Source organism: Salvelinus fontinalis, chromosome 10, assembly GCF_029448725.1.
Source record: "Salvelinus fontinalis isolate EN_2023a chromosome 10, ASM2944872v1, whole genome shotgun sequence".
Lineage (NCBI taxonomy): Eukaryota > Metazoa > Chordata > Actinopteri > Salmoniformes > Salmonidae > Salvelinus > Salvelinus fontinalis.
In genome coordinates this window covers 28958223-29102401 of record NC_074674.1, presented here as the reverse complement: position 1 = coordinate 29102401, position 144179 = coordinate 28958223, and the positions used below count along the sequence as shown (strand labels likewise).

The following is a 144179-nucleotide window of genomic DNA, read 5'->3' as shown; positions in this document are numbered from 1 at the left end:
TATTGTGAGTAGAATGATAATGATGAGGGGAAAAAACAAATCAATTTTTATTTTTAATTATTTATTACAAAAAACACAAGGAAGGGGTAAGAAAGTATTAGAACATGAAGGTCAAACTATACAGCATCAAGACACTATCAAACATGTATCAGTCTTTCCGCAACAGAGCCATCCTTATGTGTGAGGGTGCGTGCATGATAGTGATATAAAATACATGTCATAGTTTCCTTTTTCATGATCACAATCTTATGAAACCTGAACCCTCCAAGATCCCCCCACAGTTCCCCAATAGCTGTCCCTCAACCATCCGAGACCCCTCCCACAGTCCCCCCCAGAAGAAAATATTATTCCAGATAATAATTAATTCCATTCCCCACCCCCAAGAACCCCCCCAATGCACCAACAACAAAGAGAATGAACTAAAGAGAAAAAATAAAAAGACAGAAGAAAACAGCAAACAACAATGCAATTAAAAAAATTATAATAATAAATTTAAAACAAAACACATCAAGGACAACTAAATCACAACAGCAATGCCAACTGTTTGTGTGCATGTCTGGCACTATTACATGTATGTGTGTGTTCTTGTATGTGTTTATTTGAATGAGAGTGTGTGTGTATATGCATGTGTATTAACACCTGCATGGCATCAGCCTCAGACAAACCTGCATTAGTTGTAAAAACACTTCCACCTAGTGTCATTCAAATGTACTTTTATGTTTTATTGTGACTTTAATGTGATGGTCAAAAAATCTTTGACCATCATTCTCTCTCTCACACAGGAACTCCACTCCCACTTGTCTCCAATTCCACATACCAACCCTCAGCCCATCCCATCTATCTCTGCTGGGCACCCACTTTGTGTTTCTACGCAACACATATCTTTCAACTATGCTATGATGTTTAACGTACAATTTCAATCTATCGAATAGAATCTACAGATTGCGTGTTGAAGATAAATAATTTTACTAAGAGTATTAGTATATTAGTAATTGACTGACCCGGTCTCTCCAGATCTCCTAACAGTACTATTTCTAGGGTCAATTTTAGATCAATGCTATGCATTTTCAGCTATTCCTGAACCTGAGACCAGAAACAGGCTACCTGAGGGCAATACCAAAATAAATGGTCTATTGATTCTGTATCCTCACAAAAAAATCTGCAGAGCTTTGATGATTTTATGGCCCAAATATTCAAAATTTTGTTGGTGGCAAGAATTCTATATAATAATTTTATCTGAAAAGCACGAAGTCTTGAATCTTGCGTTGTTTTATAAATCAACTCATACACCCTATACTATGGAATCGGTATATTGAAAATATCTTCCCAACTATTTTGCAATCTGTATGGCACAGTTGTCAACATCCTGGTCCTCAAATGAAACTGGTATACTTTCCTATTTATGCTATTTTTATTCCTCTGACAGTTTTGATCCTTTATATTGGGCAGAGAGACCAGTTCCCTACCTCCTCCTGCTGCCACTCGCCTCCTCCATTTTTGGGGCAATGCTGTAATCAATTGGTTGTACTCTTGGATTGAGCAGACCTCCCCGTACAATTCTGATAACTCAATGAAGGACATAACTCTACCATTACAATTTACAATATCATTTAAGAACAAAATACCGTTTTCAAACATATTTCCCATAAATATAGGTATTTTATCAACCAGCACATTTGAGTTCAGCCATAATATTTGTTCTAATATTTGTTCTATCTTTTCAGGGGGATGAAATTGAAATTGTAGCCAGCTCTGGAAAGGCTTGTTTGAAAAAGACAGATACTTTGAAAAAAGTATCATTTTCAATTAATCGAAAATGAGACATGGCCATCTGCACAAAGGCAAAAGGGCCATTTTTAAACAATGGATGAGCTTTTCTTATTAATCTACTTGAGAACCATTTAAGATTCAAATAAAACTTTTGAATGAGTGAAGCTTTTAGAGAGAGGTTTAGTGCTTTTATATTTAATAATCTCAACCCACCCAATTCATATTCATTATATAAATAGGCTCGTTTTATTTTATCTGGTTTAGCGTCCCAGATAAAGCAAAATATTTTTTTCTCATATGATTTGAAAAACGAATCATCAGGAGTAGGCAGCGCCATAAGTAAGTGAGTAAACTGAGATATGACTAAGGAGTTAAATCAGGGCAATTTTCCATAAATAGACAGTTATTTACCTCTCCATGGTTGCAGGATCTTGTTTATTTTTACAAGTTATCTATTGATTTTCATTGTGGAGAGGTTATTTATATCTTTTGTGATATGACTACCAAGTATGGCTACTTCACCATCAGCCCATTTTATAGGTAAGCTGCAGGGTAATGTAAAAGTTGTATTTTTTAAGGATCCAATACGGAATATTGTACACTTATCATAATTAGGTTTTAGTCCAGAGAATCCAGAAAAGTTATCTACATCTTTAATGAGACATTGCAAGGATCTAGCTTGCGGACTTAACATAAAACTTGAGTCATCAGCATACATGGGCACCTTTGTTTTTAAGCCTTGGACTTATAATCCTCTAATGTTGTTATTGGATCTGATTTTAATAGCTAGCATTTCGATGGCCATAATGAATAGATATGGTGACAGCGGACACACTTGTTTAACTCCTCTTGACAATTCAAAACTCTCTGAGAAGTAGCCGTTATTTACTATTTTACACCTGGGGTTGCTATACATTATTTTTACCCATTTTATAAGAGAATTACCGAATTTGAAAAAATCCAGGCATTTATAAATAAAATCCAGTCTTACTTTATCAAATGCCTTTTCAAAGTCCGCTATAAATACCATTCCTGGCTTCTTATGTTTCATGATGTTCTATTATTTCTAGTAGTGGTCGTATATTATCTCCAATGTATTGTCCATGTAAAAAACCTGTCTGATCAGGATGAACAATACCTGGTAAAACCCTTTTAATTCTGAGTGCTATGCATTTTGCTAGTATTTTTGCATCACAACATTGAAGTGTAAGGGGCCTCCAGTTTTTTTAGATAGACTGGGTCTTTATATTTGCCATCTGGGTCTTGTTTTAATAATAGAGAAATCAGACCTTCCTGCTGAGTACCTGACAGACTACCTTTTCTATAGGAGTAGTTAAAACCTTTCTAGGACACACGTTCCGCTAGCGGAACCCCTCGACAACATTCCGCTGAAAAGGCAGCGCGGGAAATTCAAAAATATTTTTTTGAAATATGTAACTTTCACACATTAACAAGTCCAATAGAGCAAATTAAAGATAAACATCTTGTTAATCTAACCATCGTGTCCGATTTTTTAAATGCTTTACAGCGAAAACACAACATATGATTATGTTAGATCACCGCCAAGTCCAAAAAACACACAGCCATTTTCCCAGCCAAAGATAGGAGTCACAAAAAACAGAAATAGAGATAAAATTATTCACTAACCTTTGATGATCTTCATCAGATGACACTCATAGGACATCATGTTACACAATACATGTATGTTTTGTTCGATAATGTGCATATTTATATTCAAAAATCTCAGTTTACATTGGCGCCATGTTCAGAAATGCCTCCAAAATATCCGGAGAAATTGCAGAGAGCCACATCAAATAACAGAAATATTCATCATAAACTTTGATGAAAGATGCATGTTTTACATAGAATTTAAGATACACTTGTTCTTAATGCAACCGCTGTGTCAGATTTCAAAAAAACTTTACGGAAAAAGCAAACCATGCAATAATCTGAGACGGCGCTCAGAAAGAAAAGAAAATTCTCCGCCATGTTGGAGTCAACAGAAATCAGAAATTACAATATAAATATTCCCTTACCTTTGATGATTTTCATCAGAATGCACTCCCAGGAATCCTAGTTCCACAATAAATTGTTGTTTTGTTCGATAATGTCCATTATTTATGTCCAAGTAGCAACTTTTGTTAGCACGTTTAGTACACATATCCAAACGCTCGTGCAGGTCCAGGCGAACTTCGGACGAAAACTTAAAAAAGTTATATTACAGGTCGAATAAACTTGTCAAACTAAGTACAGAAACAATCTTTAGGATGTTGTTATCATAAATATTCAATAACGTTCCAACCGGAGAATTCCTTTGTGTCTATAGAAGTAATGGAACGCAAGTCGATATCATGTGGAATGCGCGTGACCTGGACCTGGCTCTCTGCCAGACCACTGACTCAAACAGCTCCGATCCGGCTCAACATCACAGTAGAAGCTTCATTCAACGTTCTACAGACTATTGACATCTAGTGGAAGCCGTAGGAAGTGCAAACAGATCCATATCCCACTGGGATTTCAATAGGCGATGAGTTGAAAATCGACCAACCTCAGATATCCCACTTCCTGGTTGGATTTTTCTCAGGTTTTCACCTACCATATGAGCTCTTTTATACTCACAGACATCATTCAAACAGTTTTAGAAACTTCAGAGTGTTTTCTATCCAATAGTAATAATAATATGCATATATTAGCATCTGGGACAGAGTAGGAGGCAGTTCACTCTGGGCACGCTATTCATCCAAAGTGAAAATGCTACCCCCTATCTCTAAAAAGTTTTAAAACAATCTAACGATGGAGCTTTTAGTATATCAAAAAATACTTGATATACCTCTACCAGTATGCCATCAAGCCCTGGGGTTTTTCCAGACTGAAATGATTTAATAGCCTCAAAAAGTTATTCCTCTAATTTGGCCATCGCACTGATCTTTCTGTACATTTGTTAATTTTCCATATTATTTGGAAAGAATTCCTTACCGTAATCTTCATTCAGTGGGAGAGGATGAGACGGAAAAGAGAACATCTGCCTAAAATAATTAGCTTCCTCTTAAAATATGATTCGTAGAATCATAGATGACTCAGTCTTCAGTAACGAGATTCTACAACAAAAAAATTGTTAGCGTTCCTGTATTGGAGATTCGGGAAGAATTTTGTGCATTTTTCTCCATATTCCATCCAGTTTGCTTTATTTTTGTAATAGATTACATTAGATCGTTCTTGAATAAGTTCAAGTTCTTTTTGTTTTGCCTCCAACTTATTTTGTATCTCTGTAGTATCGTTTTTATTGGTATCTACTTGTACTATTAGTTCATGGATTTCCCTTGTTAGTCTTGTTTCTTTAGCCAGAAACTGCTTTTTTATTATTGATGAATATTGAATTGAGTGACCACTGAAGGTACATTTATTTAATCAATTTTAGAATAAGGCTGTAACCTAACAAAGTGGAAAAAGTCAAGGGGTCTGAATACTTTCCGAAGGCACTGTATATGACATGTATTAATGCCAAAATAACATGCAAAACAGGCAACAAAAAACAAATGTCTTTTATCTAAACAGGTGGGGCTCAAAACAGGTGGCTCTGCCCCACCTGCCCTGAATGACCGGTTGCCACTGGTATTGATACACCATCCAAAGTTTTTTTAATATAATTAATAACTTCATGCTCAAATGGATATTGAATGTCTGCTTAATTTTTTTTTTTGCCCATCTACCAATAGGTGCCCATCTTTGTGAGGGATTGGGAAACCTCCCTGGTCTTTGTGGTTCAATCTATTATTGCACGTAAAGTGAGTCCACAGAACTTATGTGACTTGTTAAGCAAATTTTTCCTCCTGAACTTATTTAGGCTTGCCATATTGAAGGGGTTGACTCAAGAAATATCAGCTTTTCGTTTTTAATATATACATATATATATTTTTTTAAATGCATTATTTTCAAATAAAATACAATGTTATTGGTCACATACATGGTTAGCAGATGTTAATGCAAGTGTGGTGAAATGCTTGTGTTACTGCATAGTTTCTTAAGGACCTGAAGCGAGGTGACCATCTCTGTCGGCGCTATATTTTGCCCCATAAAGGGAGGGCGTATTGCCCCACTAACTCCCCCTTTCTAAATATTATGTTTTTATTGAAATACAGGAAATTCTGCTAACTTATTTCCCTTCAAATAGGTTTGCCTAAGGATAGCCAGATAGCTTTTTTTCCTGTCAGAAAAAAATGACTTTTCCCTTAAGGGGGCTGTTAGTTTCCATTTTAACCATCTGAACAGTAGGCTACAGTTCCCTTGACGTGCCTTAGGCCTATTTGAAGTCCCCGTCTTGTGACAAATTTTTATAGCATCTCACATAACATAGCACTGCCTATCATCCTCTTTTACCACTTCTCCAAATCTTTCCCAAACATTTCTTTTATAACAAATTCTTATTTACAATGACGGCCGACCGAATATGACGACATTGTGACGTTTTTGTTAGTTTTGGACTTTGGTGAGTGTTCTGGCACACAATTATTTTTCTGGAGGCAAGCCAATGTTCGGAGCTGAAGTCTTTATTTATTTATTTTACTGGGCAAGTCAGTTAACTCATTCTTATTTACAATGACGGCCTACCCTGGCCAAACCGTAACCTGGGCCCCTTGTGCGTTGCCCTATGGTACTCCCAATCACAGGCGGTTGTGATACAGCCTGGAATATAACCAGGGTCTGGAGTGATGCCTCTAGCACTGAGTGGTCCCGTGTGGCTCAGTTGGTAGAGCATGGCGCTTGCAACGCCAGGGTTGTGGGTTCAATTCCCACGGGGGGACCAGGGTTCAATTCCCACGGGGGGACCAGGATGAATATGTATGAACTTTCCAATTTGTAAGTCGCTCTGGATAAGAGCGTCTGCTAAATGTAAAATATATAAATATAAATATAAAATATATATATGCAGTGCCTTAGACCGCTGCACCACTCGTGAGCCAAGTCTACGCCTCTTCGTCAGTGATTTGTCAACAGCAGGGATTCTTCAGTAAAGTATTTGTCATTCAACGAGAGACAATGACAATACAATATAAATAACAGAATTATATTATGACAGGGAAATGGATGATGGTTCCAAAATGGCAGCGTCCATGGAATTGTTGCTTGAATCTGAAATTGCAGCAAGTGAAGTGTGTGACAATGAATGGAGAACAAGCAAAAGTTGTAGAAGACAAGACATTTCTTATTGCATTTTTTAGACAAGGAGGTTTCATTTGGGAAATGTATTTGTACTATTGAGGACTGTGAAGAGAGCAGTGGGAAAGGTGGGTTCAATCAAGGTGACTAGAAGCGGCCTTGTTTTGGTTAATTGTGTCGATGAAGAACAGAAGAAGCTGCACTGGATCTGGCAAAATTTCCCACGTCAGAAGTAACATGTATTGATCTTCAGACCAGGGCGCCTGCCAAAGTTGTTATAGCTGGAGTCTCGTTAGATATAGATGACTAGTACCTTATTCAGAAAATCCCAGGTGTGGTCAGTGCACCTTATGGTAAATGGAATAAAGGAGAAGCGCCTATAGATACTGTGAGGAAACCACCTGAACGGAGACCATGTGTCCAAATCACTACAGTGTGGGAATTGTAAAAGATATGGTCACGTGTCAAATGTTTGCAGACGGCAGAAGTATGGTATTGAAGAATCTGTGAATAGAAAATGTTGCCACTGTGGTGGGGATCATACTATGGACTTCCTTGAGTGCCCTGTTAGGGTGAAAGAGGTTGAGGTGTCAAGGATCAGGCCTGTACAGCAGATCTTCAATGTGGAGGCGGTGAAGAGAGTTGAAGGGGCAAGAGGCCACAGTGTTGAAGATATGGCGGTGGATGCATTGCAACCAGTTGCTGGTGTTTTAAATCAATCAAGTGAAGTCAGATTTTGTAGCCTTTAGGGCCACAATGATTAATTGTACAGCACAAGTGTCTAAGAAGTCCAAGAAGCTGGACATATCTGCAGCCGATACGTTTTTGGGGCTCCAAGACTTCACAGCAGAAGCACTGCAAGGACTATTGTCGCTAGGAAATGTTCCGCCCTCACAGGAGACTTCTGAGCATGTGAAGGACCTATTTAGAAATGTTTTTTAGTTTTTTTAAACAAAAAAAGCAGGTTGATTTTGTTAAGTTAAAATACATTTGTATATTTACATTCCCCCCCCCACACTATTTCCTTTTTGGAATCCTTATTATCCACCCGCAGAGTAGGTTGTGGATTGCACATCCAATTATTTGCAAAAGCCATTATACTATAGAAGAGACAACACGTCTACGTGGACATTTTTTTTCATTAAAATACAGCACCAAACATCTTAGTTTGATGTAAAATTGAACAACTAAGACATCTTCCAAATTAGTAACAGATTTCAGTTACCTTGAGGAAGTGTATACTGGCTATGGCGTATCAAAATGGACAAACTGTACTATTGTCGCTTTTTTCAAGTTAAGGTCTTAAGGGAGTATGCGAACAAACTTGTTCGGTTAGCCGCCAGCTGAACTGAAGCATGCTGACGCTGTCAAACCGCGCATCACTACAGCAAGCTAACATTGGCTGCATGAGCTCACATGTTCCCACTGAACATTTGGCAAAATTAAAGCATATTTGTACAAATACAGTGTATTTTACTAATGCGTTTGAACAGTTAGTAAATTTTCAAATAGTTCATTATAAGGACCACTGCACTGGAATGAACAAGGACAATTTTAGCACTGTTTTATCCAGTCATTTCAAAACAGTCTATGAAAAACAAATATTATAATACAATTTTATTTCACAATAGACTAAAAACAATGTACATAAGAACATTTAAGAGCTGTAAAGTTGAGGCACTTCTACAAAAACGTCTACAGCGACTGTCATTAAAGGCTAACCAAAGATGCGACTGCCAGGGATCAAACTGGGATTTTGGAGCTAGTACTGTTCCCTAAAATCAGTTAATTGGTTTTCCATAAATATATTTGATCAGACATTTTGTCAATGCATACTGTATGCACAACTAGATCTGGACGATATCAGAAAATCCATATGATAAATTGACTGAAATGGCATAAAATGTAGCTTAAATGTCACATATTTCATAATTTGACAAAATAAATAGTTTACAGGAGACAGCTGTTACAAAGACACCAGGAGCTAGGCAATGTTTTCCAAGACAAACATTTGTCTGTGATCTAATAAATCTACAAGTCAGTGACAATATGAGGCACAACAATCTGAACTTATCATTCAATAATAAGTTCAGATAATGTAAGGTTGATGTACCATCTGCATGTCAGTTGAGTCTACACAAGAGAACAAAGCAGAAGCGTTTGGCATGCTGGGAAGAATACCTTGTCTATTGTTATCATTCATTATGGGGTGACCTATATTTGCCCTGCCAACAGGTAGCCCTATATTTGTACTTCTGCAACTCTTGTTTTCAGACTTTAAAGCCACATTTCCTTTGAGGATTCACCCGTGTTTACCCAAAAGGATCAGGCTTTTCTTTCCATGGGTGCCTGTGCTTCTGCAACTCTTGTTTTCAGACTCTAAGAACACTTTGCTTTATAATGGCTTTAGAAAAGCTAAACATACACATTGTTTTGATTAGAAATTATATCATATTATGATTAAATGTTTGTAAGTAGAATAAACAATTGACTAAACTCGGACACAAATCATATCGAACTTAATGGAAGACAAGGATTAAATATAATTTCCCCAGCATATATTTGTTATGAGCGCCCCTTATTTCTTTAATCGTTTGATTTGTGACCTGTATAAGTATGAGACATTTTTTATCAAAGGAATAAATATAATTCACTTTTGGACATGGCCCAAAGTGGAAATTTAAATGTGATTGTACTGTGTGCACAAATTACATCAAAGGCCTTATGATAAAGATGAGAAATATAAGTAATAATAAAGATCAGGGATTCACAGGTGATGAATAAGTTAAAAATGTTTATTTCTCTTTTTCTATTTTTGAATGGACTATGCCAATTGTCATATAGATACAGTCTAACATTACTTTAACCCCAACACCACAATTTATGTCACATTCCCATACCCCACAACACCTTATCTAGGCGGTTTGCTATCGAACACCCACTTAACGGTCACATTTACCTTGGCCAAAATACTAACCCTTTTCCCTTTTAACTCATCCCATCAACCCACCCACCCAGCTCTCCCAAACACCTCTAAGCACCATTCTACTTGTTCAGGCCTATTCCAATGCCATATGACAGATTTCCAATTCTACAGTCCCCTTTTGGAAGGGGGGATAAGGTGTTCTGGCAGGTCAGTGGGAAGCTCGTGACCCTCAAGCTTCACCTTGATCAAGTGATTGGCAAGGGAAAACTCTTCGTCGTCCAGGAAACCGTCCTTGTCTACGTCGGCCAGCTTCCAGATCTTCCCCAGCACTGTGTTGGGCAGCTTGGACTTCACCATTTCCTTCTTGGCCATGGCACCAGACACTTTGCCGTTGACAGGAGACAGGGTGTAGAAGATCTCATCGTAGGTGGGTTTGTCTCGTGCCACCACCCACTCCAGCTCATCAATGCCCTCGCCTGCACCCTCGCCGTAGCCATGGCCGAAGGGCCCATTCATGGTGCCCTCAAAGGCACCACCTTGGACTGACTGGCTGGGCATGGCTGCCTCCTCCTGGCGGACGAGGGTCATGAGTTTGGCGATGTCGTTGGCTAGCATGTCCTCAACGGCCTCCAGCAGCTTGGGCTTCACCACCTGGAACTTACTGAAGTCCTGGTTTGCCAAGATCTCCTGTGTGTTCATAAAGTTGAAGAGGTCAGGGGAATTCTAGTCAAGTAAAAAAGGTATCTGCAATGCTCATCACTACTATCGCTATCATTACTTACATGGCCACTTTGGTTAACAGAAGTACTACCTCCACTGGAAAAATAATGTATATTTATGTACCTGCATCTTAGCTAGTTTGGGGAAGTCTCCAGGTGAGATCTGGTGCTCTTTCTCAATCCTTGTGTAGATCTCCCCCAGGTTGGCGATCAGCTCCTTCTTCTTATTATCCTTCCCAAACATATTGGGCATCTCCTTCTTTAGAGAGCTGATGATGTAAGCGTGGACCTGGAGGGAGGGAAGACTAAATCACATCTGGACCTAAACAGCTACCCACTGATCAATTTTTATTTCAGCACAATGAGGGTGATACAATAATGCAGTAGAGTAATTGCTTTCTGAGATTAATGTTACTGTTAACAAGCCCCAACATTTGAGACCTAGGTCTCACCTTGGCGAGGCGAGCCCGCTTGATGAGGTCATTGAGCTTCCTCAGAGCAGCATTCCGAGGCAGCCCCTGAATATCCTTGAAAAGGTCCTGTTCCTCAGCCTCAAAAAGCTTCCGGTTGTCTGGGACCAGGAGCGGCTGAGCCCAAAAAGAACCGATATACACCCGGATCACCTCTGGAGTACCAACAATTTTACCAAGAGACCACATGAGGGCGCCATAGACCCTCATCAGCTGCTGCGTGCCAATCTGGTCAGCCTTGTTCAGAACCACCCGCATCTTGTCCTCATGGTTCTTCAGGGCGCGGATCACCTCAGAGAATTCATCTGAGATGTCCAGTTTGTGGGCGTCGAAGAGCAGGATGATGCGGTCAACGCGTTCTGCAAACCACTCCAGCACTGCAGCAAAGTCATAACCTGAAGAGAGGAAAGAGAATTGTATAAAATAAAAAAAGGGGGGTGTGAAATCTTCAAAACATCAACGTGAATTAATTCCTTTTATCAAAAAGGTTAAGATTTAAATCATATGAAAATTGTGTGAGACGCGTTCAAACAAATTCCAGTCCAACAAGTTTATGGAATCTGATTATGTAAGGAGTGGAAATATTCACATAAATCAACACCAATTTGATTTCAATTGGTGTGAGCCGCTCCTAGTAGTCCATGGGCCACCCACCAAAAAAAAGCTTCAGAAAAGGCATTCTGTGACCCAGGAAACATCATTACGTTGATAATTTTATGAATATGAACACTGTGGTTCAAAACTTGTAAGTTTAACATCAATAGCTTTATATCTTTAACCAAAATTATGATCCAAGGAAAAATGTTAACCATATACAGTGGTTTTCTGAACAACATTTGATGGGTGACCGTTAGACTAGAGTGTGGTTGTTTCTCTATGCAAATCAAACTCAGATTCCAGCTTATCCTGTCTCCATGGTCCCTTTCCACACAGCAACAGACACCCCCCAGCTACAGATCCAAAAACAGGTATATTTCACAATGAGACAAAATGTGTTTTTCCTGTGCCAGGAAAACCTTAACCAAACACCATCCATCTTCCTCCCTCTTCTCACAGTGTGACACAGACACTGATCCTTCACCCATGACCTCCAGAGCATAGAAAAGGATAAAGCAGAATCCAGTTCATTGTATGTGACACACCTAGTAAAAGAAATTGTGATGATGCAAGCGAATTTTGGGCCTCACATTTCACCCTCATGTTCTAAAAGATAAGCGTCAGGTCTTATTCATAGTTGTTTTCTGGAGCACAATGTTGAACAGTAGGTCTAGCCTACATAAAACAAAAATATAAAACATGCAACAATTTAGATTTACAGTTCACAAGGAAATGAGTCAATTGAAATACATTCATTAAGCCCCAATCTATGGATTTCACATGACCGGGAATACAGATATGCATTGGTTGGTTGATTGTGGCATGTAGAATATTGCCCCACTCTTCTTCAATGGCTGTGCGAAGTTGTTGGATATTCGCAGGAACTGGAACATGTTGTCGTACACGTCGATCCAGAGCATACCAAACATGCTCAACGGATGACATCTGGTGAGTATGCAGGCCATGGCAGAACTGGGACATCTTCAGCTTCCAGGAATTGTGAGAAGATCCTTGTAACATGGGGCCATGCATTATTATGCTGAAACATGAGTTGATGGCGGCAGATGGATGGCACAACATTGGGCCTCAGAATCTCATCATGGTATCTCTGTGCATTCAAATTGCCATCGATAAAATGCAATTGTGTTCATTGTCCGTAGCTAATGCCTGCCCATTCCATAACCCCACCATGGGGAACTCTGTTCACAACGTTGACATCAGCAAACCACTCGCCCACACAACGCCATACACAGCGCTGGTGGACATTCCTGCAGTCAGTACGCCAATTGCACACACACTCAAAACACAAAAAGACACCTGTGGCATTGTTGTGTGTGACAAAACTGCACATTTTAGTGGCCTTTATTATCCCCGGCACAAGGTACACCTATGTAATGCGGTTTAATCATCTGCTTGATATGCCACACCTGTCAGGTGGATGGATTATCTTGGCAAAGGAGAAATGCTCACTAACAGGGATGTAAACATTTGAGATAAGCTTTTTGTGCATATGGAAAGATTCTGGGATATTTTATTTCAGCTCATGAAACATGGGACTAACACATTACATGTTGCCTTTATATTTTTATTCAGTGTTTAATTAATATATATATATATATATATATATATATATTATTTACACACACCTCACGCCAAAATAGAATTCAATGTTTAAGTATTTGTTTACGATCAACATTCAAAGGAAATCGTATGAAATTCTTGGTTCTGAATGAGAACAGATGCTTTACACATTAAAATGTGTCCCAAACTTGACATTCACACTCATCTTTTAAATGAATGAAAGTCCATTCTATTCACTCTATTTCTACGACAGGGATGGCTTTGCCCCACACAATATCCTCCCCTGAATGACAAACAGGAAAGAGCCTTTGGCGCATTAATTGTGCAGCGGGGAGACACTGGGACCACAAAGAGACCTCTTCCTCACCTCTGTTTAGAACGGTTATTTATTTGTTCATTCTGAATTGAACTAGAGGGCAGCAGGGCACTGACTCTGCCTTGGCACGCTGCGCTGGAGACAAAAAAAAACTTTAAAGGGAAAGGCCACAATTACTATCAACGTCCACAGTTTTTAAAATGTGCTTGGGAAGTACAATGCAGAGAACAGTCTGACTCAGCGTTCCATTTGAGCAGCGAGAAACAGCTGTCTTCATCCAATCTCATTGTTCCTCTCGCTCTCCCTCACACATATTAAAGAGATCCATTATAAGCTGTTATTTTATATGCAATAACTAGGCTACTTACTTAAAACCTAGTAAAAAGTAATTTATTTATTAAATCACATTTCTGCTGATTAAACCAGAAGAGAAGCCCGAAAGGCGTCGACCTGTGTGTACGTAGAGCCCGATCTTCCTCTGTCGAAGGATTGGTGCTCGACTAATATCACTTTACGTAATTGTTGTGTCTATAGATTTGTTCAATGTGGTGTTAGTATGTATGTATGTATGTATGTATGTATGTATGTATGTACAGTTGAAGTCAGAAGTCTACACACACCTTAGCCAAATACATTTAAACTCAGTTTTACAATTGCTGACATTTAATCCTAGAAAGATTCTCCGTCTTAGGTCAGTTAGGATCACCACATTAATTTTAAGAATGTGAAATGTCAGAATAATAGTAGAGTGAATGATTTGTTTCATCTTTTATTTCTTTCATCATATTCCCAGTGGGTCAGACGTTTACATGCTACCAAATACATAGAGTGTATTGCCTTTAAATTGTTTTACTTAGGTCAAATGTTTATGGTAGCCTTCCACAAGCTTCCCACAATAAATTGGGTGAATTTTGGCCCATTCCTCCTGACAGAGCCAGTTGTAACAGAGTCATATTTGTAGGCCTCCTTGCTCACACACACTTTTTCAGTTCTGCCCACAGATTTTCTATGGGATTGAGGTCAGGGTTTTGTGATGTCCACTCCAATACCTTGACTTTGTTGTCCTTAAGTCATTTTGCCACAACTTTGGAAGTATGCTTGGGGTCATTGTCCATTTGGAAGACCCATTTGCAACCAAGCTTTAACTTCCTGACTGATGTCCTGAGATGTTGCTTCAATATATCCACAATTTTCCTACCTCATGATGCCATCTATTTTGTGAAGTGCACCAGTCCCTCCTGCAGAAAAGCACCCTCACAACATGATATTGCCACCCCCGTGCTTCACGGTACAAGTACAATCTTTGTCCCCATGTGCAGTTGCAAACCGTAGTCTGGCTTTTTTAATGGAGCTTTTGGAGCAGTGGCTTCTTCCTTGCTGAGTGGCCTTTCAGGTTATGTCGATATTGGACTCGTTCTGCTGTGGATATAGATAATTTGTTCCTGTTTCCTTCAGCATCTTCACAAAGTCCTTTGCTGTTGTTCAGGATTGATTTGCACTTTTCGCACCAAAGTACTTTCATCTCTAGGAGACAGAACGTGTCTCCTTCCTGAGCAGTATGACAGCTGCGTGGTCCCATGATGTTTATACTTCCGTACTATTGTTTGTACAGATGAATGTGGTACCTTCAGGCATTTGGAAATTTCTCCCAAGGATGAACCAGACTTGGAGGTCTACAATTTTTTTTCCTGAGGTCTTGGCTGATTTCTTTTGATTTTCCCATTATGTCAAGCAAAATAGGCACCGAGTTGGAAGGTAGGCCTTGAAATACATCCACAGGTACACCTCCAATTGACGTCATTTAGCCTATCAGATGCTTCTAACCATGACATATTTTTCTGGAATTTTCCAAGCTGTTTAAAAGGCACAGTCAACTTAGTGTATGTGAACTTCTGACCCACTGGAATTGTGATACAGTGAAATAATCTGTCTGTAAACAATTGTTGGGAAAATTACTTGTCATGCACAAAGTAGATGTCCTAACAGACTTGCCAAAACTATAGTTTGTTCACAAGAAATGTGTGGAGTGGTTGAAAAGAGTTTTAATGACGACTCCAACCTAAGTGTACGTAAACTTCTGACTTCAACTGTATGTATGTAAGTTGTTTTGTCAAACTTTTTTCAGACAAGATCCAAGAGTCAATTAAACAGTACTGTAGTTTGTTAGGATTGTTATTCACTAGGATAATAAGCACAAAGAATAATAATAGTTGGCTGTAGTGAATCACAGGAAAGTATTCTTCCGTCAGTCTGGGTTTTGTGTCAACGTCAGCAGGATGTGTGATCTCTGGACCGATCCAATGAGGGCGTTACCTGGCAAAGTCCACGAGAACAGCTCCGCTTATCTCTACTCGCTTTAAGGAGGGATGTGCTGGTAATAAAGTCAGGGATGTCAAATCTACACCGAGAAGATCAATAAGCACAGCGCTGCAGGTCACAATTCTTCACATTTAACTTGAAGGTTAATTGTTGCCACACCACATTGTAACTGAACAATCAATATCTGGTGAAATAAAGTTGAACACTTCAAGGTGAGCTCAATTACAAGAGAGAAGGAACATTCTGAATATTCAACCTAATATCTTACCAGCCAATCAACTGTATGTCAGGCCCACCCAAAGTCTGTTTCAAACAATGGCATTAATTCTGCTTGTTTTGCAATAACTAAAGAGTTGAATTGCCCCCAACCCTGGAGCCAAATATTGGTGGAGGTGAAAGTGAACCTAATGGAAGGAATTTCAGTTGTGTTTTCCAGCAGCACAGCTAGCTAATCATCCAACATCAGTGCCAAACCTCTAATGCCCTTGTGGCTGAATGGAAAGCAAGTACCCGCTGCAATGTTCCAACATCTAGTGGAAAGTCTTCCCAGAAGAGCGGAGGCTGTTATAGCAGCAAAGTGGGGACCTTGGATGTACACAGATAGCTAACAATAATATGCATGTCAAGCTCTTCTGGCTGAAATTGGAGGAGAGAACTACTGGCACACAGCTCAGACACTCATGCATACCCCACAAGACATGCCACCAGAGGTCTCTTCAAAGTCCAGAACAGACTATGGTAGGTGCACAGTACTACATGGAACTCTGTTCCACATCAAGTAACTCATGGCAGCAAAATGAGAAATAAAAAAAAACACTTTTAGGAACAACAGGGACTGTGAAGCAACACATATTGGGCACACACTTCATCTTGTGAATGTATTGTAAATGTTTTAAAACATTTATAACTGCCTTAAATTTTTCTGGACCTTAGGAAGAGTAGTTGCTGCCTTGGCAGCAGCTAACGGGGATCCATAATAAATACAAATACCAACTCCATATTAATGCACATGATTTTGGAATGAGATGTTCGACGAGCAGGTGTCCACATAGTTGCTGATATTTTTGCCCATATAGTGTATCTGCTATCTGCTATGAACACACGCATGGAGTTAAGAACAATACCAAACTAGGGGAGATCATTTCTCATTTCAAAATTATGTAATAATAGAGAATGTGGCACTGCCTAGGGTGAGAAGGATCACTGTATGCTGAGCTGGTGGAGAATTTCCACGTCATACTCAGATGCCTATATGAAGCATAGGTTAGAAATTTGAGACAATCCTTGCAGGGCTCAGAAATAGACACACTCAGCTGTCTGTCCGATAGCAGCATGCCTGTTTGTATGCGCATAGGCACCTACACAGCTTACTCAAAAGTGTCCAGATAGACATCCACACATTCATAACCTATTGTCAGTGCTTTCCATCAGTTTGGCTTAGATATTAACTGTGTAAATTATGTCTGAACTTAATAAACCATGCTAGTGAAACCTGATCCATGTGGGGGGGGGATGCTTTCAAAGACTGACAGTTAACCACCCCCTGCCTGGCATCACTTCCTACTATGTGGTCCTACTGACGTGTACTTGTTGGTCATTAACACCGCTGGCCTTGTCATGAGTTACATTACTGGTTATTTGGTACATGGTAGTCCAACAACTCCACTCCTTCACCCCTGACAATAGGCAGGGTCATTATCAATGTCCTGGTGGATAGAACAGGAGCCGGGGTAGTATAACATCTATCTCCTCTGTGTCCCCTTGGGAATTGGCTAGCTTTTCACACTAATGGGGGTCATATGCATGGCATCCCCTCTCCAGTTAATAGAAAGGCTTGGAACAGAGGAAGGATCTAGAAATATGTTCATGGAATGGAAATTATAATTCCACAATACAATGGATATTTACTTATTTGTTGGCACAGGGCCTGCTTTTGATGGAACATGTTGGTATCCTGTATGGCCCGAGGTCAAATGATTCATTGTGGGTTGTGTGTGAATGTATGCATGCGTTCAATAAACAAAAAAAAATGAACTTAATACATTTCAGAAATATTAAAGAAACAGGCATAGGGTGGTGGACATGAACATTCTTTCTCCTTTAAGGTTAAGGAACCAGCCACGTTGCATAAGCTGTTTGTTGTCACTGGTTAACCACATGGGTTCAAATCTCTTCCAACTCACTTGCTGCTGACTGCAGACACAGCAACCCCTTTATTACCAGCCATAATTTGACAGGAATTGTCTAAGCGAGAGAGAGAATGCCCGTGACACCCGAAACCGGGAGAAAACTTGGGAGTCACCGAGGAGGACCTTGAGCATGTATACAGTAAATAATGAACGGTCTGTATAAGTGAACCTTGCAGGTCATGCTAGAGTGGCAAGGACATCGCCTCATTCACCTGCCGTACCTTCACAGATGAAGTAGTAACCTAGATTCACTACTGTAACCCTGAGGCAAAATAGCAGTGCCCTTATTAGGAAAAGTCCTCACTAGCACCCTAAAAGAAAGGTAGCTAAATAGCCTACTCTTTTTTCCATATAGCCTAGTCAAGCAGGCCATAGTATTATGATTAACAGAATTGTAAAGCAGCCGTGGAGCTGAGCTAGTGGACAAATACAGAGTCAGAAGACTTGAGATTATTAACTGCCCTTGCAAGGTCTGAGCCAGGGCAAATGAGACAAGTATTACTTTGAGGCAGATAAAAGTTTTTTTTTTTTGTAGTGTGTTAAGTGAGATGTAGGCATCGGTATGAGGACGAAAAATAATTTATCAGCGCCACAATACCTACACTCCACCCATGCTCTACCAAGGTTTTCCAGCACAGTGCTTTGACCTACTACAGTAGCTATGTTGGTCTATTGTAATTCAAACAATGTGTATGCAGGTTAACCTTTCTAGGACACACATTCCGCTAGCGGAACCCCTCGACAACATTCTGCTGAAAAGGCAGCGCGGGAAATTCAAAAATATTTTTGTGAAATATGTAACTTTCACACATTAACCTCTAACGCCTCACAAACCCGGATCCGGGAGCACCCCCATCAAAAAAGCTGACTAGCATAGCCTAGCCTAAAGCCACAGGGATATCATATAATAAAATGTTCATGAAATCACAAGTCCAAGACACCAAATGAAAGATACACATCTTGTGAATTCAGCCATCATTTCTGATTTTTAAAATGTTTTACAGGGAAGACACAATATGTGAATCTATTAGCTAACCACGTTAGCAAAAGACACCACTTCTTTACTCCACCATTTTTTTACTCCATCAGTAGCTATCACAAATTCGACCAAATAAAGATATAAATAGCCACTAACCAAGAAACAACTTCATCAGATGACAGTCTGATAACATATTTATTGTATAGCATATGTTTTGTTAGAAAAATGTGCATATTTCAGGTATAAATCATAGTTTACCATTGCAGCCACTATCACAACTCTCACCAAAGCGACTAGAATAACTAGAGACCATCGTGTATTAGCTAATTACTCATCATAAAACATTTCTTAAAAATACACAGCGTACAGCAGATGAAAAACACAGATCTTGTGAATCCAGCCAATATTTCAGATTTTCTAAGTGTTTTACAGCGAAAACACAATATAGCGTTATATTAGCTTACCACAATAGCAAACATCACAACAGCATTGATTCAAGGCAAAAATAGTGATAAGGTATTCACCACCAAAATATATAAATTTTCACTAACCTTCTCAGAATTCTTCAGATGACAGTCCTATAACATCATATTACACAATGCATATAGAGTTTGTTCGAAAATGTGCATATTTAGTGGCACAAATCGTGCTTATACAATGAGAATAGTGTCCAAAACCTCAAGCAATCTGTCCGGCGCCATCTTGGAGAGGCACCTATTCTAATTGAAAACTATTCATAAACTTGACAAAAAAAAAAACACAGGTTGGACAGCAATTGAAAGACAAATTAGTTCTTAATGCAATCGCTGGGTTACATTTTTAAAATTAACGTTACTTCAAGCATACAGCGTGCGCTAAAGCGAGACGCACCGAAATTCATGGCGGAATTATTATTTGACATTTTTCAACAGAACAACGAATTATCAGCATTAATAGTTCTTACTTTTTGATGAACTCTCATCAGAATCTTGGGAAAGGTGTCCTTTGTCCAAAAGAATCGTTGCTAGGTCAGAGAACATCATCTTCCACGTTGCAATTAGCAGTAAACATTAGCATGAGAGAGAGAGATACCCAACCCCCTAGAACGCCAGGAAATGAAATACCCGAAAATCGCAATATACTGACAAACTGATATAACTCGGTTTAAAATAACATTATGATGTCTAACACCTATATCGAATAAAAACAGAGCCGGATATATCTAAGAGCTAAAACAGGAGCTTCTAGCACGACATGCCAAGATCCTCCCTGCGTCAGAGCGAAGAGTCAAAAGAGGGGACACCTCGTTTCCAAGCAATTTATAAACTTTCAGATCTGCCTAGAGACTCCATTTCAAGTCCCTCTATTCGCTGACACCCAGGGGAAGGCGTATGCAGTGCATCTCAACCAATAGAGGACAGGCAAATTAATAAACTGTTCTGGGAACAGCGAGCAGATTTCAGCATTTTCAAATCCTCATAAGAAAATTGCTCTAAGTCCAGTTCTGTTTCACTCACAGACATAATTCAAACGGTTTTAAAAACTAGAGAGTGTTTTCTATCCAATAGTAATAATAATATGCATATTGTACAAGCAAGAATTGAGTACGAGGCAGTTTAATTTGGGCACTATTTTTTCCAATGGGGAAACAGCGCCCCCATATTGACAAGAAGTTAACAAGTCCAATACAGCAAATGAAAGATAAACATCTTGTTAATCTACTCATCATGTCCGATTTTAAAATGCTTTACAGCGAAAACACAACATATGATTATGTTAGATCACAGCCAAGTCCAAAAAACACAGACATTTTCCCAGCCAAAGATAGGAGTCACAAAAAGCAGAAATAGAGATAAAATTAATCACTAACCTTTGATGCTCTTCATCAGATGACACTCATAGGACATCATGTTACACAATACATGTATGTTTTGTTGAATAATGTGCATATTTATGTCCAAAAATCTTAGTTTACATTGGCGCCATGCTCAGAAATGCCTCCAATATCCTGAGAAATTGCAGAGAGCCACATCAAATAACAGAAATACTCATCATAAACTTTGATGAAAGATACATGTTTTACATAGAATTAAAGATACACTTGTTCTTAATGCAACCCCTGTGTCAGATTTCCAAAAAACTTTACGGAAAATACAAACCATGCAATAATCTGAGACGGCGCTCAGAAAGAAAAATTCTCCGCCATGTTGGAGTCAACAGAAATCAGAAATTACATTATAAATATTCCCTTACCTTTGATGATCTTCATCAGAATGCACTCCCAGGAATCCTAGTTCCACAATAAATTGTTGTTTTGTTCAATAATGTCCATTATTTATGTCCAAGTAGCAACTTTTGTTTGCACGTTTAGTACACATATCCAAACGCTCGTTCAGGTCCAGGCGAACTTCGGACGAAAACTTCAAAAAGTTATACTACAGGTCGAATAAACTTGTCAAACTAAGTATAGAATCATTCTTTAGGATGTTTTTATCATAAATATTCAATAACATTCCAACCGGAGAATTCCTTTGGTCTATAGAAGTAATGGAACGCAAGTCGATATCATGTGGAATGCGCGTGACCAGGACCTGGCTCTCTGCCAGACCACTGACTCAAACAGCTCCGATCCGGCTCAACATCACAGTAGAAGCTTCATTCAACGTTCTACAGACTGTTGACATCTAGTGGAAGCCGTAGGAAGTGCAAACAGATCCATATCCCACTGGGATTTCAATAGGCGATGAGTTGAAAATCGACCAACCTCAGATATCCCCCTTCCGGGTTGGATTTTTCTCAGGTTTTCACCTGCCATATTAGTTCTGTTATACTCACAGACACCATTCAAACAGTTTTAGAAGCTTCAGAGTGTTTTCTATGCAATAGTAATAATAATATGCATATATTAGCATCTGGGACAGAGTAGGAGGCAGTTCACTCTGGGCACGCTATTCATCCAAAGTGAAAATGCCGCACCCTATCCCTAAGAAGTTAAATGATATGAAAACATGCTTTGCTTTTATACTTACAAGACCATCATGCTTGATTGAGTGTTTTTTTTCTTGTAGTAATGTGGTGCCTGCCTATATTTTCTTAAACCTTATTTAGAAATACACGTTATTGTGAAAAAAATGTTTCATAAAATATTTGGGGTCAGTAGTAGGGTTGAATATTTTCCCCAGCATTTTACAAAATGTTCCAAATGTTATAAAAGCGGAAAAGGGAAAAAGGAACTTATCTGTCGGTCCTGTATTAAAAAGACCATGACTGTTTAAGGAAAATTGCGATAAATAAAAAATTATACCAGTTTCACTTAAGGACCAGAAAATTGATAGCAGTGCCATTGATTGCAAAAGAGTTGAAGATATTGTTGACGCACATGGTTAATGAACTGACACTCAAAACGTTTAATTTTTCAATTTAAATTATACACAATTCTTGCAACCAATAGAATGTTATTGATAGACCACTGCGCCACCCGGGAGACCTTAAGGCACTGCATCGCAGTGCTAGCTGTGCCACCAGAGACTCTGGGTTCGAGCAAAGGCTCTGTCGCAGCCGGCCGCGACCAGGAGGTCCATGGGGCGACGCACAATTGGCCTAGCGTCGTCCGGGTTAGGCCGGTAGGGATATCCTTGTCTCATCGCGCACGACGTTTCCTCCGGCATGTTGGTGCGGCTGGCTTCCGGGTTGGATGCGTGCTGTGTTAAGCAGTGCGGCTCAGAGGACGCATGGCTCTCGACTTTCGTCTCTCCCGAGCCCGTACGGGAGTTGTAGCGATGAGACAAGACAGTAACGACTAACAATTGGATACCCCGAAATTGGGGAGAAAAAGGGTGTCAATTCTAATTTTTTTATGTTATTGATATGGGGGATAAAAACTGTCCCAGCTCTGCAGATTTTTCTGCGAAGAGACTGAATCATTAGATTATTTGTTTTGGTACTGTCACAGGGCCAGGAATGGCTAAAGAATTGCAATATTTACCTGGAGCAGATAGCACTACTGGGTGATCTGAAGTCAATCGATCAATAGTATAAAATAAAACATTTTGTATTAACTTTACAAATCTGTAGAAACATTGAGAATAGAAAAGTTTAGAACTTTAGTGAAACATCACAGCACAGTTGAAAAACATGGAATATAGAAATCCAATATCAATGGTATTAAGAGATAGATGCGAGGGGTTGAATGGAGTTGAAGGTTAGGATAAATGATAGCAAATAATAACAAGATAACCCATATACCTTTTACATTAGTTAAGAACAGTTTGAAAGATTTGGCAAATAGAAATTAAACCGGATGGACATCAGAAATAGATGGGAGGGGAAGGACAGGCGTACAACAGAAAAAATAGAACTATTGTAAAACACATCCAGGCTGTGTAAGGGCTATTTGACCAAGGCGTGTAATGGAGTGCTGCATCAGATACCCTGGCCTCCAGTCACCTGACCTCAACACAATTGAGATGGTTTGGGATGAGTTGGACAGCAGAGCATGAATGAAAAGCAGCTAACAAGTGCTCAGCATATGTGGGAATTCCTTCAAGACTGTAGGAAAAGTATTCCAGGTGAAGCTGGTTGAGAGAATGCCAAGGGTGTGCAAAGCTGTCATCAAGGCAAAGAGTGGCTACTTTGAAGAATCTCAAATATATTTAGAGTTTAACACTTTTTTGGGTACTACATGATTCACTATGTGTCATTTCATAGTTTTGATGTCTTCACTATTATTCTACAATGTAGAAAATAGTAAAAAATTAAGAAAAACCTAAGTGTCCAAACTTGACTGGTACTGTAAATATAAAATAAGTCCCATCTCGAAAATAAATCACTATTCTCCTTGGTAACCCGGTATTTCCCACAGAAACCGGAAGAGTCATTCAAAAGAATTATAAAACATAAATGTCTGGAGTTGATTAGAGCTTTGATCAGCATGAAAATTCAAACATTGTTTCTACTTGAGCCTGATGAGCCATTTACAGTTGAAGTCGGAGGTTTACATACACTTAGGTTGGAGTCATTAAAACTTGTTTTTTTAACCACACCACAAATTTCTTGTTAATAACAAACAATAGTTTTGGCAAGTCGGTTAGAACATGTACTTTGTGCATGACAAGTAATTTTTCCAACAATTGTTTACAGACAGATTATTTCACTGTATCACAATTCCAGTAGGTCAGAAGTTTACATTCACTAAATTGACTGTGCCTTTAAACAGCTTGGGAAATTCCAGAAAATGACATCATGACTTTAGAAGCTTCAGATAGGCTAATTGACATCATTTGAGTCCACTGGAGGTGTACCTGTGGATGTATTTCAAGGCCTACCTTCCAACTCGGTGCCTCTTTGCTTGACATCATGGGAAAATCAAAAGAAATCAGCCAAGACCTAAGAAAAATAAATTGTAGACCCCCACAAGTCTGGTTCATCCTTGGGAGCAATTTCCAAAACGCCTAAAGGTACCGCTTTCATCTGTACAAACAATAGTACGCAAGTATAAACACAATAGGACCACGCAGCCGTCATACCGCTCAGGAAGGAGACACATTCTGTCTCCTAGTGACTTTGGCGCGAAAAGTGCAAATCAATCCCAGAACAGCAGCAAAGGACCTTGTGAAGATGCTGGAGGAAATGGGTACAAAAGTATCTGTATCCACAGTAAAACGAGTCCTATATCGACATAACCTGAAAGGCCGCTGAGCAAAGAAGAAGCCACTGCTCCAAAAGCACCATAAAAAAGCCAGACTACGGTTTGCAACTGCACATGGGGACAAAGATCATACTTTTTGGAGAAATGTCTTCTGGTCCGATGAAACAAAAATAGAACTGTTTGGCTATAATGACCATCGTTATGTTTGGAGGAAAAAGGGGGAGGCTTGCAAGCTGCAGGAAGGACTGGTGTACTTCACAAAATCGATGCCATCATGAGGGGAAATTATGTGGATATATTGAAGCAACATCTCAAGACATCAGTCAGGAAGTTAAAGCTTAGTCACAAATGGGTCTCCAAATGTACAATGACCCCAAGCATACTTCCAAAGTTGTGGCAAAATGGCTTAAGGACAACAAAGTCTAGGTATTGGAGTGGCCATCACAAAGCCCTGACCTCAATCCCATAGAAAATGTGTGGGCAGAACTGAAAAAGTGTGTGCGAGCAAGGAGGCCAACAAACCTGACTCTGTTACAACTGGCTCTGTCTGTAGGAATGGGCCAAAATTCACCCAATTTATTGTTGTAAGCTTGTGGAAGGCTACCATAAACATTTGACCTAAGTAAAACAATTGAACTTCTTATGGCTGCAGGGGCAGTATTGAGTAGCTTGGATGAAAGGTGCCCAGAGGTGCCCATAGTAAACTGCCTGCTTCTCAGTCCCAGTTGCTAATATATGCATATTATTATTAGTATTGGATAAAAAACTCTGAAGTTTCTAAAACTGTTTGAATGATGTCTGTGAGTATAACAGAACTCATATGGCAGGCAAAAACCTGAGAAAAAATCCAAACAGGAAGTGGGAATTCTGAGGTTGGTCGATTTTCAACCAAGTCCCTATTGAATACACAGTGGGATATGGATGAGTTTGCACTTCCTACAGCTTCCACTAGATGTCAGTCTGTAGAACCTTGTCTGATGCATCTACTGTGAAGTGGGGCCGAAGGACACAGGAATTAGTCAGGTCTATCATGACCTGACCATGCGCGTTCACATGAGGGAGCTCTGTTCCATCGCACATCTGAAGTCAATGTAATTCTCCAGTTGGAACGTTATTGAAGATTTGTTAAAAACGTTCTAAAGATTGATTCAATACATCGTTTGACATGTTTCTACTGACTGCTACGGAACTTTGACATTTCGTCTGCTTTTAGTGAACACGCTTCCTGACTTTGAATTTGTTTACCAAACATGCTAACATAAATAGCTATTTGGACATAAATGATGGACATTACCGAACAAAATGAACATTTCTTGTGGGAGTCCTGGGAGTGCATTCCGATGAAGATCAGCAAAGGTTAGTGAAGAATTAAAATGCTTTTTATGAGTTTTGTTGACTGCACAATTTGGCGGTTAACCGTATGGCTTCCTTTTGTGGCTGAACGCTGTTCTCAGATTATTGAATATTGTGCTTTTGCCGTAAAGCTTTTTGAAATCTGACACAGCGGTTGCATTAAGAACAAGTGTATCCTTAATTCTATGTGAAACATGTATCTTTCATCAAAGCTTATGATGAGTATTTATGTTATTTGGTGTGGCTCTGCAATCTCTCTGGATATTTGAGGCATTTCTGAACATGGCACCAATGTAAACTGAGGTTTTTGGATATAAATATGAACTTCATCGAACAAAACATATGTATTGTGTAACATGAAGTACTATGAGTGTCATCTGATGAAGACCAAAGGTTAGTGATTAATTTTCTCTATTTCTGCTTTTTGTGACTCCTGTCTTTGGCTGGGAAAATGAATGTTTTTCTGTGATTTTGCTGTGACCTAACATAATCGTTTGTGGTGCTTTCGCTGTAAATCCTATTTGAAATTGGACACTTGTGGGATTAACAGCAAGATTACCTTTAAAACTGTATAAAATACATGTATGTTTGAGGAATTTTTATTATGAGATTTGTTTGAATTTGGCGCCCTGCACTTTCACTGGCTGTTGTCATATCATCCCGTTAACAGGGATTGCAGCCATAAGAAGTTAAAGGCAATGCTACCAAATACTAATTGAGTGTATGTAAACTTCTGACCCACTGGGAATGTGATGAAAGAAATTAAAACTGAAATAAATCATTCTCTATTATTCTGACATTTCACATTCTTAAAATAAAAAGTGGTGATCCTAACTGACCTAAGACAGGGAATTTTTACTAGGATTAAATGTCAGGAATTGTGAAAAACCGAGTTTAAATGGCTGGCTTGCAGTCGGCATTACAATTCATCCCAAAGGTCACCGGTTAGCAACAGTTGTGGCTGAAAAAAACCTTTGTATATATGCCGTCTTCGGTAAATAAATGAAACTAGCTCCAGTAGGCTAATCTTTGAGTGTGAACTGTATTATAGGGAGTGGAATTACGCACATGGTTCAAACTATGACAAAGCAGAAGAGAACATGCGATTCTGGTGAAGCACGAGGCCTGCAAAGTCACAAGTATAGGTTAGCGAAATTGAAACATAGTGCCTAATTGTATAATTAGTAGGCTGACGCACAAACACAATATTTCACCTAACGTTTTTAGCCTTCCTCCTCTCCATTGTTGCTTCATTCATTCATTCCTCGCTTTCAGAAGTTAAATATGTTTGTCCTCATCTTCATTCGAATGACATCCTTGAATAATATAGGACTAGAACTAGATGCACTTTCACTTCTTTAAGAAGATTGAATGGTTATGGGTCTAAATAAATAACTGCTATAGCCTACCACCATCACGGGTTCACTCCTTTTAACGTACCTGTGAGTTCTATTGGGCTGCTGTATTTAACATTAGGCAAAAAAGAGCTTGCGTCCCTCTTCAAATAGTCTATTGGTATAAAAAAAATAATGTCCAGCAAGCTATTCTGGTCTAGCTTTTTCTGCATGGGACTCCAAGAACTAAGGAGCATTTGTTAAAGAAGCAGAGTACAGGTGCTTGCACAAGAGAGAGGATATAAGTTAAGCTTATTATGCATAACCCATAATTAACTTCTTATGGCTGGGGGAGCTATTTTCACATTCAGATGAAAAGCGTGCCCAGAGTAAACTGCCTGCTACTCAGGCCCAGAAGCTAAGATATGCATATTATTAGTATATTTGGATAGAAAACACTCTGAAGTTTATAAAACTGTTTGAATGATGTCTGAGTATAACAGAACTCATATGGCAGGCAAAAACCTGAGAAGAAATCCAACCAGGAAGTGGGAAATCTGAGGTTTGTACATTTAAGTATATGCCTATCCAAGATAGTGTAAATTTGGTCCGATTGCACTTCCTACTTCCACTAGATGTCACCAGTCTTTAGAACCTTGTTTCAGGCTTCTACTGTGAAGGGGGAGCGAATAAGAGCTGTTTGACTAAGGGGTCTGGCAGAATGCCATGAGCTAAGTCACGCGAGCGGCCGAGAGCAAGCTGCGTTCCCTTTCATTTCTAAAGACAAAGGAATTGTCCGGTTGGAATATTATTGAAGATTTATGATAAAAACATCCTAAAGACTGATTCTATACATCGTTTGACATGTTTCTACAAACTGTAATGGAACTGTTTTGACTTTGTCTGGACTAAGTGACTGCGCCTTGTGAATTTGTGAACTAAACGCGCAAACAAAAAGGAGGTATTTGGACATAAATGGACTTTATCGAACAAAACAAACATTTGTGGAACTGGGATTCCTGGGAGTGCATTCCGATGAAGATCAAAGGTAAGTGAATATTTATAATGCTATTTCTGACTTCTGTTGACGCCACAACATGGCGGGTATCTGTAAGGCTTGTTTTGGTGGCTGAGCGCTGTACTCAGATTATTCCATGGTGTGCTTTCGCTGTAAAGCTTTTTTGAAATCTGACACTGCGGTTGCATTAAGGAGAAGTATATTTTTAATTCCACACATAACACTTGTATTTATCAACATTTATGATGAGTATTTCTGTAAATTGAGGTGGCTCTCTGCAAAATCACCGGATGTTTTGGAAGCAAAACATTACTGAACATAACGCGCCAATGTAAACAGATTTTTGGATATAAATATGAACTTTATCTAACAAAACATACATGTATTGTGTAACATGAAGTCCTATGAGGGCCATCTGATGAAGATCAAAGGTTAGTGATTAAATGGCTGTGTTTTTGGTGACTAGGCTACCTAACAGAATCGCATGGTATGATTTCGCCGTAAAGCCTTTTTGAAATCTGAAACTGGTGGGATTAACAAATTCATCTTTAAAATGGTGTTTAATACTTAGGAATTTTAATTATGAGATTTGTTATTTGAATTTGGCGCCCTGCACTTTCACTGGTTGTTGTCAAATCGATCCCGTTAATGGGATTTCAGCCGTAAGAAGTTAAAGCTAATACTGCATTGAATTTATTACCGGAAAGGGGTAGGCTAGGACATCTATATACAGTGCATTTGGAAAGTATTCAGACCCCTTGACTTTCCACATTAAGTTACAGCCTTATTCTAAAATGGTTTCAATTTACACACAATACCCCATAATGACAATGCATAAAAATGTTTCGAAATGTTTACTAATTTATTAAAAACAGGGGTGCAACTCAATATTATGTTTTTTTGTTTTGTTGACTCCGTGTATATTTAAGCATTAAGGCACGGAGGGGTGTGGTATATGGCTGTTCCTATGCACTACGCAAAGCGGAGTGCCTGGATAGTGCCATTAGCCATGGTATATTGGCCATATCCCACAAACCCCAGAAGTGCCTTATTGCTTTTATAAACTGGTTACCAAGGTAATTAGAACAGTAAAAAGTAATTTGTCATTCCCGTGGTTTGATAAACCATGACTTTCAGACTATCATTGAGGGTTTGAACCACCCAATTTATAAACATTTTAATAGCAGGACACTAAAGTTATTCCACTGAAGAATTAGGCTGTTTAAGTAGGTTTGATTCCTAAGCAACCTGCATACACATTGTTTGAAGTACAATAGACCAACAAAGCTGCTGTAGGAGGTCAAAGCTGTGTGCTGGAAAACCTTGGTAGAGCATGGGTGGAGTAGGCATTGTGGTGCTCATGTGAATTTCCTATTTCGTTTAAGACTGATGCGTACTTATCACTTAAAAATGTTTTTGCTTTGAATATCCATGGTTTTACATCGGAAGGTGATTACATTATAGCACAGCAATACATAAGTAAAAATACACAATGACAAATGGCAACAGAAAGTGTAGTAATTAATATTTATTTAATATTAAAATAGCAGATTTTTTCCATTTAAGCCAATATGGAGTTAACTGGAAAAAAAAGACAAATCGAGCAAGCTCCTGGAAAATAAAAATCAATATGTAGCCTACCCATCAACCATTTACATACATTATTGACGGTCACATTAGGCGGCTTGGAGAGCAAGGCATGAAGTGGCACAAACCGCTCTGTGTTCTGCGCCAGCAGAGTGCCTGTGCTACTTCTCGCCATGACATCTTAGTCACCCCCCTCGATGGAAACGACTTGGGATACACCTAGGGGACGGCACTGGTGTGGCAGATGCACGGATTTGGTCATCCAAAGGTTTCCCGGGACAACGGTGGTCTTCTCTGATATCGCACAGCGTAGGAGCTGGATGTTCCAGAGGATAAACTAGTGCATTGAGGGCCTTGTGCTCCATCAATCAGCTGGTGTACGCATTTCAGGGAACACAATCCACTACCCTGCCACTAAACAGTGTGTCCCTGGGATGTACCGTAGGGGTGGAGTGCATCTGGGCATTTTTTATACTTCTATTGGTCATTTTTTAAGCTAGGACTCCGGTACACATACGTGTGTGTGCGCTTGTTGGGACTGGGGTGTCAAAACAATACATGAAAGAGAAATGGTTAAAACCCTGCCTATTTCTACCATTTCGCATCTTAAAATCTGATTTTAAACCTAACCACACAGGTTACCTTATGTCTAGCCCCAACCATAAATTGAAACCAAAAAGCTAATATTTATGAATTTTTACAATAACCAATTTTGACTTTGTGGCTGTGGTAACCCTTCAGATTCCATGGCTGTAACGTTAACGCTTACAGGCTGACTGCATCGCATGTGAGAGCGTTGCAAAATACATTTTGAAATCTATGTTATTCAATTATTATGCGCGCCAACGAGCGTCTGCATTGCCAAGGGCTAAATTTGAAGTCAGTTCTAGTTCTGACGCATGTGTGGCGCTGTAAGTCCTGCCTCTCCCATATCCTCATTGGTTATACCCACGTGGGTGACTGAAAGACGAATGAGGTCAGTGGCGGTAATGCACCTAATTTGTGAAAGTTGCCAATTGCATTATAAAGTCAAGAGAAGAAAAACCCTGGAAAAAGGAGAGATGACTAAAAACGAGTCAGTTGACCGTTTTATGTGTGGATTAATTGTCGGAGTAGAGGACCTTGTGCATTTCAAGTAAAATAACTCAATGTTTATATCCCAGGACAAATTAGCTAGCTAAATTGCCATACATGTTTAATGCTTTCGACCTGTCCCCAAATTAATATAATTGGTTCAGAGTTTGTTTTGATATTTTAACCTGCGTGTCGTGATCGCGTTTGGTGTGAGGGGACACAATACATTTATGCACGATGGCGCACACGCGCAGTCGGTTTGGGTTCCGTGTTATGCTGCATTTAGACTTAGGATGTAAAAACATACCAGTCGGCATAGCGGAACAAGAAAGCATGAAAGAATGACGTCAAAGGCAAGCCAGTATGCATTGCTATGGTTCTCTCAGTAAACAAACCAATCAACATCCGGTAGAAAACAAGACTATGACAAACGGCAAAAGTGGAAACATTTGAACTCTGGCGGCACGCCCCGTCTACCGTGGTGGCTGACCTCAAAGGCATTTACCATTATGCTCGCATTGAAAACAATGACATCCGGTTTGCTGTCTACCATCTAAAACACTACATTACACTACAAACCCTGTCATGAACGCATTATCTTGACACTATTTAAAATTGACAGTCTGGTGATGACAGGACACTTGTTCTTCATTCACTCAGTACTGATTGAACTTTGTTTTAACCATTGCATGTATAATGCGTGGCAGTTTCCCAAAGTTGCGCATTGACTAGGAACTTTACTTAGCTAGCTGTGATTTGTTTGTGAAAGAATGTGGGATAGCTATATTGTGCCGGTACATGATCCGTCCATTCAGCTAACATTACAGCCTTGGTGCTAGCTAACGTTACTGGCTAAAGTTAGTTGGCTAGCCAACTGGCAATATAAGCCAAGGATGTTTGCTATGCTATTTGTGCTTATTACGCGCAAGTGTCAAAGACCAACAGTTTACACAAATGACTTCAGCCATGTGAAAAACCTGCCATAGCAAAATAGTTAGATTCCTTTGCATGTAGCTTGCCTCTCATCCGACTGGTGTTAACTAGCTACTTGCACTGTTAATGCGCAACTCAAATGCTTTGGTCCAGTTTTAGAACTCAGATGTGTCTGAAAAGATGTTAGCATTGTCACAAATGCTACAACAATGTAGCACATCGTTGGTGCTTATCGGAGAGAAATTAGCATGTGAGTGATAAATTATACATTTAATACAAACTGTTGCACCTACAAACGTATTCATTCTGAAAGGTGGAAAGTAATGGTCACTAAATGGATGCTGTAGCATAGTTTTAATCAGACATCTGGAATTTGGGTAAAGAAATAATGGCCAACAAAGCCAGTCTGTTAAGAGTTATTCAATGAACATGAAAACAAAAGGATGAAAGGGAAAGTAGTTTGGAGTGGGATGAGAGAATTTGTGAAGGGAGATGGACTGACAGCGTTCAATTTGGACATGTGCCACAGTCACAGGGACAATGGGGAAGTGTACTGCAGTGACCCTGGATTAACTATGGTGTGGGTTTCCTATGTGTGTGTGTGTGTGTGTGTGTGTTTCCTATGCGTGTTTCCTAAGTGTGTTTTAGCCCGTGTCTGTGAGTATGTATGTTATAGAGAGATAAGAGGACAGCTTGGGGAAAATACAACTAACAACCTCCTATTTTCCATCAGTGACTAATGATTGTAGCAGGGCTTCCCCATTGTAGCAACTGGCCCCACTATTGCCTAATGAAAAATGTATTCTGACCACAATAAGCACTCTACAAACTGTTGTAACCCCAGTTTCATCAACCCTGGTTCAATATACTGTCAGAATGTGAATTCAAATCCATTCTGGCCTGCCCAATTTTACTTCACCATGGTGCTCATGTGACTCGTGGGTACTGAGGTGTTCAATACTCTCTCCAGTAAGTGCATGAAAGCCCTGTTGCAATGTCCCAGTCCCCGAATCTCCCACCTAAAGTCAAGGACGGTACAGCACACCATCGTTCCACTCTCATCAATTCCGCTGGACTTCAAACACTCATTCGATCTCCTGCCTTCAGCACTCAACATCAAAGAGTTCATGAAACGTGACAAGTCTACTTTTATACCACCAAGGTTTTAGTAAAAGACCAACTATAAAAGCCTCCGTTTTCTCTTTCTACCTACCACTGCATCTCTTTTCTGTCCCCAGGAGGCTGTTTTACCCTGGAGTGACCATGCTAGCATCCTCACACCCAAGGTGACTAATCTGCTAAGGTGTAAGGACCAGGATATTTATTTTATTTAACCAGGGTAGAACATGTGAAAGTGCTCGCACCAAGTTGAAAAGTGAAGGGTGAACCAGTCAGGGTGTAGCTGGAAAGGGGAGACTCACAAACACATGCTCTAGGGCACCCACAAGCCTAGTCTTTTGCCCATCCCTGAAGGTGTGTGTAAAAACACATACCTAGAAGTCAATGTATGCTTTGGATGAAGTCAAAAAGTTCCAGGCTCAACATTGAGTTAAACTAGCAACTCTCCCCGTCATCCTGCCCAGGAGTCAGTGTTTTGCCCTAACCATCCATCCTCCAGCCCTTTCCCTCCGAGGCTCCCACCGTTTCCTGGCCCCTGATGGTCTTCCTCTCTGTCAGGACATTTATCTTGGAGTGGGATGGCACTCACACACATTCTGTCACTGTGTTCAACATGAGGGGGGCAGGGTCGTGGAGAGGTTCTGGCATCCTCTCTTCTGCAGCACACACACACTCCCAACAGGAAGGTAACACCGCTTAACACCCTACATTCTAAACAAAAAGGTGAACAATTGTTTCCTGAACAAAACCACTAGGCTATATCTCCACCCAATGCACTTGCCCTAGGACCATATATAGGAGATAGTCGTCTTCTGACGCAGATCACACACACAGGAATTTAGCCTAGAAATCAGAGTGTAGGCTGTTCTGCAGTAATATAAACAGGACGGCTAAAAATACATGCTGTGTTATGCTCTGGTAATGCAACTTATTCAATTTCATTCCTCTGCTTCACTACGGGTGTGTCTGAATGCCAACAGTATGAATCTGCATTCTCAAAGGCACAATTAAAAAAAAAAAAAATCATGAGACAGAATATGGAGAGATAAGATGGAGAGCAGGAGAGGAAATGAACAAGGGAGAGGAATAAAGGACAGTCATTGAGAGGGGGGAGAGGAATAAAGGACAGTCATTGAGAGGGGGGAGAGGAATAAAGGACAGTCATTGAGAGAAGAATGCAGAAAGTGAAGAAAGATGGGGTAAAATAATGAAAAATAGGAGGTAAAGCACCAACCTCTGCTGAGCCTCTGCTTCTCTCCAGACAGGATTCCTGGGGTGTCGATGATGCTGATGCTCTCCAATACAGCGTTGGGCATCTGAGCACACACAAACCTGGGAGAAAGATGCAGAGCGTTGATATGTAGTAGGGCAGACCCCATTTAGTTGAATGGTTGATTGTTTGGTCGACCAGCATTTCTTCAGTCAAGCAGCTGCAATAATGTTTTACTAAAATCATGGTGTACCTGACACCTGTTTGATTGGTGCCTGTCTGAGTGGACTAATCCATTGTGAATGCCGTGGGGCTGGCACATTAGTGACGTGATCTATTAGTCTAAGACATGCTACTGAAATTGTATATAGTTATATTATGTAAGAATGGTGCAACACAAATAAAATTATATTATTCTATAACAAATGCACGTTCTCCCGTGTTGGATAGTGGTCTGCGGTTCTGAAACATAATTGCGCTGTTGAATTGGCACCTTCCTAGACCATGCTGGTATGTGCATAATAGCAAAGTTAACAAGCATATTGGTGTTGAGAACCATGCGGCGGAGTCACCAACAAAGAGTTAGGAGACGAGAAAACAGCCCTTGCCTTAATTGTCTAAGAACAGTGAGAGGAAACCAACTTATGTCTATAATCAATACCCTAAAATGTTAAGTACCTGGCTTTATAAATCATCCATATATACAGTGCATTCAGAAAGTATTCAGACCTTGACATTTTCCACATTTTGTTACGTTACAGTCTATTCTAAAATGGATTGAATTGTCCCCCCCCCAACCTACACACAATACCTCAATGACAAAGAAAAAACAAGTTTATGCATTTTTTCTAATATATTTAAAAAGAAATACCACATTTACACAAGTATTCAGACCTTTTACTCAGTACTATGTTGAAGCACCTTTGGCAGCGATTACAGCCTCGAGTCTCCTTGGGTACAACGCTACAAGCTTGGCACACCTGTATTTGGGGAGTTTCTCCCATTCTTCTCTGCAGATCCTCTAAAGCTCTCCACAGTGTAATTCTAGAGCTCTGTCAGAGTGACCATCAGGTTCTTGGTCACCTCCCTGACCAAGGCCCTTCTCCCTCGATTGCCCAGTTTGGCCGGGCGGCCAGCTCTAGGAAGAGCCTTGGTGGTTCCAAACTTCTTCCATTTAAGAATGGAGGCCACTGTGTTCTTGGGGACCTTCAATGCTGCAGAAATGTTTTGGTACCCTTCCCCAGTTCTGTGCCTCAACACAATCTTGTCTCAGCGCTCTACGCACAACTCCTTCGACCTCATGGCTTGGTTTTTGCTCTGACATGCACTATCAACTGTGGGACCTTATATAGACAGGTGTGATCCTTTCCAAATCATGTCCAATCATTTGAATTTACCACAGGTGGACTCCAATCAAGTTGTAGAAACATCAAGAATGATCAATGGAAACAGGATGCACCTGAGCTCAATTTCAAGTCTCATAGCAAAGGGTCTGAATACTTATGTAAATGTGTTCTATATTTTTAATACATTTGCAAAAATTGCCTAGTCATTATGTGGTGGTGTGTGGATTGATGAGGGGAGAAAAAAAAAAACACGTCGTAAACAATCACAAATTTGTCATCATCAATCGTTATAATAAGTAATGTCATTATCATTAGCAGGCTTAGTATAATCACCATCAAGCTGTAGAGCGCATCCTGTTTAGCTTTAATACCGTAACTTAGGCCTATATCTCAATACTTATATAGGCTACTGTATCAATCAATTATTTGTTCATGTCATCACACAAGTCAGTTTGAAATGCAATCAAGCATTTTAGTTGAAAAAAAATAAAGCAACCATTGAATAATTAACGTAAACAATAAACAGGCCTAAACTGTTCCACTTCAGAAATTTAATTCACAAATGAATGCAACTTTTTTCTGTAATAAAGGCTTTACAAAAAAATTCTGGTATGCTTATAATTTATTTCGTGTTTACAATGTTCAGAAAAATGATATTGTAATCTAACCGCACCTGTTTGGCATGTAGCGCATACTCCTGACCTTTTCTTAATCTCCAGTATTTTCCACAACTAGTCAAATTTATTCCACACATCTGAATTCCCCTCTACCCCCTGAGCAGCCAATAAACATTCCCTTGTTTATATATAGTTTAGTTGATCCTGTTTTTCCATTCACATTATCAACACATTTGATCTAATTTATGCTTATTTATAAGTTCTGATGACAAGTAAATTACTGGAACTGAGCTTTGATGCAAACCTACATCCTCCGACATCTTACAAGACAATAGATGAGGAGCTGTATCTGAGCTGTCCAGCTCCTCTAGAAATAGACTGACTATTGTTTTAGGAGACCCTCCAAAACTAGGCACAAAACCATAAGCTACACTCAATACAACGAGCACACCCACACACTTTGTCCACTCTGTTATAAAACTATTTAGAGAAAGAGCTCAACAAAATCACTTGTGGAAATGTTGGGCAGCTAGCTAGGCCTTAACACCGGAGAACAATAAACACATGACTCCTGCATGATTATTTGAACACCATGTACTTGAAGCAGCTTTCATTTTTCATCCACCCTCAGAGGCAGTCAGTACATTTAGTTGGCAAACTAGACATTTACAAGACGAGATAGACTTATCTATCCGCTGTCAGGCAATTCAAATGTAGTAGAGTCTTGTGTGAAGGGCCTTCAGTGGAATGATATAGTGAACCTGTACATGAGCTCATTTTCTTAGAAATGAGTGTAATGGCAAAAAGCAGAGCATACTGGAAAAAGTGAATATCGCTTTCCCCTCCCCTCAATGTGACAGAGTGGCAGGAATTCCCTTATTATGGCAGAGGTCTTATCTTTCTAACCCCTTTCCTCATCTGATCATGGAAAAAGTTTCCTCAGTGTATCTGGATGCGTATGCATAACTCCTGACTAAACCACTCCATGTCGCTCACACAGCCACCATCACCCAATCCTGAAACATACTTGCCGGTTGCAGTCATAAAATTAAATAACATTAAAAAAAGAAAAACACTAAGCCCTCAATTGCAACCCTCCACATATCACTCAGCCAGAGGCAGCCCTTATCGTCACGACACACCCACCCTTCCTGGATGTTTCCCTTAGATTTTCCCCAGCTCCATTTATGTTGGGTCTCTTCCTCAGAGTCTCCGCTCCCTCAATTTTTTTCCCACATCTACTCTCATCCCAAATTCCTGGCGTTCCCTTGGCTCGGTTGCCAACGGACGTCGTCTGTGTGTGAGCTGTAAACTCAAAAACAGAAAGGGGACTCTGGGAGGCATTGACAGCAGCAGCATACACCACCCTGGCAGGTTCCTCATGCATCTGGAGTACTGTTAGGGGGTTTAGGGGGTGAGAGATGCAGCAGAGTGGGGCTGGCTAGAACGGCAAGGTTATGGATGACAGTGCTGTGCATGATTGCCAAGAGAGAAAGGAAACACGTTACGGGTCAATGAGCTGCCTATTGTTTGAAGGAGAAACGGCTGATTCAGTACCGAGTTCTTTCTGCCAAGGCAAAGCTGAAGTAAGGGTCTGACTCTGGCCTTTCTGCTCAGAAAGCCTGACCAGTCCACAGACACAGAAAGAGTTTAAGATCCCCTGCACTAAAATAGTGAATTAACGAGCCAAATGTTTCAGGGCAGGGGGTAACAGTCGCATAGAGCCAAGTATAAAATCAGCTGGTAAGTACCGCTATTGTAGCTTTTTATCAGCGCTTCCCCAGGAGAGCATCACTGCTACCTGTTACTGTTAAAACCCCAGTCCCCACTCCCTCCACATGACGACATTCAATACAGAGGATCCCATTCCTCAAGTGGCAGGCTAGTGTCAACTTGGGTCACACCCAAGGGAAAAGCACAACTGATTGAAAATAGAGTTGTTCTGAACACAGTGCTAAAAACATAAAATGACACATCCACCTCAACTTTCAAAGGCAATTTTAAGTAAGGTGGTTGGGGTTGTACGGTCTTTCTGTTCTCATATTTCAAAATCCATAAGAGTGTGTGAGTATAATATATATAAAAAAACATTTTACACAAGGCAAAAGATAAGCCTACATCTGCTTTTCAACTGCCACCCAAAAACGTTATTTTCCATATGCACTACTGGAATGCAGGATAAAGTGATGCACACAGTCCAGGTAGTCACAAAATGTAGCTGCAGTAGCACAGCTCAATGTGTAACCTAACTAATATATTTTATTATGTGAGAAAATGGAGGTGAGTCTTATTCTGTTGACATGATGATCAATGCTTGACAACCCTTCGACAGAAAAATATTCTCATCATGTAGCCTACTCACTGTATCTGCGAGCTGTTGGCTAGAGCACAAGTGCCAAGACCAGTTCAGAGTACGCACATTTGCCATTTAACGCAACGACTTGTGGAAAAACTATCAGTAGAGGGGAGTCAAGTGCAAGTGTTGGTTCAGGGATGCGATTTATGTTATTATCGTTTTGGTGGAAACGCACCACTGGTGGGAAAATACAAATGTTCTATATGTGGATTTTTTAATTATTGTCTGAAAATCTGTCACCACCTAGCTATAAACCATTTGAGTTGACATTCATATTTTTTATGTTGAATAAATGAATGCGAAAAGGTGTATTTCATAATCTAGACGTACTCCATAAATTAGCGCACACTATAAGTAGTATGACACCAAGATGTTGTCTGTATCATATATACGGTTCACATATGATAAAGGTGTTGTATTCGGCGCATGTGAAAAATACAATTTGATTTGAATGTATAGGTCTAAAAAAGGGCCACTTCCATCATGATTTCCTCAAAAATGGTTTGTGACACAAATGTTAAAATGCATGTCAAACATAGAAACCTCATGGGAGGAACTGTGAGAATTGCTGGATCAATCCGAGATTCCAAAAATATTTTCCACTCCCACTGGCATGGAATCGCCATAGACTGTTGCAAGTGAAATGATTCACAGAGCAATGGTCATGATTTAGCATAGTTTTAGTGAAGCAAAAGGTCCATAACACTGACAATCCACTGTAAAGATTATGAGTATGTTTCTGACATCAGTTATACATTAAAAAAAACAATAGTTGGTCAGGATACAACATTGTAGAATTGGTGTGTAAATTACAAATTTATGAGGCCTCTAATGACTTGTTGCAGTTTCCCAGGAGGATAGACTACATATTTATTGGCTATTAACATGCAGGTGTTTTATCATGCCTTTTTTTCACTGATACAGGTCCGGTCTTTGTAATTTAACCAATTTGATGCTGAAGTGATAAAATAAGGTCCAAAATTGGGATTAGTAAAGTACTACTCTACCCTGTCTGTCCAGGTATTCTGCATGAATGTGGGAATCAATGTAACAATGAAAGCAGCACCAGTTAATAATTGATCAAACCCAACAGCCGCTTCCGCAGCTTGTACCAGGACAGCGGCTGTGTCAATGGGTCCTCTGAGGGGAGGAGACATTCTGCAATACAATTATCATACTTACAATACGTACAGTGTAATTAATAGATCACACATTTTCTTTCAGTCAGAGTAAGGGTAATAGTCTAGCTACTATCAGAGTTGATTCTCATTTCTTACATAAGCTATGCCAGCTCTTGCATTAATGTACAGAAGTTGATTGCAAGGTGATGTCAAAACAGGATGGACCTATTGACCACACCCCATTTCACTTTAAGAGACGACCTTAATAATATTCGTCATACTCCCATGACAGCTCTGTGTGAGAGTATTATGAAAGCATAGATAGGAGGGGGAGTATTTTGTTCAGGTAGTAAACTTGTTAACTCGATCAGTCTCAGTCAAAGGACATGGGCTGAGCAGAGGTGGCTCTTCAACGTAAACACACAGCCACTCCCCTCCATACTGTCACACACTGAACCGAGGATAATAATGAATAAGATACCAAATATGAATATATGGAGAGAAAAAAAAGTTAAATGATTATCCGGTGATTCTCGAGCAAATATGAGAATCAATAGAGAAGAGCTAGCTAACGTTAGCTATCCACCAAAAGTGCTAGCTCATGCCATCTTTTTAACTCCCTGGCTGGGGGAATTCATAAAATATTCCCAGTTAGCTGTCCAAATAAACTAGTATTTCGCTAAGTAGTTACATTGGACTGGGACTCACCGGTTAAGAAAAGCGTTGCCAAAAGCGTTGAGTTTTCTGAAGGGTTTCTTGGGGTCAACTACTAGAGCGTTGCCTGGGATCAGCCCCTCCTGCTCTCCATGCATGACCGCTATGAAGGAGTCGGTGGTCGGTTCGGGCCCTATCCGCATGCCGGGGAAATCTTGCTCCATTAGATGCCGGATAAATGTGGTTTTACCTGTAGAGTATTGGCCAACCAAGAGCACCATAGGCTTGTTGTCAAAGTCGGCATCTTCCAAAGCGGGTGAATGGAAATCGTGGAAGCGGTAGGTGTCTTCCAAGGGAAAGAGTTTGGTCCTGTACAGTTTTTTCAGCCCTTCAGAGACATTTTGGAATAGTTCTGGGTCCTTCTTGCCATCCCTTTTAAACATGGTGCCCGAATTCGCAAATATTGCAGATGTACTTGTTATCTCAATGCAACGGTAGTTGTTCAATGAAGTACAGCTGTTTATATCGCTGGATAACGGTCCTATGTCTGTCCCCGATGAGGTAGAAAGTTTGAATTAGTAAATTTGCTAGCCAGCCAGACGGTTAGCTTTCTAAGTGTCTTTAATAGCTAGCTCGCTCAGTGTCTCCTCTTCACTCAGAATAATGTGATAACGGTCTGAGGGTTTCGGCTAGCTACCACAGTTTGTGCAAATTAACAGACGGTTTTACTGGTCGAAGCTATTTACTTTTACAATAGATGAATGAAGCTATCAAACACGTTTGCTCTAACTCTGGAATTCAAACCGCAAGGCTAGCAGCAGACCAAGAAACCGTCTCTTGTCAGACAACCGTGCTTCTCCAGTCAGGTCTCGAGCCCTCCCTAGCGGAACGTCAAAAAGCGTGTAACAGTGAGGGGATTCGATTAATATTGCCCGGGCTCCAGGGTAGGCGTGTTTTGCACAGGGTGAAAGTTGATTGCATTCGTTTTGGAAAAGGGCTAACCCCCAGGCGTGAGCCAGGTGCCCCGTTCAAAGTCGACTCAAACCAAAAGTTATGTCATTATGCACGATGAGTAATGAGTAGAATTCTGTGTTTTAACATGCAAACGTGATTGCTTTTGATAAAAACGCTTTATCTGCCTTCCCAATGAAAACTAGTTTTAAAATGTAAACATATATTTTATGTAAAAGAGATGTATGTTTCTGGCCAATGCACCGTGCTGCCTTGTTGACAACATGGCCGAGCGGTGCAGATTACTGTTGGATTTGATAAAGGCATTCCTCCCTCACCACTTTTGCCCGTTCACCTTACTGGCCATAGACCGGTGTCTTGCGGCTCAGCATAATTGAATCGATTCAGTATGACGCCTGTATAGCAGAGTAAAAGGCAAAGCGCGAGTTATAATTGGGCCCAAAATCTGTCTTCTCCAGCAGTTGCCGTTTTTTCCACTCACCTAGCGATGAGTTTTTGTATGGAGGTCAACGAGAGTGTCGAATTTGGTTAACAAAAATGGAATGGCTTATTTGCAACGTGTGGTTTATTTGACCGAATATAAGTAGCACGGACACGTGACATCCCGGCCACTTTCAGAAGAAAATACTTTATATCGTGGCGCAGTGGTCTAAGGCACTGCATCTCTGTGCTAGAGGTGTCATTACAGACCCTGGTTCGATCCTGGTATCACAACTGGCCATGATTGGGAGTCCCAAAGGGCAGTGCACAATTGGCCCAGCTTCGTTCGGGTTAGAGTTTGGCCAGGGTAGGCTGTCATTGTAAATAAGAATTTGTTCTTAATTAACTGACTTGCCTAGTTAAATACATGTTAAAAATAAATGTCAGAGTTCACAGTGTATCTGCCCTCTCATTGGCTAGAATGGTCCCACCTGATCTTGCTTCCTCCCAACTGCCTTCCATTTTTGAAGATATTTATTTTCATCCTTAGAGCGGCCACTAGGGCATGTGATCAATATGATGGATCATCTGTGATAGGGCTCGCCAGTCCTAAAAAACACAAATGAGTTATCTCTGGTTTGTTCATCCATTCCTATGGGGAAAATCTCAAAACCATTACTGACACCCCTCTCGGCCCACTGCAGTTTGCCTACAGAACTAACAGGTCTGTGGAGGACGCTATCAGCATGGGCCTACACTACATTCTCAAACACCTCAATAACCCAAAGACGAATGCAAGGATATTGTTTGTGGACTTTAGCTCTGCATTTACAGTTTTTTCTGAATGCTTAAACACTAACAGTGATTCTTGAAGCAATATCTCTGAAACCATTAACACTTGTAGCCAATGCATTTACCAAGTGTGCCAAACTGAATGCACGTTCTCTGCTTTACACTCAGTTTGCAATTTAATAACACACTTCTAGATAAACTGTAAACATTGGTCTCTACATTGCTACACTATTTCGCCAATTGCCTTTCCACATTGACACGTGAAAACACTTTCAGATAATGAGTTCACTTACAAATCAGAGCTTGAGCACTATAAATAGGCAACAGGTAAACATTTGGTTTGGACAACAATGGAGGCCAATATTGGACAGCGAGTAAGAGGGGTGAGAACTAGAGGAGCACGAGGAAGAGTAGGACGAGGAGGTGAAGAAGTAAGAGGAGGAAGAGGTGAAGTAGGACATGGGAGAAGGAGAGGACGGGGAAGAGGAAGGGGTGTCAGGAACACAATAACTAATGAAATCCGAGCGACTGGTTGACCATGTTGTCAACCATGGGATGAGCATGAGGGAGGCTGGGCAACGGGTTCAACCAAATCTGAGCCGCTATAAGGAGAGGACGGGGAAGGGGAGTCAGGAACACAATAACTGATGAAATCAGGGTGACTGTGGTTGACCATGTTGTCAACCATGGGATGAACATGAGGGAGGCTGGGCAACGGGTTCAACCAAATCTGAGCCGCTATAAGGAGAGGACGGGGAAGGGGAGTCAGGAACACAATAACTGATGAAATCCGAGTGACTGTGGTTGACCATGTTGTCAACCATGGGATGAACATGAGGGAGGCTGGGCAACGGGTTCAACCAAATCTGAGCCCCTATACTGTTGCAGGCATCATCCAGATATTTCAAAATGAGAACCGGTAAGTAACTGTAAGTGCTGTAGTCTTACTGGTACAGTAATATGTACTGTACTTTCATAATGAGAAGGATCTATCAATAAAACCATTCAAATGTTTTTAGTTAACTGCAAGTAAACCCGTATCTGGTGGAATAGGTCGACTGTTCACCCCAGAGCAGGACCCACATTATAAATATGGTCTTTGCAAATAACTGCATCAGACTCAGAACTGCAGGACCACATAATGGCAGATAACACCATATTCCAAAACGTCAACAGAGTGAGTCTCTATGCACTGTCTCGTCTACTGAAACTCAATAGGATTCGGATGAAGCAGCTGTACTGTACAGAGTTCCCCTCGAAAGAAACTCAGACTGTGTAAAACAACTGAGATATGAATATGTGCAGGTATACTATCCTATCATTGGTACTGGATCTGGACGTGTATGGTGCTACATCATATTGACTGATCCCTGTCTTTTCCTACTGTGCTACATTGTTTTGTCTTGTCTCTTTCAGAGAGTCATGGAGCTAGAAGCAGATGCAGTGCATCATGAGCTAATATATGTGGACGAGGCAGGTTTTAACCTTGCAAAAACAAGGGGCCATTATCATCGGACACCGTGCCATCATCAACGTCCCGGGACAACGTGGTGGCAACATAACAATGTTTATGTTAGTCAAAACGGTGTCCTTCACCATCATGCAATCCTAGGCCCATATAACACTGCACACATTATCACATTTCTGGACACCCTCCACAACAGACTAATCCCTAATGACCAGGGGCCAGAGCAGCCCAGGTATGTTATCATTTGGGACAATGTTAGTTTCCACCGGGCTGCTGTGGTCCGCAATTGGTTTACAGATCACCCACTTTTCATCGCACTCAATCTCCCCCATAATCTCCGTTCTTGAATCCTATTGAAGAATTCTTCTCTGCATGGCGTTGGAAGGTGTATGATCGCCAGCCCCATCAACACATACCCCTTCTACAGGCAATGGAGGAGGCTTGTGGAGACATGGATCAGGGGTCATGTCAGGCCTGGATAAGACCAGACCCACAAAGAAGGTGAGATGTAGCCTAATTTTTTTCTGTTCTTTTTTTTCCGAGCACAAATGTTTTTGTTTTCTCCTACTGCGCTTTTGTTGTTTGAGGAGTGTTAGAACATAAAAAAATATAAAAAACTTTTCCCCCTTATTTGTATTGATAGTGTGTTATGTTCGTAATACACATCAATACTTTACACATTTGGATACCTGTGTGTATGTGTGTTTACTACATTAATGACAAAACTTTCTTGCAAACTGCTATGCCCTGCACACAGAAAAAGAAAAAGCCAAGTGTTTTTCATTTATACTTTCAGTGTGTAGCTTTGTGTGCTTATTCAAATTATGGTTTGGGTGTATTGTATTGACACAAAAACAAAAACTTTTTAAAGTTTGAAGAGTTTTGCAAGAATTGTTTGCTTTTGCAAGAGATGTATACTGTTTTGCTGGTTTAGTGAAAGGGTTTGTGGTTAGTGTGTAGACTGTTGCAAAAATAGCCTATAGTTTCAAAGATCGTGCCTAAGCAATCAGAAAAAACTAATACCATCATCCCAGAACTGCTACGAAACAAATTCTCCCAGCTGAACGTGTCCAGCTCCATCTGTCAGTGGATCAGACTTCCTGTCCAACAGGACACAACACGTGAAGCTGGGAAAACACCTTCCGTACTCTTTATCCCTCAGCACCGATGCACCACATGGATGCGTGCTCTCACCTCTACTATACTCACTCAACGCCAATGACTCCACCTCCAACAACGCATCGGTCAAACTACTGAAGTTTGCAGAAGACACTACTCTGGCCGGTCTCATCACAGACGGAGATGAGTCCTTGTAAGGTAGAGAGGTCTACCGGTTAGTGGCCTGGTGCAGTCACAATAACCTGGAACTCAAAACAGAAAAAAACATGGAAATGGTGGTTGACTACAGAAAACGCCGCAACCTTCTCTCCCCCTCGAGATTGATGGCTCAGTTGTTAGCACGGCTGAATCATTAAAATTCCTGGGGACCATAATCACCCACAACTTCAAGTGGGAAGACAGCATCACAGCAGTCACCAAGAAGGCACACCAGCGGATGTACTACTTGCGGCAGCTGAAAAAACTAAATCTCCCAGTCAATCCTGATCCGGTTTAATGCATCAATCATTGAGTCATCCTCACCTCCTCCATCACCATCTGTTTTGGGTCTACATCTTGCAGCTGCAAGGACAAACGGCAAAGCACTGTGCGGTCTGCAGAGAGGGTCATCGGCTGCCACCCGCCCTCTATCGAAATCCTGCATGACTCCAGGGCAAGGAAGCGTACAGGAAAGATAATCTAAAGAACTATGAACTCTATTCTGGACACTGCATCAAGCCATCTCTGATTTGTACACAAAATAACTGCACTATACTGCATTGCACTCTGTTCATCTCTCTGCATCTAGATATATTCATACTGATACTATACATTTCTACATCCACTGTATATCAACCGTACACCCACTGTACATTTATATATCTGCTCTCTCTCTTTATAGCTCTATGCTCACTCTACCTAGTTGTATATAATGTATGTAAACTTTGTTTAAACTCTGTTGTCTGTATTCTGTCTGTAAATGTTGTCTGTCACTAGCAACACTATATCACCAAGTAAACTTCTGAGTATGTGTAAATGTACCTAGTGATTCTTACATGAATGAGAAAAGAATAGCATTTTGAGATAGATGCCAAAAATAAATTCTGAGGTTAACACAGGCTTACGAGATCTCATACGTTTTGTTCTACGAGATAATATCAGTCAGTTAACATGACCTTTATGAATAATGAAGCCTTTATGTGCTTTTTAAAATTAAATAAATGCTTCAAATTTCACAAAACGTGACGTTAGCTGATGAAGATTATCTAATGGAACAAAACGTATAAAATCTCATAAGCCTGTGTTTACCACAGACCTTATCTTTTGCCGTTTATCCAAAAACTCCATTCATGGCGGAGTTAGTGCCTACAAAAGACGTCATTACTATTTCTCTCTATTAGTATTGTGTCACTAAATGCATTACGTAATTGCACACTAGCTAGCACACTAGCTAGCTAGAACACACTAACTAAATAAAAATACCCCTCTCTACAAGTCTGATGAGCACATGCTTTATGAATTTGCAAGAGAAACCCCAACCATTTTGGCCTGACAACAGGGCAGATAATAATAGACTTTTTTTTATTCACATTTATTAAATGGAAGCAGTATAGCCTAAAACAAGGAAGGAGCTATATAATGACAAACCCTGAATTAAAAAAAATATTTTAAAAAATCCCAGGAGAAAAAAGTACATTTAGGGAATTATTTAGGCTAATTTGGAGTGTTACATTTCCCCAAAGATATTGTTTATTTTTTCCCCCACCGCTTATGTTATTGTGTGCTTCTCATACTTTAGCAGCATTTGTATGGAGTGGCCCCGACTGGTCGATACACAAACACTCCCTAGATAAATGTGTATGTACTTTTTGTAACGATGGTTCTATTGAAACTGAAGTTCATGCCTTATTTTACTGTGGGTTATACAACAAAATTAGGGAAGTTCTTTTTTTGTCAGCTGTCAAGGCAAAATAAAGATTTTAATAGTAACAATAATGTAAATGCCTGTGTCAAAGCCTGCCATTTCGTCCTCCAACAGAGACGTTTCTTTATGTGCCTAATTGTTCTTTATGCATACATGTGTATAAATCATGTAATGCATTATAGATAAAAGCTGAAGAACATATAGTTGAAGTCGGAAGTTTACATACAGTTAGGTTGGAGTCATTAAAACTTGTTTTTTAACCACTCCACAAATGTCTTGTTAACAAACTACCGTTTTGGCAAGTCGGTTAGGACATCTACTTTGTGCATGACACAAGTAATTTTTCCAACAATTGTTTACAGACAGATTATTTCACTTATAATTCACTGTATCACAATTCCAGTAGGTCAGAAGTTTACATACACTAAATTGACTGTGCCTTTAAACAGCTTGGAAAATTCCAGAAAATGATGTCATGACTTTAGAAGCTTCTGAAAGGCTAATTGACATCATTTGAGTCAATTGGAAGTGTACCTGTGGATGTATTTCAAGGCCTACCTTCAAACTCAGTGTCTCTTTGCTTGACATCATGGGAAAATCTAAAGAAATTTCAGTCAAGACCTCAAAAAAAAAATTGTAGACCTCCACAAGTCTGGTTCATCCTTGGGAGCAATTTCCAAATGCTTGAAGGTACCACGTTCATCTGTACAAACACGCAAGTAGTACGCAAGTATTAACACCATGGGACCACACAGCCGTCATACCGCTCAGGAAGGAGACGCGTTCTGTCTCCTAGAGATGAATGTGCAGTTTCAAACCGTAGTCTGGCTTTTTAATGGCGGTTTTGGAGTAGTGGCTTCTTCCTTACTGAGCAGCCTTTCAGTTTTTTTTTTATATAGGACTCATTTCACTGTGTATATAGATACTTGTGTACCTGTTTCCTCCAGCATCTTCACAAGGTCCTTTGCTGCTGTTATGGGATTGATTTGCACTTTTTGTACCAAAGTACGTTCATCTCTAGGAGACAGAACGCGTCTCCTTCCCGAGCGGTATGACGGTTGCGTGGTCCCATGGTGTTTATACTTGTGTATTATACTTGTTTGTACAGATTAACGTTGTACCTTCAGGCGTTTGGAAATTGCTCCCAAGGATGAATCAGACTTGTGGAGGTCTACAATTTTATTTCTGAGGTTTTGGCTGATTTTCCCATGATGTCAAGCAAAGAGGCACTGAGTTTGGCCTCGAAATACATCCACAGGTAATACCTCCAATTGACTCAAATTATGTCAATTAGCCTATCAGATGCTTCTATTGCCATGACATCATTTTCTGGAATTTTTCACGCTGTTTAAATGCACAGTCAACTTAGTGTATGTAAACTTCTGACCCACTGGAATTGTGATACAGTGAAATAATCTGTCTGTAAAAAATTGTTGGAAAAATTACTTGTCATGCACAAAGTAGATGTTCTAACCGACTTGCAAAAATGATAGTTTGTTAACAAGAAATTTGTGGACTGGTTGAAAAACGAGATTTAATGACTCCAACCTAAGTGTATGTAAACTTCCGACTTCAACTGTACATCCAGGTACTTTCCGCAGGTTCTGGAGTTGTAAGCAAACTCATGGAAAACGCTGCACACTGCTGCTCATGGTCCCAGGTAATATTTATTTACAACAATGTTTCGACCCTTATGTCTTCATCAGGCATCCATATCCCCGGTGTGGGTGGAAGGTCATGTATGTATGTGTATATATATATATATATATATGTATATGTGTATATATATGTGTATATATATGTGTGTATGTGTATATGTATATATATATATGTGTATGTATATGTATATGTATATATATATATATGTGTATGTATATGTATATGTATATATGTATATGTGTATAATTTTATGTATATATGTATATATGTATAATTTTATGTATATATGTATATATGTATAATTTTATGTATATATGTATAATTTTATGTATATATGTATAATTTTATGTATATATGTATAATTTTATGTATATATGTATAATTTTATGTATATATGTATAATTTTATGTATATACGTATAATTATGTGTACGTATAATTATGTGTACGTATATACGTATAATTATGTGTACGTATATACGTATAATTATGTGTACATATATACGTATAATTATGTGTACGTATATACGTATAATTATGTGTACGTATATACGTATAATTATGTGTACGTATATACGTATAATTATGTGTACGTATATACGTATAATTATGTGTACGTATATACGTATAATTATGTGTACGTATATACGTATAATTATGTGTACGTATAATTATGTGTACGTATATACGTATAATTATGTGTACGTATAATTATGTGTACGTATATACGTATAATTATGTGTACGTATATACGTATAATTATGTGTACGTATATACGTATAATTATGTGTACGTATATACGTATATATATATATATATATATATATATATATTATATATATATATATATATATATATATATATAATATGGGGCAGTACTCAGTGCCATCACTTCCTGAAACAGGAGGTAAAAAATGTATAACATAGTTTCACAATATTAACATTCAATGTATCAAAATATAATCACACACAGGGAACGTGATCAATATTTACAGTAATATACATACACATACAATATTCAATTAGGGTAAAAAAAACACAATTTAGAAATATTGAAACTATAGAAATGGTTTCAAGTCAAACTCCTCGTTAAGGCCAAGAGGAGACAGTGTGTTGAGCCTGTGGATCCAGAAAGATTCCCTTTGAAGAAGTTTCCTCTCAATGTCCCCTCCCCTGCGTGACATCTTGACCATTTCTATTCCAATGTATCTCAGAGATCTAATAGGATGGCCAGCTTGTACAAAATGAGCAGCAACCAGATGTTTTGTTTCACCTGTCTGTATATTGCTGAAGTGCTCACTGATCCGTGTCTTAAGGCTTCTACGGGTTTCCCCTATGTAAGACGGACCACAAGGACATTTCAACATGTAAATAACATTCGTGGACATAGGGGTAATCAGGCCCATGATCTTAGATCTTTGTCCTGTGTGGGGAAGGGTAAATTAGTTGCATTTGTACGTAAAGCTGCATTGAGCACATTGGCCACATTTGTAAGTAGATTTGTAATTAGAAAAGTTTCCCTTTTCTCTGGTGGGTAATTAGATTTAACCACAATATCTCTCACGTTTGTGGGTATTTTAAAAACCATACGTGGGGGATATTTAAAAATGGGTTTCAATTGTGGGTCAGTATCAATAATGTACTAGTGCTTCCAGATAATGTCTTTAAATGCCTTCCCCAATGGTGAGTATTGGGTGAAGCATGATGGGACATGTTCTGCTTTTTCTTTGACTTTTGGTTGAAGGTTTTCCAACTGTGTTAGTCCTTCAAAATGATCATTGGCATGTTTTAGCCAATTGTCTTTGTACCCCCTTTCCTTAAATCTTTGTGTGAGGTCCGTGGTCTGTTTCTGATGAGGCATCAGAGCTGCATATTCTTCTGATACGACTTAATTGACTTATATGGAGACTTTTAATAAGTGGACATGTATGAAAGCTGTCACCTCTAAGGAGGGTATTTCTGTCTGTAGGTTTCCTATAGAGATCTGTAGAGAGGGAGGTGTTGCCCTTAATAACCATCACATCAGGAAAACTGATTTGTGATAGGTCATAGTTAATGGTGAAGTGAAGGTGTTCATTCATAGAGTTTAGCATGGAATTACAAAAGTTCTTCCTGGGTGCCTGTGTAGATCACAAAAATGTCATCCACATATCTCCGAATTAGGAGAATATTGGAAAGAAAAAGGTTAAGGTCTGAATTTAGCACCACCTGTTTTTCAAACATTCCTAGATATAGGTTAGCATAATTAGGAGCCCTAGTGCTCCCCATCTGTCCCTTTGGTCTGGAGGAAGAAGTCTCCTCTGAAGAGAAAATAGTTGGAGGTTAGTACCAGTTCAGCGAAGTCCACAATACAATTGGTGCTGGGAAGAGCATTAGGGGGACGTTCATTGAGGTAGAACATGAGGGCCTCTAGGCCGCCCTGATGGGGGACGTTAGTATATAGACTGGTAACATCGAAAGTACACAGAATAGAATTTTCAAGTATATGGTCCACAGATTTATACAAATTAATAAAATCAATAGAGTCTCTAGAGTATGTGGGGAGGGAGATCGCCCCAGGTTTCACAAAATGGTCTACAAAGGTAGAGATATTCTCTGTCAGATCCGTTACCTCTCACAATGGGCCTGCCTGGTATAGGTGGTGTCATGCTCTTGTGAATTTTGGGTAGAGCGTATATGACAGGTGTGGTTGGACAGTCATATTCTGTCTTTGTAATTTCCACTTCATTCAAAAAACTGACACTTTATCATGGATCAGTGATTTGAATTGATTAGAAGGGTGCTTTGGGAGTCTTTTGTAAAAATTCATCATCAGAGTTTCCTTTTCATAGTCTGCTGCATTTAGTATCACTATTGCACCTCCTTTGTCGGAAGGTTTTATAATGATACTGGAGTCATTTTTCAGTTCCATAAGAGATTATTTCTCTGCTTTGGACATATTGTGGAATACCTTGTATTCTTGTTTCTTAGCCAGGAGATTATGTGCATCTTTCTCAACTAGGCGGAAATATGTCTCAAGAGAGGGATTTCTTTTGGGTGGTAAAAATTTGCCTTTCCTCTTAAAATATGTATTTTTCCTTATTTATGTCCTCAGGGTGAGAGTCAGGTTCATTGTCATTCAGGTTATCAATGGGAGAAACATTAGCATTGTTTCCTGTCTGGTTATTAATATTGTTCAATAGATTAACATTGGCAGGTGCATAGGGAGCAACCCCATTACCAAAAGACTCAGTCAATCTCAAACTGCAGAAAACGTTTGAAAGTCTATAAATGTATCAAAGTCCTTGGCCTGTGTTTGGACAAATGATAATCCCTTACCTAGGGCAGAGGAACATGTTTAAGAAATAGACCTGTTGGGCAAGTTTATTACCGGAAACTGCTTCAAAGGGAATCTTCCTTGATCCGCAGGCTAAATAAATATCACCTGGGAACATGAGCAGCAGTGTGCTGTGTTTTCCTTTCTGTTATCCATGCATTATAGATGACACCTGTACCATGTTTGACTATGATTGTTTTTAGTGTCTCAACTCAATTTCAGTGTTCTACAATGTGGTCAAAAAAAATCTGGATTTTGGATTATTGTATCACTGTGACACTTACATTTTTCTAACTCTACTTAGTCAGTTCTCTTTCTTCATGGAGTTTACTGTTGAGGTCAAACTATTGACACTGTTGACATATCACACACACACACAAAATATATTTCTTATTTAGTGCACTGTGAAACTCCTCTGACTGGTAATATCTCTGTGAGATTCCTGAATTGAGTCATCCAGGGACTGTAATGTGAAAATTTAAGTAAGTTCATGACGTTTTTGGGTGTTTCCCCAGCACAATGGTGATTTCATATAAACAGAGGAGAACTTAGGAAGATTAGTAGAGCTAAGTGATAAGGTGAGATTGGGTAAAAGGTGTGGGAGTGGAGAGTCTTATAGTAGTACATCTGGGAATATTTTTGCTTTCACTTTTAAAAGCCCCTCCCTGGCAGGTTTATGTTAAAACACCCTTCACCCTGTGGCAACACTCAGGAATACTAACCTTCTACCAGACTAGACATCTGTAAAATTATTGAATTTATAGAGATTTTTTTTTCTCTAACTCTCATGCACTTATAACAGGTATTATAAACTGGGTGGTTCGAGCCCTGAATGCTGATTGGCTGACAGCCGTGGTATATCAGACCATATACCACGGGTATGACAAAACCTTTATTTTTACTGCTGTAATTACTTTGGTAATCAGTTTATAATAGTAAGGCACCTCGGGGGTTTGTGGTATATGGCCAATATACCACGGCTAAGGGCTGTATCCAAGCACTCCGTGTTGCGTCGTGCTTAAGAACAGCCCTTAGCTGTGGTATATTGGCCATATACCACACCCTCTCGGACCTTATTGCTTAATTATATTATTTAAACAATCAGAGAGTGTTTTCAATCTTTATTTCCAAGGTTGGCAACAAAGCAATTGCATTGTCTTCAAATAACTTGTAAATGTATACTATACAGAATATTATCAGTGGTTTCATAAATACATCATAGGTTTCTGACAATTTATCAAACATATCAATGAGTTCCTTTGCTCCATCTAAACCCCTGTGTGTGCTCAGTAGGATAGACACAGCAGTGGCCTACAGAACTGACAGGCAGTTGTGTTGCAAACACTGGCTGTCAATTCATAGGTCATCACCATGCATCCCATGCATCCCTACTCTGAATTCAAACCAAAGTTTGGAGGGCATACATATCTTCACATTATGTTGTCATTGAAAACAAGGAGCCCATATCTCTTGAATGGTCTAGAGACTGTCCTTAATAATACAACATTTATCATAAAAAAATACATGACAATGTGGTGAAAGCAGATATAACTGAGTTCAACCGAAAGAGGAGAAACATCAGAACAGCCATAATAAACAAGGACTGTGATATTCTAAACATTGATTCTATGTCAGAGCTGGCTAGGGGGTGACTCTCTGCAGGTAACAGCATCTCCACTGGAACACAGACAACTTCCACATGGAGTTGCTGTTACAGCCAGCAAGCACCAGATTTGTCCACAAGCTGTTCATAGCACACTATGCCTCCTACAGGATAACGATATTACTGCATTCATGCAACATTTAGCTAGTCCCATATATTGAGGTCACACCTTCAGTTGTTTCTGGTGGGTGTATGATATCTCACTTTGAAATACCTGAAACAGAAGTACATATAAGGTCAAATACAGGGAATTTACGTGGGGTTAAGGCAGGACTCTGACTTAGTCATTCGCTACTGGTACATGTGATGAGCCTGAAATAGCAACTGACTTTGACCTGTCATTCCCCCTCTACCATCTTTATGACCGGCTATAGTCAACATCATAGCACACAAGGGCCAAGGCCTGTCTAGATAACAGGGTTTTTATGGTAGCTGTCAACATAAGGGTGCATTGAGGATTGTGAACACAAGTTGAACAAAATGGGTGTGTCTGGCTTCTCAATAACTATGTTCCCTTTTTATTAATCCTACTTTTACTTCACCATCAAATGTATTTAGTGTTTGGTATACTGATAATTTATTCCTGATGGAATATTGTTACTCATTTCTTTTTTTAAATTTCTCTCCCCTATCATGCTCAGCATTCCCTCTCCTGCTCTGATTCCCCTGAAGACTTTTCCTCGCAGTAAACCTCTCTATTTTGGGAAAAACAAAACAATAAAGCAATTAAAAAAGGTGACACTGACCCTGACGGCCCTGTCTGACTCATCGCACTTGTTGTCAGGCACACTCTCAAACACGGCCTTTTTCATATTTTCTATCTCTCATCCATTTATCATTGTGTGTTGGCCGTGTGGCTCAGTCGGTAGAGCATGTTTCTTACAATGCTGAATGTCATGGGTTTGGTTCCTGCTGGGGCCACCCCTATGTAAAATGTAGCCTAGAGCGTTGGGCCAGTAATCGAACGGTTGCTGGTTCGAACCCCTGAGCTGTCTAGGTGAAAAATCTGTCAATGTGCCCTTGAGCAAAGCACTTAACCCTAGTTGCTCTGGATAAGAGCGTCTGTTAAATGACTAAAATGTCAAAATGACTGTAGGTCGCTTTGGATAAAAGCATCTGCTAAACGGCTTACATTCTTCTTATTTTTTATTTTATTTCACAAGGTAGGCCCTTTGAGAACAAGTCATCATTTACAACTGCGACCTGGCCAGAATAAAGCAAAGCAGTGCGACACAAACAACACAGAGTTACACATAGGATAAACAAATGTACAGTCAATAACACAATAGAAAAGTCTATATACAGTGTGTGCAAATGTAGTAAGATTAGTGAGGAAAGGCAATAAATAGGCCATAGTGGCGAAATAATTACTATTTGGCAATTAAACACTGGAGTAATAGATGTGCAGAAGATGAATGTGCAAGTAGAGATACTGGGGTGCAAAGGAGCAACAAAAAAAATAACAGTATGGGGATGAGGTAGTTGGGTGGGCTATTTACAGATGGGCTATGTACAGGTGCAATGGTCGGTAAGCTGCTCTGACAGCTGATGCTCAAAGTTAGTAAGGGAAATATAGGACTCCAGCTTCAGTGATTTTTGCAATTCGTTCCAGTCATTGGCAGCAGAGAACTGGAAGGAAAGGCGGCCAAAGGACGAGTTGTCTTTGGGGATGACCTGTGATATATACCTGCTGGAGCGCGTGCTACGAGTGGGTGCTGCTATGGTGACCAGTGAGCTGAGATAAGGCGGGGTTTTGCCTAGCAAAGACTTATAGATGACCTGGAGCCAGTGGGTTTGGTGACGAATATGAAGCGAGGGCCAGCCGACTAGAGCATACAGGTCGTAGTGGTGGGTAGTATATGGGGCTTTGGTGACAAAACGGATGGCACTGTGATAGACTACATCCAATTTGCTGAGTAGAGTGTTGGAGGCTATTTTGTAAATGACATCGCCGAAGTCAAGGATCGGTAGGATAGTCAGTTTTATGAGGGTATGTTTGGCAGCGTGAGTGAAGGATGTTTTGTTGCGAAAACCTGGAAGCCGATTCTAGATTTATTTTTGGATTGGAGATGCTTAACGTGAGTCTGGAAGGAGAGTTTACAGTCTAACCACACACCTAGGTATTTGTAGTTGTCCACATATTCTAAGTCAGAACCATCCAGAGTAGTGATGCTAGATGTGTGGGCGGGTGCGGGCAGCGATCGGTTGAAGAGCATGCATTTAGTTTTACTTGCATTTAAGAGCATTTGGAGGCCACGGAAGGAGAGTTGTTGATTTGAAGCTTGTCTGGCCGTTTGTTAACACAGTGTCCAAAGAAGGGCCAGAAGTATACAGAATGGTGTCGTCTGCGTAGAGGTGGATCAGAGAATCACCAGCAGCAAGAGCGACTCTTCTTCTTATATATTAACAACTTTGTCAATTGGTCTTCATGTTTAAACGCTGGCCCCTGTGAAACGGCACACTATATCAACAGTAACAAACACAAGGAGCCTGGCCTTCTCATACTAAATATAACAATTTCCCTAATAATGAATAACCATATTCCACATACACAAACACACACACACACACACACACACACACACAAGGACATTGAATGACAGAAATATAATTAAATCTGTTAAATGTATATCTCGAAATACTCTCTGGTTGTAAGGAACTATGTTTGGCATTTTAAACCATCTGTTTTCCCTGAAACTGCTCTACTCCTCCTGTCACTGTATAAAACAGTGGAATGTCAAATGATGTTTGTAGGCCTATGTGGACGAAACTTGTCCCCTTATTCAAACAGCCTCTTGTTAGGACAGCCGTTTAGCCTTTGAAACTGGAAGTAGAAAAATCAAGTATTGAGGTTTGTAAGATAATAACGTTATGTTTTCCGTTTTAAGGCAAAGACTGATATTGAGTTTATCTTGCGAACAAAGGTTGGCATGGTATGGGTTGACATCTTTTGTGGATGGAAACATAGGAATCTCAGTTTCACGCCTTTACAGGTCCAATGCAGACATTTTTATCTCAATATCAAATCATTTCTGGGTTATAATTAAGTACCTTACTGTGATTGTTTTCAATTAAAATGGTCAAAAAGAAACAAAAATAGCTTCTTAGCAAAGAGCAATTTCTCAAGCAAGAATTTAGCTAGGACTGTCTGGGAGGGGTCTGAGTGGGGAGGGGAAAACTAGCTGTTACTGGCAGAGAGGTTTGGAACTCTCTTTCTTATTGGTCTATTAACAAATTGGCCAAAACGCCATCCTTACAAAACAGGCTGAAATTTTAGCCGGTCTTTTCAAACAGCTCTTACATTAAAAGAGCATTATCATAATTTTTACTTTCACAGTATTATTTCAACATCATAATGTGGAAATATATATGAAACACAGGATAATCACGTTTTTGACTGAACTAGGCCTTAAGATTATTCTTATCCTATCTAACATGTCTTGTGAGTGTACAGTTGTAGGAAATGTAAGTCCTAAATATGTGCTAACACATTCACAAAGACAAACATCATACAAGCGCAGTACTCACCTTCAGATGCAGCCGAGCCTGGCCCGATGGCTTTCATAGCACGAGGCCAAAGGTTAGGGAGCGTCAGCTTTTGGGGGGTGCAAGGATAGAAAGGCAGAAATAAGGAAAGAGCGGTCTAATGTAGCAGAAAAGTCTGATAGAAGGCAAAACAGGGATGAACATATACAAAGACACCCTCACTAAGAGGAGAGGTAGAAAGGATAAGGAGTTTAGGGTGCATTTGTCAGCAATGCAATGGCAGAGAGAGTGGCCAGTTTAAGAGAGATCAGGAGTGGGAGCCAAGTTAATTATTACACTCCCAGTCAATATTTAACAGTCTCAACGCCCTGCCCCTCAATCCAACATCCTGATTCCACAGACTCACACTCAAGGTAGGGCTACAGTGAAACACACTCATAATTCTCGTTTGTTCCATTCACAAACACAGTCAACACACAAAAACTGTGCCAATGACAGCATAGCACACATTGTAAAACGCATTTGTAAATCCACCATTCCATTTGTCATTACCACTGAATGTATGATTATTTGACCTCAACGTGACTTCCCATGAATGCACTTATTCTCATTGGCTCGTCAGTGTGAGCTCCATGTTATGTGGCAGCACTGATTTATCATTAAACCCGTACTAAAGTATACAAGTGAGTGGAACTCTGCACCTTGTTCAATGTCAGATTTCTCCACCAACTCTGAATCAGTGCTCTGAGCGAAAATATAAAATGTTTCAATGAAAAAACACTGGTGTGGTTGGCTAACATGGTGGGGATTGTGTGGTTGGGAAAACTTTTGTTCTAGTTTGTGTTTTTTGGAGTCACTAGACTAGAGTCAGAAACATCCGTAACTATTCAATGGTCGACAAGCTGGCGGTGTTTTGTCAAAAATGATTGTTACATACTGTGAAAGAAATACAAAAGGGGTGAAACAAATTCATGCACACACCACACACACACACACACACACACACACACACACACACACACACACACACACACACAGGCTCTTAATTACTGGAGTAAGCAAAGATGAAACTCAGTGAGATCGTGAGGCATTAGTGCAGGAGGAAGCACAAGACTCTGGACTCTAAACACTGAACAAGGGAGACAGATTTTATAATAGCATAATAAAAATGCTTTTGAAGAGTGTTAATGATTGTTAAAAACAGGGTTAAAGTGTACACATTTCTTTTATCAGTGCAGAGATATAGAACATATCTAAAGTTACGTATATATTTTTCTTAATTTCTAAGAGCACAGACCTTTTACAATTCAATTCAGCAACATTCTCTGGTTTCTCAGTTCCTACTTAATCCAACAGGCCATTGCTGTTAAATGTCATCTCTTCTCATAAAGTGTGAATGTCTACTGAAAACTGAGAGATGATTGTAATGAAAACTTCCCACAGCATAGTTTTTCGTCATGTATAAAAAAGATGGATCCCTGCTCAGACGAGCAGAAAGAAAATACTAAATAAGCTCCACACCATTGATATGAGGAAACTGAAAACATGAATCTCATGAGGCCCCCTCCCCTCCAATAGGTTTTGTAATACTAAAACATTCCTTCCTCCACCCTATGAGGTCTTAGGATCAAGTACATAATTTGGCCAGTTTAGCAACAATCTTTTCCTTTTTGTGCCTTTTGCACCTAAACTACTTACCCTTTCTAACTTGTCCTTATTGCGGTCTATCGACAATCAGGTGACAAACATCATTCACATTTTATTAGACACATGACATGTTGCAATAGCCCGTGTGGATGTGTTTTTTCCCTGAGAGAACATGACACCTCTTCAGGGTATTATTTATTTTGGGACCAAAAAAAGTATTTATCCTTGAATGTAATTTTTTAACTGAAAGTAAATGCTGAGCAGCAATTTATTTGCAACTGACAAATAAAGAGAAAACTCTTCTTTTAAGTTGTTTCCTCCTTTATTCAGACTGGTCTTATCTTATCGGGAGTTAAGGAATGTCTGTGTACAGAGTCCAGTCTCAGAATGAGCCGAACACAGGTATCTTATCTAACACACACTGCTCTCCATGAAACTAGAGAAATGTGGTGCTGTCTTCAATACACCCACAAGGTCACAAGCAACTCTTAAATCCCAGCAGGTCAATTTGAAGACATAAAACCTAATGAAACTCACACTGCAATAATGCACTTTGTCAACCACAGTGATAGGTTACACAAGTGATTGCTCAATCATGGTTATAACTAATCCATTCAACCAACACTTATCGTTACACCAAGGTTTATTATACCTTGATTCCCTAAATGTAAGATAGGCCTATCTCTTGAATAAGGTAGAAATGAAATTGAATCATTCATTAGACCCTTACCCCCTAGGCTTACAAACATCAATTTCCACAGAACACACCACTGCTGGCTAAAATCTAAACAATTAAGAGACATATTTACTCAAACTGACAAACCCAAATTATAAAACACTTCTGGGCTAACTTCACAGCTTTAAAGAGCAACTGCCCCTAAGAAGCAACTTCTCATTTTGAAATCGGCCAATGTGGCATTGATATGAGTCAGAAACATGTATACTAGTGTCAAAATTTAGTGTAAATAGGATAATTTGTCATAGTCAGTCTCTTCCAAAAAGGAGATTTGTGAGATAGGAAAACATGGTATGTCCAGAATGAAGGTTACCGTGACACTTTTCCTTTGGTTGGGTTTATTTTAAACCTGCCAACAGCACCCAAGTATTCATAAATTCTGATCGTAGCTGCACGCGACCCGATCATAATGCCCATGGTCCATTTGGTCAAATTAACCAAAGTATATTTTCTTTGATAGTCGATATCCCTATGTTAAGGAGCATCAGTCAATTACACAATGTACATGGGACAACATTTACATGTCAATAGCTCTTAAACTAAAAACGACATACACATTGTAGAAATTCATATACAAATAATTAAACTAAAATATGTATAACATGAAAACATTGTCTCATTTACATTGTGTAAATCATTGACCGTTCCTAACAACCCCCAGAGATAGGCTATCCAATTTCAAATCAACTTTGCCACGGTCACACACAAGCCGGCTGAAGCTAATTGGCGAAGATGGCTAGCATTAGATAGCCTAGGCGACTTCAAGACAAGATCTGGTTGGACTGTTTCAAGTTATCTAGGAGGGTGAGTGACTATGTACTTAGCAGAGTGAATGTACAAACACGCACCACCACACATTAAACCACACCCCCAAGACAACTCGTTTGGCTTCAGTCACAACCGTTGCATTTCTTAATGACTAAGCCAAGAAACGAGGTCATATCAGGAAGTTCAGCCCCCCTTTAAAAAGACACCAATTGTGCTGAGTGATTTTCCTAATCAGTACCCTCTACTCCATTCCAGCAGACACCAAAACAGAAGCAAACCAACCAATGGTACCAGACGCCATCGGTCTCTTTATTAGGGGCGTTGCACTCTCGCTGTCACACACACTTACAAGAACCAATCCTGTTCAGAGTTCTATGAGATGTTGTAATAGCCCTGGGGATATTGTACATACAATACACTTTTTTGGTGTGCCAAAAATATATATTATTTATGTTAGCTACATTAAGGAAGTTGGTATGGAAGGGCATGCAAACAACGCCAGAGTGAGTTTAGTTTTAATAGGAAAACTACAGCTATTTCAGTACAGACAACAGGAAAACAGTCTGTACATCCGTAACAGACTTTTGGCAGACCTCTAGAGCTTCTGCGGTTCTCATAGAGCACAGCCCTATCCTTAAGCTCTCCACTGCAGGTCATTTGACCACTTTTCTTTTCTTCGTAGTCTTCTCTACACCTGTAACTACGGCTTCCTCTTCGTCTGTTGCTCTCTTCTTAGCCTGGTCATTTATCATCTCCATAGTGTCCCACACCTCATCCACTTCACCTCCCTCTTCTTTCACTTCCTCCACATCTCCAGTTACTGCTGAACTGCTCAGCTGAAATGGAGAACGGAGAGACTGTAAACACACTACAGTATATTGTTGCAGCAATATCACATGTTCACAGCAAAAGTATAATTCATTGCACTTTAAATTCTCCCCTACCTCTAGATCTTTGCTGGACAGAAGCACACAGTTGAGTCGTGACTTCAGATACACCTGCAAGGGAGACGGAGAGAACATCTTGAACGCAATTATTAAAAACAACTCTAGGATGCTTCCCTAATGATGGTTTGTGTAGCTAGTGTACTGAGAGTGTAAGAGAGAGATGGTGTGTTTGTGTGTACCTTGTGCTGTAGGGAGCGGTCCTCCAGGCTGTGTACTCTCAGAAAGCGATCCAAACCACAGGAAGCCACCAGAGGGAGAGAAGGGTGGCACTGCAGCCCCCGCACTCCTCCTGCCATCCCCTTCAAACACCCACGCACCAGACCTGCAGCGAATGGAGGTGAAGAGGCGGCAGGGTTATACAACCAACAGACTGTAGTCAAGGAGAGGATCTCACGCAACATGCATTCGCACACATAAAAAGCTCCATCTCTACATGACTATCAGAAGACAATAATTCTGATCACTACAGGCAAAGAACGATAAAGCTAAACAGACGCTTCAATGAGCAAATTTAGCAAAATTATTCTCTAATGTAGTACAATGACAAAAGAATACATGGGCAAAATGATAGAGGCTAACATGGAAATGTTCTGAAGCAGATGGCTAAGCAACTGCACAATCATGTCAACAAGTAGACATCCTTTGCCTCATTCACCTTTCCGCAAATCTAAGATGGCGAGTTCTCCATGCGTGTTGCCCACTACAACACTGTCTTGGTTGGCAGGGAGGGAGAGGGCTGTGAGGGGGTACTCCCCAAAATGAGCCTCCAGAACCGGACGCCTCTGGGGAGAGGCAGGGTCATACACTCGCACCTAACAGAGAGAGAACAAACAGATGAGTAAAAATAGATGGCTTTTGTAACGTCATTAGATAAATGAGGCAAAGAGACGTGATCCAAGTCATTCATCCTGGTACCTGAACTTGACCAATATGAATTAAAATCTTTACAGAAAAGGGACTATTAAAACCTTTAAGAGTCCCTTTTCACCCTACTGAGCAAACTGCAGCTGGATGTATCATTTGAGTACTTTGCTCTGGGTCAGTGGCTGAGAACACCAGCAGACCTAGTCTAAGAGCAGGGCTTGTACAGGAAGAGACAGACATGCAGGCAGGCAGACAGACACAGACCTGGTGGTGACCTGTGCAGGTGACGATCTTGTCGGAGTCTGGGATGAAGGCCATGTCTCTGACCCACTCGGGCACTCGCAAGTCCAGCCAGTCATTACGTACCTGCAACATCAAAAACACAGCACTATGTTAATGGAAAATCACCTAAAAATAATAACATACTATGTAGACATTCCCACTGTAATTCCTTGACATGTAGTTGTTAACACTCTTACATTCTTGGAGGTGAAAATGGGTGTTTCAGGCCTCTCCAGATCCCAGACCTTTAGGCCATTCTCCTTCCCCCCTGTGGCCACTTGGTTGCGCTGTGAGGGATTCTGTCGCATCCGACAAACATTCGTCCCTGCATTTATCTCAACCTGGATATAGGGACAGAGGTTATATTCAAGGAACTGGCAGTGCACAAAAAGGCAGACAGTGAACCTTGTTCATTAATAAGTATCTAGTATCCATCAGCAATGTAACAACCCCTAGGGGGCCCAAGTGGTATTCTGGCAGTGTCACTCACTGTGTCTGTGCTGCCCTCCTTCCAGACCCTCAGAAGTCCTGTCTCCACACACGTGATCAGAGCACTGCAGAGACACACAGGGAGTGTGTAGTCCAGTGTCAACATCAGGGGTCTATTCATTAGTCTCAGACCGTAGCAAAACATTTGGCTTGTTGCAAAACGTTTTGCAATGGAAACCGTTTACTGTAGGAACCAAACGGAAGCAAACAAAACGGGGAGGGACCATTTGTCCAATAGAAACTCCAATAGAAACTCTCTGTTTATGGTAAATGGTTTCTGTTACAAAACGTTGAAACAGACCAAACGTTTTACTACAGCCTGCGACAAATGAATACACCCCAGTATCCTCAACACATGACCTTGGAGCTGCTGGTGTGTAGGGTTTTGTTATGACTATGTCTTCATCTACAAGACTATACCTGTCTGTGACAGCAAGTCCTGTGAACCTGCCCTGGGTGCTCTCCCCACACTGTCTGGTCTCAGTGAAGATGCCCTTCTCTGTGCTAAATGTCTTCACTGTGCCATTCACAGAACCCACCAGTACCTAGAACAGAGAAACTCAGGTAAACAACAGAATGGCATAACACTCATGATGCAAACTTTCAGACCTACGTCCACTCTTAGCCAACACATCAATGACCAACAGATCAGACATCATCAAGGGCTCCATTACTTTCTAGAGCCCCCACACACACCTCAGTCTCATGTTGATCTCCCCAGCCTAGGACACACACTTCCTGGTCCCGGCTCAGGCAGCTCATCTCACAGAAGTTGAAAGCCTGTTTTTTGGATAGGCTCACTCCTAGTGAAACAGACAGACAGAGTAAGTGATAGACATTTAAATATCCTGATGATGAGCATCATTCCCAAAACAATCTGTGTCGCATTGGGTAATGTACTATCAAGCTAGCTACAGCTAGCTAGCAAACACGTGGGGTGGTTAGTTAGCTCTAACAAACCAGCACACAAGCACAGCATGGCTAAGTTTACTGAGATAAAGAATTTTTACCTTTTAATATCCCTGTTTCCGATCCCACCCATACTGAGCACACTTGACTTTTGTCTGCCATGAAAAAGAACGAAAAGATTGTCAAGAATATATTTTTTTTAACACGTTATGGTGTGTCCAAAATGTCCTCCGTAGGGAAACACTAGTCACCGTACTTCTGTTCCGACCAAAATGATCTTATATAACATTTCCAGGAGATGGTGCTCTTGAGCTTTACATTGTACATCACTGCATCTATCCAAAATCCACAGCCACTATTGCAGACAAAGTATAATATTTACAGTATCACTCAGACTGATAGATAAGGGCCCTACACAGAAGCAACCCACAAGACACCAAAGGAGAACACATTCATTTTGCTGTTGTTTTTACATTATGAAAGGTTCACTGACTTCATTTTCAAAAGGGTGTTTTTTCTGATGCTACTGGTGTTTTTCAAATGTTCAAGTTTGTATTCATTAAAGTGGCACTCAGGAGTGAGGTAGAGCAGGGGACAGGCAGAGGAGAAGGAAGAGAAGAGAAAATTGGACTTCAGGTCACCCTGGAGGATTTACCAGAGATGAGCTATTGGCATGGATTTAGTGGGTGACAAAAGAGGGGACAGGGATAGGGATTAGGGGAAAACAGCATGGGCACTTTAATATCCAAAGCCAAAGAACTGTGGGAATTAAAAAGTTGTAGAAATCCTCCAAAGAGAATATGCCAAAGAGACTGGCAATAGCAGGGTAGAAAGGGATGAGAGCGAAAACAGCAGGACCACAGAAAGATAGAGGTAGTTTTGAGAAAACAGAGAGGGGGAGGGAAAGAAAGTAAGAGAAATAATCATAAACTTAAAAGAAAGACAGAGAGCCTTTTCATCTTTCTGGAAATTACAGAAGAATAGGAGACAGCATCATGACACAATGAGAGGGGATGAGGGAGAGACAAAGAGAGAGAGCAGGAGAGAGTGAGAGAGAGTGATAGAGTGAGAGAGAGAGAGGAGAAAGAGAGAGCGATAGAGAGAGAGCGGTAGAGAGAGAGAAAGGGAGCAGAGGGAGGGGTAGATAGAGACAAACAAGGGAAGCCGACAATTTTTTTTTATTTGGAGCTTCCCCTGCCCCCTCAACCATCTCTTGGGAACAAGGGAATACAGCAACGGTTTAAAGCCAGGGAGAGAGGGACCGAGAGAGAGAGAGAAAGAGGGAGGGAGAGACTGTTGAATGCACTTGGCCGGTATATTCTAGGGTGATCCAAATCTTGCTTTATCAGGCCGTCTGAGAGAGAGAAGAATAAGAGACTGAGGAGAACAGAACATGAGGGAGAGTCTTTCGGTCTGTTTTCAAAATCGTTCCATTCTTTTTTAGAGAAAGAGAAGAGAAAACATAAGGGGGAGCTTTGGAGAGAGAAAAGCGAAAGAGGATGGAGGGGGACAAGAGAAAGAGGGGAATGAATTAACTTAGAGACTACTAAGGGCTGTGGAGATGTTTTTCCTTTCTTAAGAAAAAGACTTGTACCCAAATAAGAGCAAAAAATGTTTTAACATATTAACATAGTTGATTCTCTAAATGCTGTTTTTCCACCCTGCAAGTGAGCACTGAAAAGCATATGCGTGAAGAAATCTGATGGATGCGACTGAGATAGAGAAAGGCAAGGCAGAGAATTCTGACATGGTGTCGACCCAAATTGACAGAGTGGGAAGAGGAAGGAGTTGGATATTCAGTGATAGACACATCTACCACCAAACACAGGTACACTCTGATCAATATTAAGATCAATGAAAATATCCATCGTCATCATCACAGATTATCATTATCCTGATACATCGTTCATCAGTCTTTATAGATTTGAGACCTCAGTGTGGAGTGCCTAAGTATTCTATCATGTTGCTGTTTATTTATATTCTACTCTATACATTGCAGCACCATTTATCAAATCATTGCAAGCTATTATTATCAAATTGATCATTTGATTGTAAGCTAGTGATCTTTGCTCATTTTGTTATTATAAATTATCACTAATAACTGTCATCGTAAGAATATTTATGGGGCACATGTATGAATTGCTTCTATTGTATGAAAAACAAAATATTCTCTTTACATTAGTGGACAATTATTATATGCCTACAAAACAGTCCTTTCTTTCTTGACAGCATATCTGCTCCGTTTAAAAACATAGAAATATCAGGATATACCAAAATCAAAATCTCTTTTGAATAATCTCTAATACCAATTACAACTATAAATGCTTGTAGTTAAAATGTAAATAAATAAATAAATTTGCCTATTACAGATGTGCGCTAACAATTATATTGTTCTTGAAATATGTGCCATCATGATTTTTTTCTAAGAAACTGAATAATAATAATAATAAGCCATAACACTGCAAACTTCTGCTATAATAACCACAAGCCATACTGTCTCTCACCTCACAATAATCATTCCTCTCTTTACTTTACATACAGTCCAGTGTGTCAGGGAGTCACTTACTAGCTGTGTCACTGTGAGCAAGGTGTGTGGATATTGTGCAAAGTGGAGGTTACTGGAAGGGGGAGGGGACAGACACATAAAGTGCACAAAACCCCTGTCTGTCAGAATCAGAGGAGGCTGGGACCAGAGGAAAGAGCATTACTCAGCTGTAGCTGTTCTCCATGAAAAACTGTGCCTGTCGACCGCTTTGCAAATTGTATGTGTGACAGAGAAGAAAATATTTTGCACAGACTCATGAAAAGGAAAGAGGAACTCAAGCAGAAGGAGCAACCTAGATAAGCAGAAATAGAGAGACCACAGCTGATAGGCTGGAGAGAGGAGCAGGGATTTTTTCTTCCAACACAGTACTTCAGCTCCTCACCTGGACAATACGGGCTCTCAATACAACGTAAGAGGGAAGGGAGTCAGAGAGTCAAGGGCAGGGAGTGGAAGAACAGACAAAAACCTCCTGAGGAAGGAGAGATAGTCATCAATAGAGAGAGAGGAGGGGAAGTTCCCCCTCTCTCGACCCAACTCGTTGTCAGGCTGGCTGACACAGCCATGGCTTTCACCTTCGCGGCCTTCTGCTACATGCTCACCTTAGTGCTGTGTGCCGCACTCATCTTCTTCGTCATCTGGCAGGTGAGTTGAGCTCACACACACATCACTCACCTTAACCATGTTTATAAACTCTGGGTGATGGCGGTTAAACCATGTTTCAGCAATATTCTCTTGTTTGCTTTGTGACTCATACCTGAAATAAAGAATTGGTTGGTCTGAGAAATACCTATAATTCTGGGAGAAGACTACTTAACGTAATAGTAGTATGAGACAATGCAATAACTGTAGTCTAGCCATTGGTTGGTGTGAATGTGTGCCCACGTGCCCATCTGTGACTCACTATTTATTTTACTAATATCAGTACTGTAAGTCTCTCTCTCTCTCTCTCTCTGTTGTTATAATAAGCACATGTACAGTGCCTTCGGAAACTATTCAGACCCCTTGACCATTTCCACATTTTGTTAGGTTACAGCCTTATTCTAAAATTGATTAAATCATTTTTCCCCTCATCAATCTACACACAATACCCAATAATGACAAAGCAAAAACAAACCCTTTACTCAGTACTTTGATGAAGCACCTTTGGCAGTGATTACAACATTGAGTCTTCTTGGGATGACACTACAAGCTTGGCACACCTGTATTTGCGGAGTTGCTCCCATTCTTCTCTGCAGATCCTCTCAAGCTCTGTCAGGTTGGATGGGGATCATTGCTGCACAGCAATTTTCAGGTCTCTCCAAAGATGTTCAATCGGGTTCAAGTTCAGACACCTGTCCTGATGTCACTCCTGTGTTGTCTTGACTGTGTGCTTAGGGTCGTTGTCATGTTGGAGGAAGGTGAACCTTTGGCCCAGTCTGAGGTCCTGAGCACTCTGGAGCAGGTTTTCATCAAGGATCTCTCTGTATTTTGCTCCGTTCATCTTTGCCTTGATCCCGACTAGTTAGGTTTCCTCCAGACATGTGCCAGGTTTCCTCCAGATGTGACACTTGGTATTCAGGCCAAATAAGTTCAATCTTGGTTTCATCAGACCAGAGAATCTTGTTTTCATGATCTTAGAGTCTTTAGGTGCCTTTTGGCAAACTCCAAGCGGGCCGTCATGTGCCTTTTCCTGAGGAGTGGAGTGCTGCAGAGATGGTTGTCCTTATGGAAGGTTCTCCTATCTCCACAGAGGAACTCTAGAGCTCTGTCAGAGTGACCACCAGGTTCTTGGCCCTTCTCCCCCGATTGCTCAGTTTGGCCGGGCGGCCAGCTCCAGGAAAAGTCTTGGTGGTTCCAAACTTCTTCCATTTAAGAATGAGGGAGGCCACTGTGTTCTTGGGGACCTTCCTGTCTCAGAGCTCTACGGACAATTTCTTCAACCTCATGGCTTGGTTTTTGCTCTGACAACTGTGGGACCTTACATAGACAGGTGTGTGTCTTTCCAAATCATGTCCAATCAATTGAATTTACCACATGTGGACTCCAATCAAGTTGTAGAAACATCTCAAAGACGATCAATGGAAACAGGATGCACCTGAACTCAATTTCGAGTCTCATAGCAAAGGTCCTGAATACTTATGTAAATAATGTATTTCTTTTTTAGTTTTTTATATATTAGCAAAAACATTTTAAAAAATCGTTTTTCGCTTTGTTATTATGGGGTATTGTGTGTAGATTGCTGAGGATTATTATTTTTTAAATCCATTTTAAAATAAGTCTGTAACGTATTTAACTAGGCAAGTCAGTTAAGAAAAAAATCGTATTTATAATGACTGCCTACTACGGCCAAACCCGGACAACGCTTCTTTCTAGGGAGTTTTTCCTAGTCACCGTGTTTCTACATCTGCATTGCTTGCTGTTTGGGGTTTTAGGCTGGGTTTCTGTACAGCACTTTGTGACATCAGCTGATGTAAGATGGGCTTCATAAATAAATTTGATTGATTGATTGATTGTGCACCGCCCTATGGGACTCCCAATCACGGCCGGATGTGATACAGCCTGGATTCAAACCAGAGACTGTAGTGACGCCTCTTGCACTGAAATGTAGTGCCTTAGACCGCTGCGCCACTCGGGAGCCCAAAGTTTAGGGGTCTGAGTACTTTCCGATGGCACTGTATGGCACCACAAACAGGAAGTTTATTAATATGAGCTAGTGAAAAGGAATTTAAATTTGAGTAGGAATGGGGAGACAATTAGATGGAGGGCGAGAGAGATATATGTGCATTACTGCAACCCTCATCATAAGGACCAGCCTACTGACTGCAGAATTATGGTAGGAATTTGTACAGGCGTCACTGGAGACTTCTTTACAATCAGTATTCTACATGTCTAAAGCCTCAGACACAGACTGCACGAAGGCCAGAGCTCATCTCTCTCAGCTATAGCCTTCTGTCGAGGGAGACATTGTTCATTTGAAATTCAACACAGCATTATCAGATCATTACAAAAGACTGGTTTGAAATTACTATAAGTATTGACTACTAAATTGACTAGTGGGTGAGACTGTACTGCATGTGAGTCAGTCAACGTGTGTGTTTGTGTCTGTGTTTGTGGAAGAGATGCGTGTGTATGTGCCTGTGTGAGAGAAGGGGAAGGTAAAAGGTGGGATAGAGTGTGTGTATGCGTCAGCAACGAACCATGTTATTGAGAATGCTTATCAAACTCTCATTTTGTTCCACCCCTTACCCCCATCTGCCTCCATCCATGGTTTGCGCCCCCCCATCTCTGTGTGTCTTTCAACCAATGAGACGGCTTGTTCACTTCTATAGTAACCATGGTGCCCGCTAAGGGGCTCATCAGATCACTATGGAAACTGTATCTGTTTACTATGAAGAGGAGCGTGAAACAGAGAATAGGGGGTTGTGCTATCCGGGATCCTTGGGACATCCCCACCCTAAACCTTAACCCTAACCTTAACCTCTACCCTAACCATAACCATAACCCTTGCCTAACCCTAACCCTAACGCTTACCTTAACCATTTTACATTTGAACTTCAAAGTGGTAGGGATGTTCCAAGGATCCCCGATAGCACGGGCCGAGAAGAGGGAGTGGTTTAGATCTATAAGGGGGAAAGGTGTTTTTGAAAGTAAAATATAGATGTGGAGAGTTACATTGGTCTCTGAAAGGGAAAGATGGATGTGACAGGGAGAGAGGAATGTTGAGAGGCAGAGAGGGATGCTTAGATGGAGATCTAAGAAACAGAGAAAAACAGAGAGTCTAAGGATTTGAAAGATATAAAAGGATGAATGGAGGTATGGGAATTGCAAACTTAATGCGGAAATCAGCAGTTGAAAAAATAGCAAAAGAACTCCCAGCCTCTCGTTTGGTAAAAAGCTGTTAGGTGAGAATTATCGGTTAGTTGAATGATTAAAATATTCCGCCCTGAAACATATAATTGTATGGAAGTGATTAGAATGTATAACATCATAATCAATAAATGTGTAGTCTAGTCAGAATTAGGGTAAAGATAATATGTCTTTATGGCATTATAAACACAGACTGTCTGAGCTTGGTGCTGACCTGACTAGAGATTTGGGAGAGAACAGGGAGTATGTCTCAAGGACAAGGTCACTAATCTCTGGCGGCTGGGTAGCAGTACATGTGTGTGTGTGTGTGTGTGTGTGTGTGTGTGTGTGTGTGTGTGTGTGTGTGTGTGTGTGTGTGTGTGTGTGTGTGTGTGTGCGTGTGCGTGTGCGTGTGCGTGTGCGTGTGCGTGCGTGCGTGCGTGCGTGCGTATGGTTGTGTGAATGTGTGGGCGTGAGAAGTCAGTATAAAATGAATTGTTTTGTATTCCTGACTTTAGAATGTTCTCTGAATAAACTGTACTAACGTTTTGTATAAGCTGAGTCTTTGACTAATTATTATTATACCCATGGTCTTACAAACCTCAGGAATTGGTCAGAGCTATTGATTGATTGTTATTATCATTGGGATTGGAAATTCTCTTATCAATTGGTCCTTCGAGCCGGATTTCAATACCTGTTTTCTGTCGTCCCATGGGAGTGCCGAAAACCGTGTACGGACGGATCAGAGATCCGTTAGTTAAAGACCTGACCTCTGGAAATTGAGGTTCCATTTCAGGCCGGTGGCAAACTGGTACACGACAGAAACGGTGACGAAATCCAACCAACATTCAATTCTCAGCTGCAAGATAAGGTGGGATGGAGCTGGAAAAATGTAGCTATGGATGCAAGGACTGACCAAAATTATAGCTTTAACCATGTTGTGAGGCTATATAGTGTTTGATTACATTGACTTTGTTTAAAAACATTGGAGTCAAACAAGCTTCTATTTTGAGTTCTGATGGGGTAAGACAGTTGAGCTAAGCTCATGAGGCATTATAAATTATATTCTTCAAGAATCAATGGGTACATATCATTAATTTACAGTCCAAAAATGGTTGTAGCAACTGCAGATTACCCCTTTAAGATAATAAGAAATCTTGTGAAAAGAGGCTAAAAGGGATATGATTGGAATTTAACGAGAATAACACATTGTGAATGTGAAAGAAAACACCATCCATTTACGTTCAATATTAATTTATCTTTATCCAATGCAAATGATAGAAAATGTAACCATATACACTGTACATGTGTTTTTAGATTATTGCGTTTGACGAGCTGTGCACAGACTTCAAGAACCCAATCGATCAGAGCAACCCCACCAGAGCGGTAAGGTCCCCTGCTTTATGAAAGGGAGTAGAGTTCTGTGAAGTGTGACCCAGTTCTATGAGCCCATCTACAGTCACAGCTGTGAAGAGTAGAGCACTATAGACAGACAGGCAGACAGACAGACAGACACACATAGACCATGGCTACTTATTCAAATAGAAAAACCTTTGTCTTATTTTGCCTTTGTCTTATTTTGGTTTATTTATCATGTTTAATCTATTTATTTATCATGTGTGAAGCATTTACTCAATGTAATGTTGCTTCTATTTTGCCAGTGATATTTTTGCTGAGGGTTCCTTCATCTCATATAGCTACACAATAACGTTCTGTATCTGACTCCCCATATCTGACTCTCCATATCTGACTCCCCATATCTGACTCTCCATATCTGACTCCCCATATCTGACTCCCCATATCTGACTCTCCATATCTGACTCCCCATATCTGACTCTCCATATCTGACTCCCCATATCTGACTCTCCTTTCTCTCTGTTCACTTTTCAGAGGGAAAGAATTCTGAATATTGAAAGAATATGCAACTTGCTGCGGAAGGTCAGTAAGTGGCTCCAAGGCGCACGCACGCACACACGCACACACACACACATTATAATTACCTGGCTTTATATACTGCCACCACTCCCTAATTTTCTCTGTCAGTGTTAATGGACAAGCTGTAGAGTCGATGAAGGGAGATTGAAGGAGGGAACACCTGGAGGCCAGCAGGCTTTTATGAAAATCATAACTGGTCCCTGCTACTCTCATTCCATATGAAAATCATAACTGATCCCTGCTACTCTCATTCCATATGAAAATCATAACTGATCCCTGCCACTCTCATTCCATATGAAAATCATAACTGATCCCTGCTACTCTCATTCCATATGAAAATCATAACTGATCCCTGCTACTCTCATTCCATATGAAAATCATAACTGATCCCTGCTACTCTCATTCCATATGAAAATCATAACTGATCCCTGCTACTCTCATTCCATATGAAAATCATAACTGATCCCTGCTACTCTCATTCCATATGAAAATCATAACTGATCCCTGCTACTCTCATTCCATATGAAAATCATAACTGATTCCTTTTCAAAGCATTTTGTCCTGAAATGTTTCTGATAACGACATTTGCATTTGTGTGGTGTGCACCCTATTTGTATGTTTTATTTCTAGCTGGTGGTGCCAGAGTACTCCATCCATGGGCTGTTCTGCCTGATGTTCATGTGTGCTGGGGAGTGGGTCACCCTGGGCCTAAACATCCCCCTGCTCTTCTACCATCTCTGGAGGTACACACACGACACAAGACGACATAACACAGCATGGCACGACACAACACGACACGAACAACACAACAAGACACGACAAGACGCAACAAAACATGACACAAAACATGACACAAGACACAACACAACACAACAGGACACGACACAACATGACACAACACAACACAAACAAGACACAACACAACACAACACAACACAACACAAACAACATGACATGACACAACACAAACAACATTAACAACACAACACGAACGACACAACACAACACGACCCGAACAACACGACACAACACAACACGAAGGACACAACACAACATGAACAACACGACACAACATGACACAACATGACACAACCAAGTCCCACCACTCTCTCAAACAGGATGCTTTTTAGTTGTTTCTGTTGTAAGAATGCTCTCTCTCTCGCTCTCTCTCGTCAGGTTTTTCCATCGGCCGGCAGATGGGTCAGAGGTAATGTATGACCCTGTCAGTGTGATGAATGCAGACATCCTGAACTACTGTCAGAAGGAGTCCTGGTGTAAGCTGGGCTTCTACCTGCTCTCCTTCTTCTACTACCTGTACAGGTGAGGTCATATTACAGGTGAGGTCATATTACAGGTGAGGTCATATTAATCAAGCTATTTATCATCAGTCCAGCCAAGTTCATTGGAGAATGGGGATCTGTATGAATGGGAGCCTCCTCTTCTTACTGCACAATAACTGCTGTCACTCAGACCTAAAAAAAGAGTGACATGGGACATGATGTTATTGCTTGGCAACATCACATTCCTTCTAACATTGCTGTCCTTCTTTCCTATTTCCTGCCTCTCTCTGTCCTTGGCAGTATGGTCTATGCCTTGGTGAGTTTCTAAACACAGAATAGAAGACAAAGCGACAAAGAGGAGATTGAAAGACAGTAAAAGAGAAAGAGCATGCAAGACTAAGACTGGGTGATGTCACTCACCCTTCTTTCTCACCACCCATTACTCCATCACAGAGCCTGTTTTGCTCTCCTCAAATCTTTGGATGGAGGGACAAACATCGGAGGACATCGTGAGGAAATTAGGCAAAGTAAAGAGACTTCTTTAGGCTGCTCAGGCACTGCCGAGACATAGAAGAGGAGGCGCAGACAGAGAGGAGGAATGAAATAATGAAGAGAAAGAGAGAACACATCTTAGCCTGTGTACGGGATGCCTTGATCTGACCACATCACGTCTTAAGGGCTGCGGGTCTGCTATTCTTAGTGATACTGTCACTCAACTGTGAATTTATAACGTTTGTGTTGCCTAAGTCCTAGCGTAGATGTTGCGGATTCATACGTCAATATCCTTCCATTCCAATAAACCTAACCATTTTAGAAAATAAACATGTATTTAGTTATTCTACTAATTTGGTTATTATTAATTATTTCAATAATTCAGTACTTGTGGTAAATCATATTCCGAGGATATGAATAGTTAGTTGTTTAAGCAAATAAATACACAGTTCAATGCTACTATTTTGATCCAGAGTGATAGTAATTGTGTTATTCACAAATATCTAATATACGTAATTTATGAAGTCAACAACACAAACACACAATATGAACTGAACATATGAACACAACATGAACCAATGGAGCAAGCCAAGTGGAGAAATTACAAGCTTTAACACTGTTTCGATTATGATGCAATGGCCATAAGCTTCTGCGAAGGATCGCGGACACCCTGGAGCAATGTTTGAGTCTAGGTCCATCCCAATCAAGACACTATCTCCCAGTCCCCGTTCCTGCCCAGGGCAAACAGGCGGATTTCATTCCAACAGAAAATTATTCAGGATTGAAGGGGATGTTTTAGCTCTGACCGAGTTGGTACTTGGGTGTTTAAGTATTCTGTGTTTGTCTGTTCTGTTCTAGGCAGCAATGGATGATTTCACCTGGACTTTCCATGCTCTGTGCTCAGTGATTCTAGATTCTAGAAATCTCATTCAAGAAAAGCAATAGCTAGGAGTGATTACTGTACATGGGATCCTTTTTCCTCTGTGGACTAATACTGTGTGACACAAATAACTGATGAGGCTGCTGAAGATGCTGATGTTGATAGGGTTCCAATGATGACTGTGTCAAGTGCATAAACGCATCTCACATAGAACATTATGGTGGGACTTACATACTGTAACTGTTCTCACTCATAGGTGTCACAGTGAATGTTGTCAGACACTTTAGTCTTCGGTTCATTTCAAAGCCGTGACTTAGCTGGTGCTGTCCTCATCGTCATGAATCCATAGCACTATGTGTAGATAATTGATAATGATCGGACTGTGTGATGTTAAAATTATTAGAAAAATGGGTAATACTGGAACTTGAAAAATACATGTAAAACTGAGTGATTATTTATTATAAGCTGACCATAATTGTAGTAATGAATTGTTTACAACAGTTGTGATCAGTTGGCATCTGAACACAAACAGAGCCCTGCATTATAATGGAGCCACTCACATTTTAGTAATGTGTCAATATTGTTCAGCTAGGTTTCTTGTGCCAAGACACATACGGTATGTTGATCCTGACAGTTCCCTCTAAAAAAGGACAACAACTCCTCAACCCCTGCCAACAATGTGAGTCAATCACAGACAATTGCTAAAGCACAAAATGGCGGGTCACAGAGGAGGGGAAATATAGCTAGGCTGACCATCAATGACTGTCATAATGCAGTTCATCAGAATGAATGAATGAATATATATTTAAGAATAACTATTTGTAACTGTCTTCTATACATCTCTCATCACTGTATTCTATATTTGTTGGTGCGGTAGTTTGTATTCATTAGAATACAATATGATATACAGGTCACAAACAGCAATTCACATATTATAATAAAATAGCAATGTGTTAAAATATTATGTGGTACAACTACTGTGTTTTCTCTTGTCTAAATCTATATTTTCTTGAACATATCATTCAAAAGCCTATTTTGTTAAGAATTGGATTCATTGGTCCACTTGTAGTGCACTGGGTGTTCATAGTTAAAAATGCAAATCAAAGAAATTCAATGCATGATTGGGAGGTGACGGATCTGTCTCAATAGTTGTAAGTAACAGGTGATCAAAAGAACATTGGAAGATCGAAAAGAAGATGTAATCTGAAGGCCATACTTTGTTATGTCTCTATCCCAAGATATTCTGTTTGCTATGGACTCGAGGGAACCTGGAATAGTACAATAAACAGGAGCTCAGGATTGTACATCTACAAGAGAGCAAGTATGATGGAGGAAGTAAGTGTGTTAATTATGGGGGTTGGAGGGGAGAGTGGGTGAGGGAGAGTTGGAGAGGTAGAGACAGGCAACCGGACATAGACTGCATCTCATTATACGGTGTCACCATGGCAACATAATTGTGTTAGATTCCTATTGACTCACCCTGTCTCTGCCTCACTCTCTTGCTCTCACTCAAAACTCAGAATCAATCCAAAATAGGCTTTACATGCATGGCAGCACTGAAGTATAGGTAGATGCATGATACATCAAATACATTGTTATCACTTATCTTATTCAACTCAAATGCACAGCAAACCATCTCTCTACATTACTCACATACACCCACAAACACATACACGCACGAACGCACATACACACACACACACACACACACACAAAGACAAACACACCCACAAACACACACACGCACGCACACACACACACACACAAAGACAAACACACATACAAACACACACACCCACAAACACACACACAAACACACATACGCACAGACACACACACACACACACACACAAGTCATATTATATACACACCACACGTTTATGTAAGCATGCACATAAATGCCCTCTCTCCTTCCCCTCTCTCAGATACTTGACAGTCCATACCATATATTTCATATTTCATTCATTCTAGCCCCCCCCCCCCCCCCGTAATAATCATTTTCTCAACTCCGTCCCTGCACTCTCTCCCTCCTCTCTGCCTCCAGAGAGTAGTTGCCATGGAAACTGGTTACAATTGATAAGTTTGAAACATAAAGTACGCACTTGGCATATGCACACTCACACACACACACACACACACTCTCTCTTTCTCTTTCTTTCTTTCTTTCTCTCTCTCTCTCTCTCTCTCTCTCTCTCTCTCACACACACACACACACACACACACACACACACACACACTCTCTCTTTCTCTTTCTCTTTCTCTTTCTCTCTCTCTCGCTCGCTCGCTCGCACTCACGCGCGCACACACACACACACACACACACACACACACACACACACACACACACACACACACACACACACACACACACACACACACACACACACACACACACACACACACACACACACACACACACACACACACACACACACACACACACACAAATGAAAATACACTAGGATTTCTACATGGTGCATATACTCCACTCCCCACCTTATAAAGTGTAAGCAAAGCAAGACATCAGGCAATATTATGACTCAGACATTGTGTGTCCTCACAAACAGGGAATAGTACAAGTAATTGGTGGTATGTCATGCCCATTGATGTATATTTGGTAAAATGGCTGATTAACACTTTGCTAAATGATTGGGTTTCTTGAAGTGAACCCATCACCTATATTTGGAATTAATTCCACAGGAATAGTCAGAGAGAAGGGGGGAGGCAAAATTGGGGGGAGATATGAATTATACATTAGAGAAGATTTCTGATAGTTACACCTGGCCAGAAATAAGAAAAGACTTTAACTGGAAGGGAAGGAGAGATTGGGAAGTGGATAGAGAAAAGGGTGACAAATTACTGGGGGTTAGAAAAGACAGGGCGCTGTGGTGATATCTGGGTGAGAGAGACATGGGAGTCTGGATGGGGTTATTACACAACTGGGCATGGACTGGTAAGACAAATGAGGGCATTAAATACTGTCCATTTGGGCTGTGTCAGTTGAGGATCTGTCATGATGCGACAGCCTAGTTTAAATATGCAGGTTACATGTAATCTATGAGCAAAGCATGTCAGAGATGAATGAACTAAACTGGTTGATACCAGACTCAGTAAACTGAAGATGTACTGTATGTGTGTCATGTACTATGTTCCCAGTGAGTCAATATGTCTGGAGACAAGCATGGTTCCCTGAATAAGAAACGCAGCCTATGCATAACATCTGCATATCATCACTTTTTTTGGCAGCAGTAAATGCTATACTAACTCACAAATAGATTTCCCAAATCTGCAGCCAAATCTGCAACATGCAACTGAAGAAGCAAGACTTCTTCACTGGGGCTTCTTTTCTACTAAATCTCTCAGTAAAAGGCACATGCTCACTAATATGCCAAGAGAGGTACGTTAACAGATACTGTATTCCCTCCCACCTTATCTCTCTCTAGCACACACACACACACACACACACACACACACACACACACACACACACACACACACACACACACACACACACACACACACACACACACACACACACACACACACACACACACGCACACACGCACACACGCACACACGCACGCACAAACACACACCACTGCTTCCCATTTGTACCCAAAAATGCACACTGAAGAGAGCCCAGATCCATCAATGAACATGTTGTATGTGTCTCAGATTATAGCAAACATACAGTAGATGAAAACAACAATAGGCATGTCCTCTCTCTCAGTCTCATCTGTTTGATGCTGTGTCATGCTGTGAAATATAACACTGGAACAGCAGGGGAATGGGGCTACGTGTTGGTGTGAAGAATGCTACCAATTCTGTTTCTGAGCTATGCACAAACACACAAGCATTAATATTCAAGAATGCTAGAATACTCTCAGACAAAAATGTACTCGGACAAACAGAGTGGGACAGGATTTAAACCACAATCAGACAAAGAATGAACACATGGATGTTGACTCTAGTGCACATAGCACCTTCGGGAAACACGGGTGTCATGGCAACGGGAACTGGCATCTGCAAGCGTTACTGTTGCAATCAGAGAGGAAAGGAATGGAAGATCAGATGGGGTAGGTGTGGGGGTGGGATGGAGGGTGGGATGGGGTAGGGGTGTGGGGGTGGGGGTGAGGCGGAGGATGGAATGGGGTAGGGGCGTGGGGGGGGGGGGGAGGATGGGATGAGGTAGTTGTGGGGGTGGGGTGGAGGATGGGATGGGGTATGTGTGGGGGTGGGATGGAGGGTGGGATGAGGTAGGGTTGGCGGTGACGTGGAGGATGGGATGAGGTAGTTGTGGGGGTGGGGTGGAGGATGGGATGAGGTAGGTGTGGGGTGGGATGAAGGATGGGATGAGGCAGGTGTGTGTGGGGGTGGATGGGGTAGGGGTGGGATGGAGGATGGGATGGAGTAGGGGTGGGGGGGTGGGATGGGGTGGGGTGGGGGGTTGGGATGGAGGATGAGGTAGGGGTGGGGGGTGGAGGATGGGATGGGGTATGTGTGGGGGTGGTATGGAGGATGGGATGAGGCAGATGTGTGTGGGGGTGGATGGGGTAGGGGTGGGATGGAGGATGGGATGGAGTAGGGGTGGGGGGGTGGGATGGATGGGATGGGGTAGAGGTGGGGAGTGGATAAAAGTGTCATTATTGACTCAGCTATCAAGGAAGAAGGGAGGGAGGGAGGGAAAAAGAGTGAGGGGAAAATGTAATGTGCTGTTATGTATTTTGTGCAAAATGTTACACATTATTCTAAAGGGTCAGAGTGTTACAGTACGCCTAGGGCTAAGAGATATTTTGGAAAAGAAAGACAAAGTACAAAGTACTGAGTCTAAAAACTATGAGGAAAACAATACTTGTCTTAGAAAGCAATAAAGCACAATGCCTCACTTACAGCAACATGTATTTCTAATAACATTTTAAAAAGCAGATTGGTAAGACATTAGTTATCTTATATTGTTAAATTGTGTATAAAATGGTATATACGTTATTATCAGTGATGGACCTTTAAACAGTACAAAAAATGTCACGGGGATCTCTAGTTTTGAAAATGATAATTGCTCACAATGTCACCAACTCTTGAAGAGTTAGGAGTACATTTTAGCGCATAATATCACAGCAGAACTGCGAGTTCTATTATGTATTTTTAGCAAGTTACATTAGCTGGCACTGAACCTTAACAATGCTTTCTCCTTCCACCCTACCTGACACTGATGAATGCATATTATCAGCACTTATCAGCACTCAATACACCCCCACACACTATGACTCACGCACACACACACACACACACACACACACACACACACACACACACACACACACACACACACACACACACACACACACACACACACACACACACACACACACACACACACACACACACACACACACACACACACACACACACACACACACTTTCTGCCAATGTGCACACGGCGGCACAGGTGATTTTCTGAAGGGAAAGTGTACCGAACAGTACTGTATTTGACCAAAAAAAGACGCTACTTGACTGACACCTGGTGGTTTTGAGTGGAAATTGCACAATTAAGCTTATCGTCAGTGGTCCCTACGCATTAAACAAATTGTGTTAATAATGCACCGTCTTACATTTACATTAGAATATTGGTCAACACAAACAGGAATATGGTCCACTTCTTGAATTAAAAAAGAAAAACGTGGTTTGACATGACATCACATAACTCATCTAAAAAAGGTTTTATAAAGAAGGGTAGGCTATCCCATAATGCACTGCATATGCCTGTCAGCGGACATTGAGCACCTCTTAATGAATTTACTAGCTAACAGTCAAAACAAAAATAGAACAGTGTATAGCTAATTAAGAACATACTCTCAATACGTCTTCGAAGGAGGATACAAACAAGCCTAACATAATGAGTGGTCTACGCACTGTCCTGGTCTCTACTGGGTTTGTCGGTGTGGTAGGCATTGGATATGGAATGTGGTCAGTGATTACACCAGGAGAGGAAAGGAAGAGGGAAATGCTCAAGGTAGGCCGCTAACAATGCACTTGACTTGCACAGCACTGACTTTTTAAACCGAGCAAAGGACTGCTTGTCCTTTGTTAGTCAGATGTGTATGATTTGTGCATACAATTTTGTTTTTGTATGTGGTAAATGGCTTGCCAGTAGTTTCACCTATCAGACATAGATAGGTACATGACGCGGTGGTTCTCTCTTTGCGCACTTGTCCGGGAGAAGGTTCTCCTAGTGGTGCTAATTGCTTAATTCAGTGGTTCCCAAACTGGGGGGTGCGAGGGGTCCGTGTAAGAATGCACAAGGTGCAATTTCGAAATTGGGAAGTGCATCAACAGTTTTCCTCTTATGTCAGTCATTGCAGACCTTGGAGAGTTATTTTTAACTTGTCAGAAATGTCCAGATCAACTACCCCATGTCAGCGTTTTTTTTGCTGGTTTTTTAAGCCCATTGCTTTTGTTGTAATGTTTGAGTCACTCGGATATCACAAGAACACACATAAGACATGGAAAATGTGTATAATTTCAGGAAATAAGCTTTAAACTTGCAAAATGACGGAAGAGGGGCCTGAGTGAAAAGTTTGGGAACCACTCAGTTAATTGACGAGCCATAGAATGGCATAGTCTGTCACTAACACTCACCAGAGACAGAAGAGAAAGTGCTGATAGAAATGTGTCATGTGGATTGGAACATGAAATCATGTCCATCCTATATAATTAATTTCTATCTGCAACCATCTGCAATTGCCTTCCACTGAAAAAGGCCGCCTGATGGTTTCCTGGTCTGATTTATACCATCTGAGGCATGATGTGATACGTAAATAATTTAGTCAACTGATCAAATGGCGAAAGGAATAAGAACCAGCAGAGCAGACGGTCTCAATAACATTATACCCAGCTTTGTTTTGGTGTCAGCTTCTGTTGCATTATCTGTATGCAGTATCAGCTTTACATTCACCTCGGCTATGAAAAGCCAACTGACATTTACTCCTGAGGTGCTGACCTGTTGCACCCTCGACAACCACTGTGATTATTGTTATTTTACCCTGCTGGTCATCTATGAACATTTGAACATCTTTAGCCATGTTCGGTTAATCTCCACCCGGCACAACCAGAAGAGGACTGGCCACCCCTCATAGCCTTGTTCCTATCTTGGTTTCTTCCTAGGTTCTGGCCTTTCTAGGGAGTTTTTCCTAGCCATTGTGCTTCTACACCTCCATTGCTTGCTGTTTGGGGTTTTAGGCTGGGTTTCTGTACAGCACTTTGAGATATCAGCTGATGTAAGAAGGGCTTTATAAATACATTTGATTTGACCTGCTCTTTTTCCAATCTGACCATCAGAATCTACCCGAAGCTAACCCATTGAGAATGGAGGAGACAAGGAAGAGGAATGCCCTCATGATGCAGGTGCTGAAGGAAGCTGCAGAGACTGATGACAACATTGCGAGAGGATTGGGCCCTATGAGATCCCAGAAATAGTCATGCTCACATGCTGGTCATGTTCTCCTGCTCAGACGTCACATGCATCATCCAATGGTTGTGTGCCACGTCATCGACTGTGCCGTCGGGCACCAGATTGCTATAACGTGGTTAGCTGATACGTTAAATAAAACTATCCAGATCTGACATGCGACGTCTGAGCAGGGGAACACGACCATTGTCTTCACATTGATCTGAAAGTCAAGGGGAAGAGACCATACAATTACAGATGACACACCAGTAGACTTGAGCTTCACCACTTCCTCTTAAGAGACAAGATTATATTGGCTAAGTGTTTGCATTTATGTTGAGTATGAATGAGTTTAAGGGGCGTTAAGTACTTTGTGTCACTGAATGAGAAAGTGCTGAAAATAAGAGGCAATGGTTCCCATACTTCACGACTTGAACACATGCTCTGTTACATTGAAACAAAGCATGTTTATTACAATTATAGTGTTGTATATAATTCATTAACCATTTTTGCTAAAAGTGCTTGTGATGGTCACAACAATGTATGGCTAATAAAATGTAAACAATCCTGCCTAGTTTTTTATATTGAATATGTTCTGTTAGTACGTTTTGTAAGATCAAATCGATTTCATGGATAGAGTAACGTTTTTAAATGATGTAGTTTATATGATCATGAATATAATTCTGTTGTCTCTTGTCAGCGGACCACTGTTGGGGACCCTTCTACCGGTTGCACTCATTTCCGGTTTAAGGAAATTACGTTATTTTCAACTGATGTCGAAGGTTGCGGTCAGATTCATGCACAACACATGCAGTCGTAATCGTCATACCTCAGTGGTCGTAACTGGGATCGGGATTACATTTTTAACTGATGTACGTTTTAATAATAAGCGATCGTAGTGATTTGTCAAATTAGGTACTTGGTAGTTATCACATCAAGCCAAGCACAGCTAACGAGATAGTTAGCATAAATCCATAGGTTTGTTTTGACAATGTCAACACCAGAGCCATTGCCCGTACCACGGGGCTCAGTATCACCGGCAGCGGGTCAAATGTTTGGGAGCTGCTGGAGTTGTCGGATTCTTTCAGGTGGAGGTCTGCTGTTAGGAGCTGGATATGTCTTCCTAGCCGCCCGAAAAGTAATGCGTCAAGGTGGGACAACCTCTATGGGAACTGTCGCACAAGTCGCGTTTGCAGCAAGTGAGTATTGCGATTTATTGGCAGCATATCTAAATGTACAGTGGCAAGAAAAAGTATGTGAACCCTTTGGAAATACCCAGATTTCTGCATAAATTAGTCATAAAATGTAATCTTATCACCTAGGTCACAACAATAGACAGTCTGCTTAAACTAACACACAAACAATGATACGTTTGCATGTCCTTTTGGAACACACTGTGTAAACATTCACAGTGCAGGGTGGGAAAAGTATGTGAAGCCTTGGATTTAATAACTGTTTGACCCTCCTTCGGCAGCAATAACCTCAACCAAACGTTTTCTGTAGTTGTGGATCAGACCTAGACAACAGTCAGGAGGAATTTTGGACCATTCCTCTTAACAAAACTGTTTCAGTTCAGCAATATTCTTTGGATGTCTGGTGTGAACTGCTAACTTGAGGTCATGCCACAGCATCTCAAATCAGGTTGAGGTCAGGACTCAGGACTGGGCCACTCCAGAAAGTGTATTTTCTTCCATTGAAGCCATTCTGTTGTTGATTTACTTCCGCTTTGGGTCGTTGAGCTTCAATTGGTGGAAAGATAGCCTAACATTATCCTGCAAAATGTCTTGATAAACTTGAATTCATTTTTCCGTCGACAATAGCAAACTGTCCAGGCCGAGGCAGCAAAGCAGCCACAAACAATGATGCTCCCGCCAACATACTTTACAGTTGGGATGAGGTTTTGATGTTGGTGTGCTGTGCCTTTTTTTCTACACACATACTGTTGTGTGTTTCTTCCAAACAACTCAACTGTAGTTTCATCTGTCCACAGAATATTTTGCCAGTAGCGCTGTGGAACATCCAGGGGCACGTTTGCAAACTTCAGACATACAGCAATGTGTTTTTTTTTAGACAGCAGTGGCTTCTTCCTTGGTGTACTCTCATGAACACCATTCTTGTTTAGTGTTTTACATATCGTAAACTCGTCAGAGATGTTGGCATGCTCCAGAGATTTCTGTAAGTCTTTAGCTGACACTCTAGGATTCTTCTTAACCTCATTGAGCATTCTGCGCTGTGCTCTTGCCAGTCATCTTTGCAGGACGGCCACTCCTAGGGAGAGTAGCAACAGTGCTGAACTTTCTCCATTTATAGACAATTTGTCTCACCGTGGACTGATGAACATCAAGGCTTTTAGAGATACTTTTGTAACCCTTTCCAGCTGAATGCAAGTCAACAATTCTTGATCTATTTTGTTCGAGGCATGGCTCACATTAGGCAATGCTTCTTGTGAATAGCAATCTCAAATTTTGTGAGTTTTTTAGAGCAAGGCAGCTCTAACCAACATCTCCAATCTCATCTCATTGATTAGACTCCAGGTTAGCAGACTCCTGACTCCAATTAGCTTTTGGAGAAGTCATTAGCCTAGGGCAGGGGTGTCAAACTCATTCCACGGAGGGCCTAGTGTCTGCAGGTTTTTGTTTTTTCCTTTCAATAAAGCCCTAGACAACCAGGTGTGGGGAGTTCCTAACTAATTAGTGACTTTAATTCATCAATCAAGTACAAGGGAGGAGCGAAAACCCGCAGACACTCGGCCCCCGTGGAATGAGTTTGACACCTGTGGCCTAGGGGTTCACATACGTTTTCCAACATACACTGAATGTTTAAATTATGTATTCAATATAGACAAGAAAAATACAATAATTTTACTGTTATTAGTTTAAGCACACGGTCTATTGTTGTGACTTAGATGAAGATCAGATCAAATTTGATGACCAATTTATGCAGAAATCCAGGTATTTCCAAAGGGTTCCCATACTTTTTCTTGCCACTATCTCCTGCATTGTAGTAGCAGCAGCAATTTATCCAACATTACTAAGAAGGTGAAAGCAAAGGCAAGAGCTATGATGAGTTGACGCTATTCAAAGTATTCTAGCAGGGCCTCTGCAGTGCAGTCAACTCAATATTTCTGTTTCAGGTTTGGCTGCTTGGGGAGTCGTGGTCATCGCTGACCCTGTGGGGAAATCACACAGGAAGGCGTGAAGATGCTCTGACAGATGGAATTATTTGAAGCTGCTGAAGTATATGCCATGGTCATATCCAAGATCACTTTGGCAGATAGTGATCTTGGCATAATGGATGAGAACATGCCAAAGACTATTATCATCTGTCAGTGTGACTTGTCTATAATACATGAAATAAATTGAGAACATGTGCACTTGGAACTACCTTGTGCAAGTAAGAATTTCATTGGATGATATATACCATGTGTATCCTGTACATACGACGAATACAACTTGAACTACCTTGTGTTCATGCCACCATGGCTGTATTTAGACAGGCAGCCCAATTCTGACCACTCACTAAATTGGTCTTTTGACCAATCAGATAAGCTCTGAAAAAGATCTGAAGTGAAAAGATAAGTCGTCAAAAGACCAGTTAGTGAGGAAGAAACAAAACAGAATTGGAATCTCGAGTCCATTTCATCTACTTCTGAACCATCAGAAAGACAGCCAATCATACAACTGCTCAATTCACCCAATGTAAAGGAACCATCACAATGGTGTGGAGTACCACTCTTTCCTCACGGAGTTTTATTGTATTTCATCACAGTGACCATCAGTCCAGTGACAAATGTAATTATAAATGACAGATATTGCACCCAGTCCATTGCGCTCACTGCATGAATGGTCATGTCAATGTTGAACTGTGATGAGACAGACACAAGGCTTTGGGCAAATAGTTTTATGAGTTGGCGTTGGGTCCCTTCTTCTTGCCAAATGTCGGTACCACATTCACAAAGCGCCTATTATACTGGATCCTCCTTTTAGCCCTACCAGTCTTCTTTTTCTTCTTCTCCTGCTTATCCACCTGTGAGAATGGTTATAAACATAGAGTCAGGTGTGGTGTCTTGACGTGCACACTAGAGACTAAGCAAACTTGCCAGAAGAGCAAGTCATGTTGAATATGCCACATTAATTTAATTTCTATTAAACACAAACGCCCACCTTGGGAGTCTGTCCCCTGACTTTCCCCGCTCTGGCCAAGGAGCCATGGACTTTGCCTGGGATAGGAAATGGAAATGAATCAAAGCAAGCCCGAATTCCGAATTCTCTTCAGAAAATGGTACAGAAACAAAATGTCTCAGACCTTAATCATTTCACATATTTACAATAATGTTCAAGAATGTTTAATTATTTGATCACTTACCTCCCAACAGTCGAGGGTTAACCTCAAGAGTGCTGAACTCCAGTGCCGATTGGCCAATCACAGCATCGTCCTGCAGGGGTTCCCCGCACAGAAAAACCACCTGGTCATCACAGGAGAGTCCCTCCAATGCCTCAATATGAGCCTTGTGGAGAAGGAAAGAGAACAAAGAGCTGAATGTGGTTAACCTTTCATGGTCATCAATTAACTTTTAAACCAAAAAAAAGTTGGCAGACCAAGGGACAATAGTGCTATACTTCACCTTGATGTCAGCGACAGTTTCTAATCCAGACACCTGAAAGGTGTGGAGAGTCTGAGCACGCACAAACAGCTGCATGGTCAACCTGTTTAAAATAAGATGGATGATGTTAGGTCAGTGTGTCCTACAATCCTGAAAGACCCAAAGGGCTGTGCAGGGTTTTGTTCCAGCCTAACACTAACACACCTGATTCTAACATGGTCACCAACAGGGTTTAATTTAACTTTTAACTAAGCAAGTTATGTATTAGTTTGTTTCTTCAGACTTATGCCAGAATAAACGGTGAATCAAATGTCCAACAACTAGTGCAAAGATTAGTAGTTTGTGGTTAATCATTAGCAACTGACGTGAAAGCTAGACTAACCAGAGCGGTAGAACAATATATATTTCCTGTCGACATCAAAGACAACTTTTTTTTGTTTAAAATGTCATTAAACTTTTGAGTCCCTTTGTTATGAGTTACAAAACAGAATTTAAACTTATTTCATGACTCACCAAAGTCTCGCAGTGTAATGATCGTGTGCTTTGCCAATGGTGTTTGGCCTGGAAATGGAAAACAGGAAGCATTTCATTGCGCATACCTGTGACGTAGTATTCTCTGATCCCGCCCACGTGTGGTGGTCGAGAAAAATGATGTCGCGCTCCTTCATAAACAGTACCACAATGTTATGCAGATGATTTAGGGAAAGTTTCAAGCTTTACGACCACACGGCAAGAATACCAAATACTACGATACGGTTACGAGTGAGCTATTTGATACCCATATACAGTACCAGTCAAAAGTTTGGACACACATACTCATTCAAGGGTCTTTCTTTGGACTATTTTCTACATTGTAGAACAATAGGGAAGACATCAAAACTATAAATAACACATATGGACTCATGTAGTAACCACAAAAAGCGTTAAACATCAAATATATTTTATATTCTTCAAAGTAGCCACCCTTTGCCTTGATGACAGCTTTGCACACTCTTGGCATTCTCTCAACCAGCTTCACCTGGAATACTTTTCCAACAGTCTTGAAGGAGTTTCCTTCTCTCTGTGGTCCAACTCATCCCAAACCATCTCAAATGGGTTGAGGTCGGGTGATTGTGGAGGCCGTGTTATTGTCCTGTTGAAAAGCAAATGAGAGTCCCAATAAGCACAAACCAGATGGGATGGCGTATCGCTGCAGAATGGTGTGGTAGCCATGCTGGTTAAGTGTGCCTTGAATTCTAAATAAATCACAGACAGTGTCACCATCACACCTCCTATTTCATGCTTCACGGTGGAAACCACACGTGCGGAGATCAACCGTTCATCTACTCTGCTTCTCACAAAGACTAGGCGGTTGGAACCAAACATCTCACATTTGTAATCATCAGACCAAAGGACAGATTTCCACCGGTCTAATGTCCATTGCTCATGTTTCTAGACCCAACCAAGTCTCTTCTTATTGGTGTCCTTAAGTAATGGTTTCTTTGCAGAAATTCGACCATGAAGGTCTGATTCACGCAGTCTCGTCTGAACAGTTGATGTTGAGATGTGTCTGTTACTTGAATTCGGTGAAGCATTTATTTGGGCTGCAATCTGGGGTTGGTCACTCTAATGAACTTATCCTCTGCAGCAGAGGGTCTGGGTCTTCCTTTCCTGTGGCGGTCCTCGTGAGAACCAGTTTCATCGTAGCGCTTGATGGTTTGGCGACCGCACTTGAAGAAAGTTCTTGAAATGTTCCCGAATTGACTGACCTTCATGTCATAAAGTAATGATGCTGTTGTTTCTCTTTGCTTATTTGAGCTGTTCTTGCCATAATATGGACTTGATATTTTAACAAATCTATGGCTATCTTCTGTATACTTCTGTATACCACCCCTACCTTGTCACAACACAACTGATTGGTATTAAGAAGGAAAGAAATTCCACAAATGAACTTTTTATTTTATTTTTATTATTATAATTTTTTTTTATCCCCTTTTCTCCCCAATTTTCGTGGTATCCAATCACTAGTAATTACTATCTTGTCTCATCGCTACAACTCCCGTACGGGCTCGGGAGAGACGAAGGTCGAAAGCCATGCGTCCTCCGAGGCACAACCCAACCAAGCCGCACTGCTTCTTTAACACAGCGCGCCTCCAACCCGGAAGCCAGACGCACCAATGTGTCGGAGGAAACACCGTGCACCTGGCCCCCTTGGTTAGCGCGCACTGCGCCCAGCCCGCCACAGGAGTCGCTGGAGCGCGATGAGACAAGGAAATCCCTACCGGCCAAACCCTCCCTAACCCGGACGACGCCAGCCCAATTGTGTGTTGCCCCACGGACCTCCCGGTCGCGGCCGGCTGCGACAGAGCCTGGGGGCGAACCCAGAGACTCTGGTGGCGCAGTTAGCACTGCGATGCAGTGCCCTAGACCACTGCGCCACCCGGGAGGCCCACAAATGAACTTTTAACAAGGCATACCTGTTAATTGAAATGAATTCCAGATGACTACCCCATGAAGCTGGTTGAGAGAATGCCAAGAGTGTGCAAAGCTGTTGAATTATCTCAAATATAAAATATATATTTTGATTTGTTTAAAACGTCTTTTATATGTGTTATGTAATAGTTTTTATGTCTTCACTATTATTGGACAATGTAGAAAATGGTCAAAATAAAGAAAAACCCTTGAATGAATAGTTTGTCAACTTTTGACTGATACTGTATCTTCTTTCAAAAATAATTTACGTGGCCGAAATTGTTAAAATTGAAGTAACAAACATTAGCTAGCTAGCTAAATGTAGTAATGAATAAATTGATATTAGTGTAGCGAAATGCTTGTGCTTCTAGTTCTCGACAGTGCAGTAATGTCTAACAAGTAATCTAACAATTTCACAACAACTACTGTATACACACAAGTGTAAAGGGATAAATAAGAATATGTACATATAAATATATGGATGAGCGATGGCCGTGTGGCATAGGAAAGATGCAGTAGATGGTATAGAGTACAGTATATACATATGAGATGAGTAATGTAGGGTATGTAAACATTATATAAAGTGGCATTGTTTAAAGTGACAAGTGATACATTTATTACATCCAATTATTCATTATTAAAGTGGCTAGCGATTTGAGTCTGTATGTTGGCAGCAGCCACTCAATGTTAGTGATGGCTGTTTAACGGTCTGATGGCCTTGAGATAAAAGCTGTTTTTCATTCTACTTTGATGCAAATTAGCATTTTCGAATCAGAGAGTAAATAGAGCAGAATATATTGATAGTCACCTTGTCTGAGAGAGATTTACATGGTTATCAAAACGTCACGCCAGGGTGAGCTACACAAAGCACACCCCTTATTTTAAGTGTTTCTAAAATCCTCAATGGAAAAAATTATTGGTGGAAAAACGATTGGAACCATTTCCCTGTTTGACCCCCATTTGATTTTCTTAGTCACTCAGATAACATATTAACATGACAAAATGTGTAGAATTTCAGGAAATAAGCTTTAAAACTGCCCAAAAAATCTGCACCCCATTGCAAAATGTACAGAATTGCAGCAAATTAACTATTAAACTTTTTCTCTCCGCATTCAAGAGGGGGGGGGGGGGTGTGGCCAAACCAAATATCCCCTATTTATTTATTTCACCTTTATTTAACCAGGTAGGCCAGTTGAGAACAAGTTCTCATTTACAACTGCGACCTGGCCAAGATAAAGCATAGCAGTGCGATAAAAACAACAACACAGAGTTACAAACAAACGTACTGTCACGTTCCTGACCTGTTTTCTGTTGTTTTGTATGTGTGTGATGGTCAGGGCGTGAGTTTTGGGTGGGCAGTCTATGTTTTCTGTTTCTATGTTGGTTTTGGGTTGCCTGGTATGGCTCTTAATTAGAGGCAGGTGTTTTGCGTTTTCCTCTAATTGAGAGTCATATTAAGGTAGGTTGTTCTCACTGTTTGTTTGTGGGTGATTGTTGCTGTGTCTGTGTTTGTTGCACCACATGGTACTGTCTCGTCTCGTTCATTCGGTCGTTCCTGTTCATGTGTTCTTCGTTTCATGTAAGTTCGTAGTTTAGGTCTGTCTAGTTCGTTTTGTTGTTTTGTAATATTATTCAAGTGTTCTTCGTGTGTTTAGTTTCGTCTTGTTAAATAAAGTTCATTATGTATTCACAACCCGCTGCATTTTGGTCAAATCCTTGCTACTCCTCTTCGGATGAGGAGAAAGAGGAAGCACGTTACACATACAGTCAATAACGCAAAAGAAAATTAAAATAGAAAGATCTATGTACAGTGTGTGCAAATGTGGAAGAGTAGGGAGGTAGGCAATAAATAGGCCATAGAGGCAAAAATAATTACAATTTAGCATTAGTACTGGAGTGATATATGTGCAGATGATGATGTGCAAGTAGAGATACTGGGGTGCAAAAGAGCAAGAGGGTAGGTAATAATATGGGGATGAGGTAGTTGGGTGTGCTATTTACAGATTGGCTGTGTAAAGGTACAGTGATCGGGAACCTGCTCTGACAGCTGATGCTTAAAGTTAGAGAGGGAGATATAAGACTCCAGCTTCAGAGATTTTTGCAATTCCTTCCAATCATTGGCAGCAGAGAACTGTAAAGAGAGGCGGCCAAAGGAAGTGTTGGCTTTGGTGATGACCAGTGAAATATACCTGCTGGAGCGCATGCTACGGGTGGGTGTAGCTATGGTGACCTGTGAGCTGAGATAAGGCGGGGCTTTACCTAGCAAAGACTTAGATGACCTGGAGCCAGTGGGTTTGGCGACGAATATGTAGTGAGGGCCAGCCAACGAGAGCATAGAGGTCGCAGAGGTGGGTAGTATATGGGGCTTTGGTGATAAAACGGATGGCACTGTGATAGACTACATCCAGTTTGCTGAGTAGAGTGTTGGAGGCTATATTGTAAATGACATCGCCGAAGTCAAGGATCGGTAGGATTGTCCGTTTTACAAGGGTATGTTTGACGACATGAGTGAAGGAGGCTTTGTTGTGAAATAGGAAGCCAATTCTAGATGTCATTTTGGATTGGGGATGCTTAATGTGAGTCTGGAAGGAGAGTTTACAGTCTAACCAGACACCTAGGTATTTGTAGTTGTCCACATATTCTAGGTCAGAACCGCCCAGAGTAGTGATGCTAGTCAGGCAGGAGGGTGCGGGCAGCAATCGTTTGAAGAGCATGCACTTAGTTTTACTAGAATTTAAAAGCAGTTGAAGGCCATGGAAGGAGTGTTGTATGGCATTGAAGCTCGTTTGGAGGTTTGTTAACACAGTGTCCAAAGAAGGGCCAGATGTATAGAGAATGGTGTCGTCTGCGTAGAGGTGGATCAGAGAATCACCAGCAGCAAGAGCGACATCAATGATATATACAGAGAAAAGAGTCGGCCTGAGAATTGAACCCTGTGGCACCCCCATAGAGACTGCCAGAGGTCCGGACAACAGGCCCTCCGATTTGACACACTGAACTCTATCTGAGAAGTAGTTGGTGAACCAGGTGAGGCAGTCATTTGAGAAGCCAAGGCTATTGAGTCTGCCGATAAGAATGCGGTGATTGACAGAGTCGAAAGCCTTGGCCGGGTCGATGAAGACGGCTGCACAGACCTGTCTTTTATCGATGGCGGTTATGATATCGTTTAGGACCTTGAGCGTGGCTGAGGTGCACCCATGACCAGCTCGGAAACCAGATTGCATAGTGGAGAAGGTACGGTGGGATTCGAAATGGTCTGTGATCTGTTTATTAACTTGGCTTTCAAAGATTTTAGAAAGGTAGGGCAGGATGGATATAGGTCTATAACAGTTTGGGTCTAAGGTGTCTCCCCTTTTGAAGAGGGGGATGACCGCAGCAGCTTTCCAATCTTTGGGGATCTCAGACGATACAAAAGAGAGGTTGAATAGGCTAGTAACAGGGGTTGCAACAATTTTGGTGGATAATTTTAGAAAGAGAGGGCCCTAGGGCTTGCCCTGCATAAATGTGTGGAATTGGGATGGATTGAATGACAGACACTACTTCTTATCCCTTTTCAATGCATTTGTCAATGAGTTTTTTCATAAATGAGTTATCAGGAGCACGCGAGAATACATTTCTCCCTTCAAAAACAGACATTGTGTAGCCCAGCTTGAGAAGCCAAGAGTGGGATATTAGCATCTACAGAAACACATTTGTGGAACGACTGATAGCACCTTCACGAGTTTCCTTTCCCCCTAAACATGATGGTCCTTCCCCATTTGGCTGGACTCCTCCATCAGGTGAAGCTTGACACCTTATGCTATCCTTTGTTTTAAGGCAAATGGAGAGCAATGGGGTTTGGTTCTCACACTGATTCAACTTCTGCTTCAAATACCTTACTACATTTAAATTTGTTGTTCGAGTTGTTTTACGCTTCTAATGTTCTGTACATCATTTATCTGCCAACACTTAGTCGTTTATAGTCTCATATACACATCTCTCATAGGCCTTTTCTCAATTGGATTTGCTGAACTCCTGTGTCCTCTCTCCATCCTCTCTCGCCTCCTTTTGAAAAAAGTCAAAGATAATGAAGGAGGGGTGGCGAGTAGAGGGAAGGTGTATGGAGATGTGCTTGTTTGAAATGAAACGGTCCTTCTCCACTGCACGTCATCAGGCAAATTAAGTTTACAGGGGTGTAATCCCAAAAGAAATGTGTAAAGTGCTAAAAACACATTTAGCTGTTGTGCTAGACATTTTAGAGATCGTTTTTAAATGTTTGCATGCTTTTCTCCTCTGAGAAAGAAATATCTGATTCAAATGGGGTGTGGCAGTTTTCAAAACTCTTCCAAAGAACTCCGGTAGGTTACACAGAACTCGGTAGGATACACATGACTATCCTCGATGAAAGTGGCTATCGAGGAGGGCCGGACGCTTTTCCATTAGCCTATAAACAAATTAACACTCTCCTCGACCATGTCATGGAGGAGAGAGGAAAGAGGACAGACTTTTTCTCAAATGAGACCATAGTCTCAGCAAACACACCTTGGGTATCAGGTGCTATTTACTTTATGGTTGATTAACCTCAATTAAATATTTTTCCTATTTTTCTCACCCCCTTTAGCCGAACATTTTATAGAGGTGCCTCTTGCTTTACCATACATGATCTGTCGCTCCCGAATGCACAATGTTCCTGTCTACACTTACCTCACCCATGGCAGCCGCAAGACAAGGTTGAAGGGGACATCTGGGTGAGTGTGACAGAATTTCTAGTGTTCTTCTGTCAAAGCATTGAAACTTCTACAGAATTGCATATCAGTAAGTATGACTGGCTGGAAACCAGAGTAGAAGTATAAGAGCTGTTGTATTTATCTAGCAACAACTTTGGGTTGAATGTTATGTTTTCCTGTCACTGTGCAGTTGTTTCACCCTGATTAATCCTGCTACTTTTGTGTCTCCTGTCAGGCTTTTGAGAAGAATGTTAAGGAGTACCTGCAACAGTTTACTGGCAAAGACCTGCCAACCCAGGTCAATGAAGTGACCATGACAATTCGAGTCAAAGATCACTTTGATACAGCGCTGAAGGAGTTGCTGGTGAAGAAGGGATTCTAAGTGGACCTTTGGCGAGGAGGTAAACTGTCGCAGAACAGTTGTCAAAGAAAAATAGTGCTTACTTTTCTATATGCACCCAACATTTTGAAATGAGTGGATAAATAAGAGACAGTTGTTTATTTATGTCCATGTCAATTATATTTGTTTGTATGTAACACCTTATGCTCAAATGACAAGAGTTCTTCAAATTTGAATCATTAAATGGCCAATTGCTATGGGGGATGTCTGCTTTATTTAAAACAAATGTTTTTATATCCACAGGAACAATATCAGTTGTAAGTTTGAAGTGTGATTCTTGTATTCATTGCTGTAAAATAATACCACAGCTTATCAGTGGAGGTTCCTCAGATGAGGAAGAGGAGGACCATCCTCAGTGAATTTCATAAAAATGAAATTGTAAAATATTTAAAGTTATAATTTTTAGATAAAACTAAGAATATTCACGTCACCAAATAATTGATTAAAACACTGTTTTTCAATGAAGGTCTACAGTAGCCTCAACAGCCCTAGGGTAGGATAGCACCATGGTGTAGCCGGAGGACAGCTAGCTTCCATCCTCCTCTGGGTACATTGACTCCAATACAAAACCTAGGAGACTCATGGTTCCACCCCCTTCCATAGACTTACATAGTAATTATGACAACTTCCAGAGGGTGTCCTCCAACCTATCAGAGCTCTTGCAGCATGAACTGACATGTTGTCCACCCTATCAAAGGGTCAAATAAGTAATTTAGTACTGGAAGCATAAGCTACAGCTAGCTAGCACTGCAGTGCAGTGCATCAAATGTGGCGAGTAGTTGACTCGAAAAGAGAAAGACAATAGTTGAACAGTTTTGAACAAATACATTTCTTCTAAAATGAAGGAGCCGCAAGAGAGAGATTTAGTTAAAAAAAAAAGTAGTTTCATTTTCACTTACTTAGCTAGCAAATGCAGCTATCTAGTTTAGCCTACTCAAACACCCTGCTAAAACAAATGGATGCTATGTTAGCTAGCTGGCTATGACTATCCAACACAACACTGAAACTCTTCCAAGTCAGGGTAAGCTTTTGGTTTTACAAATGTATTACCACCAGGGCCTGCAGGTGTAAGTGCTAACTAAACTGCTTACTGACTACACTAACGTTACTGCATGATTGTAACGTGTTTACTAACTCATTAGTTCTATTAGCTATGTTGACTATGACGTTACTTTAGCTAATATGGCGACAACGGTATAGGCTGTGTATAGCGGTTAAGATATGGTTTGGAAAGTTTTTTTTGCCTGGTCACATACAGCTGATGTGTTGTGCATTAAAGTCTACAAGCGAAGGGAAAAGGGTGAGAGGAGGAGAGCGCATAGATGCGAGAAGGAATACAACGTGGCTGCTATGATAGTGAGCTGGGTTTACGCGTGATAAGGGGTGTATTCATTCTGCCAATTCTGTAGAAAAAAATTAATGGAACGAAACGGGGATAAACCTACCTTAATTTGTCCATTAGAAACTTGTTTGCAACTGTTGGACTAATGATTACACCCTAGATCAGCTAGATGCATGCAAGAGTGTGCAAGGTGGTATTGAATGTGTCACTGTTTACCCATGTGTTCGTCTGTCCCCTGAAATGTTTCTCTTGACCTGTGTGTACCTACGTTGTAAACTTTCATTCATAGGCCAGGTTTTAGCAACCTCATGCAGTAGCCTAAAACTAACCCTTTTACATTGTACTGGGTGAATGGCATATGAATGACAGTCATCCAATATGCTGTAATAGAGATAAGGCCATGATCATAAAGAAAAACGGCACCGACCGCCAGTGGTGTTCATTGTTTTGTGGTGTAGTCAATACTCCATACTGGCAAGTTAATTTAGGATCACTAGTTACCACAGCCACAAAGTCATACACCCCGCCTATTTTTACAATTTATCTTCTTAAAATGTGATTTGAAACCTAACCCTAGCGTTAACCATATTGCTAATCTTATGTCTAACCATAACATTAAATTAAGACCAAAAATAATTGTTGTTTTCATACATTTTTACGATATAGCCCATCTTTTACTTTCTGGCTGTGGTAACTAATGGAAACTATCTTCCGTGTCTGGCAGTTATTTGTTTTTGCGAGCGTTTTACGACGGGGAGACGTCATCCAATAGCGACAAACTCCGAAACCATTTACGGCAGAAGTTTTACTAACGTTTAGTCCGAAATAGTTAGTCGCACATGTTGCGTTCTTTGATAGTTTTAGGCTGATTAAATGCCGAAGAAATTGTAATTACTGTACTACATATTGAAGTATTAGGATTTACATGTGTCTGACGACGTACTGAGAAGGCTTCTAAAGGTACGGCCATAGTAGTGAAACAAGTTATAATATATTTTACATTGAATTCTGTAAGTGGAGTTGTAAAATCTGTCTTTCCTTTCAGGCAAATTGGACTTTCATCGTTTCACTCAACATAATTACATCAGCATGCAATGAGAAGTAGAAACTAATTTGCCCACCCAAAATCATGAATCCAATACTTAGACAGAGAATCCCTCCATCTGTGCGGAAGTTGTTGACTGACATTGGACCAAGGGATGAGCAACACTGCAGTGAATGGACTGACACAGAGCCCGAGACTGTCACTAGAGATGGAATTGAGCTTCCTGCCAGAGGAACCACCAATAGCAGTGGATTTCTGACACCAGCTACTGGGAAAGAGGATGGAGATGCAGACCATACAGATGCCACAACACAAAGCAAAGTGTGTGGGCTGTGCTTATGCAAACCTTTTTACTACACCTGTCCACGATGCAATGTACCTTACTGTGGCCTGGAATGCTACCGGAGTACAAATCATTCTGTGTGCTCAGAGGAATTTTATAAGGAGTCTGTGTTACAGGAGCTGAAATGTATTGGAGAAACAGAGTGTGAGGGGAGGAAGAAGATGCAGGATATTCTGCTAAGGCTGAGACATATGGCAGATGGGGCAGAAGGAGGGATGGAGGGTGTTTTAAAGACCGTTGAGGAGGAGATGGGGGGTAGTGAGGAGACAAAGGAAAGAGCACAGGTTTTAGACCTCCTCTCCAAGTTAGCAGAGATTCAATCATCTGGGGAAGGGAATGTGGAGGAGATTTTAAACAAACTCAAAGAGTTAGGAGACAAGGATGAAGAAGCAGGGCAGGTGGTTTCTGCAAATGTTGGAGACGTCGATGAGGGGGTTGAAGGCGCCGAGGAGCTAGACTTGGCTGACAGGCTCTCGGGGCTGGATATCGATGCTCTCTCTGAGGAGGCATTGTGGGACCTGTTGAGCAGCCAGGAGAAGGAGAAGTTTAGGAGTCTGGTGAAGGGTGGTGCTGTAGGAGCTCTGGTCCCCCTGTGGAGACCCTGGTGGGAGCAGCACGAGGAGGGGGAAAAATCTCTGATGGAGGTATTGAAGGAGGAGATGGTCGAGCCAGGAGATGATGCAGCAGGACAGGGAGGGAGCAGGACAAGAGAAACAGTGAAGACAAATAAAGGACAGGGGGGGAGTCTGCAGAAGGAAGAATGGGCAGGTTTATCCAGTTGTGAAATAAGAGAGGCAGAAAGTCAAGTTGTGGTCATTGCGGATAATGAAGTCAAGGATTCTGGGAAAAGACTTGAGAGTGTGGGTAAATCAGGGAAGGAGCAGGGACAGAGAAAGGGTAAGGGAAAATACAGAAAAGAGGCGAGCAAGGCTAAGGGACCAAAATCAACCCCTGGTATGCCTCCAATCAATGTCAAAATCCCACCTCTGAGCTCCTTGTCATCCCATCCATCCCCTCTTGTTCGCCATGGCTTGGTCGATGCACTGTTTGGCTACACCTTCGCCCTACGCCTGTTCAATGGTGACATCGAGTCAAACGTAACTCAGGAGTTTTGTCAAATGGTTCTCACTGTGTCCGAGGCCCTAAGCTCAGGCAGGGTGTTCAGCTCCCTTCAGGAGACCCTTGAGGGAGGGGAGGCAGCCATTTTGGCCGGGGGCTACTTTGACCGAGAGGACCCCAGTTCCCCAGCCAGGGCTGTGGAGGCTGTGGCTCATATTCTGACTGGGAGAAGTAAGCAGGATGTCGTTGGATACTCCTTGGCAGCTTTGAGCCAACTCCGTATGGTGCTATCCCAAGCCAGGGCAGCTCTGCCCAAAGAGGGAGATGAAGGGGACATGAGAAAGAACTATTTCCTCGCGGGGAAGAAATGTGAGTTCTTTCAAGCTTGGGTGTCTGACAATGCCCAGGAGGTGAGAAGACTGGCCGCTGGGTTATGGAGAGAGCACAGGAAGAGGGAGGATGAGAGGAGTGCTTTGCAGAAGGAGAAGAGAAGAGTTGAAGAAAGCTGGAAGAAGGGAAGAGGGAAAGTGAAGGGTGTGTTGATTGAAGAAATAGATTGAGAACATTTTGGTATTTTATGACAGTTAAGTAAATATGAGTCTCTTTATTATCTTGTTTTCAGGGCAAGCCTGGTATTTGTTTGTATACCATTTTGTAAAAATGTATTCTGACTGCAGTTACCATTGAGACATGTTTATTGTTTTGTTTTTTAATTACAATTCAGCTATGCAATAAAGGTCATGTAAACTAATAAGGCTTACATTTCAGTTATCAATATTAAAGAAATGGGCCTACACTGTCGTTCTAAAAGAAATTGTCCAACATTACCTTAATTTCAATACATGCATAAATTGTCATGATAATTTGAATATACTTCAGATTAGTGCTGTTAGACGTCTAAGTTACTGAAATGTGACCAATCTATTCATTTGAAATTGAGTTTAGGGCTGGTTGCCCGGACAGAGATTAAGCCTACTTCTCGACTAAAAAGCACTTTCAATAGAGATTCTCTATTGAGCATGTTTTTTAGTCCAGGACTAGACTTAATCTGTCAGAGAGGATCTTATGTATTTTCTAGGTACTTACCATGCCAGGGCCATGAGAAGGTCTCCTAAGTAGTTAGGATGGCGGACGAGGCCCCACCAGCCTGACACCAAAAGGCGCTTCCCCATGGCTGTGGCAATAGTCTCCAGGTCTACAGTAAGGCACGGGGGAACTTTTTTCAGTTTTGGCAGTCATTTGAGAGAGCTCAGATTACAAATTATTCACACTCCATCTGCTCTTTTTAATGGGCCCAGATTCTACTCTGTGGTGCTTCCTGCCATCCACTGTATTCATATCTGCACTTCGATCCATTATGGAAAATACAATTTGAAACAGACAGTAATAAAGCTGTCGCCAGAGAGAAGACCAAATTCTATCTATTCTCTCAAAACTGTTAAACTGATTTAAGAAAAGTTTATTAACAAAATATGTGTGGATGTTGCCATGCCAGGAGATACCAGAACTCTAATCAACAATTTGAATTCCGACTTGCAACACTGGGATGCATAGGGTCCCATCTGAATTGGTTCTTCGGGGAGTTGGATTTTCTGAAGATATAATACCCAACACCTAATGCCAGGTAAACAGGAAGAGAAAACCGGAAACAGGAAGAGAAAAATTACAAACCATGAATAAGGGTACATACAATATACCAAATATTCAAATGATTAAAATAAGCATTCACACTGCCCCACACCTTGAAACTTGACTTACCATTCAATGTGACTATAGCTGTGGCTCCTAGAGGACTGTGGGTGCACCACCAGGAAGTCAGCCTGCATGCCGTATGTGAAAGGAACCCAGGCCAGGTCCCCAAAGGCTAACAAACCCAAAGCCATCATGCACTATGTCCATGGTGGTCAGTACAGCCTCCTGCAATATCACATTCTCCTTTCAAATGAAACATTATACAGCACTGCAGAAATGTAATGAATTAATTCAGGGCTCAATTATACATTCGTAGTGTACCACCACAAATAAAATTGGCATCATCATCGGAGATCACTCTGCTACCACTGTTATTTTCTGTGGACTGTTCCTGTGGACAGTCCTCCTCTCACCTCCTTCCACAGAGCATCCGCCACGTAGAGCAGCTGGAAGCTGTTGACCAGTATCATGGCCAGGGAGGCGGAGTCCCGTAGCTCCACCTCTTTCATCAGCATCCCAAGGTTAATCACCAACTAATTGAAAGAGAGTATGTTGGATCAGATAAAAAAAATATATATCAACACAATTACATTTAACTTGATAAAATGTAGTCATCCTTTTCCACTCACCCAGCCAATCAGACCTGGTCTCAGCTCACAAAAGTATTGCAGATCGAAGCTTCCAATCCGTGGGTTCAGCTCTCGTCCCATAAATAAGTAATACAGAGAGTTTCCTATGTGAGATATAGCAGGCTTGAGCCTATACAGAAAAACCTCTGATACATGTTCATGTATAATTTTGTTAACTATATATTTTCCATTTATTATTTCCCTAATCCTCCACCTTTACCTGTGTTTCTCCCCTGGGCGAGGGCATGGTGAGGGGCCCAGAAGGAGCATATGTAGAGGTAGAGGGAGAGGAGGAATGACACCCCAATAGCACACACTGCCAGGGGCAACAACAGCTCAAAGAGATACCCCAGGGGCATCCCTAGCCATAGTGGCAATGTCAACAGCACAGCTGTGATGCACAGGGCATGAAAACCTGTAGAGAAAGATAGCACGATAGAAACAGAGCTAGAAAGGGTGGGAGATCAGAGAGAGAAAGAGATACAAAAACAAGAATTAGTTGGGAGAGGGAATCATAAAACAAAGAGGTAGAGTTTGGACTAAGTAGCTTACAAAAATATAAATTAGTCTTTGGACCAATGGCATGCATAACTCAAGGTCAAGGACACCTGGCAGTAGATAAAAGGAAAACATAACCAGTTAACTCCTTCCACCCAGATCAATCAAACCTGCCAGAAACTATACACACACAGGGGTAACTGACGATTGACATTGGAACCCACTGCTTAAAAAGCATTACTATAGCGAGCAATAGTAATGGAGTCTTTTTGTGGGCACTAACCCGCCATGGTTCATTGGGCAATTTAGGAATTTAGTTTTTGAAGGATTTTTCTATAAATGCCAAAAATAAGGTCTGTGGTAAACACAGGTTTAGGTTTAGGAGATCTTATACATATGAGATAATCTTCATCAGATAACGTCACTTTTTGTGAATAGCGGAGGTGCATAAAGATGGCGGCCCCCATGGACGTGTTTAACTATACTGGTTGGGACCAGAAGTCCCCACAAGAATAGTGAACAAAAAACATTTGACCAACTGGGGATATTTTGTTAGTCCCCACAAGGTCAAAAGCTATTTCTAGGGGGTTTAGCGTTAAGGTTAGCATTAGTGTTAGAATTAGGGTTAAGGTTAGGAGCTAGGGTTAGGTTTAGGGAAAATTGTATTTTGAATGAGATTGAATTGTGTCCCCACAAGGTGAGTTATACAAGACTTTGTGCACTTACCACAAATTCCTTCTTTTACTCAGTTCGCCGTATTGTACTTTGCTATCCGTTACTCTTTTCTTGTATGGTGATTAGCAGAGTATACATGATCCCAATTCTAGCTCCAAGACAGCAACAATTTGAAAAAAATAAAATAAATGTAGATTGTGCTGATTTGTTATCACATTGAAACATATCGCGCTCCGTAGTTTAAAAAAGAATCTGTGATAGTGCTAACACAATGATGTCATAACTTAATTCCGCCATCTTTATGCATGTTTGCCATTTTGAAGCATTTATATACGAATAAAAAAAACACATAAAACATAGTCTTCAATATTCATAAAGGTCATGTTTACTGACTGATATTATATCATAGACCAATGTGTTAACCTCAGACCTTATTTTAAGTGTTTATCCAAAAACCCAATTCTTTCTCCATACATTTTCCCCATAGGAATGGCTGAACGAATCAGAGTAACTCAGTTAGAACTACAAGCTGACGAGCTCTATTGCACCCACCAACACTACAATACCGTTTATGGGGTCCTTGAGTCTCGATCCATCTTTCAGCTCCATACCCTCAGACAGCTGCAGGTAAGACAGAGACAAGTATATCAGCCAAATCTCACATGACAACACAGTCAATCGACAAGAACTCAAAGGTATTCCTAATTAATAGCTGGTCTCACCTTCCTAATAGGCAGCAGGTAAAGGAAGATCTGGAGGGTCATCCAGCCCAGTATGAGAACAGGGGCCATGGGGTACCATAGCTGGGCTGTGGAGGGAAGGACAGGGGGCTACTGGAGCACGCTGGCCACAGGGGAGCGACATACACACAGCAGGTAAAGCACCGTCAGGGGCAGGAAGACAAGGATGCAGGTGGCACCTTCAGGGGAGAAGAAGTGAGGTGAGTTGAGAAGACTGACTGAGAGTGGGTGCGAGATGGGATTGCGCAATATCCCTTTTTAAAGTGAACCTACAAAATTTGTATTATTTTTAATAAAACACACACTATTGGACTAAATTCCCTCCAAATTCCCTTTCCGCTTGTGAGGATTTTTGTTTGTTTAGCTTCATGATCTGTCTCCTGTGAGCATTTTAAAAGGAGGACACTGGTAGAGAGCTAAACTAAGCTAAGATACATCTGTATAGGCAGCTCCATTTCGGAGCCTAAATGTATTTGGACTAGTAGACTGTAATAGTCGTACTGTATTGTTGATGTTGAGAAATAAAACATAACTCAGAGCCAAAATAGTTTCTCTATAGCGTAATAAGGATACGAGGCGATTTAATTACCAAAGTCATAGACAGGTTATACAACATATATAGGTTATATCACAGCAGAAAAACAATTACATGCGCTTTAATAGATACCAGGAACAGTAAACCGTTTTGCGCTGGACGTAAACCAACAATATTAAAGGGTTTTTCATCGTAGCATAATTTCTAGCATCACTCACCTGTATTCCTCATGTATGCATACTCCAAACAATAAACACACTGCGACCATAAGAACGCGTGCACCGAACCGCCCCAAAATAGCCCCTCTGAACATGTCCCATCTCTAAACCAATTAGATTAAGCCATGGCCATCAGAAGTGAGTGGAGAGGGGAGTGTTAAAACCAATCAAATTTACGCTAGGGCGGTGACCACCTTTATCAAACGTCCGAGAAAAGTGGTCAAATGTCTACTGTACACCTTTTAACTCGACTGCGCGCTTAATGGTTGCGAGAGACGGGACTCATGCTTATGACATTTGAGGAAGTACTGATGTTACACATTTCCAATTATTTCCAATGATTCCAGTCATTGATTCAAACTACGATCAATCAATCAATTATGATTGAAAAATATTTTACTAGGCAAGTCAGTTAACAACAAATTCTTATTTTCAATGACGGTCTAGGAACAGTGGGTTAACAGCCTTGTTCAGGGACAGAACGACAGATTTCTATTTTGTCTGCTCGGGGATTCGATCTTGCAACTTTCCGGTTACTAGTCCAACGCTCTAACCACTAGGTTACTTGCTGCCCCACTTAGAACACAGACACTTTATATAGCATACTTTACAGAGATGAATACTTGTAACACAATCATTATAATTTAGTCTGCAGAATTAAGTGTGCAAAACAGAGAAGAGAAAGAAAATAATTGAGATCACATGACCTTGAAGGTAGGAGAGGCAACTCAGTACCTCATCTGTTTATGAATGTAACTTTTTTGTATTACAGCATATTACTACATTACAATTTTAGTAATTAGCAAACAAATGATTATAGATGCACCCCACCCAAACATCCTAATTTAGACAGGCAGCCAAATTCGGATCTTTTTTCCACTAATTGGTCTTTTGACCAATCACATTTTCACATCCTCTCTCCAGGGGGTTGGTACAAAGTGGATGTTTCCCGTTTTTCAGGGATACAATATTTTTTAACCAAAGCTTCCATTTACCCTGAAAAAACAGATGTGGGAACTCCGTTCAGGCGTCTTTTTACACCTGCCACATTAGGTTATTTATTTAATTGGTAAAAATACCAATTAAAGATCAGAATTAGTCTGGCTGTCTACATGCAGCAATAGTAAGTAACCTTAATCCTCCTACTGATCCCACATTTACATCATGGGAATCCAGTGTGTCCAGCAAAATACCTATTTTTTAAGTCTTCCAGTTCAGTTGACTTCAATGTTCTTTTTTTTTTTTTTTTACTCTGTTACACACCATTCAATTTCACCATCGCATTTCACCAGTTCCTCAACCAATGTGACCTCTAGCCTTTAACCTCTCTCACAGATGACCTCAATGACGCTCTGCTCCATGGGAGCGGGGTCCAGGCAACGGTGGGCAGTGCTGCCCACTATCTCATCGAGCAGGAAGTGGACCAGGTTCTCATCGGAGACAAAGCGCCAGAGGTACATCTGCAGGTAGTGGCAGTCCACCTGAATCTGTTGCAGGCCATAACGGCCAAAGGTACGCAGGCGGACACACTCCAGGAACGTCTTCAGACTGATCTTTATGATTCCCGTCAACACAGAGACCTGAGAGCAGAGAGATCAAGACAGAAAGAGTTGAGGCAATAAAAAGGCTAATGGAGGGGGGGCAGGGAACCAGAGCTGTGTCCAAACCACTCACTACCCACCTTGTTAAACTCCACAGGACTGAATATTTCAACCCGCTCAGAGAAGAGCTTGTGTATGTTACTCAGGAGATTGGTATCCATAGGAGCACTGCAGAGAGACAAAACCGTTCTTAAATCTTTATCCATTGGGGAAGATAGCAATCATCCTAACATTTGACTGACCCTGCCTCTGCCAAACCTCCACACATTGTGATGCAGTGTATATTATGTCATTATAAACATATTGTGTGTTAGGCAACTGTAGATCAGGTACCTAGGTGTGTAGCTAGGGGCATAGCGGGTTTGCTGCCTCGAACTGCTATAGACAGAGAAGGTCCTTTTGCTGGAGTCACTGCTGTGGGCTTTCCTCACCCCCTCCTCATAGAGAAGACCCACCTGTAGGGCAACACAGGGAGAGAGGGACAGATCAGGGAGTAGTAAAGCTGTTAAGATTCCTAGCACTGATGTTGCTTTTGTCCACTCACAATTATACAGTAATTACAGTTTTCCCACATTGTAAAGCATGTTTACCAAAGGGTTTTAAATAGATAACGGGCCTTACCTGCACATCAATAGAGGTGGTATCCTCCACCACTCTCTTCATCACAGCACGGACATTCCGGGGCTCGATGGTGTTGACCCAGTCTCGTGTCTCCACACTCTTTCTCAGCATCTGGGATATGATCAGGCCCTGAACCTGTCCACAGCAACAGAGAAGGGGTCAGCAGAGAAATAGAAGGACGAGGCCTGAAGTGGCCATTTGCAGCAATAGTCATTTGTTGGTAAGAAGGTGGGAAAATGTGTACCTTGACATAATGGTTCAGTAGCCTCTGTGCTGCCTCTCTGGCCTCTCCACATAAAGCTGTGACTGCAGTTACAGGAGAGTGATGCTGTGAACACAAGAGAAACAAGAGGATATAACAGCTTGTGTAATAGCATGTGATACACATTTCTCATAACTAAAGAGGACTTCTTTTTCTTACATTCCCACCAATTGCTTTCAAGAAATCTTCAGAGATTCATTGGCACATTTACCTGCACGAGGAACTGTTCGTCTGTGAGGGTGAGGATGTAGGTGATGGTGGAGGTTTCATAGTCCAGGCAGAGGCGTGACAGCAGCAGTAGGAGGGCAGGGGGTGTAGAGCCGCCCCGGTCTCCTGCACTCTCACAGAACTGACGCGAGGACTGGCACACAAACTTAATGAAGTTAACCACCAGGCTCTCACGCACACCGTGGCTACAAAACTCCCCCTGAAGAAAGAGAGAGAGGAGAAAAAGATCCAACCGGGATGTCAATGTTAACATACAGTTAGTTACATAAATGGCATTAAAAAAATATATGGGGCCAACTAACTAACCACCAATAGCATGAATATTCATCTAGCTCACCTTGAAGTAAGGCTTGTTGGAGAAGGTGATGTCCTTTGCAGTAAAAAGGTGCACGGATGCCAGGACTGACTTGATCTGATTGAGAATGGAGGCAGACAGAGTGGAGAGGAGCTCTGGCAAGCTGGCCGGAGCATCTTTCCCGGTACCTGGCCCCCCTAGATGAGACCCACCTCCGGCTGAGCTTCCACCCAGCCGAGGGGCTGCTAGGGCCTGCCTCACGTCTGTCAGGCTGTTCAGGTAGAAACTCTGCAGGGCTGCCAGGTACTGCTTGATCCTCTCCCTGGCTGCTCGCACTACGATCTCAGTCCCCTGGCTGGGCACAGCAGACCCAGGCAGCAGTTTGGCCACGGCCTGGAGCCTGCGGTGGAAACGGTCCAGAGCCCGGACCAGGAGAGAGTTGTCTCCAACACTTTTCTCCTCCTGTATCCTCCTCTCAACCAGGAAGAAGTAGCGGGTGGCCAGGGCATCCACAAAAGCATGCAACTTGCCAATAGCCATCTGGGGGATGTTTTTGGAGGCCATTTCACCCTCTTGCGGACGGTTGACAAACAACTCTTGGTACGAGGCAATGACCAAGCAAAGGCTGCTGACGAATTCATTGCAACCTCTGTCTATAAATTCCAGAATATCAGTCCTTGAGCTGGGAGAGAGGAAGGGATTTTTTAGAGAGGAGGGGCCAGTGGGAGATCCAGCAGTGGGTTCAACTGACAATCTGCGGGCGGGGCCAGTGTAGGGATCTGTCACTGCTGTGGGTCCAGAGGACAATGGTGGTCTCAGCTCCGCCTCCAGTCCTAGGAGGTCTGCTTCCAATCGTGACTGAGCGTGACTCAGGAACTTGTCACAGAGTTCCTCTGCCGGCTCATCCAGCTGCAGCAGAAGCTCCACACACTCTGAAAGGTCCTTCGCACTCGAACCTCCATCTCTGCAAACACATGCAACACCAAACAAACATGAGGCATTCATGCAGTTATAGTGTAGTATTAACCACGTTTCCATCCACAATTTCTATGCGAGTAAAGTCATAACGTACAAAACAAAATCACAACAGCTGTGATGGAAACAGGAAGTTTCGATTACATTTTATAAATGGCGACATGGTGGGATCTTTTTGTTAATTACAATTAATTATGTGAGAAGTGGCGGTGGAAACGCCTTTATGCACAAATATTAATATAATAACCATCATATCGAAGTAAACTTGGAGTCATGCGATGATATGGTGTGTGGTCCTCCCACTACGACTCGGGAAATCATGCAGTTTATTAGGCTACAGATGAAATATGTTTATATGAACTTCATAGGGTGCTGAAAGTGCACAGTGACGAGCTTGATGCTCCTTTCCAATAAATATCGAAGGTCTTATTGACATGATGATCGATGCTTGACTGCCGTTTGACAAATAAAAATATTCTCGCTCGTATCCATAATAATCTCATCAACCACACTGTATCTGTGAGCTGTTGACTAGAGCGCATGTGCCAAGACCAGGGAAGGCACATTTGCTATTTAACAAAACCGTTTTTTTACAAAACTATCGGTAGAGCTGAAAATACGATGGAAACACATTTAACTTTATATTTTTATTTGGTACATGAAAACGAAAGCCAAAAAGTACATTTTGTGTGCACTACGTCATGATTTTTAATCCACAAAAAGTAAATTTGGTGGAAACACACCACTGGTGGGAATATGCGCATATTTTCTTTATGTGAATGGAAACCTACCTAGTGCTATATAATATGAACCAGAAATTAAAATTAAAACATCATTGTTTTGCAACCATACCAAAGTGAATAGCAACTGAACGTTTCCTGAGACTCCTACCTGAATTTCTGCCTAAGCTCCTGTGCCAACTTGTCCATGATGGCATGACAGTCATCCTGGATGCCCCTGAAGGAGGGCATGTGGCTGTACTGCTGCAGCACGCAGCGGGCACGGCGATGGGAGCTCACTGCCTGGGCATAGGCCTGCAGCTCCAGGCACTTATTCAGCCTGGCAGGCAGCTCAAACAGGAACTGCAGCTTCCTCAGGAGAGTGTGGACTCCTGGGTGAGGGGTGGGGGGGGGGCTGCGTTTAGACAGGCTGCCCAATTCAGATATTTTTCCCACTAATTGGTCTTTTCACCAATCACATTTTTTTCAGAGCTGATCTGATGGTCAAGTGATCAGTTCGTGAAAAAAATATCAGAATTGGGCTGCCTGTCTTAACACCGTAGTAGACAATAATGTGTATAAACCCTGGATGACTGACAGAGGGCGCTGTATTGAAGACACTGCCCAGCCATCTTGGTAATCGTCCTCCATTGTAAAGCTATAAAAATGAATTTATTAATGTCTACATTCGTTATTGACACGTTTACTCTATTACAGACAGCTAAATTCATACTTCAATGATATTATGTGAGCTAAACATAAAAATAAACATTTAAAATGTATATAAAAACATTTTCCTTAAAGTATTTTTTATTTTTTGTACTATTGTTACCATCCCCACTTCAATAAAAATGACTTAAATACATGTACTTTTGTCCTTAAAACATTTAATTGAAATACTGTAGAGTTCCATTCATTCCTATGGAGGACTGCTCCTACTGGGGAGTGCCAATATGGCCAACGGATGGCTTCAAAGCCTCAATGGCCAATACATAGCATCAGCAATCTAGGGTTTATATACATAATTAGTAGTAGCGTATTATGAAGTGGTTCACAGTCCACACAAGTAGTCTTACAATGATAGATATATGACCAAGAAATACGATTTGTTTATCTAGTTTTCATTTCAGGCGGTGGAGGCGTCACCTCGGGTTTCATTACCAACCTGACAGTTTGGTGATCTGTGCATGCTGGTCCTGAAGGGTCCCACTGATGCGTGCACTGAAATCTGTGATAGAAGCCATGTTGGTAGAGAGACAGTCCATTTCATCCTCCATCTTCTTAAAATCATTCTTCATTTTTCTGATTGTGTCTAGTAGGAGAAGATGAGGACATTCATTAATTCATTTACATTTACATTTAAGTCATTTAGCAGACGCTCTTCATCACATGGTATACAGTATGTGCACAGAACAGAGTGAGACCAACATGATCCAATTCAACAACATGATGTCCAACGCATTGCATACACTATCACCTATTGTCTTACCTGTGGCAGAGATGAACTTGTTGTAGTTCTCATACACCAATGTCTGCATGTCACTGTCCAAGGAGCGGATCTGCTTCACCATGCAGCTCTCCTGGTCCATCAGCTCTCCGAGGGAACATTCTCTCCTGAGCTGCAGACACCAATAGGACTCAAAGGTCAGTTTTGAAGACAACAGACAGCTACTGTACTACCTGGATGACACCAATCATTTCTATATACACTAGATGACAGGTGTTTTGTAGCCTCTATCTTGGCACTCCCTCACCATTGTAAAACATATTTAGGAAGCTATATAAATGTATTTATTAATATCTACATTTGCTTTTGCCACGTTTATTCTATTACAGACACCTTAATGCATACTTTTAAATGATACTATACAAATTAAATATACATTTACACTACCGTTCAAAAGTTTGGGGTCACTTAGAAATGTCCTTGTTTTTGAAAGAAAAGCAATTATTTTGTCCATAAAAATAACATAAAATTGATCAGATATACAGTGTAGACATTGTTAATGTTGTAAATGACTATTGTAGCTGGAAACGGCTGATTTTTAATGGAATATCTACATAGGTGTGCTGAGGCCCATTATCAGCAACCATCACTCCTGTGTTCAAATGGCATGTTGTGTTAGCTATTCCAAGTTTATCATTTTTAAGGGCTAATTGACCATTAGAAAACCCTTTTGCAATTATGTTAGCACAGCTGAAAACTGTTGTTCTGATTAAAGAAGCAATGAAACTGTCCTTCTTTAGACTAGTTGAGTATCTGGAGCATCAGCATTTGTGGGTTTGATTACAGGCTCAAAATGGCCAGAAACAAAGACTTTTCTTCTGAAACTCGTCAGTCTATTCTTGTTCTGAGAAATGAACGCTATTCCATGCGAGAAATTGTCAAGAAACTGAAGATCTTGTACAATGCTGTGTACTACTCCCTTCACAGAACAGCGCAAACTGGCTCTAACCAGAATAGAAAGCGGAGCGGGAGGCCCCGGTGCACAAATGAGCAAGAGGACAAGTACATTAGAGCGTCTAGTTTGAGAAACAAACGCCTCACAAGTCCTCAACTAGCAGCTTCATCAAATAGTATCCGCAAAACACCAGTCTCAACGTCAACAGTGAAGAGGCGACTCCGGGATGCTGGCCTTCTAGGCAGAGTTCCTCTGTCCAGTGTCTGTGTTCTTTTCCCCATCTTAATCTTTTCTTTTTATTGGTTAGTCTGAGATATGGCTTTTTCTTTGCAAATCTGCCTAGAAGGCCAGCATCCCGGAGTCGCCTCTTCACTGTTGACGTTGAGACTGGTGTTTTGCTGATGCTTTAGATACTCAACTAGTCTAAAGAATTACAGTTTTATTGCTTCTTTAATCAGAACAACAGTTTTCAGCTGTGCTAACATAATTGCAAAAGGGTTTTCTAATGATCAATTAGCCTTTTAAAATGATAAACTTGGATTGGTTAACACAACGTACCATTGGAACACAGGAGTGATGGTTGCTGATAATGGGCCTCTGTATGCCTATATTCCATCATATTCCATTAAAAATCATCTGTTTCCAGCTACAATAGTAATTTACAACATTAACAATGTCTACACTGTATTGCTGATCAATTTGATGTTATTTTAATGGAGAGAAATGTGATTTTCTTTCAAAACAACATTTCTAAGTGACCCCAAACTTTTGAACGGTAGTGTATATACAAACAACGTATCATTTTTGGAAAGTTCAAATCTTTCTGTTCCCACTACACCAAAAAAATGCTTAAATACATGTAATTTTTATAATACATTTAATTAAAAATAATGTAGAATTATATTCTTTCCTATGGAGTGCTGCATCTTTTGGTGAGTGCCAATATGGCCGACCGGTGCCTTCGAAGCCTGTCATTGGCCAATACATTGCGTCAGCAATCCAGGGTCTTGTTTATATACACCACTTGGTGACACCAATGACAGACAAGCAGTTGGCTCCCTCGTACGGTAAAATAATAGCAATCCTTTGCCACTGTAAAAGCACGTTTTGCCTTTCACGTATTGTCTTATGGTCAGTGAATATCGAGTTATATGTGTCGCATCCAGACACAGAAACTGGATTTTACCTTATTGAGATAAACCTCAGGATCGAAATGCGGCCCGTTGATATCGCAAGGATCCATGGACTCAGCTTGATCCACGGTCTTTCCTTCCTCGTTCAGCCCATAGTAGAGCTTCAACATACCGTGCACTCTGCGCTTCCGCGCTGGGTCGGAGTCAGGTGGGGTGGTGCCCGGAGCCGTAGCATTAATATCCCCGTCCATTTCGACCGAATATCTGCGAAACAAACCAAATAATAGCTAGCTAAATACAACTGACAGCCACCTAAACAGACAACCAGCTGTTCCCCGACACTACCAAACCTGCAAGAGAATTACCGTACTGTCATGACGAGATGCTTGTAAAACACGAGCCAGTAGGTGGCAGCAAGGACTCAAGGAACACAAAATCAAGACATTAAGGCCCTGATATGGACAAACGTTTTTATTGTAAAAATGAACAAAAAAATGTTTCAAATAAAAATATAAAATTTAAGTTTCACCGTTTTGTCAAAACAGTATAAAGCTGAATAAAAAGGTTTAATGGGTTTGACTAAACCTACAGCCACTTGTTTAGTTTGGTAGTGCACATTATAGAAATTACAAAGAAAACTGAAGTTAAAGGGTTTGATATATTTGACTGTCTCAATGTGTACACACGAGGTCATGTAAATTTATAGCAAAACGAGCAGATAAAAAGGAATATAGCAACATTCTGGTGACATGTTTAACAGACAAACAAGCCAACACAAATACCAGGTTAGTCTCTCAATACCAAATTAATACTGAAACAAAAGGCACTTGGTTGAGACTGCATTGTAAATGAATAAGGCTTCAAATGACCCAATGCCTAATTTGTGTGAGAAAGACAGTCAAAAGGTATTACTCCAATAATATCAATTACCCAATGTAAAAACTACAGTATTTTAGATATCAACAGTGCAGTCTAAGATAGTCATGTGCACATAAACGCAAGAGTACACTACAATTGTTTTAAAATAAAGAGATTGACTTAGGAACAATGAATTAGACCATGTTGTTGTTCTGATTCTTTTGTAGGTTTGCATAATTGACTATCAGTTATAACAGTAGAAACCACATTCTTCAGTTTGTATTAACACTAAATTGCATCAGAGATATACAGTAGAATCACTCCTCTCATACTGACACACTGAGGAGATGCCAGCAGGAAACATCCTCTTCTTAAATGGACAGCACCTAAGTCAAACTGCCCTTGTATGTTGTACAATATAACAATAACAAAAGTGAAATCTAAAACCACTTGGAAAAGGGTGCAGTCTGGAATATGGTTGACCTTGTAATTTCTGGGAGGACACAGATTCAGTCTCTCATGATCATCATTGACTGTATGTTTAGCACAGAGCAGCATAGACTACTGCAGGAAACATGTTTGTTTTGGTACAAAGACTGAGGTTTGCGCAATATATAGTTGCAGAGCCTTCAATATCGCCCTCCTTTTAGACAATACCCCGTGCTGTTTGGGTTCCCAAGAGTGTTGCATACGTCTCAATGGGCAATACTGTACGTAGTCAAATTCCATCTGAGGGAGAACAGTAAAAAGATCCCTTATCACAAGGGTAAAGATACAAAGTGGTGCAACTATGAATGTTACTATTACTCCACAGTTTCATATTAAAACTACCAATAGGTAGCTGGTTCAACTTGACCTGTGAAGCAACAACACTCAACATCACCTAAAGAATGTCAATATTCTCATCTAACTTCATATACACACAATTATGCATAAATATTTATTCACACTTAAATCCCACTCTTGGTCCATTGTGTTTCCGCAAACAAGATATATGCAAGGAGTTGGCGTTTCTTTCTTTCTCCTCTCAATCTTAACATGCATGTTCAGTTTTGGTCTCCAGTTAGCATTGAGCAGTGCCTCTATGGAGATGGAGGATCACCGTTGCTCCAAACTCTCTTGCACCTGTACTGCAGAATATGTTGGTGGCTGTGCCTGCCTGGTGAAGAAGGAAGCAGCCCTCTTTGGCTTCAGACGTTTGATTTCTTTACCTGCCGGGTCAACAAATACATTTAACAGTTAGTTTTACAACCTTACCTGATATCAAACAAGTGAAACTTACACTACCTGGCCAAAATAATGTGGACACCTGCTCATCAAATATCTCATTCCAAAATCATTGGCATTAATATGGAGTTGGTCCCCCCCTTTGCTGCCATAACAGCCCCCACTCGTCTTGGAAGGCTTTCCACTAGATGTTGGAACAATGCTGCGGGGACTTGCTTCCATTCAGCCACAAGGGCATGAGTGAGGTTTGGGCACTGACATTGGGCGATTAGGCCTGGTTCACAGTCGGCGTTCCAATTCATCCCAAAGGTGTTCGATGGGGTTGAGGTAAGGGCTCTGTGCAGGCCACTCAAGTCCTTCTACATCGATATTGACAAACCATTTCGGTTTAGACCTCCCTTTGTGCACGTGGGCAATTAAGAAAAAAAATACATATAAATAATGCTGAAACAGGAAAGGGACTTCCCCAAACTGTTGCCACAAAATTGGAAGCACAGAATCGTCAGTTCCAGTGAAGGGGAATCTTAACGCTAACAGGCCTAGCCTTAAACATGGAAAACAGCCCCAGACCATTATTACACATCCACCAAACTTTAGTTAACATTCTCCTGGCATCCGCCAAACCCAGATTCATCCGCCGGACTGCCAGATGGTGAAGCGTGATTCATCACTCCAGAGTCCAATGGCGGCGAGCTTTATACCACTCCAGCCGACGCTTGGCATTGCGCATGGTGATCTTAGGCTTGTGTGCAGCTGCTCGGCCATGGAAACCCATTTCATGAAGCTCCCGGTGAGCAGTTATTGTGTTGACGTTGCTTCCAGAGGCAGTTTGGAACTCGGTAGTAATTGTTGCAACTGATGACAGAAGTTTTTTTACGCGCTTCAGGACTTGGCGGTCCCATTCTGTGAATTTGTGTGGCCTACCACTCTGTGGCTGAGCTGTTGTTGCGCCTAGACGTTTCCACTTCACAATAACAGCACTTACAGTTGACAGCGGCAGCTCTAGCAGGGCAGAAATTTGATGAACTGACTTGTTGGAAAGGTCGTATCCTATGACGGTGCCACATTGAAAGTCACTGAGCTCTTCAGTACGGGCCATTCTACTACCCATGTTTGTCTATGGAGATTGCATGTCTGTGTGCTCGATTTTATACATCGGTCAGCAACGGTGTGGCTGAAATGGCCAAATCCACTAATTTCAAGGGGTGTCCACATACTTTGTGCATATGGATGGTTAATACTGACTAAATGAATGGCATGCATGATTCTCCCTCCCCAGACTAACCGTTGTCCACATAGCTGATGGTGTTCAGTGTATGGACCCGACTGCACACCACACTGTTCTGCCTACGCAGTTTGCCACGGCAACCGTTCCCTTCTCCGCCACTGCCCCCCGCCTGTCCAGCAGGCTGATGGGATGGACCGACGTCGCCGTCTGTTTCCGTGGTCATCCCTCCTTCGGCTGCAGAACGTAGCTCCACACAGAACTCGATAAGGCCGCTCATAAGCTCTGCCTAGAGGTACAAGGAGGGAACAAAGACTAGTAGGAATTCTGGTCACTTCAAGGGAATCTATGACCGCCTACTAAGGAAAAGCACAATGGGAAATGGAAGTTAAGGTTTTAATACTTGTTTTGAGTAGATCTTCAGTAACTTGTTGACAGGGGTGCCAGCCTCCTCCCCATCGAATTCAAGCCACAGGATGTGTGAGTCACCCTCCCCTTCAGGATAGCTGTGGTCCCAAGACAGCTCACTGAAGCGCAGGCCTAGGAGCACGTGCTGTCATGGAGTAGGGATGCATCAGAGAGAGGCAGAAAGGGAGAGGGTTGGGTCATTCAGTGAAAGGTATTTTTGCATTGATAAAGGATCCCTCTGGTTCATGCCAATACTTAATTCACACAGAAAAGGTAATATTCTGCTTGTTATGGAAAGGAGTTATCATTCATTTTAACTTGACATTATTCCAGATCTCACCTTCTCTTTGACGTTCATTACATACACCCCCTCCAGACTGATCCCCACATTGACAGCCATCCGTCCTGCTCTATAAAGAATCCCCTGGGCTGGCTTGTCGATCTCCCCCGAGAAGAAAGCACACCTGCCCAGAAAAAAAATCAAACTCACACCAGTGAGACGTGATGCAAGTGGCACAAGATAGAAACAGAATGTGTTCTATGCACCATGCAGTTGAGGTCATTTTGTCCAGCTTGTTCCTTACCCGTAGTAAGGCAGAGAGTGGCATGTGCTGAGGTACTGGCGTATACGCTGAGTGGGCTCCAGGGGGGTGCTGCCTGAGGTGCTGATCTTGCGATATTCCTCCAACAAGTTGCGCTCTAGCCCTGCCTGACGGCCCCCTTTCCCCCTCAAGGTAGAGAACAGCCCCCCACCTCCCCCTGAAACATGTACAGGCAGGAAGGATATCAGCTTCTTCTCCCTGAGTGAGTTGGGAGAAGAGGCAATAATCAGGGTATTGAAAAGAATTATGAGTTATACAACATAATAACTCTAAGAGGCAGATGTTCAAATCCCTGGCATAGTTTACCTTAAAGCAGCCGTGGCTTTCTGGTCATCCAGACCGATACCCAGCTCCAGAGCAAAAGACAGTGCACCCAAACCTATCCAGGTCTCAGGGTCACAGGGGAAGCGGCCAGCGAGGATGTTAACCCGTGCCTCATCATAAAGGAGTCTCAACACCCCCTCGTCTTCAATCTAGAGGGAAAGGCCATGCAATGACAGATAGAATACAGGAGGATCCAAACAGAAACAAGGGAATTTGGGTAATTTCCATGTAAAAGGACCCATGAGCACCAACATGAAGTTCATAAGAGCATCTCAAATTGAGTGTCAAATGAAAGCTAAGTTATATTTCAGAAATTAAGGCATATACATACTTTTATACCATTTTCCATTCTAAAATTAAGAATAAGCAATGGTTTTGATTTCTGGTCAAACAAATAGAAAAAACAAAACATTCCCAGAAAGGCTTAAAAAGATTAGAAATAAATCTAAAACAATGTTGAAGACCCATGCCAACAAATTTAACACAGTTTAAGAAATTGTTCTGCCTTCTGTAAGTTTAAGAAACATTGCGCCTTAATTCCATTACCAAAACCCCACATATCTTTAAGATATTTTCTAGTTTCTCTCCCTCATGAGGAAGGATAATGAAAGTTCAGAAGTAACAAGTAAAGGCAGACCTATCAATTAGTTAGTGTTTCTACTGATACCAATTTTGTTGATGAATTATTCAGTGATTAAAACTCAATTCCGTTAACGATTTGGTAACAGAATTTCAGCAATTGAATTGGCTATAATGGGAAATCACTAGTAATCAAACCAGTTGTGTTCACAAGCTTGGACAGTAAATAAGAGTATCGTTTAGTACAGTAAAGAAAGAAAAAAAGCATAGTAATGTACAGTAGAGTAAAGTTCAGAACACTAACGTACTCTATTGTAATTTACCTTGATGTCCATACTTTTGGGTCAGATTTGGTCCAGTCCAACTAAATTTGGTCTTGTTTAGGGACAGATATCATTAAAATAATAGCCAGTGTGTAGAATACCCAAATATGCAAAGGCAGATATTGCATATTTATACTTTTGTCTACCCATTTAAATGACACATCACCATGAAGAGAAGGACATTCATAACTATAATTATGCATTTATGCAGTAGTTTGTGTGTCGAGGGCTAGGGTTAGTCTGTTATATCTGGAGTATTTCTCCTGTCTTATCCGGTGTACTGTGTGAATTTAAGTATGCTCTCTCGGAGGACCTGAGCCCTAGGACCATGCCTCAGGACTACCTGGCATGATGACTCGTTGTCCCCAGTCCACCTGGCTGTGCTGCTACTCCAGTTTCAACTGTTCTGCCTGTGGCTATGGAACCCTGACCTGTTCACTATGATTACTATTATTTGACCATGCTGGTCATTCATGAACATTTGAACATCTTCTGTTATAATCTCCACCCGGCACAGCCAGAAGAGGACTGGCCACCCCTCATAGCCTGGTTCCTTCCTAGGTTTTGGCCTTTCTAGGGAGTGCTTCTACACCTGCATTGCTTGCTGTTTGGGGTTTTAGGCTGGGTTTCTGTACAGCACTGAGAAGTCAGCTGATGTAAGAAGGGCTATATAAAAATAAATTTGATGTTTAGTACAGATCAGGGACTCATGATGAAATTCCATTACCGGGTGTAAATCACCTTCACTTAGACTACTGCAGTTCAATAACCAAAATAGACTTTTTCAAAGTTAATGTTTCATGTCATAGCTGACACCCCATTTGTTATGTAGACATTGTTGAATCTTAATTCAGAGCAGATATTTAAACGTTTTTGGAAAACATGGAAACAAAATAACGGAGGAAGATTTTACCGAAATTCTTTTACCTAACTCAGCATCTACCCAAATGTTCAGCGTAGATTGTTAAAAGTAGTCCTTGTGCCTAGAGTTGTATGGTTTGCAAACCATACATTTTAAGTGAAGAATCTTAGTCTCAGCGCAATTTCCGTTACCGTGGAATTTCCCTTCATCATTCTTGTAACAAACTTTTGTCTGAAGGTTGGTGCTAGAGTACTCGGGTATGTGTCTACGACCAGGAAAGTATAATCTATCCATTTGACAATACAACCTTACTAATATTAAAGGAAAATGTTTTCCCAACAGCTTCATGTAAAGTTTGAGAAAATGGAACAAGCAGTACCTGCAGCTCTTTAGACTTGGGATAAAACACATTCCTTCTGTACTGCAGGCTCGGCTCATCTGGAGAAAAAAAAAAAGAATAAAGCATGTGGAGGGTATTACAGAACATTTTATATGATGGCAGATGTAGAGTTTAAGATTAGTGATGTTGGGTCAGAGTAAACAGGAGGTCAGGTTGACAAAGTAATATGAATTCAGCAGTGGGGATGAAAAAATTATAACAATTGGGGGGGAAATAACATGGGAGACAAAATATGAATCTGCTCAAAAAACAGAAACAAATACAAAAAAATATTTAAGAAAGTCATCCCTACACACAGAGACACAGGCAGTCTCACCTTGAGATATGTCCTCCTCCGAGGCCTCAGTGAAGCGATACAGAAGGTCCTGCCACTGGCGGCACAGTTTGTAAGGCTGATGCTTCGGCTTTAACTGCAGTTCTGAGAGAGGAGGAACAGGCAGGATGTAGACAACCAAATGTCATTATTTATGAAAGGATGAATAAATATTATCATTGTATAACAAAGATCAAATGATTGGCATGACAAAGCATGCTAATCTTTAACACTATATCCACAAGTTAGACTACCCTAGACTAATTTTGCTGTAGTGATCTCTTCCATATTTGACAAACAATGCCAGTCTTACAACATGACAGTAGTTCAAGAGAGAAGCATACAAATGGGCAGTGTTCCACTTGAGGCCCAAGGGCTCTACAATCTCTACACATACATGAGACAGTGAAACAGACCAGCCACAACACTATTCCTTTGTGAAACAGACCAGCCACAACACTATTCCTTTGTAATACAAATCAGCCCTCCCCTTGAAAAAAGCAACAAAACTGTCAAATGAATGACAAATGATTCAGTTGTTTATATTAAAATAACAACACAGCATGTGCAGCACAGCTGTTGAGGGCTAGGGGAGGAGGAAGAGTGGTGCATTACAGGGAGAGCTGTCATTACCGAGCAGAGGAGAGCAGAGCCAGAAGGCAAAGACATCCATTGCCGAATCAGGAATGTGGAGAGCCTCCCGGACACTGTGGCCTAGCTCCTGGACACTCACACAGCCAACCCCCTCCACACACAGGTGTACAGCACTGTCACCCACCAGGTACACAAGCACATCTTGAGCTGTAGGAGAAAACACAGGGAGGGAAGTTGACATAACACTAACACAATCTTGGATCTTCCAAATAAGAAAGACAAAACAATATTCCATTGTAAACACCAGACTGAAAGAAAGGGAACTGACCGCGGGTGACTGAGGAGGCCACACTTCCCCTCTGTGATTTACCCTCCGATGGTTCTGGAGGAAACCTCCCACACTCATCTCCTTCCATCTGTGGGACAAAAATATTAGTTTTATAATAATAGTTTTATTTTGAAGGTTATCCAGCAAATTCACTGACACACTTAACGTTAGACATATCAGAAGTTACGTTGGTTGCTAGTTGGTAATTATATTCCATATTAAGAATTTGACTTACTCGTTGTTTAGTCGTAAGAAAATAGTTACAGCTAACGTTAGCCGCCAGTTTGACAGGCGGGATAGCGACATTTCACATCTAGCACCCTGCGCGAACAGTAGCTATTCGTACACGAGCTATGTTAGCTAGTTAGTTACTGGTAGCAAGAAGTCAGCGGTGCGCTAAACCAGTAAGATTAAATTACCTTATTTTACTGACGATGTGGTATTGACAGTGTATAACAACTTCAACAGTTTACCAGCAAACTGACAACTCTGGAGAACTGCGCCCACCGCGGTCCAGACTCCAATCCGGAAGTGTCGAGCCAGTAAAAACAAGTATTTTATACGTAAACCAAGACAAACCACCGCCTGTCGTTTCCAATTATAACAAGTTAGTCATAGTAGGCAGAACAAGCAAGGAGGTGGGCAGAGCCAAGCACGAGCTAGCGAGATCCTATTGGCGTGTTCTACTAGCATATATCTGCACATGTCCATTAGGGACGCGGGAAGAGTCTTTCTTTTCCCAACGCGGTTACGCCAAAACCACGCCCCGTTATTTAAAGAGACGTTCTACTACGCTCCCATTGGCTAGTTTGCGTTGTCTCACTCACAGGCAATCAGCGCTGAGACCGTGGCTACTTAACGTTACTAGCTCGGTATTTAAAGTTGTTATATTATCTTTAGTAGTCTATTTTCCGGTAAAAGCATATGCGTATTATTCAAAATGTCTCAAATATTTACTTTACTACAAATATTTATTTGCTACAACCATTGAATCTGTCTTTGAGCGTCAAGGGACGTTAATGGCTAGCTCGGTCCACGACGTTATGTTGTTATATTTTTTAATCTTGAAATACAAGGGCAAATGTTATTAATCAGTGACTGAAATTTCACGCTAGGTGATATTCACTTCCGGACTTGGTGAAGGCTCAAAGCGTTATAGAACGCCCCTCTGAATAACGGGGAGTGATTTTGGCTTAACTGCGTTGGGGAAAAGAAAGTCGCGTTAGGAAACCCCTACTCTGTGCAGTGCGCGTGTGCAATAGCTCAATTCGCCTTTGGACAACTTCTAAACAACGCGATTTTTAAAAACTTTTGCAAAGGATAAATCTACAAAACTGTAATCCACTCTTTTCATAACAGATTGTAGTTTTGGGAACAGAAAACTGTATTGAGATCAAATGATTCATCGATGAGAAAATGTGCAGAATGTCGAACAAAATCCATCTCTTTCCATCTTCTCCCACTGATGGCTTCTTCTCACTACCATATTTGGTAGTGAGTGAAAATGGCAAGTAGATGCTTCACATGAGACAATATCTGTCTCATTGTTCTTTGGTAAAAAAAATCTTATTTTTGTTGTTGTGCAGCTCAACTTTTATGGTGCATTACCGCCATCTATCGTTCTGGAATTGTAGTTTGTTGCTTAACTAATATTCTGTGTTTAGATATAATTGAGCAATTATGCTAAAACCAGAGGCAGTGTGAGCACTGTGTCTAGAGCAGAAGCAATACCATTGAACTCGTCTTATAGGCCTAATAGGATAGGGGAACACTGTCTGTCTAGCCTATTCGAAATAAATTAGGGTTATATCGCTACTTGATATAAATATATACATTACGTAAGGGATAATCAACGAGGGCTATGCGTTCTATGGAAAACAATGAACCACGTTGAAGGCGTGTTCCACGACTTTCTAGAGTGGAACTGAACTTCTACGGAGTTGCATTATTTTCCATACAACGCATAGACCCCAGAGTTGATTTAACTATTGCTATAATTTAACACATTTGCCGCCAGAAATGTGTTCATTTGCCGGTAGAAATGTGTTCAACATCCACTGAAGTAGCTAGCTAGCAACTTGACTACATAGCTACAGTAGTTGCCGTGGTAACCAAACAAACAGACTTGCTAGTTTAGCTAACCAAACCATCAGTCCAAGCTTGCCATTATGAAAATACAATTCAACAATGGCAGTAATGTTTTCAATTGGACTTTTGCTTTCAAAAGTAGCTCAAACATAGAACATGTAAAAATGAACTATAACCATAGAATTCTACTTGCAAATATACCTGCCATTACACTTCCCACACTGCCCCTACTCGGATGGTATCGCGCCGTCCCAACCTTCGCTCTCTCTCCCCCGCTACTCTCTCCTCTTCCATCCTATCATCTCTTCCCTCTGCTCAAACCTTCTCCAACCTATCTCCTGATTCTGCCTCCTCAACCCTCCTCTCCTCCCTTTCTGCATCCTTTGACTCTCTATGTCCCCTATCCTCCAGGCCGGCTCGGTCCTCCCCTCCTGCTCCGTGGCTCGACGACTCGTTGCGAGCTCACAGAACAGGGCTCCGGGCAGCCGAGCGGAAATGGAGGAAAACTCGCCTCCCTGCGGACCTGGCATCCTTTCACTCCCTCCTCTCTACATTCTCCTCTTCTGTCTCTGCTGCTAAAGCCAATTTCTACCACTCTAAATTCCAAGCATCTGCCTCTAACCCTAGGAAGCTCTTTGCCACCTTCTCCTCCCTCCTGAATCCTCCTCCCCCTCCTCCCCCCTCCTCCCTCTCTGCTGATGACTTCGTCAACCATTTTGAAAAGAAGGTCGACGACATCCGATCCTCGTTTGCTAAGTCAAACGACACCGCTGGTTCTGCTCACACTGCCCTACCCTGTGCTTTGACCTCTTTCTCGCCTCTCTCTCCAAATGAAATCTCGCGTCTTGTGACGGCCGGCCGCCCAACAACCTGCCCGCTTGACCCTATCCCCTCCTCTCTTCTCCAGACCATTTCCGGAGACCTTCTCCCTTACCTCACCTCGCTCATCAACTCATCCTTGACCGCTGGCTACGTCCCTTCCGTCTTCAAGAGAGCGAGAGTTGCACCCCTTCTGAAAAAACCTACACTCGATCCCTCCGATGTCAACAACTACAGACCAGTATCCCTTCTTTCTTTTCTCTCCAAAACTCTTGAACGTGCCGTCCTTGGCCAGCTCTCCTGCTATCTCTCTCAGAATGACCTTCTTGATCCAAATCAGTCAGGTTTCAAGACTAGTCATTCAACTGAGACTGCTCTTCTCTGTGTCACGGAGGCGCTCCGCACTGCTAAAGCTAACTCTCTCTCCTCTGCTCTCATCCTTCTAGACCTATCGGCTGCCTTTGATACTGTGAACCATCAGATCCTCCTCTCCACCCTCTCCGAGCTGGGCATCTCCGGCGCGGCCCACGCTTGGATTGCGTCCTACCTGACAGGTCGCTCCTACCAGGTGGCGTGGCGAGAATCTGTCTCCGCACCACGTGCTCTCACCACTGGTGTCCCCCAGGGCTCTGTTCTAGGCCCTCTCCTATTCTCGCTATACACCAAGTCACTTGGCTCTGTCATATCCTCACATGGTCTCTCCTATCATTGCTATGCAGACGACACACAATTAATCTTCTCCTTTCCCCCCTCTGATAACCAGGTGGTGAATCGCATCTCTGCATGTCTGGCAGACATATCAGTGTGGATGACGGATCACCACCTCAAGCTGAACCTCGGCAAGACGGAGCTGCTCTTCCTCCCGGGGAAGGACTGCCCGTTCCATGATCTCGCCATCACGGTTGACAACTCCATTGTGTCCTCCTCCCAGAGTGCTAAGAACCTTGGCGTGATCCTGGACAACACCCTGTCGTTCTCAACTAACATCAAGGCGGTGACCCGTTCCTGTAGGTTCATGCTCTACAACATTCGCAGAGTACGACCCTGCCTCACGCAGGAAGCGGCGCAGGTCCTAATCCAGGCACTTGTCATCTCCCGTCTGGATTACTGCAACTCGCTGTTGGCTGGGCTCCCTGCCTGTGCCATTAAACTCCTACAACTCATCCAGAACGCCGCAGCCCGTCTGGTGTTCAACTTTCCCAAGTTCTCTCACGTCACCCCGCTCCTCCGCTCTCTCCACTGGCTTCCAGTTGAAGCTCGCATCCGCTACAAGACCATGGTGTTTGCCTACGGAGCTGTGAGGGGAACGGCACCTCCGTACCTTCAGGCTCTGATCAGGCCCTACACCCAAACAAGGGCACTGCGTTCATCCACCTCTGGCCTGCTCGCCTCCCTACCTCTGAGGAAGTACAGTTCCCGCTCAGCCCAGTCAAAACTGTTCGCTGCTCTGGCACCCCAATGGTGGAACAAACTCCCTTACGACGCCAGGTCAGCGGAGTCAATCGCCACCTTCCGGAGACACCTGAAACCCCACCTCTTTAAGGAATACCTAGGATAGGATAAAGTAATCCTTCTATCCCCCCCCCCCCCCCCCCCCCTTAAAAGAGTTAGATGCACTATTGTAAAGTGGTTGTTCCACTGGATATCATAAGGTGAATGCACCAATTTGTAAGTCGCTCTGGATAAGAGCGTCTGCTAAATGACTTAAATGTAAATGTAGTTATAAACTGGGTGGTTTTGAGCCCGGAATGCTGATTGGCTGACAGCCGTGGTATATCAGACTGTATACCACAGGTATGACAAAACATTTCTTTTTACTGTTCTAATTATGTTGGTAACCAGTTTATAATAGCAATAAGGCACCTCAGCAGTTTGTGGTATATGACCAATATACCATGGCTAAGTATTCAGTTCTTAGATCATTTATTATAACATGGGGGAGAGGGGGCAAAGGGCAGGTCAAGGACAGGCAGAGGTTCGTAACCAGGTCAGAGTCCGACAGGTACAGGACGGCAGGCAGGCAGAGGTCGGTAATCCAAAACAGCGTCAATAAAGGACAGAATGTTGGGCAGACAGAATGGTCAGAACCAGAAGGACGAGAAAACACGCTAGTAAGACTTGACAAGACGAACTGTCAACAGACCAACAAAAAACACAGGTATAAATACATAGGGGATAATGGAGGAAAATGGGAGACACCTGATGGGGGGTAGAGACAAGCACAAGACGGGTGAAACAGATCAGGGTGTGACACTAAGGGCTTTGCAACAGCCGTTGTATATCAGACCGTATACCATGTGTATGACAAAGCATTTATTTTTACTGCTCTAATTACTTTGGTAACCAGTTTATAATAGCAATAAGGCACCTTAGGGGTTTGTGATATTTGGCCAATATACCTAAGGGCTGTTTCCAGGCACTCTGCATTGCATTGTGCATAAGAACAGCTCTTAGCCATGGTATATTGGCCATATATAACAAACCCAATCTGGCCTTATTGTTTAAATATACAACGGCTGTCAGCCAATCAGCATTCAGGGCTCGAACAACCCAGTTTATAACTAAGCAATAAGGCCCGAGGGGGTGTGGTATATGGACAATATACCATGGGTCAGGGCTGTTCTTAAGCACGACGCAATGTGGAGTGCCTGAATACAGCCCTTAGCCGTGGTATATTGGCCAAATATCACAAACCCCTAAGGTGCCTTATTGCTATTATAAACTGGTTACCAATGTAATTAGGGCAGTAAAAATACATGTTTTGTCATACCCGTGGTATACAGTCTGATATACCACAGCTGTCAGCCAATCAGCATTCAGGACTTGAACCACCAATTTTATAATAGACCATATACCACGAGTATGACAGAACGTTCCTTTTACTCTTCTAATTACGTGGCTAAACAGTTTGTAATAGCAATAAGGCACCTCTGGGGTTGTGGTATATGGCCAATATACCACGACTAAGGGCTTTATTCAGGCACTCTGCGTTGCGTCGTCCTTTGCATGGACTGCACTTTAAAACATATATATTTATAGCGGACAGTTCACATTTTTACCCTAGAAAAATGAATCAAAGACGATTAGCCTTGAGATATAGTACTGTAACGACCCTGGGTTTATAAACGCGGAAATCGACTCTGCCGCTCGAGTTCGCTTTTGCGGCACAGTCGATAGCGCGCCGGACTTCGGGCTAGAAGGTCGAGGGTTCGAGACCTGCTCCCTGCCTGTTTCATTACAGTCATACAATAGTGCGGGTCGATCAAGAAAGTATAATGCTCCGATATAACTTGTGTTGGTGTGTATTCTACGATGAGGTAACGCTCAAATCAGGTAAATCTTCCTTTGATCTAGGTCACCAACCAAATTTTCTAGTCGAACCCACTCTTCAAAATATTTGCTTTCATTCTTTTAAGCGCAAAAAGCAAGGTGGATGTTCGCCCCAATTCATTTTGTATATTATTAACTGGTTCAGTGCTCCAGACTGATGGGTGCGTTTATTAATTCTGCACAGGTTGAATAGCAGCATATCACTAGCCATTTACAAGCCATATAAGCAATGCTATATGCGTTAGCGACCTATATTTTTGATCAATGATTTAGAATGGGACTCCAATAGATATCTTGACATTGAACAGTCAACCCTGTGCAGACTCTGCGCCGAGGAAACAGAATCAATAGATTTTGTTTTTTGGTACTGTACTTGCGGTGGCTTGCTTTTGAAGACAGGTAAGTGATAATGTCTGTGTTCAGGTGGACCTACATACAGTAGGCCTACTTGAAAAACCAAGATCAACCAATGGGAAATATGAATATACTCTTCTGTAAAGTATTTATTTTTAGGGCAATCTAGGTTGAAACGGTACAAATATGGAGGTTCAAGAACCTCGTTAGACATCACAGTAAAATAGAAGGATGTATTGTCAAAGGAAACAGTAAAATGGTAATGTACTGGGAAAGATAGGTTAGTTTCTGAGGGTTGGAATTAAGATTGCAGTGTACTGTATGTGAGCGAAAATAGCTGTAAGTAGCAGTAAAGGCATATTGTTGTCTGTTAGTCCCCACCCCCAGCCCCCATAAAAACAATTAAAAAAAACATTGACATGCACAAGACTGCAATGATTGCACTCTCAAGCTCAAAGATCACTCTTTGAGATCCAGAACCATGTGCTGTGAAATCTGTATTAAAGTTCAATGAGTCTACCCACTGGGCACACACTGGTTGAATCAACGTTGTTTACACGTCATTTCAATTAAATTGTGTTGATCCAACATTGATACATTGAATTGACGTCTGTGCCCACTGGGTAATGTCATCAGAGAAAATTATTAATAATTTTATATTTTCCCCTAAACTGTAAGGGCTATTCATGTATCATCATAAAACAAATGCTGAATTCTGACTAGATGGTTACAAGGTGAGAGATTGTAAACCCAACTACCTTGATTAACCTGGGACTGATAGTTGTACTGTAATTTATCTGTTTTAGTGTGAGCAAGCAACTGAGCAAGCCTACCATGCCGTTTGTGGAATTCATAGCGGGATGCATCTCAGGTAATGTATAGGGGTAACATAGATCTTTGTGTATAAAAACATTTTTGGACATGAATATGGATTGTGAATTTGACTAGGCGTAAATTAATATGTTCTAGGAGCAGTAGGGTTGGCTTTTGGTCATCCAATGGACACAGTGAAGGTACAAGTATTGGACTCACTCAAACTTGATGATTATATCCACTAATTTAGACCAAGGAATCTAAACTTGTTGACAAGTCACATAATATGTATATTATACTCCATATGTAGGTGCGTCTGCAGACCCAGGTTAAATACAAGGGGATTTTTGACTGTGTGGCTAGGACATACACTCGTGAAGGGGTAAGGTTTTGAATAATTTTGGTATTATATGACTCATCCCACTGTGCATAGCACGTAATTTCAATGTCGATAATTGGGTGATATTTGGTTCAGACGAACAACGAGATTACAACCTATATTCACCCACTCAAAAAGACAGCCAAAAGTTAGATGAATTTCCAATGTGTTATTACTAGTCTTTCAACCATCTAAAAGCACAACCAAATTCTAATGAAAAAACAATGTCTTCTTTTTGGTTTAGTTTTCACTCAAATGTCTATCACTGCGCTTTCAACCATGCACAGCAAAGTTCAAGTGGGAATACAATGTCAGGATTTTTGGTTTATTTATACAATATATTTAATGTGTTAATGTATTATCGCTGTGCTTCATCTAATAGCAGAACCAAATGACCTGAATTGCTGTTGAGATTACATTAAAAGTACATAGTGCAGGTGATCTATGCTGTTCGAGATTCTGCACAGATTATTACACAAAGGTGAAGATCTCTACAGACCTGTGACGACCTATGCATGTTATCTTGAACATCCACACTGTAAATTATTACATAAAAATACATGTATAGTTACAGTAACCTCAAAATGTGGCCATGGATATGTTTCTCATTTTGAGGTAAAATGCTACATTAGTTTGTAAGATAGCCTTAACGTAGGCTATTTACTGTATTACAAAAGTAATATTAAATTGTATTTGGTTGACAACACAACCAGATATGAACATTTAAAGGAGATCTACTGCTTGGATAGTTCCATCTGTGCAACTGGCTTATGCCCAATCTTTAACTTTTATTTTTGGTTGAGTTGGAGACGTAAATCCAACATATAATTTGTTAACTTGTTGACAAGTTAATAGGCTATTTATTGTATTTCAAATATTGAAATGTATTTGGTTACATTTAAAATGTTTACATTTTAGTTATTTAGCAGTGTCACGTTCGTCGTAGTGAGGAGACCAAGGCGCAGCGTAATGTGAAAACATTCTTCTTTAATAAAACGAAGAACACTTAAACAAACTAACAAAAACAACAAAACGAACGTGAAGCTATAATAACAGAGTGCTGACATGCAACTACACATAGACAACTACCCACACAGACAGGTGGGAAAAGGTAACCTAAGTATGGTTCTCAATCAGAGCAACGATAGACAGCTGCCTCTGATTGAGAACCACACCCGGCCAAACACACAGAAATACAAATCATAGAAAAAAGAACATAGAATGCCCACCCAAATCACACCCTGACCAAACCAAAATAGAGACATAAAAAGCTCTCTACGGTCAGGGCGTGACAAGCAGAGGCTCTTATCAAGAGCAACTTACAATTAGTGCATTCATCTTAAGAAAGCTAGGTAAGACAACAACATCACAATCGTATCAAGTACATTTTCCCTCAACAAATATTTATCATCAAAGTCAGTGCTAGTGGGAAAAGAGAAGTGCCTTTAAAAAAAAATAAAAAATGGGGGGCGTCGGGGCGCTGTGAGAGTTATTTAAGATACTCTTCAAAGAGGTAGGGTTTCAGATGTTTTCCCCAAAATAGGAAGGGACTCCGCTGTCCTGACTTTAGGGAGAAATTTGTTCCACCATTGGGGTGCCAGGGCAGAGAAGAGCTTTGACTGGGCTGAGCAGGAGCTGTCCTCCCGTAGGGGTGGGAGGGCCAAGGTGGAGGAAAGGAGTGCTTGGTTTGTGATGTAGGGTTTGAGCATAGCCTGAAGGTAAGGAAGTGCAGTTCCCCTTGCTGCTCCATAGGCAAGCACCAGGGCTTCGACTGGAAGCCAGTGAAGTGTGCGGAGGAGTGACATGGGAGAATATTGGTTGAACACCAGGCGGGCTGCAGCATTCTGGATAAGTTGCAGGGGTTTGATGGCACAAGTGTAGAGCCCAGCCAACAGAGAGTTGCAGGAGTTTAGACGGGAGATGACAACTGCCTGGAATAGGACCGGCGCCGCTTCCTGTGTGAGGAACGGTCGGACTCTACAGATGTTGTAGAGCATGAACCTGTAGGAGCGAGTCACTGGTTTGATGTTTGCAGAGAACGACAGGTTGTAGTCCAGTGTCACGCCAAGCTTCTTTGCACTCTGGGAGGGGGACACCATAGAGTTGTTAACAGTGATGGAGAGGTCTTGGAGCGGGCAGATCTTCCCCTGGAGGAAGAGTAGCTCAGTTTTGTTGAATTTGAGTGTGAGGTGGTGGGCTGACATCCAAGCTGAGATGTCTGCCAGGCACACAGAAATGTGTGTCGCCACCTGTGTATCAGAAGGTGGGCAGGTTGTTGGGCGGCTGGACATCACTAGTCACAGGATTTCATCTGGAGAGAGGTGAGAAAGAGCTCAAGGCGTAGGGTAGTTCTGTGTGAATGGGACTAGTGGACTTAGTAGAGTGAGGAGCGGATGTTGTCAACCTTTTTTCAAAGTGGTTGACAAAGTCGTCCACAGAGAGGAAAGGGGGAGGATTTGGAGGATTAAGGAGGGAGGAAAACGTGAAGAAAGGTTTCCCAGGGTTGGCGGCAGAAGCTTGACATTTATAGGGACATTTAGAGTGATAGAAAGAGGCTTTAGCAACGGATACAGAGGAGGAGAAGTTACAGAGGAGAGTGTGGAAGGATGATAGGTCCTCCAGAAGTTTATTTTCCTCCATTTCCACTTAGCTGCCCGCAGCCCTGTTCTGTTAGAATGCAGTGAGGCACCCAACCACGGAGCGGGAGGGGAAGGTCAGGCCGGCTGGGAGGTAAGGGGACAGTGAGAGTCAAAGGATGCGGAAAGGGAGGAGAGGAGGGTCGAAGAGGCAGTCAGGAGACAGGTGGGAGAAGGATTTAGCAGATGGAAGAGAGGATAGGATAGAAGAGGAGAGAGTACCGGGAGAGAGAGAGCAAAGATTGCAGTGGCGCATGACCATCTGGGTAGGAGCTGAGTGGTTAGGGTTGAAGGAGATATGGAGAGAAAATAAAAACAAAGTAGTTATCAGAGACCTGGAGGGGGGTTGTAGTGAGATCAGAAGGCAAACAGCCTCTAGTAAAGATGAGGTCAAGCATATTTTCTGCCTTGTGAGTAGGAGGTGACTGGGAAAGGGTGAGGTCACGAGGAAAGGAGTGGAATGAAAGAGGTGGAAATACATTTATTGAAGTCCTTGTCGGGAGGTTAAAGTCACCCAGTACGATGAGTGGTGAGCCGTTGTCATGAAATTAGCTTATCAAGGTGTTAAACTCATTGGTTGTCAACGCAACCAAATATCAACATTTGAAGGTGATTTATCTTCTGCTTGGATAGTTCCATCTGTGCCACTGTCTGGCTTTAATTCCAGTTTGTTTATGAATTAATAATCAACATGTTGGATATATGTCTCCATCTCAACCAAAAATCAAATTTAAAGAATAGGACTAAATCAAAACAAACTTGAAATGCACTTGAAATAAAGTTTGATTTGATTTAGTCCTATTCTTTAACTAGATTTTTGGTTGAGATAGAGACGTGAATCCAACATATCAAGTATCAATTTGAAAACAAACTTGAATTAAAGTCAGTGGCACAGATGGAACTATCCAAGCAGAATATACATCTCCTTCAAATGTTGATATATGCTTGTGTTGACAACCAAACACATTTTTTTTTTATATTTATCTGTTTGTTATATATGTAATTACCCCAACCTCTTAATGTTTTGTACACTCAGTGTATTTATTCATCGAATGGTTCTCTCATTGATCGGGTTCCCGCTTTAAATATCTGGGCATTTGGATTGACAAGGATTTAACGTATAAAAACATACTTATGAGCTTGTTTAAAAGCTATGTAAGATTACATATCTTCATTGTTGAAGTAAAAAAAAAAGTATTGGTTAACTCTTGAGGTTCCTCGGGTCTCCACCGGATTACAGTACCAGTCAAAAGTTTGGACACACCTACTCATTCAAGGGTTTTTCTCAATTTTTTACTATTTTCTACATTGTAGAATAATAGTGAAGACATCATAACTATGAAATAACACCTATGGAATCATGTAGTAACCAAAAAAGTGTTAAACAAATGTCACGAGAATTTTCAATCACAATGATAACTAACAATCAATAGCTTTGACCAATCCCCGAGGTTTGTAAGGCCATGGGTTTAATAATAATTAGGCAAAGACTCAGCTTATGCAAAAGGTCAGTACAGTTTATTCACGAGAACATTCTGAAGTCCATAATACAAACACAGTCTTTATAACACACACACAAACAAGTTCAAATCTTAAACTACGCCTTGCTCAGACAGTCTGTGTTTTTCCACTACACAGATACATTGTTTCTTTAATCTGCAACATGTTTCATAATCTTCTGCAAGCCAAACAGTTTCTCCCCTCCACGGGTGGAGACAGAATGTCCTGTAAAGAACACAGTAGTACAAATTGTCTGTCGATAGCTCCTCTTATCATTTGTTTCCCACTTGCACCCTGCGTACATACTAAAAAGGAGCAAAAGGTCCTTGTTCTAATTCTGACTAAAACAACACACACCCTCAGATTATAGATTTATGATTCTTATAAATTTCATACAATATGGTTTCAGGGTGGAATATTTTAATCATTACCATTAAGCATATAATTCCCTTATCAATCCACCCTTAATGACTAAATAATACACACTGATACATCCACCGTCATATGGAATCAAAAAATCAAACAAAACCAAACCAATACATGTATTTACATTTTTTATTTATTTATTTTTATTTAACCTTTATTTAACCAGGTAGGCAAATTGAGAACACGTTCTCATTTACAATTGCGACCTGGCCAAGATAAAGCAAAGCAGTTCGACACATACAACAACACATAGTTACACATGGAGTAAAAACAAACATATAGTCAATAATACAGTGAAAAAAAAATAAAAAATAAGTCTATATACAATGTGAGCAAGTGAGGTGAGATAAGGGAGGTGAAGGCAAACAGATATATGTATAAATAAATAAAAATATAAAAAGGCCATGGAGGCGAAGTGAGTACAACACAGCAAGTAAAATAAAAACTAAAAAAAACACTGGAATGGTTGGTTTGCATTGGAAGAAAGTGCAAAGTAGAGACAGAAATAATGGGGTGCAAAGGAGCAAAATAAATTAATAAATAAATACAGTAGGTAAAGAGGTAGTTGTTTGGGCTAAATTGTAGATGGGTTATGTACAGGTGCAGTAATCTATGAGCTGCTCTGACAGCTGGTGCTTAAAGCTAGTGAGGGAGATAGGTGTTTCCAGTTTCAGAGATTTTTGTAGTTCGTTCCAGTCATTGGCAGCAGAGAACTGGAAGGAGAGGCGTCCAAAGGAAGAATTGGTTTTGGGGGTGACTAGAGAGATATACCTGCTGGAGCGCGTGCTACGGGTAGGTGCTGCTATGGTGACCAGCGAGCTGAGATAAGGGGGGACTTTACCTAGCAGGGTCTTGTAGATGACCTGGAACCAGTGGGTTTGGCGACGAGTATGAAGCGAGGGCCAGCCAACGAGAGTGTACAGGTCGCAGTGGTGGGTAGTATATGGGGCTTTGGTGACAAAACGGATGGCACTGTGATAGACTGCATCCAATTTATTGAGTAGGGTTTTGGAGGCTATTTTGTAAATGACATCACCGAAGTCGAGGATTGGTAGGATGGTCAGTTTTACAAGGGTATGTTTGGCAGCATGAGTAAAGGATGCTTTGTTGCGGAATAGGAAGCCAATTCTAGATTTGACTTTGGATTGGAGATGTTTGATGTGGGTCTGGAAGGAGAGTTTACAGTCTAACCAGACACCTAGGTATTTGTAGTTGTCCACATATTCTAAGTCAGAGCCGTCCAAAGTAGTGATGTTGGACAGGCGGGCAGGAGCAGGCAGCGATCGGTTGAAGAGCATGCATTTGGTTTTACTTGTATTTAAGAGCAGTTGGAGGCCACGGAAGGAGAGTTGTATGGCATTGAAGCTCGCCTGGAGGGTTGTTAACACAGTGTCAAAAGAAGGGCCATCAGACATCAGATACTCATCATCGACTGCTCTAGGCGTATATCCAATTATAACTCTTCTTTTTAGGATTTTTATTACAATCTTCATTAAAGGAACAGTCTGTCTAAACATTGAAGATAGTCTCATCTAACATTGGCTCCTTGTGGTTAAAAGAAACGGAGCCATCTCCTAGGCCTGGAGGCCTGTATTCGTCATCCCACTGGTCGGAGCTCGGAATCGGTCCATATCTCACCATCTGTTGCATCATCGATCTCTCTAGAGTTCTGGTGATCAAACCTCTTTCACATGGGACCAAACAGCATCCACACAACACCAACACACTCATACAGGTGAAAGCAACCCACAATACAGTACTTACAATATTTTTCCATTTCCCAAACACGCTATCGAACCACCCTGTCAGGAAAGTATCCACCCCAGAGTTCTCTGCTAACTCATGAGCTAATGTGGTCAAACTTGCCATGGTCACTGATCCGTCTGGAGCTGTGTTATTAAAAAATAAGCGTACAGCAATGAACCCCAATCATTCTACATACCCCGCCCTTTTCTACCAATAACATATCGAGTGTCAGTCTATTTTACCAGGTCACGAGGGAGGTGGCGGATAATTGGTCAGAGAACCCCTTTACTGCAACCCCGGTTTCATTCATGAATCTCTGTTAATTGTAATAGATGTAATTAATCCAATCCACATTTTTATTTATTGTCAACTACCAAAAGAACATAGTGGTAAAGTCTTCACCTATTTGATTCATAGCTTTGTATTAATCTGTAACTTCCCTGAGGATGCCAATGGCATCCATCTAGACCATCCTGGTCAAAACTCCTTCTGTGCCTACTTTAGCCTCCTATAACTGGCCTCTGATGACTAACTCAAACTGGTTTGACCAATAATCCCGGGGCGCAAGTTCCTAACCACCCTTTTTGGTAGTTTCTGTCGTATGCGTCCTTTGCTGGTACGAGCCCACCCTACTTCAGTTATAGGTGCTGTGAGGGTAAGAATTTTCTCCTGTACTTCCAAACCTAAGTCAGTCACATTAACGATTACCTTTCAGCCATTAAAATCATCTAAGTTCTCGGTGCCATTCTTGTATCTACAACACTGGTACTCATCAGGAGTTAAAGTGAACCGAGGTGGGTTGGCCGAGTACTTCAATCTGGCCAACCCAATCCCTGTAAAGTTATTTGCTTTCCTAGGGAATTGTTTAATGTTTACCTTAAATCCTATATCTTGATCTTCTGTGACTCCTTGTTCTGTAAATCACTCATCAGTGTATTATATAGTTTATCTTTTACTTCTTATCAATGACAACGGCGTCATATAATTAGTACCAGAAGGTGGTGGATCTGGATGTATCAGAAAGGTTACCAAGACTATGATGCAGCTCAGAGTCCCTACTCTTCCCAAAAACCGCCAACGCTCTCCTGCCCTTAGTCGATCTGCTAGGCACCACCCCATACTCACACCTCTAGGAGCACACACAGTGATGAACGGTCGGGATAGGGAATCTTCGTTAAGGCGGTGACCCCCGGACCCTGTTGATACTCGGTTCTTCTCCTAACTCTCTGTGTGAGCAGCAGTGCTTGTATGTGTACATACCCTTTTGCAGTGGGTAACGTGGACCCAAGTGACTCTCTCAGCTATTCTAATGGCAAAGGCGGTGGTTTAACAGAACCTGGTATGGGCCTTCCCAACGGGGCTGCTTACAGTCTTTTCTCCTCAGGGACTGGATCTACACCCAGTCTCCTGGTTGGATTGAGTGAATCAACTTCTCCTGTAATTCACCTGTTTGACACAAAATCTTGAACATACGGGTTTGGTTAACAAACAGTCTTCTCATGTGTTCTGCTAGTATATCTTCAACTTCTATGTCTACTTGCTCTGGTCCCTAACTCAGGCATTCTATTTGTTCTACCTGATTAGCTAAAATGTCATCCATTATTTAAAGAAATAGATCCTGGTAAACCAACTCTAGGGATTATATCTTCACCTAATATTTTAGCTACCATAATCGTGTCCGCCAAGTAAGTTGGGAACACTTCTACCCATTTGCTATACTTATCTATTATTGTTAAACACCCCTTCTTCCCCTCACTTCGGAATAGTTCAATGAAGTCCATTTCCAAATGTTGGAATGGATATTCTACAAATTTGTATTTATTTAATTTAAAGTAGTTATCCCTAGGCCAAATCAAATCAAATTTTATTTGTCAAATACACATGGTTAGCAGATGTTAATGCGAGTGTAGCGAAATGCTTGTGCTTCTAGTTCCGACAATGCAGTAATAACCAACGAGTAATCTAACCTAACAATTTCACAACAACTACCTTATACACACAAGTGTAAAGGGATGAAGAATATGTACATATAAATATATGAATGAGTGATGGTACAGAACGGCATAGGCAAGATGCAGTAGATGGTATAGAGTACAGTATATACATATGAGATGAGTAATGTAGGGTATGTAAACATATAAAAGTGGCATTGTTTAAAGTGGCTAGTGATACATGTATTACATAAAGATGGCAAGATGCAGTAGATGGTATAGAGTACAGTATATACATATAAGATGAGTAATGTAGGGTATGTAAACATTAATTAAGTGGCATTGTTTAAAGTGTCTAGTGATACATTTTTTACATAAAAATTTTCCATTATTAAAGTGGCTGGAGATGAGTCAGTATGTTGGCAGCAGCCACTCAATGTTAGTGGTGGCTGTTTAACAGTCGGATGGCCTTGAGATAGAAGCTGTTTTTCAGTGTCTCGGTCCCTGCTTTCATGCACCTGTACTGACCTCGCCTTCTGGATGATAGCGGGGTGAACAGGCAGTGGCTCGGGTGGTTGTTGTCCTTGATGATCTTTATGGCCTTCCTGTGACATCGGGTGGTGTAGGTGTCCTGGAGGGCAGATAGTTTGCCCCCGGTGATATGTTGTGCAGACCTCACTACCCTCTGGAGAGCCTTACGGTTGTGGGCAGAGCAGTTGCCGTACCAGGCGGTGATGCAGCCCGACAGGATGCTCTCGATTGTGCATCTGTAAAAGTTTGTGAGTGCTTTTGGTGACAAGTCGAATTTCTTCAGCCTCCTAAGGTTGAAGAGGCGCTACTGCGGCTCAGAACGCACCCTTGTGGGGCCCCAGTGTTGAGGATCAGCGGCGTGGAGATGTTGTTACCTACCCTCACCACCTGGGGGTGGCCCGTCAGGTTGTAAACGCACCGGGCGGGGTCAAGACCCAGGGTCTCGAGCTTGATGACGAGTTTGGAGGGTACTATGGTGTTAAATGCTGAGTTGTAGTCGATGAACAGCATTCTCACATAGGTATTCCTCTTGTCCAGATGGGTTAGGGCAGTGTGCAGTGTGGTTGCGATTGCGTCGTCTGTGGACCTATTGGGGCGGTAAGCAAATTGGAGTGGGTCTAGGGTGTCAGGTAGGGCGGAGGTGATATGGTCCTTGACTAGTCTCTCAAAGCACTTCATGATGACGGAAGTGAGTGCTACGGGGCAGTAGTCGTTTAGCTCAGTTACCTTAGCTTTCTTGGGAACAGAAACAATGGTGGCCCTCTTGAAGCATGTGGGAACAGCAGACTGAGATAAGGATTGATTGAATATGCCCGTAAACACACCACGCCTGCAGCCTTGCGAGGGTTAACACGTTTAAATGTTTTACTCACGTCGGCTGCAGTGAAGGAGAGTCCACAGGTTTTGGTAGCGGGCCGTGTCAGTGGCACTGTATTGTCCTCAAAGCGAGCAAAGAAGTTGTTTAGTCTGTCTGGGAGCAAGACATCCTGGTTCGCAACGGGGCTGGTTTTCTTTTTGTAATCCTTGATTGACTGTAGACCCTGCCACGTACCTCTTGTGTCTGAGCCGTTGAATTGCGACTCTACTTTGTCTCTATACTGACGCTTAGCTTGTTTGATTGGCTTGCGGAGGGAATAGCTACACTGTTTGTATTCGGTCATGTTTCCGGTCACCTTGCCCTGGTTAAAAGCAGTGGTTCACGCTGTCAGTTTCGCCACAGCCATTTGAAATAGACTAATGTGTGCACTATTCGGAGGGAATAGCTACACTGTTTGTATTCAGTCTCTACCATCCTTCCTCCCTGTTGGCACATGGCTCTGCCAATGTGTCAATATTGCTGCATATCTAAACAAGGACTTAGGTAAGATTAGTAAATTATTCTTATGTCTGACATTATCTTGTAGGATTGCCCCTTTCATTTTCCACATGTCCAATTCTCCCTGGGGCGTTCGTTCTTGGCTATCCTGTAACAATATTCTGTCAAGTGTCTTATCTTCTTTAAGATTTATCTGTGCTGCTTAGTATGGTTTTAAATGCATGTGTGCTGTCTGTGTAAATAGTATCCTTTCTCTCCTTTCTTATTTCGCAGGCTCTAGTCAATGCTACTATTTCGGCCTGTTGTGCAGAATAATTTCTGGGCAATGGTTCAGTGTCTAACACCTTAGTTCCTGAAACCAACTAAGCTTTCATTCCTCTTTTAGTTAGGGTAACAACTACTTTCAACAAAATCATCATATCTCTTCCTAGCGAATTTACTAAACATACACTTCAAATAAAAACTAAAATACCGGCCTGCCCTCCTAACTTGTCATATTTTTAAAACAAAGCAGAAAGTCTTTCCACGAATGAATATCCTAAAGCTAAGCGAACCAAATTCTCTTCCCCTTTTATTCTTATTGTCTTTTCTGTCTGTCACAATATTATTTCTGTCCCCCATTTCTCGGGAGAGACTTATACTCTGCCATCTAATCCTGTTTATGTTTAATTATGCTGGTCTCCACTCAGTAACTGTTATCTATCCATTCTGTGTCACTTCTATCTTCTCTCCTCCTGCTACTCCCAAACCATCAAGGTCTCAGCAGTGCGGAGAGGGCTTCTCCATCTGCCCTTCCTTCCATCTGTCTGTCGCTCTTTCTTATAACAGTCAGTATCAAATATGGGTTCTGTTTCCAAATATTGTCTAAATGTCTCACTGTCTCCCTGTCTGCACTCGTGGATTTTTAGAAAAATCAACATGTCTATGGTAGTAATCTCTAAGATTATTACCTAGTTGATAAAGCTTATCTCGATACTCTCAATGATCCTGGATCACCACAGATGTCATATCCCTGTCCTGTTGGCTTAGAATATGTCCTAAATACTTAACATAAGTCTACCATTATTAAACTTATTCTTGCTAACTTTAAAACCTTATTCAACAACAAAATATAATAATACTATTATATCAATTTCACAGCCTTGTTGTGTTACATTTCTTACACTGCATACAACAACAGCTGACTACCGAAAGGAAAATAAAACTTTGCTAGATTACTAAACATTACTTAAGCCAAAATAGTGGGAGTTTCAAAATAACCTTATGACAGTTTTTTATAAACCCACCTTCGCCCCATTTTTAACACATAATTCTCCATGAGAGTAATGTATAAAAAATACTACTACTGGTCAAAAGATAAAACAACATTTCAAATAACATAATCAGATCAAAATCACTACTCTGAAACCCTCCACAAAGAAAAAGTATTGTACCCTTATGGCCATAGGAAGAGAGACTTAAAACCTGGATGGGATACCAAAGGGTAGCTTCTGATAAATCAATTCTCCAGGAGGTGCTGCCCAGCCTATAGTTTTTTTTTCCTGATAGATTTTATCGTTGAAGATCTGAAGTTCTTTTAAAAGTACAAATTCAACATATTTTATTCAAGGTTTGTCTATGTTGAAATTTGGTTATCGTGATGACATAATCCTGTAGTTGAAATCTTACCCAAAAAACAACAGTTGATTACTTTTTTTCAAATCTAATGTATTTTCCTCGTAGATTTCACGTCACAATACGTTGACAAATTATGTTGAAACAACGTTGATTCAACCAGTTTGTGCCCAGTGGGATTTGTCGATGAGTGTTTTATATTTTCGCAACATTGTTGTACCATCAGTAATTCCTTAACTATACTATTTTTGTATTTGTTGGATCAGATCCCTGGGTTCTTCAAGGGCATGACATTTCCTGTCCTGACTACCGGCATCACCAACGCTGTGGTCTTTGGTTCCTATAGCAATGCTTTAGACTGCCTCACCCAGTCCCAACGGAATGACCGAATCCAAGGCAACCCTGCCTCGGCATCAGCAGTCTTCGCAGCTGGCTGTTTCTCAGGTCTGGCACAGGTAATATGGAACGTGCTTTAAATGGCCCTGAAATATGGCATTGTTGTGTGTACTTTTTAACACCAAGCTTGTCTTTGCTACCAGGTGGTGGTTACTGCACCTGTTGACCTGGTGAAGGTACGCTTGCAGTCCCAGACCAAGGGCTGGGCTGGGGTCGGTGGTGACGGATATCGAGGTCCCATTCACTGTGTGACTGTCATCCTGAGGGAGGAGGGGCCAAGGGGATTGTTTCGAGGGGGGTTGGCTCTTACCCTGAGAGATGTACCCTGCTATGGAATCTACTTCTTGCCTTACGAAATCACCTGCAGGTTTCTGACTGAAGAAGGCAAACGGCCAGGTCAGTTAGAGAGAGAGGTTGTGTTCCAGGCCATCTTTTTTTGCAATTGCGCTGCACATATGAAAAGATTGATATATTATATGAATGTGGTTCCTGAGATGTTACACTCATCTTCAAGGATTTTGAGATATGATAAACTGTTATACGTCACTGCAATAGACGACTTGGAGTGTGTGTGAGTCATTAACAGTTCAAAGGCCATGCTAGTCTGTGAGAAGAGAGAGAGCAAGTGTCTAAACTTGACCGTTTATTGCTGATGGTTTGAGTGCTAGTGCAACTACATAGATTTTCAGGTAATTATTTGGTTTGAATCTGCAGGCACATTTGCAGTATTGATGGCGGGTGGGGTGGCAGGCGTGGTGACGTGGGCCTTTGCCACGCCCATGGATGTGGTGAAAGCGCGGCTGCAGATGTCCGGTGCTGGGGGCCGGGTGTACCAGGGGGTCCTGCACTGCATGAGTGTGAGTCTGAAGGAGGAGGGGGTGAGAGTGTTCTTTAAGGGGCTCCTCCTGAACAGTCTGAGGGCCTTCCCTGTCAACGCCATCACCTTCCTCAGCTATGAGAGCCTGATGCGTTTCCTCACCCGGCCACCTGCAGACTGACCACAAGACTATATGCATCTCCTGGATACACTCCGGTCAGACCAAATGATGGAAAGAATACCAACATTGGATGGGCAAACCATTATGTGAAATGAACTGGTATATACAGTATACCTTAGCATGCTATACTCAGAATTGTATCTGCTAAACTGGAGTTTCACACTTTTTTGTGTTATCCTCAATGTGGGCACTCAGACATGGCTCATGATGCTGTGATATCATAGGGTGTCACCATACTTATGGATGTAAACTGTCATACAGCATCACCTCTGAGAGCTATGATACTATCAGTATTTTATATCATGAGACAACAAAACCTTGAATATGAAAACACCTGGAAACCAAATGTTTATACCAAGACATGGTGTATTTATGTACTGGTATACTGTATGAACTTCATAGCCTTCATTTATAATAACTTTGTAATAAACAAAATGTGAAGCAAATGGGAATGTAGTTGGTTTATTACTGACAACCAATCCTCAATTCAAATCATTCTGACTTTTTTAGTTAAATAAACCCCCTTCTCCAACATGTAAACATTTAGTATAATTATGCATATTTGACTTCTTGCATAAGTCAATGTATTCACCCCCTTGGATTTATTCACATTTTGTTGCTTGACAGTGGGATTGAAATTGATTTAGTTGTGATTTGTCATTGAGCATCACAGAATACCAAAGTGAAAAGAATTCTACAAATGTTAACATATAATAACATAGTTGTTGGAAAAGTATTCAGCCCTTTTGTTTAAAGAAACCTAAATTAGTTCAGGAGTCAAACGCAGCTTAACAAATCACAAGTTACATGGACTCATCCTGTGTGAAATAATAGGGGTTGACATGATTTTTTTTTTTTTTTAAATGACTGCCTCTTCCTCTGTCCCCAATACATACATTGAACTACAAAGACTATGAGGCATTTCAAAAGCCTCAGAGAAGGGCAGTGATTGGTAGATGGGTAACAATACCAAATCAGATATTTAATCTATCTTTAAGCATGGTCAAGTTTATTATGCTGTGGATGATGTATTAAACCACACACACAAAGACAGTCGTTCTTCTGAACTGAGCTGCAAGACAGGAAGGAAACTGCTAAGAGATGTCACCATTGGTGCTTTCAAAACAGCTCCAGTTAAATGGCTGTGAAGGGAGAAAACTGAGGATGGATAAACATTTCAGTTACTCCACAATGAAATGTGAAGAATAAAAATAAAAGGAATAACCTTTTTGGCCTAAATGCAAAGCCTTATGCTTGAGACAAATCCAACACATCACTGAGTAACTGCCTCCTTATTTTCAAGCATGGTGGTAGCTGCATCATGGTATGGGTATGCTTGAAGTTGGCAAAGACGGGAGTTTCAGGATAAAAATAAATGGGATGGAGCTTTACACCAAACACAGGAATACACCTTTCAGCAGGACAATAACCAACAACACAAGGCCAAATCTACACTGTAGCAGGACAATAACCTACAACACAAGGCCAAATCTACACTGTAGACAGTGGATGTTCCAAGTGACCAAGTTACAGTTTTGACTTAAATCTGCTTGGAAATCTATGGCAAGACTTGAAAATTGCTGTCTAGCCATGATCCTCAACACCTTCCCAGATCTTGCACAATCCAGGTATGCAAAGCTCTTAAGTGACATACCTAAGAAAATCACAGCTGTAAATTGCTGCCAAAGGTGATTCAGTGGAGTGAATACTTATCTATTCAAGGTATAGTTCTTTTTAATTTACATTCTAATAAACAAAAGATTCCACTTTGACAGAGCTATAATGTAGATCAATTACAACAACAAAAAATGATTAAATTAATTTCAAACCCACTTTGTAACGCAACAAAATATGAAAAAAATCCAAGGGGGTGAATACTTATAATACCCTCTGTATTTCATAATGTTCGATAAATGGTAATCTCTTCTTCATACTTGTCTATTCACAATGCTAACCCATGTAAAAGCTAATTCATTAACTTGTAACAAAAATGGAAAGGAAATAAAATACAAACATTACATTCATTGTCATCATTTATTTATTTTATTTAGCTAGTCATATAGAGTCTTATAGGGAGTCATTATCATCATTGTCATAATTTCAACCCTGGAAAAAATATTTCTTAAAATGAAGTATCAAAGATTCAGCCTCTTGTTAGTGGTGCAGAATTTCTCCTGACTAACACCATTTGTGGTCCTGAGTTTCATACTCTTTCAACAACCCTGATCCATTTCTCCTGCGGTTTCTTTCTCAGGGTTCAGGTAACTGTTCCAAATCCTAGCCACACTTTTGAATCTGGTTGTGTGCTTTTCTGTAGTTGAATGTCTACTTGTTTGTCCAAAAGTCTGTGTGTGACATTTCATTTGTCTCTTGACTTCTGTATGTGTGTCCTGTGTTACCGCAGATGTAATGTCCAGTTGACCCCTGTGTTCACGCCTGGCTTACGAAGAGTTAAGACTGCCGTGTCCGGGTCAAACTCAAACTCCACAGAAGACTCCCCACCATCTGTGGAGGATGGGTGAAGAACATCAGGCACATTGTAACAAACGCTAATGTTCACAACCCTTCCCACTTTCTGCGCTAGCCTGCCAACACAAAAATAACTTCACTGCAACAAGTTATTTTTCCATTACATTATCAGAAGGACGTTCAGGGGAAACGCCTGGCTCTACACGTGACACCATGTTGCCTGGTTATTGATGGTACATGACTAACCTGTCGTGAGGGTGACAGCATCAGGCTTCTGAGCTCCCAGGATGTTCACTTGCTCTACCCAGGAGGCCGTGGGAAACTGGGAGTCAGGAGACAGGTCACTGCAGCATCAGAGAAAGAAACAGGTTACACTCGATACAGAAACACAGGGAGAACATGGCCTGGTTGGAATAATAATGTTAGTTAGAGGGACATACCTCGATGAGAGGCTGTTCGCAGTGAAACTCAGGCGTCTGTGAATAAACTGCTTGTCTGTCTTATGTTTAAAGGTGTGACCATCATCTATGTAAAGCTCTCCTTCTGCATTGCCCTGGAACAAAGATAAACATTTATATGATGACAAAGCCCCTGCAAGTAAAATGGTGCAACAACAATGATAGTGATATCATAGTGGTGTAAATGAAGGTTATACCTGTGAGTCAAGGGCCACGTAGAGGGTGTAGGGATCGTCCTCCATGCAGGATGAGGACCTGCGAACACGGTTCTTCCGGCAGATAATGGAACCTCCTCGCTGGAACACTGGAATCTGTGAGAGGAAGAGGTGGTGGGGGACAGAGAAAAGAGAGAAAAGCGAGAGAGTTATTTGTGGGAAAGGGTGCTGAGAGGTGGGTGATGGCTAAAGACCATAGGAGTTGAGAGAAACAAACAGCAGATCCATGTTAACAGAGAACCTACTGAGCTCATGGTGACAGGGATAGAGAGGTTCTGAGCTCCGTCATGCCTCTGGAACGTGTGGACGTCATACCAGACCTGTGACGGGGAGAGAAGCGCGAGGAGGTCAGAGAACGAGAAGGTATCCGGTTGATTGAACATGTGGTATATTTCAACAGGCAAAACTCCAGGTCAGCCTTCCCCCTCAAAACTCACCTCTCTATTCCCAGGTAAGTAGGCTGTGACCCCACTAGACCTTTCATCTGTTACAGGGTGAACCAGAAGATCTCTGCCTGATGAACACACAGAGGGAGAGGTAGTCTGAGGTAATGCATCATCCTCACCAGGTTGAAGAGCTCAACTTCATCCAAACATTTAGGTATTCAAAAGTATTGTACCATAAAAGGTTAAGAGGTACATACCGGTCTAAAGGCCACTCTCTCTAACCTACTTACCAATCAGGAACTCATCGTCAATGGAAAACGTGGCAATATCCTCTGGATACTCCACCCAC

General features: G+C 41.3%; 9 protein-coding genes and 2 pseudogenes across 14 annotated transcripts in view; 5 read left to right on the top strand and 6 right to left on the bottom strand.

Moving 5' to 3' along the window:
* Window positions 1-8529: 8529 nt before the first annotated feature.
* Window positions 8530-41267, bottom strand: ehd1b (EH-domain containing 1b). The gene is made up of 5 exons (XM_055936409.1): window positions 40426-41267; window positions 34302-34399; window positions 11025-11437; window positions 10697-10861; window positions 8530-10540 (listed from the first exon to the last, which is right to left on the bottom strand). The coding sequence occupies exons 1-5, from the start codon at window positions 40812-40814 to the stop codon at window positions 10019-10021; spliced, it is 1587 nt and encodes a 528-aa protein (XP_055792384.1). The 5' UTR covers window positions 40815-41267; the 3' UTR covers window positions 8530-10018.
* A 19319-nt stretch (window positions 41268-60586) lies between these two features.
* Window positions 60587-66404, bottom strand: wdr74 (WD repeat domain 74). 2 transcript variants are annotated; one of them, XM_055936405.1, is made up of 11 exons: window positions 66315-66404; window positions 63912-63965; window positions 63598-63704; window positions 63322-63446; window positions 62903-62966; window positions 62610-62753; window positions 62395-62496; window positions 61922-62078; window positions 61446-61588; window positions 61264-61317; window positions 60587-61155 (listed from the first exon to the last, which is right to left on the bottom strand). In XM_055936405.1, exons 3-11 carry the CDS (start codon window positions 63661-63663, stop codon window positions 60973-60975), a joined length of 1038 nt encoding a protein of 345 aa, XP_055792380.1. In that variant the 5' UTR covers window positions 63664-63704; window positions 63912-63965; window positions 66315-66404; the 3' UTR covers window positions 60587-60972. The 2 variants fall into 2 exon arrangements, with proteins under 2 accessions (XP_055792380.1, XP_055792379.1); XM_055936404.1 differs by lacking the exon at window positions 66315-66404 and having other exon boundaries at window positions 63912-64056.
* Window positions 64902-75728, top strand: cnih2 (cornichon family AMPA receptor auxiliary protein 2). 2 transcript variants are annotated; one of them, XM_055936406.1, is made up of 6 exons: window positions 64902-65638; window positions 71498-71566; window positions 72071-72118; window positions 72746-72858; window positions 73292-73435; window positions 73696-75728. In XM_055936406.1, exons 1-6 carry the CDS (start codon window positions 65513-65515, stop codon window positions 73721-73723), a joined length of 528 nt encoding a protein of 175 aa, XP_055792381.1. In that variant the 5' UTR covers window positions 64902-65512; the 3' UTR covers window positions 73724-75728. The 2 variants fall into 2 exon arrangements, with proteins under 2 accessions (XP_055792381.1, XP_055792383.1); XM_055936408.1 differs by lacking the exon at window positions 64902-65638 and adding an exon at window positions 66564-66997.
* Window positions 75729-80498: 4770 nt separating this feature from the next.
* LOC129863943 (ubiquinol-cytochrome-c reductase complex assembly factor 3) lies at window positions 80499-82778 on the top strand. The gene is made up of 2 exons (XM_055936403.1): window positions 80499-80777; window positions 82103-82778. The coding sequence occupies exons 1-2, from the start codon at window positions 80661-80663 to the stop codon at window positions 82238-82240; spliced, it is 255 nt and encodes an 84-aa protein (XP_055792378.1). The 5' UTR covers window positions 80499-80660; the 3' UTR covers window positions 82241-82778.
* An 11074-nt stretch (window positions 82779-93852) lies between these two features.
* LOC129863271 (39S ribosomal protein L49, mitochondrial-like) lies at window positions 93853-94572 on the top strand (annotated as a pseudogene).
* Window positions 94573-96583: 2011 nt separating this feature from the next.
* On the top strand, window positions 96584-99607 carry znhit2 (zinc finger, HIT-type containing 2). The gene is made up of 2 exons (XM_055936400.1): window positions 96584-96673; window positions 96759-99607. Exon 2 carries the CDS (start codon window positions 96843-96845, stop codon window positions 98718-98720), a length of 1878 nt encoding a protein of 625 aa, XP_055792375.1. The 5' UTR covers window positions 96584-96673; window positions 96759-96842; the 3' UTR covers window positions 98721-99607.
* On the bottom strand, window positions 98838-103225 carry LOC129863942 (delta(14)-sterol reductase TM7SF2-like; annotated as a pseudogene).
* On the bottom strand, window positions 102940-111785 carry vps51 (VPS51 subunit of GARP complex). The gene is made up of 11 exons (XM_055936399.1): window positions 111437-111785; window positions 109338-109467; window positions 109014-109160; window positions 108021-108240; window positions 106197-107118; window positions 105843-106058; window positions 105614-105697; window positions 105370-105504; window positions 105082-105203; window positions 104829-104916; window positions 102940-104727 (listed from the first exon to the last, which is right to left on the bottom strand). The coding sequence occupies exons 1-11, from the start codon at window positions 111632-111634 to the stop codon at window positions 104467-104469; spliced, it is 2523 nt and encodes an 840-aa protein (XP_055792374.1). The 5' UTR covers window positions 111635-111785; the 3' UTR covers window positions 102940-104466.
* Window positions 111786-111839: 54 nt separating this feature from the next.
* On the bottom strand, window positions 111840-120120 carry frmd8 (FERM domain containing 8). Its single transcript, XM_055936402.1, has 11 exons — window positions 119846-120120; window positions 119427-119514; window positions 119138-119305; window positions 118508-118609; window positions 118171-118229; window positions 116010-116176; window positions 115686-115901; window positions 115442-115565; window positions 115097-115246; window positions 114754-114982; window positions 111840-113452 (listed from the first exon to the last, which is right to left on the bottom strand). Exons 2-11 carry the CDS (start codon window positions 119512-119514, stop codon window positions 113340-113342), a joined length of 1416 nt encoding a protein of 471 aa, XP_055792377.1. The 5' UTR covers window positions 119846-120120; the 3' UTR covers window positions 111840-113339.
* Window positions 120121-125114: 4994 nt separating this feature from the next.
* Window positions 125115-140748, top strand: LOC129863938 (solute carrier family 25 member 45). Of its 3 annotated transcripts, none has more exons than XM_055936396.1 (7): window positions 125115-125666; window positions 126824-126888; window positions 126987-127030; window positions 127141-127212; window positions 139175-139363; window positions 139448-139700; window positions 140019-140748. In XM_055936396.1, the coding sequence occupies exons 2-7, from the start codon at window positions 126852-126854 to the stop codon at window positions 140300-140302; spliced, it is 879 nt and encodes a 292-aa protein (XP_055792371.1). In that variant the 5' UTR covers window positions 125115-125666; window positions 126824-126851; the 3' UTR covers window positions 140303-140748. The 3 variants fall into 3 exon arrangements, with proteins under 3 accessions (XP_055792371.1, XP_055792372.1, XP_055792373.1); XM_055936397.1 differs by lacking the exon at window positions 125115-125666 and adding an exon at window positions 125679-126062; XM_055936398.1 differs by lacking the exons at window positions 125115-125666; window positions 126824-126888; window positions 126987-127030; window positions 127141-127212 and adding an exon at window positions 133130-137339.
* A 1574-nt stretch (window positions 140749-142322) lies between these two features.
* The window catches only part of LOC129863937 (neutral alpha-glucosidase AB-like), a 9713-nt gene continuing 7856 nt past the window's right edge, over window positions 142323-144179 (bottom strand). For both annotated transcript variants that reach the window (XM_055936394.1, XM_055936395.1), the window contains 7 exons: window positions 144121-144179; window positions 143882-143958; window positions 143690-143764; window positions 143427-143540; window positions 143212-143324; window positions 143018-143115; window positions 142323-142807 (listed from right to left, as the gene is read on the bottom strand). The exon at window positions 144121-144179 is cut by the window's right edge and continues 6 nt beyond it. In XM_055936394.1, the coding sequence (XP_055792369.1) occupies window positions 142698-142807; window positions 143018-143115; window positions 143212-143324; window positions 143427-143540; window positions 143690-143764; window positions 143882-143958; window positions 144121-144179 (646 nt within the window). In that variant the 3' untranslated portion in view covers window positions 142323-142697. The remainder of the gene's footprint in view (window positions 142808-143017; window positions 143116-143211; window positions 143325-143426; window positions 143541-143689; window positions 143765-143881; window positions 143959-144120) is intronic.

What these genes read in the sequence shown, in the direction of transcription:
- wdr74 (XM_055936404.1), bottom strand. Translation starts at nt 63,972, where the DNA reads ATGGCAGACAAAAGTCAAGTGTGCTCAGTATGGGTGGGATCGGAAACA. An exon ending in AGGAGGGCAGCACAGACACA is followed by an intron (nt 62,754 to 62,902) that starts GTGAGTGACACT and finishes CCCTATATCCAG; the next exon opens with GTTGAGATAAATGCAGGGAC. An exon ending in TGTCCAGCAAAGATCTAGAG is followed by an intron (nt 61,156 to 61,263) that starts GTAGGGGAGAAT and finishes TCTCCATTTCAG; the next exon opens with CTGAGCAGTTCAGCAGTAAC.
- frmd8 (XM_055936402.1), bottom strand. Translation starts at nt 119,514, where the DNA reads ATGGAAGGAGATGAGTGTGGGAGGTTTCCTCCAGAACCATCGGAGGGT. An exon ending in GGCCTCCTCAGTCACCCGCG is followed by an intron (nt 119,306 to 119,426) that starts GTCAGTTCCCTT and finishes TTTCTCCTACAG; the next exon opens with CTCAAGATGTGCTTGTGTAC. An exon ending in CACTCTCTGCCTTACTACGG is followed by an intron (nt 115,566 to 115,685) that starts GTAAGGAACAAG and finishes TTTTCTGGGCAG; the next exon opens with GTGTGCTTTCTTCTCGGGGG.
- LOC129863938 (XM_055936396.1), top strand. Translation starts at nt 126,852, where the DNA reads ATGCCGTTTGTGGAATTCATAGCGGGATGCATCTCAG. An exon ending in ATCCAATGGACACAGTGAAG is followed by an intron (nt 127,031 to 127,140) that starts GTACAAGTATTG and finishes CTCCATATGTAG; the next exon opens with GTGCGTCTGCAGACCCAGGT. An exon ending in GTTTCTCAGGTCTGGCACAG is followed by an intron (nt 139,364 to 139,447) that starts GTAATATGGAAC and finishes CTTTGCTACCAG; the next exon opens with GTGGTGGTTACTGCACCTGT.
- znhit2 (XM_055936400.1), top strand. Translation starts at nt 96,843, where the DNA reads ATGAATCCAATACTTAGACAGAGAATCCCTCCATCTGTGCGGAAGTTG.
- ehd1b (XM_055936409.1), bottom strand. Translation starts at nt 40,814, where the DNA reads ATGTTTAAAAGGGATGGCAAGAAGGACCCAGAACTATTCCAAAATGTC. An exon ending in GGCAACGCTTTTCTTAACCG is followed by an intron (nt 34,400 to 40,425) that starts GTGAGTCCCAGT and finishes TCTTTCTCCCAG; the next exon opens with GTTTGTGTGTGCTCAGATGC. An exon ending in GAAGCAGAGGCTCAGCAGAG is followed by an intron (nt 11,438 to 34,301) that starts GTTGGTGCTTTA and finishes TCCTCTCTTCAG; the next exon opens with GTTATGACTTTGCTGCAGTG.
- LOC129863943 (XM_055936403.1), top strand. Translation starts at nt 80,661, where the DNA reads ATGAGTGGTCTACGCACTGTCCTGGTCTCTACTGGGTTTGTCGGTGTG. An exon ending in GGAAGAGGGAAATGCTCAAG is followed by an intron (nt 80,778 to 82,102) that starts GTAGGCCGCTAA and finishes TCTGACCATCAG; the next exon opens with AATCTACCCGAAGCTAACCC.
- vps51 (XM_055936399.1), bottom strand. Translation starts at nt 111,634, where the DNA reads ATGGACGGGGATATTAATGCTACGGCTCCGGGCACCACCCCACCTGAC. An exon ending in ACGAACAGTTCCTCGTGCAG is followed by an intron (nt 105,698 to 105,842) that starts GTAAATGTGCCA and finishes TTGTGTTCACAG; the next exon opens with CATCACTCTCCTGTAACTGC. An exon ending in TACTGAACCATTATGTCAAG is followed by an intron (nt 105,505 to 105,613) that starts GTACACATTTTC and finishes TGCTGTGGACAG; the next exon opens with GTTCAGGGCCTGATCATATC.
- cnih2 (XM_055936406.1), top strand. Translation starts at nt 65,513, where the DNA reads ATGGATGCGACTGAGATAGAGAAAGGCAAGGCAGAGAATTCTGACATG. An exon ending in TATGCAACTTGCTGCGGAAG is followed by an intron (nt 72,119 to 72,745) that starts GTCAGTAAGTGG and finishes TTTTATTTCTAG; the next exon opens with CTGGTGGTGCCAGAGTACTC. An exon ending in CTCTTCTACCATCTCTGGAG is followed by an intron (nt 72,859 to 73,291) that starts GTACACACACGA and finishes CTCTCTCGTCAG; the next exon opens with GTTTTTCCATCGGCCGGCAG.